This window comes from Natator depressus, chromosome 3 (assembly GCF_965152275.1).
Source record: "Natator depressus isolate rNatDep1 chromosome 3, rNatDep2.hap1, whole genome shotgun sequence".
In the NCBI taxonomy this organism is placed as follows: Eukaryota; Metazoa; Chordata; order Testudines; family Cheloniidae; genus Natator; species Natator depressus.
Window position 1 is genome coordinate 101265369 of NC_134236.1, and position 144179 is coordinate 101409547.

Genomic DNA, 144179 nt, shown 5'->3' on the forward strand with positions numbered 1-144179 from the left:
TTCCTTGGCGTGGTCTGGAAGCAGACCAGCTGCAGTTCGTGCAGCCAGCTCACAGTGAAGAGGTTGGGGGAGGTCGGTTGGGTCCACGGGGCAGGGGCCCGATGAAAAGGTCTGGCGGGCCTGGGGTGAAGGGTGGGCGGGGCACACCCTCATGCAGGACCTGGTCGAGGTAAACCCAAGCAGCAGGCAGCAAAGCGGCCCTCACCTCCTGAAGTACACGCCGGAGAGTATGAGGTCTGGAGAGCCCCATGCGCTGAGCGAGCGTCAGGGGATCCAGCCAGTCTCCCTGGTCGTAGTCCAGGAGCTCTCCAACTCTTGTGACTTCCGCCAGGACCAACATCTGGTGCACCAAGGGGGACTCTGCCACCTGTACGCGAAGCTGGGGGTTGTGTAGCAGGGGCTCCACGAGGAGATCTGCCCCCTCGGTGGCCACCACGGACCTGGTCATTGAAAGCAGTTCCCAGGTCCGGAGGAGGTCCTGGTAGAAGACCAGCAGCCTGGAGAGGTCTCGCGGAAGACTTCTCAGAGGACATAAAGGAGCTGCCGGTCGTATCAGAGCCCTCGGAAGCGGCGCAGAAAGGCGTGCACCAGTATGCTCCACGCCGGACTACCTGCACTGTAAAGGAGCCTCTGCAGGCCCTGGAGGCGGAAGACATGAGTGTGCAGACACTTCAGGCCCTGCCCTCCATCCTCCAGGGGTAGATGGAGAACCCCCACAGGGACCCAGTGCAGTCCTGACCAAAAGAACTCCAGAATCGATGTCTGGAGGTTGGCCAGGAAACCTGGGGCCGGGACCAGGGTGTTGAGCCAATACCAGAGCATGGACAGGACTAGTTGATTAAACACCAGCGCTTTCCCTCGAAGGGAGAGGCACCAGAGTAGTCCTGTCCATTTCCGGAGCCGCTCTATCACCCCGCCCTCTAAATTGTGCCAGTTCTCCGGAGGAGAGGGATGTGTGGCAGAAAGGTAAACGCCGAGATAGAGCAGCTGACCCATGCTCCACCAGATGGCCTGAAGCGCAGGTGGGAGGGAGCTTGCCTGCAACCAGTCTCCTACCACCAAGCCAGAGCTCTTGACCCAGTTGACCCGTGCGGAGGAGGCTGCCAAATAGATGGCCTGGCAAGCCTCCACCCGCGCCAAGTCGCCCGGGTCCTGGACCACGAGGAGCACGACATCAGCGTACGTCGACAGGACCAGGCGCAGCTCTGGCTCCCACAGCACCAACCCCGTCAACCTCCTGCGGAGGAGACAGAGGAAAGGCTCGATCGCAAGAGCGTACAGCTGGCCCGAGAGGGGGCACCCCTGTCGCACTCCTCGCCCGAAGCTGACCGGTTCGGTCAGGGTCCAGTTGAGCCTAACCAAACACTCCGCGGAGGCATACAGCACCCGGAGAAAACTCACAAACTGAGGTCCGAATCCAAACGCCCGCAGAGTGCTCAGAAGGTACCCATGATCTACTCTATCGAATGCCTTCTCCTGATCAAGAGACAGGAGGGCGAACGACAGACCATCCCTACACCCGAATTCCAAAAGGTCCCGGACCAGATATAGGTTGTCAAAGATGCTGCGGCCCGGGACAGTGTCGGTCTGGTCTGGGTGGACCACGTCCGCCAGCAGGGACCCCAGCCGCAGCGAGATTGCTTTTGCCACAACTTTGTAGTCTGTGCTGAGGAGCGAGACGGGACGCCAATTTCGTAAATCGTGGAGGTCCCCCTTCTTTGGTAATAAGGCGAGCACGGCTCGCCTGCACGAAAGAGGGAGGACCCTGCTCTGCAAAGACTCGGCCCAGACAGTGACTAGGTCTGGGCCGAGGACGTCCCAGAACACACAGTAGAGCTCCACGGTCAGCCCGTCCATGCCCGGAGATTTATAGGTGGGCATGCGACAGAGGGCTTCCAAGAACTCGGCCAGAGTGAGAGGCAGCTCTAGCCGGTCTCGGTCACCCACGCTAACGGGAGGGAGCTCCTCCCAGAGCACTCTGCAAGCATTAGGATTGGTTGGATCCGGGGAGAAAAGGCTTGTGTAGAAGGCTCTCGCCCTGCCGCACATCTCCACTGGTTCCGTGAGGGGGGTTCCGTCCTCTCCCAGAAGGCAGGTGATGTGTTTCTTGGCCCCCCTCATTTTCTCTAGGGCATAGAAGAAGCAGGAGCCATGATCCATCTCCCGAAGGAGGCGGATGCGGAATCGAACAAAGGCGCCCCAGGCCCGATGGTCCTCGAGGGCCCGGAGCTCCTCCCGCTTCTCCTGGCACGCTCCGCAGAGAAGTGGGTCCTCGGGGCTGGTGGCCAGACGCCTCTCCAGCTCTAAGACCTCCCATTCCAACTGCTCTATCGCTGCATTTCTCCGTCGGCTGGTGCCCCAGGTGTAGTCGCGGCAGAAAAGCCTGGCACGCACCTTCCCCAGATCCGACTGCTGGGGAGGGAAAGGCATGCCACTGCCCTCGCCAGGCCAGCCAGAATTCCCAGAAGGACGTCACAAAGCCCTCATCCTCCAATAGGCTGTTGTTAAAATGCCAGGAGGCCGGCTCCGGCCTCTCCGCACAGAGGGAGGCTGTCACGGTGGCTAGATGATGGTCAGAAAATGGGGCCAGCCGAATGCTGGAGGAGTGGGCTCGTGAGAGATGGAAGCGTGATAAATAAATGCGGTCCAACCGGGAGTGGCTTGACCAATGGGCTTCCACCCAGACAAAGGTGAACGTGGAAGTGTCATCCAGGTGGTGGTCGAGCCAGATGTCCACTAGGGAGTGGTGTTCGACTATCTCCCGGAGGGTGTCCGCGGTGGCCGGGCTCTGCTTGGTCCCTGAGCGGTCCTGTTCCTCGACAGTGGTATTAAAGTCCCCTCCCAAGACCAGGCACTCGTGAGAATCTAAGGTGCCGAGGAAGGCAGATGCCCGCTGGTAGAATTGCATCCGCTCCGGGCCCGATGTCGGGGCATAGATGTTAACGAGGTTAACCACGAGCCCCTCCATACGGACCCGGAGATGCAGCAGGTGACCCGGCACGGCCTCGGTAACCCTTAGCACCTCGGGCCGTAGGTCAGGGGAGAACAGGGTCGCCACTCCAGCCTGTTGAACTGTGGCATGGCTAAAGTAGACCCTGTCTCCCCACTCCAGCCGTCAACTGTCTTCGGCGGTCGGGTCCATATGGGTCTCCTGCAGGAAAACCACAGAGTACCCTCCCTCCCGAAGGAAGGAGAGCACATGGAACCTGTGGAGAGCCATCCTACAACCCCAGGTGTTCAACGTTGTGAAGGTGAGAGCTGTCATGGGGGTCCTCACTGGCAGGGACGCTCGCATCTCCCAGCGGGCCACGCAGCAGTCCGTGACCCATCCCGTAGGTGAGTAATTGTTCACGGAAGACGCGGACCTGCCAGTAGGCCGCGGCATCCTGCTTCCCCGTCCCTTTACCTTCCCCCATGAGGGCCCTTGTGGCCTGGAGGATTTGAGAAAAGTCCCCCCATGGCTGGAGAGCAAGTTGTACCTTGTTGCGGGAGCCACGGACATCCTCTAAAAACTTCTGCAGCTCTCCTCGCAGCTCATGGGGGGGTGGGGTTATGGTTTCCCAGTTGTTCCCCGGCGGGGCCCTTGGTGCAGCCCTGTGGTCCACTAAAATGGACAAGCAGGGTGTGGACCCCCGACAGGGTGCCTGATGGGCTGGAGCTTCTAGGCCCGCCTCAAGCTCTGGGGCGATAGGGGGCGGTGAAGGGAAAATAGCAGCTCCTAATGGGTCGGGGCAGGAGAACACAAAGGCTGCTCCCTGGGGGTAATCAGTTGGGAAAGGGAAGGAGACAGCCCCGGGGGCGGCAATGACATTGCAGGAGGTAAATTGGATAGGGGTAGGGGCAGGAGTAGGGGCAGAGGCAAGGTTCTGGGTTTCAGGAGGCAAGCAGCTGGATGGTGGCGCCTCCCGATCAGGCTCAGGGGTTAAGGGGGTGGGAAGGGAGCTCTTAGTGACACTGGGTGCGTGCTCTGTGGTGGATTTAGCGGCCACAGCATCAGGAGGTGGATTATCTTCTGTAGGGCCCCTGCCCAGGAAGGAAGTCGATTGCTCCGCACCAATGGGGGGTGCCCCTGGCGACTTGTGCCCCGGCCGCATGGCGCCGGCTGTCACCTGAGCAGGCTCGGTGGTCGTCAGCGGAGTGCCATCAGCGGCTGGGTCGGTGGAGGAGCCCAGAGGCTCCTCGGAGGTGGGAGCGGAAGTAGCAGTTAAGGGGAGGGAGCATGGGGAAAAGAGGGGTGGAGTGAGGTCGCACAGATCGAGATTTGCTGGCAAAAGGTCGTCCTCCCCCTGGGCGACCGGGGTCAGATCTAAGGCCTCGATCTCCTCGAACATGGAGGAGAGGACACTTTCTGCTGCCCCGGGGTTCTCCCCGCCGGCACCCGCCACGACGGATGCCTCGGGGTTCACGGGGACTTCGGGTAGTGTCAGGACAGAAAGGGCTTCCTCGAGGGTCTCGGAGGGGAGGTTCTCCCGTGGAGGGGTGACACTACCCTGCGGTGCTGCCACGTCTTTCCCGGCTGACACCGGTGGATGGGACACACTCGTGGGCAAAGCGGAAGGTTTGGCATCGGTGCCCCCCTTCCTGGTCTTCCGGGGGGCCTCCGCCTCAGGTAGATGAGGCGGAGCTCGAGCCTTCCGCTTGCCTCTCTTCCCCTGGACTAGGGCCCAGCTCTCCATGGTATCATCTGGGGGCTGGTTAGCAGGGGTCGTGTCAGGGGGTAAAGGCGATGGCTCAGGGATTTGAGGGGGGGAACGGTGGGGCAGCATAAGGGAGGGAGGATTCTCCCTGGGGCAGGCTCTCTCCCATGCCTGGTGGTATCTCTGCCACACCCTCCTCCATAGGCCCCGCTAGATTGTCAGCAGCGAGGGCGGGACTCTCCTGCTCGTCTGGGCCTTGTAGGGGAGGTGCACCTTGGGCCTGAGCGGGAGTAGCGGTGGTCCAAAGAGGAGGGGGGGCAGGTTCGGGTACCGGGCAGCCAGGGGTGTCGGCAATGACGGGGCCGATGTCCTGCCGGGTCTCGGGGATCCCAGGCGCCCCTCCTTGCCGGGCTAAGGGGCAGTCCCTGCGGACATGCCCCGATGCCCAGCAGAGGTAGCACCGGGCTTCCCCCGTGGAAAAGTACACCCGGTAATGGGCCCCCAGTGGGGGACTAGGAAGGACCCTTCAAGCACCATTCCGTCACGCGCTGCCGATGGCAGTAAAAGTTGCACTTGCCGGCGGAAGGAAAAAATGTGACGGAGGGTGGGGTCCTTGCAGCCCAATGGGAGAGGGCTGATAACAGAAACAGGTTTCCCCAGGGTGGAAAGGGTGGGTAGCAGGGCAGCACTGGGGAGAAAAGGAGGGACAGAGGTCAGGACCAGGCAGATGCCCAGGTCCTCTCGCAGCTCTAGGGGGACAAACACCCCCCCCACCACCAGGCCCCTCTCCAGCGCTTCCTGGGCAGCAGCCTCCGATGCTAAGAAGAAAACGACCTTCCCGTACATTTTGGAGGCAGCCACAATGGCCGAGGGCTCCACCACCCTCACCAACACCCGCACATAGGTCTCCAGGAGGCATCGGACACCGTGCTTCCTTGTCATGGTGGGAAAGGGGCCCCGGCCGCTATTGATGGTGGTGGAGGTAGTGGGCAGGAGAGATGACGAGGCGGCAGGTGGGGGGGGGGCTGCCGCCACCCGGGCACACGTCCTGGGGGTTGAGGAAGGGACATCTGCAGAACTGCTGGAGGGGGCAGCGGGAGAGGACGCCGTGGTCGGTGGCGGGGCTGCAGCAGTGGGGGTGGCCCCTGCCATGGAGGGCCCGGTGGTTTTAGCGGGGCACTTCCCTTTCTTCTTGCCCTGGCCTTTCCCGCTGGCTGGGGGGGCTTCCCTAGAGTCTGAGGAGGCGATGGGCATGGCGGCGGCGGAGGTCACCCTGGTGCCCTCCATTGCCAATGGTGATTAACAGGAGTTGGGGTCAGGTGGAAAGGGACAAGCTGTGGGGTGGACAATTCGGGGGGGGGCAAATGAACCACCGTACGCTTGACCAGAGAGTCCTGTTTGGTTGGCTGGTGCTTCTGGCCCACGCGGTGGAATCAGGGTGAGCAGCTGAGTCCAGAGGCAGATGTTAGACAGCCAGCAAAGATGGTAGAGTGGGGGGGGGGTGAAGATCGTAGTGTGGGGGTTGGGAGGACACAGATGGATCGGGGGGCAGCTCCTTGCTACACCCCCTGTGTCCCTACAAACACAGTTAAGACACAGTCAAGGCCTCCCCCCACACGAGAGCACAGTTCGAAAGTTACTCAGTCTTAGGCCCCCTCCATGGCGATTTGTAGATTCCCTGGGCGGTGTTCCTCCAGTGGACTGCTTTTTCTCTGTCTGTTCCGGGTTTTCTTTTTTGCATTCCAGAAATGCCAGAGCAAGTGATAAGAGTCCTCTCGACCAGAGACGGGTCCGCAGACAAACAGCAAGAAGCTGGGTCTGGGGGCTGGGTCCTTCCACTCCCCTCCTCTGGGGAAGCGGGCCGGCAGGCCCCCCCTCTCTCGGGGGAGGGGGTTCAGCTGGAGCGGCAGCAGCGTCCTAGGGTGGGCGGGGCGGGGCGGGGCTAACAGCCGGCCGGCAGCCAGCCAGCACTCTAGCAACAGCAGAGAAAGAAAAAAAAACAACAAAAAGAAAAGAAAGGGAGGAGAGTGTCTGGCCCGGTCGTGGGGGAAGCCGAAAGCAGGGGCAAAAAGCAAGGAAGGCCCAGGCCAGAGGGCGGCAGCAGCAGGAGAGCAGGCTAAGTAGGTCCCTTTTCCCTGGGTAAGGTAAAGGGAAGGTTCTAGAACAATGAGGAACCTTCTGGAGACAATTAAGACAGGCTGATTAGAACACCTGCAGCCAGTCAAGAAGCTGCTAGAATCAATTAAGGCAGGCTAATCAGGGCACCTGGGTTTGAAAAAGGAGCTCACTTCAGTTTGTTTCAATGAAGTTACACAAATGAGGGTCATTCTTGTCAGTTGCCAGCTTGTGCAGATCAAGGAGTGACTGGTTCACATTCTTTTCCAGGTGCAAGGCACACTCCAGGTGTGCGTATGAGGAGCTGGGAACAAGAGGCACTAGGAGCTGAGAGTGAGAACGCGGACTGTTGGAGGACTGAGGTGTACAAGCATTATCAGACACCAGGAGGAAGGTCCTACGGTGAGGATAAAGAAGGTGTTGGGAGGAGGCCATGGGGAAGTAGCCCAGGGAGTTGTAGCTGTCACACAGCTGTTCCAGGAGGCACTCTAGATAGCTGCATTCCACAGGGCCCTGGGCTGGAACCCGGAGTAGAGGGTGGGCCCGGGTTCCCCCCAAATCCTCCCAACTCCTGGTCAGACAGAGGAGGAGTCGACCTGAACTGTGAATTCAGAAAAAATGGCCAAGCTGAGGGCTGCCATGAAGCTCCAAGGCGAGCAAATCTGCCAATAAGCGCAAGACCCACCAAGGTAGAGCAGGAACTTTGTCACATACATGCTAAGGAGCATTTTTAGGGATGGTGCAAGTTGCACCCAGATGTTCGATAGCAACAAGAAACAGCAGCACTTTTGGTTTGATTTTGGTGTATTCCCTAAGTAAGCTGAATTTTTTTACTATTGTATAATGTGGAATATACTGATACTGGGGAAAATATCTTTTCAACCACTTCAGAGTAGTCTTAAAAATTCAAGCTCTAAGCTGGATAGAATACAAAAAGCTGCAGTTTCTTACGGCTCTCATGGATACATGTGCACCCTGAACCATCCTTCCAACTCCAAAACAATCAAAATGAGCATTTTATCACTGTCAGTCCCCTAGTTCTGAAGAATGAAGCATGCAAAGGAACTAAAGGGTTGATATCACAGGAATTCAGTCAGGTTTTATAGGTGGAAATCTCACCCAGCTGTCAAGCTGTATTTTCTGATTGTGACACTCTTCATTTTGGAAGGTTTTCCCAATCCTGGAAGCCATTTATCAGATAGATATGTACATTTAAAGAGCTTGTACATGAGGTCTGGCAAAATATCCTTTTCAACCTTGTCAGTATTATTGGTAAAGCACATTAATCCATCCAAATGACCAGAAAGGAGGAGGCATACAAAACCATGAAAAGCAAAACTGGAAGATCATTTAAATATATAGGAGAGTTCCACAAACAGATCAGTAAGCACCTGGGACTACAAATGAATCTTTCCCATCTTTGGGCTCTTGCTCAAGTGTTTTTGTCTGTCGGTTGGTTTGTTTAATGTTCATGTTTCTATCACTACAAATATCTCCTAGCACAGCACGACAGCTTGGTATCTAGTTCAGTGAAAATAAACAGATGTACGCAGAGTTCAAATGTACATGTGCTCACTCATCTAATCGTTGTCCCCTGCCACTGCTTTTTTCATGCCCTCTGCCTCACCCTTTTTGAACCTACATGATTGAACATCCTGAAAGAAAAGTCTCTTTTCACCACTCCCTTGATATTGATACCAAGGCAGCCTCACCTCCACCCAGATTCTTCCCTTGCCTCAGTAACCATGAAAACACAACATCCATCTTCCCCTCTCTTTCTCTGTGTCTTTGGACTCTTAGCCAGGGCAGGAGCATGAGCTATAAATTGAGGTGAAAATCTACAGCTGGGTAAATAAAATGAGAGGAAAGGAAAACAAGAAGGGAAATGTGTTTCCTATCACAGAGTTTGAAAAACAGACTTGGCACGAGAGGGGGGAAAAAACAAAACAGGAAACAAGGTTCTACGTATAAATTAAACTTTTTTACGCTGAACCTTTTTAGATAGCCCAGAAGTAATAAAAACGTGTGTTTCTTGGACTGGCTAAGCAAGCATTCCTACACTATATGGCTTCCTTTTCAACACGTTCAAAGCTGGAGACTGGTTTTGGGGGTTGGTTAGAAATACGTGTGAAGTCTGCACTTTTATTTCTGGCCAATTCAAATGTTTTTAATTCTCCCTCTGCCCGCCCTCCCCCTGCCCCCAAAGAGGGAGTGAAATGTAACCAAACTATTTTCTCCTTCAGCAAGGAAGTTCACTGATTAGCCCTGAGTTAATCTGTAAACATCCATGCTTCCTATGAAAGACACTTAGAAAGAAACTGGCCAATGTCATTCTGTACTGGCATGTGAAGATGTTGGGCTGCAATGAGCAGGAAGATGAGATGCACACAAGAGCTCAAGAACTTGGCCAACGCGAAGAGAGGAGAACAGCAGATATTTGAGGGTGTGAACTGCACTATAACATTTTCCCCCAACATAAACCTATAATCCACAGGTTGTTCATCCATTTTTTTTCTTCCACTGCATTGGCCTCAAATATTATTTTTGTACTCCATGTTCTTCATGGAACTTTTTTTTAAATTTTTTTTTGCAAGGTCTGATTACATTGGTCAAAGTGAAAATAACATTCATGGGAGAAAAGTACGTAGCATGATATGCTGCAGATGTACCAAGGGAAGGACATTTCAAGAGCCACACCAAAGCCACAGGGTACTTCTTGCAAAGCTTTTCACAAATACATAAATAAATAAATAAATAAAAATTAATGACCACTGGGCAAGAGAGTTACGTCTGCTTAAATTTGGCCTGTTCAGCCTAATTAGAGGAACCTCTTCAATTACTGCTTCTAGTAACTTTTTTTTTTTTAACCACCGACTCCAAACAAACTGAGGACAGAAATGATACACATACAGCGTCAGCCAACTATTTTCTCTCCATATTTTTTTTCATTCCAATGTTTCTGGGTAAACCTGGAATTTAAATGCTGTCTTGTTTCAATGTTTGAAGAATACTATGTACTTCATTCAATACGAGATGGTAAATTGCTGAGACATTGGTCTTGTCTGTTGATGTTATGCCACCTTAACTGAACTCGGCTGCATATTTTACATTGGTACCTTTTGCCTAATTTTACAAAAAACAAGTAACAGTTGTTTAAGAAGTAATGTTTTTATCTGAAAAAAAAAGTCATAAATAGGGCCAAATACTCAGATAATTTAAATGAGAGTAGCTCCATTGACTTTAAGTAAGTCAATGCAGCTATGCTGGCTTACACCACAGGAGGTTTTGGCTCATCACTTCTAGACATTTATTTGAAAATGTGCTGCCAAAGGCAGAGATGACTATAGAGATCCTGGGCGCTCTGTGCACGAATACATGTAGTGCCATTACCAGTTCCCTCACCACATCTGATTGGCTCCCTCACCTCTGTATGTCATCACACCCCACTTCCTTCTGTCTGTGTATCACTGCTGATGGCACATGTTAACACATCAACATTTGCCACTAGCTGGCGTACAGTAACAACAATAATATATTATTATTATTATTAATAATAATTTTTATTCATGTAGTAGGACCTCAAGCCCCACATTGTGTGGTAACTGTTGGAAAATGCTGACTCTGGCAACTGCTATAGTTACAGATGGCTATGGAGACCCACCTCACTTTATCTACCTCCATGTTTCCCCGTCTATCACGCATCACGTGCTCTGCAACCATGCCTTTTGAAGAAGAGGCCCAAGAGACTAACTGATAACTAGGGTCCAGATCTTCATAGATAGGGATGTGGGGAGAAAGAAGCCCAGAAAATTGAGTTTCCTAGGCAGATGTCTAATGATGATACTACTGCAGACAAGATATGGGGTGAGGGAGCAGGGAAATGAAAACTTACAGATCATAGGAGCAAATGGCAATAGAAAATAGTTTGATAAGAAGGTTACTAGAAATCAGTTAATATTTACAAAATACATTAAATGTGATGTATTATTGTTATATAACATTAACTCTGCTCTTGTCTGCTGCAGCTAACTTCGCTTTGTCTCTTTGATGTTCCTGCCTGCTCTATGTGCCCCAATTGCCTTTGCCTTCATGTTTGTCATCACAACCAGAGCACATGATGCGAAGTGCACAGGTTCACTGGTCAGCATGCTGGGAAGCACAGGCTATCAAGCCAGAGCTCATAGGAATTCAGTCTCTAATGCTGTTCCTGCTGCTCCACCAGGTTCTTCTCCCCCCTCCTTGATACCAACTACAGCAATTCCCTTGAGGTAAATCTGGATCCAACTCCATCCCTACCCTTACCACAACCCCTTCAAACCTCTCTTCCTCACCTACTGCCTATCCTTTGGATGAAAACAGCTCTCTGGCTCACCCCCTTGGCCTGGACCCAACCACTTCCTTACTTTGTTCTTCACCATTATTCTTTTTAGCTGCCATTTCAACCCTCTCAGAGCCAATATTCTTAACCACCTTAACCCCTCCCACATCCAACCTTTTCCCAATAAACTCCCCTGTTTGCTTGCTATTCTTGATGGGAGAGGACTCATCAATTGGTCTGGTATTTAGAGCCAAACACTGGCCAGATGTATTTTTCAAATCTCGTTTTCCAGGGTTGCCATGGTTCAGAGTCATGCCAGATTACATTTCCCCACAGCCCTCACAATGCAGGGAGGCTCTGAAGGTCAAAAATTTGTAAATAACAGCTGGCCCAGCAGAGAGTGTCAGGCCTTCTGAGAACCATCTATAGATTTAAAAAGAAATGTGAACTATAGTGGTGCTCAGTAATAAGAAGTATTAAATTGAGGTTTGTTGGGGAAGGCTTACATTTGGTTTGGTGTGAAGGCTGAACTTCGGGACAGTTCATATTTTTTTCAAATCCCTTCCTAAAATCCTTTTGTAGGATTCTTCTCCTACATTATGGTTCAGGTGCTGTGTCCCAACTACCTTACCTGGCAAGGTAAATATTATGTGGTACTAAAATATCCACCTTACATTGCAATAGATGTTAAAAATCATTTCTAGATTGGTGTGGTCTGTTTCTCACTCACTAGGCCATGGTTAATATTAATGAGTATTATTTATTAAAATACATTCTTTTAAGTTTAATATTTACTGACTGTGTTCTAATATAAAAATGACATACGATTAAAGCTATATTAATGATTTACAAGTTAGCATTTTTTCATTGAATGCAAACGGGACAAAACGCAGGAAATAAAGTTGAACAGTCAGCTAACCAATATTTTGAAGATGATAAGAAAATTGTGTGCAAATATTACTTTTATAGCATGTCTGCTGTGCAAAGTGTAGTGCAACAAATGTAGGTTGGATACAACAGCATCTCTCTGAATTGACGGTAGTCATCAGGGCCTGTAATTTATGTTGTAAAGTAGGAATAGTAACAACCCATTTACTTGCACACATGTAGAGTTCGACTGCAAGCCATGAGAAAAGAACATAATTATTTAGTGGGTGGATGACAATTATTTTTCCTGGAGCCTTACTTCATTTCCAAGATATAGTGAACTTCCACAAATAAGTATCAATGTCTCCCATTTGAACCAAAAATGTCAGATTCCAATTCTGCTTACGTATTTCTTGAGAAGTGTGGTGGGGGAGATGGAGTTACAAAATCTGAGGGGCAATGGGTATTGAAATTACCAAATTTCAGAGTGTTTGGTGCATAGAAACCAGACTAGGTGACCTGTATGACTTGCCATAATATGCCATTGTAAAACTTGCTTTAGAAACAGGCCTTTTCAGTTTTCTAGTGAAAGTGGAAAGTAAGGGTTTGATACTACAGTTTTAACATAGAAATTAAAAGTATTGCAAAAGAATATCTTTAAAGAATATTTATAAGAAAGTCTCAGTTATTTCTCACTTTTTTGAAGAACGAAAGAAAAAGATGAACATGATACATGGTGAGGGCATTAGGCAATCTGGTGCAATGCTGCAAACAGAATATCCAACTAAATATGAAAAAGAAAGCCAAGGCAAAAGGTCGATTTATAGTAGCTGAAATCCCCATTGCCAGGTAGAGAAATCCTAATCCTGTTACATGATCCTAAGATAGCTCAGACTGCTTCAGTGAATGATTGCCATTACCAATATGGGCGGAAATTTACTATATCAGCTTCCCAGACACTGACCAATATGCTGGCAAAATTGATAAAATATTAACTCAATGAGTCAGGTAGGGCGTTCTTTTTTTTATCTCCAAGACATACAGCAGCAGTTCCAGACATATTGACTTTGGCCAGACTGCAGAAGACTTGGGTAGCTTGTATGGTAACAATCTGACTGCTGACAAATGGTATAATAAGACTTACATGGTAAAATAAGAGAGATAACATTATAGATGGGCCTTTAGGTGAGCTCATAAAGCAGTTAGTATTATATCTTATTTGGATGCAATCTGCGATACAAAGCACTTTGTGACCTTCTCTCTTCTGGAGGAATCTTGGTATTTTTAAGAATGCTGTGTAACGAAACCTCTGCATTTTGCTCTTCTAAAATCCTTCTTGTTTCTACAGAGTACACAGCAGAGGTGGTAATGGAAAAATCAGAAAAAATAGGTGCTTAAGTTGGTGAAAACAAACCCACCCAAATGAAATCTGAGACAAGTCTGGGAAGATGAGATGGACTCTGAATTGTTGTCAAATGGAAGCTTAAAATATGCAAGGAGCTATTTCCAGCTCAGAGAAGCTCAGCACAGTGAACATCAACCTCCCTTTCGCTCCGGTAGATCTGCTGCCTACCAATCATGAGAGGCCCACATCAAGTCTCTTCTAGAATGCCGTACTGCAAGTATAGCCAATGAATGGGGGTACTCATTAATTGAACTAATCTGCTCTAGTATGTGGACAGCACTAGACTAACAACAGCTAAATTGAAAAATTTTCAGGAATTTCTTTCTTAGCCTGCACAGAATACTTTGTTAATTCAGAGCCTGTAGAAGTCACTAAGGTAATAATTCCATAGTGAAATGAGATTTGCATGTTCAATAGTTGTTTGTGACTTAAGCAATTGTAGATTGGATCAAATTTGATGGGCAGGCCCACCCTAAACAGATTAGTTGAGGAAAAGGCTGCATTTAGGATTGACGAGTTGTCATCTTTTTCTGGAATCATCCTAATTTTGATCAGGCGGCCCTGTATGTATAATAGCCAACAAGTTAAAAAGACCAAAAAATTACTTCTGAAACCCTCCTACCCCTCCCCCGAAAATCTCCATGTCATGATGTTTGTTGGTATTCTGTGATATACAGGTCAAACTAGATGATCTGGTGGTTCCTTCTGGCCTTAAACTCTATGGTTCTGGTTGTGTTACAGTGTGCCAAAGCAGTGTTATCCCATCATGACAAAAACACCAGTAAGTCATGATAAATGTATTTGCTCCACTGGAAAACTATTCAACTCTCGCAATTCATGAGCCAGTAATAAAAAATTTTAACCAACTAATAACCAAGAAATTGGTAAATTACTTAATCAGCATATTGCCAACAAACAGATATTGAGGATTTGCTACCTGAACTAACCCCCGTCCCTGCCCAAAAAACAGGTGATGAACCGTGAGACTGTTGCTATGAAGCATTCAGCATCTCTGCCAAAGGACATAGAGGAATGAAAAGAAATATAAAAAGAAGGTAGGAAAGAAAGAAGAAGAAGAAAAGAAACAGTCTACTTACTGTGTCATGAACTATTTCTCCCTATGGGACTGGGGAAGGGGGTAAGGGGTGCTGGAGGGGATGAGGGCTCCAGCTGGGGGTGCTGGCTTCGGGGTTGGGCTGGGGATGAGAGGTTTTGGGTCCAGGAGGGGGTTCCAACCTGGGGCAGAGGGTTGGGGTGCAGGTAAGGGTGCGGGCTCTGGTCAGGCAGCACTTACCTCAGGCAGCTCCTGGTCGGCAGCACAGTGGGGCTAAGGCAGACTCCGTGCCTGCTCTGGCTCCACGCTGCTCCCAGAAGCGGCCAGCATGTCCAGCCCCTAGGCAGAGGGGCAGCCAGTAGGCTCTTTGCGGTGTGCACTGCCCATGCCTGCAGGTGCCGCCCCTGCAGCTTCCATTGGCTGCAGTTCTTGGCCAATGGGAGCTGCGGAGCCGACACTTAGGGCAGGGCCTGTGCACGGAGCCTCCCTGGCCCCTGCACCTAGGGACCCCAGGGATATGTCACCATTTCTGGGAGCTGCGGAGAGCCAACACAGTCAGGGAGCCTACCTTAGCCCCACCGCACTGCCGACCTGACTTTTAATGGCCCGGTCAGCAGTGCTGACCAGAGCTGCCAGGGCCCCTTTTCGACTGAGTGTTCTGGTCGAAAACTGGATGCCTGGCAACCCTACATGAAAGCCCTTGTGAAGGAGACTTTTTCTACTAGTTTTGTGGAATGGAAGAAGGATTTGCAGAGATACAAAGCCATTTCAGATGACAATCTGAAATACATGAAAAAATCCAAATGACATCACTGGAAACACAAGAGTAAATATTTCAGCAGGCAATTAATCTGTTTTAATACTTAAAGGATAAAACAAAAGCATCATTGATATCATCCATTTCCTTTTCCTAATTGAACTACTGGAAAAAGCTAGGGAACACAAACTTGTGACTCTCAGTTGTTTCCCAAAACTGTAAGCTTCCAGGTTTTCCAACAGCTGTTAAGATTAATTGTTACCTTTGGCTGTAAATACCACTGTCAGGATGGGCCCAATCCAACTCCCACTGAGGTCAATGGCTGTCTTTTGAGTGATCTCAACTTGAGCTGCATCGGGGCACATCTGATTAAAACAGATGAATTTAAATCCTTTCTTCCATGGCATGCAAAGCTGCTAGCCCTTCGGGGGGCATATAGGGGACTCTCAGCACACATTTACTTCACTGCCATAAATAGTATTCCCGTTAATAGACCTCTGCTGAAAACAGATACAGCAAAAAAACTGTTTTATAAAAAGAATCACACATTTTTCAGTTACCTTGGTGAGTGGACTCAAAGTGCTATGCTGCTACTTCTGTGGACTTTCTAATAGAAAGGAGCCTATCCCAAAACCACCGATCCAGACATCATAGAGCTGTGGGGAGTCTGAAATCTAGATCCAGATCTGAACTTTGAGGTGTGGGGTTCATCTGCACTGTCTAGCACCTTCATGCTGGGGTAGAATAAATATTTGTTTTATATATATCCTCTAAGGTGCTGCGTACTCTGGGGCAGATTATTAAAGATGTTTGGGCACCTAAAGATGCAGATAGGTAAAGGGCCTAGGTACCGTAGCCCTATCTGTCCTGCTCCAGCAGAGCATGTGAATCATCCCATAGACTTTAGGGGGATGACTCACATGCTTAAAATTAAGCATGTGCTAAAGTGGTTTGCTGGATAAAGATAACATGGCCTTGCACTGAGGACTCTGAAGTGGAGCTCAGCTAGGGAGAAAAGGGATGGGGTCCATCAGGCTAAAGATTTTGCCTGTCAAAGCTGATAAGAAGAAAAGAGGAGAGGAGACCCTATCTCAAATAATAGGACCCTTCCCCAAAACTGATTCCCTCCCCTGCCTTTTCCCAGTTACTGAGGGTGGGAGGTCTGCCAGCCCCTCCACAACTCAAACTAGAGTACTTGTTATGACTAAAATGTAGGCATGGGTCCCGCTTCTCTTCTGTCAGTGCAAAGGCCTTTCTTCAGTGTCCCCAGCAGACAAAGGGTGGATCCAACCCAGCCCAGGGAACTGGGGTGTGCTGAGGCATGCAGGATCAGGTTCAGGCAATTTAGGGCCCTAAGCACACCATGACATGGGAAGCCACCATGGTTCTGCCCCCACTGCCTGGCTTGGGGGCCTCCTCCCCTCCCAGAGAGGCAGCAATGGTGGGATGGGGGCCCCTTCTTACCTCCACTGGTGAGCATTCTCGGTGACTAGACAGTGGACATTCTCATGCATGTTCCCTATTCCCGTGCCAAGTGTCCAAATATGATGTGCTGGACATGAGTGTAACACTTTGTGCACATATATACCCGCATTTGCACTGCTGCTGTTATGTGACATTAGTGTAACCATTTTATGGATGGTATCCCAGGGTTCTGCATGAACTGGGAGACACTCTAGGAAACACTTTGCTGAGTATTGTTAGTACTGTCTCCTGCCATCACACATTTCCTAATGGCAGTTCCTGATCACATCTCCCTACACTGTAATTCCCTGCCAAACTGGGTGGAAGACATGGAGCAATTGGATGATGATGTGGTTCTGTTCCTGTGCCTTATTGTGGGACAAATGTTTATACAGTGGAGTCAAAGAGGTTATTATCCTCTTGTTCTGCAAGACTTAGTGGACCAGAGGCAGATTCATGAATACAGGCATAAGAAACACCAGGAAGGCTGATGACTCCAGGATGCCGAGGAGATCAGGATAGTACTTGTATGGAGAAAAGTATTCCTCAGATACAATATTGTTCTGTATGGTGTGGCTGTGCCAACTGCTATTTTGGGGGACCCCAAATATCCATTCCTAACTCAGCTCATGAAACTGTATCCCAACATCCCATGTCCATGGGAAAAGGAAATTCACTTATAAACTCAGTAGGTGTGGAATGGTTATGGAGTGGTCATTTGGTAGACTGAACTCTCATTGTTGCTGCCTATACACCTGTCTAGTTGCCAAAATGGCAAATGCAGTTTGTATAATTGTCACCTACTGCACACTCCATAATGCTTGTGAGGGTAAAGGGGAGTGCTTCCATACCAAGTTGGCTCAGGACAAGTCAGGTTTACAAACTTTGTACAGGCAGCTGGGTTCCACCCACATGCACGCTAGTCCTGGTTCACCGAGGACAAGGGAAAACAGAGATGACATATGTCCACACGTTCACAGCAGGAAGGCAGAGGATGACACAGTTGTGCTGAGCGACATCTTGACACTCTCTAGAGCTGCTGGAAATGCACATGAGGGGGCATTGGCACAATCTTGTGGGGCTACATTCCTGTGTGAGGATTCTGTTTCCCTGCAGCAAAAAAAAATTAGCCATTCATTCTTGTGACAATTCATACATTAAAGACAATTATAACAGGGCAGCTCCATGGGGTTATCACCTTATGGCTGAGTTTGTGCTGTGAAGAGTGGCGGCAGAGTTGTAATGTGGTCATTACGCAATGCTTTAGTCTTCATAATTCACTGTTTACAACCTCTATTATTGGGAGCACTCAGTCTCTCTTAGTGCCTTTAGCAACATTTACTTTGTATGCACTCATTCTTTTTTTTTTAACCGCTCAGTGTCAGTGCTACCAAATGCACTTAGCGACTGTTAGGGAGCTAAGGGTTTAGTTGTAGTTTCCTCAAGTTGTGTCCCCTCCTTCCTCCTTGCATCTCCCTCCTTCCTTCTTATAATGAACATCAGATTTTTCAAGTTCAGGAATGGAACCCACAATTCACAGCACATGAACTGGATAGTAGCAGATGCTTGTATTGTTACTTGAATTGTGTGTGGATTTTCTGCATGTGAACTACTAAGGTTTAATACCTTAGGGGTCCATTGTATTACAGAGGCAATTGTTTATGTGTTATTGTGTGCAAGAGATTGTAAGTATTTCCATGGGAAGGGTGAATACGGCTCCTCCAAGAACTGAGAACAATGAAGGGTGATTAATCAAAGTCACTCAGGTTGTAACACCTCCACAGAAGCATTGCCCCCTCCCTCAAAGGGGTTTGCTTAAACTAATTCAGACTGGATTCTCCAGGGACCAACAGACAAAGAAAGGATTTTTGAATAAATAGCCTAATGGTAAATTGACTCAGGGCTTTCTTTCTGATCCAGCAAATGCACAAGACCTCTGGTTCACAGAGGGCCCCAATCCTTAGGGAAGGGTTGAAGGACTTTGGCCTACAGTGGTCCCATCAGACTGTATTCTTGTTCTGAGCAAAGGATGTTATGAACTGGAAAGCACAGGAAAACCCCTGGTCGAGGTTTGAAGGACTGGTCTCCTTCCAGAGCCCATGTTGGAGTTGGGGTGATCTCTGGTAAGCCTATTAGCATGTGTGTCAGGTCTTTTATTGTTTTTAAAATGTTTTTTCTCTTGCTTTTACCTTAAGGATTAAATGTGCTTTCATAGACTGAGGTAAATTAACTGTGGTAAATACACTGTTAACTGTCTCTGAAGAGAAAATAAAAGAAGCTTGTTTAGGTAGCTTGTTTTTTGCTGGGGAATATCACAGTGAAGGCAAGGAACTACCACAGTCAGAAGGGAGAGAGATGCATGTCTCCACGCAAGAGAGGCCATTTCTGGGGCATTGGAAGCTTACAGTGGTTGCCCTTGCTGGACCATTGAGGGAGAATACAGGTGCAGTTGCCTTGAACTGTGACAGGGAGCATTAAATTTTTGTTTTCCTTGGACGACGCTGAGAAATCCCACATATAACACAACTTTGCTGTGGAAGACCACAATTTTGATATTTTTCAGTATTTCAGGAATGCAACTGTTTGACAATCCTTAGTTCTCAGATAATTTTTGCAGCTCTTGAGGCGGGAGCACAGGCTACTAATGGTAAGATAAATGTACTGATGTTTTTAAAAATTTAAAATGTTAAGTGAGTCTCAAAGTGCAGGTTGGCAGTTCCTTCCAGAGGCTACGTTATCAGTTAGCAGTTTCTTCTTTAAAACCTGGACAACGTTTTGATAACATAGCAATTTTCAAGGTACCAGAATGGAAAAGAGATTTGGCTTTCCAGTCTTGTGGAGGTGTTCCAGCAATCTATGCCAGAGAGATGTTTCAGCTAATGGTTATCCCTCCATGTATTGCTGAATGGAGCAGTTAGGTCAGCTATGAAAGTGGACCGAGCAGATTTGCAGTGATCTTGAACCTCAACACCCAGCTACTCCAGAAATGTGCTGAAATATGCTTACAGGACTGGGAGACAATTTGACTGGAAATTGACTCTATTCTCAGCTAGCATATGGAGTTTCTGTGCAAAGGGAGATGTTCTCCACCCCACCCACACCCACCATCACCAGAAAATCCTGCCCTTGTGCTTGCCTAACAACAGTGAAAGGGACAAGGAAAGAAAGAAAACACCACAACTTTATTTGGCTCCCTGAACTTTCAGATCAGTGCCACAAGCCCCTCGCATCTCCACTGCAAAAGTGTTTGTCCAGCTGCCAGATCTGCTCCTTCCTCCACCTCCATTTCCCCTGGCATGCACAGAATGGCTCAGTGTGGGGAGAGGCCAGACACCGGGGATAGGGATGTTTAAAATTTTGTAATCTTCCAAGGGAGAAAAGATTGCTGTGACTAACTGTTCCTCAGACAACCAAAGTGTTCCCTTTCTGTACCTAACCCGCTTCACTACCCCGCAATTCTGCTTGGCTCCTGTTTGTAAGGAGATGGTAAGATCAGGGCAGAGGTGATAGAAGTACTGAAACTGTGTAATCTTCCAAGGGACAAAAGAGAGCTTTTACTAACTATAGACAAACCACTAAAAGTTTTCTACAATTGTCCCATTCCCAACCAGTACCTTTCTAACCTACATCTTCCTTCGCTGGTCCACGCGGTCCTGGGACCATTGTAGCCTCACTACTGGCTGAGAAATGCACAGACACTGGGGTACAAAGATTTTTCATTAATAACGTGTTTTTAAGACATAGCTTCAGCTAAATGCATTAAAGTGGTTAATCAGAAATCAATAAAATCATATAGATTTATAGCCATGTCTTGCTTGGGGACCATTTTGAGGTGGAGTGGATCAAGGCCTGGGCTTAAAATCAGCAATGGAGCACGGGAGCAAGAGGCAATAAGGGTGTATGAGGGGGTCCACAGTAACTTGTCAGCCTGCTGTGGGTTGGGGCCCTTGAGTTTGTTAAGGGCAACTGGCTACTCCACGTAGAGGTGCAAAATTATATGCTCCTTGTCTTCTAGGTTTCCCCGGACATCCTCCCTACTTCCTTCTTGCTCTGGTGGGGTTGAGAAGGGAGTCGTGAGCCACTTCAGACTCTGTACTGGGAACTCTTGACAGCAGCCGGACCTCCTTGTCACAGATGGGGCAGGTATGGTGAGCCCTCCTGGAGTGATTGTTTGAGTCTTATGCCTTCCCGTACAGGAGCCTCAGGGGCTTGATGCATTCCAGGCACTGAGTCAGAGTCCACTCAATGCCCACCTGCTCCAGCCTCCATGAAATTTCCCGGTAAAGGTGTATGTTCCTGCTGTTTGGGGAGAAGTCATGGAGAATGGTACACTATGACCACACACTGATCAGCACCTGGGGGTGACTGGTGGGAGTGGTCCATGGACCACGTGGCTGCTCTCGGAACATCCACATTCACCTGTACTGATCAGTTTTCCGCTGCACTCTTGTTCTGATCAGGTCAGCGCAACTTGCCACTACAAGGGGAACAGGATAAGGATCAGGAAGAAAAGGGTTCAGTGCTCTGTGAGAATGGGGGGGAGGACTATTGAAACTCAAGACCTGGTACACACCCTTACCCCTCCCCCACACTGCACACTAGCACAGGTACAGGCCCATGCCACATCCTGAGGTGCATACCTACTCACACCCCTCAGACATGCTGCTAGCTTCCTTGCACTCTACTCACCTTCAGACAGGTGTTTCTGGGGTTTAGGTGTGGCCAGCAGGGGGATTATAGCACAACCACGCACATGGACACATACGGTCGCTCATGTTAATGTACCCCAGGAATGGCAGTGGGGACCCTACCTTCTGCCCACTGACCAGTGGCTCTTAGAATTAACACACCATCAAGATGCCCCTCTCAGAGTTATTGTTTCAGGCTGTCTGCAGACGCAGGCAGATATTGAAACATCGAGTCACATGTTCAAGCTTCTTTCTTCATCACCCCAAAAGCAAAAAATGTACTCTTAGAAAAAAAGAAAGCTAAGATTCTAATGCAATCACATACCCAGGCACTTAGACCCTAGCCACAAGCCTAGACCTTAGGCTTAATCTGGCCCTGGGTCCTTTCCCTTATCCTCAGTCCTGCAACTCCCTTCCCTGGATTATTTGATTTTTCCCTATGGGCTTGTGTAGCAAGCTGATCTTCCTCCTAAATAGTTTGGCTTGCTGCACAGCAAGTATGTATTTTTGGCTGGATAGAGCCCTATATCAAACCTTTTTTTTTCTTTCCAGGAGAAAATAAAAGAAAGGAAAGGAAAGAATCTTAAATGCTATCCCTGTGTCTCTTTCCCTTTACTGGTCACTTGAAGGATAATGTGGCTACAGTGCCTAGTTTTGACTAATTTGTTAATGGGACACTGATGCAGAATGAACAGTTCTACACAGCATCCCCTCACTTCAAACCATTCTTCATTCATGCTGCTTATTCTAAATTGGGCATAAAGTTAAATACAGACAGCATGCAACTAAGTGCCTATTAATATAGGGCCAGATTCTACCTCCCTTGCTCCAGCTGAGAAGTACTTACTCAGACCAGCAGGTCCTATTGAAATGGATGGGACTGCTAGCCATGAGTAAGTACTATTCAGCATGAGTAAAGGCTGTAGAATCTGGCCCAGAATTAGGAACATGCCATGTTCTGTCGCTCCACACTGGTAAGATGATAATAGCAGTTTATGGAAACAATGTTAAGCTCTCTGAAAAATTAATAGCTGATACCATAATTATCATTCTTTCCATGCACTTATTACAGTGGTGATAGGTTGTGCCTTACAAGTGAGAGGGGTGCCAGCATTTCCACTATCACGCCCTTTTCAGGGGGTTCTGGCTCAGCTGCAAATATTCTCTCTGCGATGAAACTTGGCACCAAAAAGCTCAGCCAAAGAGTAAAGTGGTTTTTGTTTGTTTTTTCTTTGAGGAGAGACAGTGGGTTTGAATTATGAGTTAAAAACATAATTGGTGACCTTTGTCAGCTGCTTCTGTGAATGTCACTCAAACATGTATTTGTTTTGAAAAACTATACTGGGCAAGTGATTAGCTAAATCCTCGGAGACTAGACAGGACAAGGGATTGGTAATGATATTTATGTTTGTAAACAGTTTAAGAAGATCTCGTTCTAAACGCAAAGTTCATCATGTCGGTGCGAAGTATGGGTTTGACATTGCGAAGTACCGCGCACCCTCCGTTTCAATTGACGTCAGTGGGAACTACAGGCTCTCAGCCCCAGGCACAAAGGGCTAGATTCACAAAGGAATTTAGGTTTTGTGATGCTGAGCATCACCATACCTAACTTTTAGGCACTTAGAAAATCACTGGAATTCACAAAGCCTGAGTTAGGCAGCTAGGCTCCCTGTACAATGAATGGGGAGAAAGAGATGACCTCTCACTTAATCTATCCAATGGGAGATGCCAAGGCAAGGGATATGTGCTAAGTCCCACTTCTCTCAGGGAATTTGGGATCTCCTGCTACTTTGATTCTGATGTGGAGCTTCCTCAGTCTCTCATGTTGAAGCTATTCTACTGTGAATCAAAAATTTAAAAAGTAATTGGAGCAGGGGGACTGGATCCTTGGTCTCCCATATGCGTGCTCTAACCTGCAGGCTAGAGTCATTCGTGTGCTTGTGCTCTGTCTCTGGCCCAATGACTCTTTCATTATTCACAAACTATCCCATAGCCCAGTGATTAGGGCACTCATCTGAGAGGTAGCAAATCCCTATTCAAATCCCTTCTCCCACCTCAGGTTGAGAGCAGACCTGAACGATAGGTCTCCCACCTCAGTATCGTAACCACTATGCCTATGCCAGTATCCTAACCACAAGTTATGAGGGAGGCCCTCCTTGTCTCCCTCCCTGGCTATTTGTGTAAGCTTGCCTATGGAGGCCTGATCCAATAAGTGAACTCTGAGCCTGCTTGCCAGATCAGGCCCCACAGGCAAGTTAGGTGGAGGAATGCCTATCTTCCCAGGATTTGTGCATCTCTATGGGGCTTAGATATCTGGATGCCTAAAGTGGGGCAGCAGTTTGCATGCTCTGAGGCAGAAACATAAGCACCTAGAGAACTTTTACTGCAAAAATGTAAGTGCCGAGCGAGTTTAGACACCTCTAAAGTTCAGGGGCTGCTGAGCAGGGGGTTTTATGATCCCATTGGGGCCTGGTTCTGGGATTTAGACACCTAAAGTAGGAGTCAAGCACCTAAATTCTTTTATGAATCTAGCACTAAATAGCTATTTCACAGCTACATCCTAAAGTTCTTTCTTAGTTTTTACTCCATTTTTAAAGGCATTTTGCTTGACGAAAGAGCCTCACACTTAGACCTATTATTAATTATTATTAAAGCAATGGGATATGGAACATCTGTCCTCTAAGTTGTTGCCGAGACTCTTTCACCACTCAAAGGTAGATAAAAGTAAAGGCTGCCTAATGGCCTTGGTTAGTGGTTTCAGTCAGTGGTTTCAGTTCAGTTTCTTCTGGACAAGTATCTACATCACACAGTAACAATTCTTGGTCTTTACTGGCTGTCTCACCAGAGAAGAAATGATCAAACAGGCCTGGAGAATGTGCTCATGGGCAGCCACTGCAAATGTTGTTGGGAAATGGATTTCAGACAAATAAGATAAAAATAAAATGATACACAGGAACTCCTACTGCGCCCTACCACTTTCATCTCCTCTTCCATCTCTCTGAGCCCTCATTCTCCCACCACTCTCTCCATCCTTCCCACCACCTCTCCAGCCTCACCCAACTGCTCCCAAGGCCCCACTCCTTGCACCTGAGAAACTTTTCCTTTTGCTTCTGAAAGTCGTGATGGGACTCAGCAACAACAGCAGATTTCTTGCATAAAGGTGGATCACTGTTAGTGGGAGGCAGAAACTGGGGCTGTTCTCTGCCCAGACTGCTGGAGTGTGTCTACACTGCAGTTCAGAGTGTGCCTTCCAGCCCGGGTAGATAGACACAGCAGACAAGCCTTCCTGACCCCATGGGTCTGTACTTGGGTGGCTAGCTGGAGCCGTCGACACTGCTGCAATGTGCATACTGCTATTTTTAGCATGCTATCTTGAGCAGAGCTAGTGTGCGTCTACCTACCAGTGCTGAGAGGCACACTCCCAGCTGCAGGGTAGCTATGTCTTAGGAGACCTTCTGCACCCTTCCACATAGCCTGAGGAAGTGCTACAAGGGTCCTCCCTCCTCCACCCCACTGTTTCTTAAGCACAGCTCAGAGACATCAACCACCACCTATCCTGGAGGGCTCTGTGGGAAAGAGGGCTTAGTCTCTGTACTGACTGGGGGCACTGGGTCTGGCAAGCTGACATCCATTTCTGTGAGGAGGCCTGAGTTGAATGTGACTGAATTGCTTGGTCGAAAAGAACCGGAGAAGAGGAGCAGCAGGCAAGCAGTTTCCTGCATGGCAGGTGCATTGACTCCTGCTTCCTTGTACTGCTTTGTGCTAAGAGTTTCCACGACTGGTACTGGGGGGTGGAGGGGGTGGGAAGTGCACTGCAAAGAATGTGTAAAAGGAGCCTGCCATTGCTCCTTGGGAATTCTTTCAAAGGGCAGCATGAGGGCTGCTGGTGGCTCTTCTCATCTATCTGCTTGAAGCCATCACTGCCAATATTGCTTTCTTCCAGGCACAGCACTCTGGGTGGGCCTAGACCCAGTCTCCAAGTTCATATGACTGAACAATGCACTTAAGCAGAGGCTGGAGCAGTGTGTGTGTGTGTGGGGGTGGGACATGATGCTGTTGTCAGGGCAGCGTGGAGAAGCTTTCACTGCTGATGCCCTAATGACTTTGCTCCTTTTGCAGTGCAACACTTTTCATTAGCACTAAAACTTAGTCAATACTCAAAGAAAAGAAGATGTATATCAGGAGAATTAAGTGAAGAATTTTGGTAGCTTGCATAACAGTCATTGTCAATGGTTTACATTGACTTTTAAAATTGCAAACATAAAGCATGTTTACAGTGTTTCTAGCTATGTCGGTCCCAGGATATGAGAGAACAAGGTGGGTGAGGTAATATCTTTTACTGGACCAACAGAACCTGATCCAAACATAAAACATACATCCAGAGGTTTATAGCAGAGAGTGCAGTTTTGTCCCAAAGAAAGAAACAATGGCAGTCCTATACTGACATGTAAAACACAGTTCATAGTTCATAAGGCCAGAAGAGACCAGGGTGATCACTGAGGCTGACCTTATGTACCACCATCATGTACCAAACTTTCCCAGCCATAAAACAAAACTGAAGGGAAACATTCCATAGGGGTTTCATCAGACAAAAAGAAACAAAGAGGGACTAACGTAATTATGAAACGTGGCATGAGAAAAGACACTAGGCAGACAGTCAAACTACACAGATAAATACACGAAAGGACAGAACCCATCTTGCCAACAACTACAGCACTATTGCATGTCACCTTGTTTCAATTATACTAACAATGGTTACCATGAACCAGATTCTGATCTCACTTATACTAAGTACACAGAAGTGTAACTCTATTGACCTTAATAGAAATATTTCTGGTTTACACTGATGTCAGAGGAGAATCATCCCCACTGTGTGTCCTTTGCATTTGTTCTGTTTCAGAAATCATGTGGGAAGTGCTACTTTTAAATCCAATCAGAACATGAGCCCTGATTCTCTTTGCACTTATACAGAGGTAGATCAGAAGTCACTCCTTTGAAGCCAATGGAGTTACGTTAATGACAAACTGATGAGAGATCAGAATCTGGCTCATTGTTTCTGACAGAAAAACCCTATTTAAAATCCAGGCTCTCTCTAAGGCTGACCACAAGCAGCGAACATGTTGTCAAAGGTGTTTAAAACTGTCAACTCTCAATGTTAACACACTATAAAACACCACTTAATTAAAATGTGTTGACTAGAAGGTCTGAAAAACACATGGGGTGGGATTCACTTAGGGGACTTAGACATGCCTAACTGCCCCTTTAGGTCTCTACAACCAATATTTAGGTGCCACTGGCATTCACAAAACCCCTGATCAGCTGTTGCCTAATGCTGGAGGTGCCTCCAGAACCTAGCCACCTACATTGCCACCATTAAAGACCTTGAAGCACCTAAATTTCATTGGCTGGGCACACACAAAGTCTCATTAGTCCTGGCACTGTCCAGCACCTAACTCACAATGGATCGCCCCTCTAATCTTGCCTTCAGGGACTGATCTGATGGGTGTGCTCAGAGCACCCCTAAACCAGCACAAAAAATGCCAGAGGAGGAGGTGATGGTAACGGGGAGGAGGGAGGAGGGGGAAAAGTTCCCATCCACCTAACCTTTAGCCGGAGGAGGAAGAGGTGGGGACAATGGGGATGCCTTCCCTCCCCTTCTAACCTTTAGTCCAGTGGTTAGAGCACTCCCCAGGATATGAGACCCCACTACAATCCTTGCCCTGCCTGCTGTGAAACTTGGGTCTCCCACAGGAGTGCTCTAACCCGTTGCTAAAGATTCCAAGGGTGGAGCATAGGTACCATCACAACCATTTACTTCCTCCTCCTCCTCACTTTTCATGAAAACACTAACCTGGCACAGGTGCCTAACTTCAGGAGATAATTCATGGCTGTGAATCCATGAATGGCCCAGAATTAGGCACCTAACTCCCTTTGAGGGCTGGAGCTTAGGCCAGACCCCTTTCCCCAGAATTTCCAGTTGGCTAGTTTAGGCAGCTCCCTTTTTTAGGTACCTAACTCCTGCATGCATTGTATGGGGAGCCTGGGTGCCTAACTCAGAGTTATGAATTCTACTCAACAGAAAGGTGCCTAAGATTTAGGCATTGCAACACTCAGTCTAAGTCCCCTTTTATTTTAGTCCAAGCAAGGCCTTAGAATAAAAGCTCCTTGGTCAAGGATTGTGGCTAAATCTACATTTAAAACTTACTACAGCTACAGGAAGGGTTCTCCCATCGGTATAGGTACTCCAGCTCTCCGAGAGGCAGAATAAGTTTTCTGTCCACCTAGCACTGTCTACACTGGGGATTAGGTTGGTTTAACTCCATCTCTCAGAGGTGTGGATTTTTCACACAAAGCTATGCCAATGTCACTTTTCACTGCAAGCCAGCTCTGTAGCTGCCTATATTTTTTCTACAATGCTGAGCATACTCTTGGTGCTCAGTAAATAATGCAATTATACAATACAGTACAATATATGACTTGGAGAAAGGCAAATGAAGATTTGTATTACTCTAATTTTAATAACCAGATTCTGCATCAAGAATGATCTCTCTCTCTGTAGAAAGTATTGAGTTCCCAGAAGGCCCTAAGATTCAGATATCATAACTAACACCAAGCCAATTAGTTTTGCTGGTGTCTTTTTGGAACTTAGCATTCTATCAATTGCTGTGCAAGTATATCAGTGTTAACAGGATTTACTGGGTGAGATGGAAGAGCTATGTAAAGGAACAATGTCAGGAGTCCAGGGCTATTGTTTTTCTTCTTACTGAGCTCTAGAAAAGGATTTTCCATACGTGTTTGGCAAAAACATGACTAAGCTACCAGATGGAATTCCAAACTAATAGTGTTGAGTCCCATTAAAAAACCCTGCCTACTCTTAAGGTCATTCCAGAACATTTGCCCTCTTCTGTTATGTACCCAGACAGGAAATGTTTTTCTCCTTTTAAAATGAGCAATACAAGAATATTGTGAAGAATGCATGTAGTGCAATATGCTATCAGCACCCTCCAGTTGTTTACCATGGACATTTGCAATCTGAACTGGGACATCACATGCTTTTGAATTTTCGTTATGCTGGCAAACGCTTCTATATATGACAAAATAAATACTTCCTGCACAGCTTCAGAGGATTACTTTCCCCTGCCTTATCTTGCACTTTCATACAGCTGATGACAAGAAACACAGTTTGACAGCAGCCTTGCTTCCACACTGCTAATTTTTCACTGATTACCTTCGTTTTTATTCTTCCCATATAATTTGTTTCACGTCGAGAGAGAAAAGAAAGAGCATTCTCTTCTTTTTGCTTTGTGAATGGATGTGGCCTATGTCCAAGGTCACTTGACAATAATAAACACTCAATTGCTATCATTCTTAAGGTCCTAGTCTATAAAAAAAATGCATTTTGTTGCTGCAGGCAGTGGGTAGGGTAAGGATTACGGCATGCCAGAGATGCTGAGGAATGCAAGACGGTTTGAAAAAGATACTTTCCAGTCTCAGTGGGCTCCCACACTGAAATATTGTGTTATGAAGGTAATATCGATTTCTGATGGACAAAGTTATCTGTCCTGAAAGATCAACCTCCTTAGTCACACAAGGCCTATTTAGTATTAATTATTAATTATTATTGCTCTATATAAAGTGATTTCGGTTTTTGGTAAGGCTGTCAGACTGACAGCACTAAAAATGGTACTCCTCCGCTTATATGAAAAAAAGGGTAAGAATGAGCCGTGGCGGTGCAAGATTCCTCATGCTGCCCTGCAAACATGGCTCAACCTTTATCTGAAGAAGGCTCCCTTTGGGGTAGGCCATGGCTGTGTGGTGGTGGTTCCTGCATTCTCCACAGCTATGTTCTTCTCTGTATCAGGTCTCAACAAGCAATTCTATTATTTTTTTTAGCTGCAACCCCAACAGAACTCACTGTTGAACTGAAGCCTGCAGCTTGAGATCTCAGGGTGTTACTGCACTCCAAAGCTCAGAATCACCATTTGGCTACCTCCCGCCTCCTTTCCGAAGCACACATTCAGTCCTTGGTCACGCTATTCAAAATGGTAACACTATGCTGAGGGTGCTGTGTGTTGAGAAAAAGGGGATGGATTTCCTAATGGTTAGGGTATTAGCCTTGGACTTGAGAGACCCACGTTCAACTTCTCACTCTGCCACAGGCTTCCTGTATGTCCTTGTACAAGATACTTAGCTATGATGTGCCTCAGTCCCCAACCTGTGAAATGGGGGCAGTTATACTCTCCCATTGACTTACCTTATGCTTCTCATTCCGGAGGAATACTGGAGTCAATGGGAGAGCGATTTAGACCTGCTAAAACAACCCCCAGTGGACTGATCACCATGTGTCGATCCACGGGTAAGTGGAGACAAGCCCTTGGGTTCTGAAACCCTGTCTCACACTGAATAGCACTTCCCAAACCCCCAACATTTCAACTGGAGAAGTTATTCTTCAATTCCTTCCCCTAAAAATCTGACATGCAGTGTTGCTGGTGCAGAATGACTCCCATATTCTACTGCAGAGATGACTATATTTCAGGGCAGCAAGTGATCCCTATATGTGGAATACAGTATCATCTGCCAAACTCTTTGTGAGCTTGGGACGCTTGGTTGGTGAACTCTAAGTACAGAACTCACAACCAGTTTGGGGTTTGTGCTCTGCTTCTTAACAGTCTGCCCTGAGGCTGGTATTCTCACTCGTGAGCCACTCCAGACAGCGTGACAATGCTCAAATGGCTTTTACTCTCTGCTTATATCCTCAGCGTTTTTTCTTCGTTTTCAGAGTCAGCAAGCCCTCCTCGGGGCTCAGCATGCTGTGAGCCGATACATGGTCATTTTTGCAGTCTCCTCTCCATGTCGAAATAATTAAGTGGCTTTCTTTCCCATGTGGTAGCTTGATGACTTTATCTTATATGTAAATGTAAATTGTCTCTCTTTACTCAATTTACATTGGAGACACATTCAAGCAGGCAGAACCACCTTCCTTTGTCTAGGGTGGGATGACTTAAGCCCTGCCTGCTAAACACATTTTAAGAACATATTGCCAGCACATATTTATAATTTTCATACATCACCCATACTTCCACCACACAATAATATAATGACTAGCATGTTACCAGTTTGCATATGAGACCTTACGTGACCCCTGTTAGATACAGATTATGACAACAGTGAGTTAGGGTACACTCAGCTGATCACGCAAGTGAGGCTCACTGTTAGATAATAGGGATCCACTTACCCCCTTTGGCTTTGGGGTGGTTTTAGGGTCACAGACGTATCATGATGAAGGAACTTATTAATATAAACTTATTACTTTAATGTATGCTGTGTACATTACTTTAGTGTATACTTTAATGTATGCTTCTCAAACCCTTATTTTTAAAACTTTTATGAATCATCAGTGTGTCGGTCTTTTAACAGGAGATATCACTGATGCCTTTTAATAAAGGCAAACACAGGGGGAAACACACTTTGGGCATCTAAAAAAGAGAGGCTGTTAATCTAACATGACATACTTAATTACACCAATCAGGGTTTTCCTCAGTGTGGAGCAAGAAAAATAAGTGTATGTAGTTACTCCTATAGTTCTATGTGGAAATGTTGGTGCCCTTAGCTAAAAAATCAATGACAGCTTGAAATAAATGTCTCCAATATGCATTTAATTTTGATTTAAAAGGACCATTATTCTTAGCTAATTGAATGCCATTTGATTATTAAAAACAGGTTTGCTAGGTTTAAAAATCTGTATCCCTTATATAAGTATTAATATTTAATAAACATGCTTTTAATATTCAGCTGGCATGCTTTAAATATATCTCAACTATCCCATTACAATTAATGAAAATGCATAGTTGTACAGCACTTACTTTAAAGAGTTGCCATTATTTTCAGCAATATCCAAAGAGAATGATTATTGCATCCGCATAAGTCATAAATGCAATGTGGCTCTCGCCAGCCTCTGTTTTCTTCAGCTCTTCAAGAATTAATTTAGAATATGCCACTCAGATTTTAAAATCAAATGATTTCTTCAAAGTACCTAATAGTATCTGTTCCACTTAGAGATGCAGGAAATGATTGAAACAACAGCTCAGATAAAGCTCTTCCTTAACCCTGTTAATAGGTCTGAATTTTGAACTCAACAGCAACTTGGTTTATTGTTATAGCTTACTTTCCCAAGGTGTACAGTACCATATCTGGGGATTTGATCCTGCACCTGTTGAAATCAGCTAGAGTTTTGCCATTGATTTCAGTGGTAGTAGGATCAGACCCTAAGGCTTAGAGTTAAATAGAATGTTCACTGCAAAAATTGAAGCCAAGGAAGATTTGCCTAGTCTCATGTTACACGTCAAACTTGATATGTAATTCAGGTTCACCACAAGGTTCACTGATGCCTGGTCTACGCTTAAAAGTTAGGTCAACATAGCTAGGGCACTCAGGGGTGTGAAAAATCCACATCCCTGGGAGCTGCAGCTATGGCGACCTAACCCTCTGTATAATCATGACTAGGTCAATGAAGGAGCGTTGCTTAGAGAAGTGGTTTCCCACAGTGATGGAAAAACCCCTTCCATCACTGTAGGCAGCATCTACACTATGGCACTACGGCGGCACAGCAGCAGCTCTGTAGATGTGCCACTGTAGCACCCACAGAGTAGACATGGCCTAAGGTTCTGCACCCTGCCAGAGATGGGTCTAGAATTATGAAAAATTATAAATATGTGCTGGCAATAGAGTCTTCAAATGCCCTAGCCGAAGGAATGTGGCCACGGTGGCGGTGTTGTTATCGGTCCTGTTCCTATTTGGAGTGAGGCCTCTGTTTAAGGGTTCTGCATGCTGCTTGACTCTTCCCTGCCAGTGTTTAAAGCCAGAGCTGATTGGGATCAGCCTCACCTCAGCGACTCCTCGAGCTGAAATCGACGATAATGTGGTTGAGGGGGCTGAGCCTGAGGTGTGGTGCTGAGGACAGTTTTCTGACGAAAGACTATGTGGAGGAGGCTGTGGCAGTGAGGTTGCCCTCTGTGTCGGTAACTCACTAAGAGCTGAAATCACGAAGAACTGGGCCAGATGGCGGAGCCTCAGAACATGGCATCGCAACGACAGGCAGAGTGGTAAGAGAATTAGCAGCAGCACCATCAAAGGTGCCTCCGACCCAGCAAAGCCTAGAACTCTGATTACTCAGAGCTGAGCTAGGGGGTGGTGGCACTGTAGGACTGGACCAGACCAAGAACACAGCAGAGGGGACAGCAGCTGGCAGCAGAGGTGGCAGCAACAGCAGTGGGCAGTGGCAGCATACCAGCAGCAGTGGAGGTATCACTCGCCGCCCCCCCCCCCGAGGCTGAAGATGAACTCTTCTGAACACAACTTATTAGAGGTGCCCAGAGAGGCGGTTAGTTTCCCAGGTTTCAGGGTGTGGATTCAAGCCAGTTTTGTTTTGTAATGTTAAGAGGAACCCCGGCCTATTGAACCTGGCCCTTGCTGCTGCTGACACCACCCGGCAGAAGGGTTACCTTCTGTATGGTTTGCAAACACTTCCCCTCCATAATGGAATGAGCTGGAAAAACTTTGTGTAGGAAACTTTGCAGAATTATCCTTTTCCTTGGATCCTTCCCATGGATTTTTCTGCAGGAAGGACTACCTGTCCCCATATGAAGAACAGGAAACAAAAAGGACTAGCAACTGAAGTTACAGTACTTATACACAGATGGCCCTGTGCTTTATTGAAAAAGACCTCAGGCCTAGCCAGCAGTGAGCTCTCTCTCTCTCTCTTGCGCACACACCTCAGAGTGACCAAAGCAGTTCAGTCCTGCTAGCCTTCAGACTGCCTGTCACTTTGCAGGCCATTTTCATAACCAGGATCCCTGAGTAAATCAGCAGTTTGGTTGTATGCAAATGCACTGCAGACCTGAGTGAAGGCCCAGAGGTGAAATGCTAATTTTCTGGCTACTGACCCATTTTACCCAGCTGGCAAAAGTATGTTTCTTATTAGGCTAGTCCTGCTGCAGAGAAGAATTGGGTTCACTGATTTTAATGTGTGTGCATCTGTTTGTAGGAAGTCAGGAAACAGTTCTTCCTCATGTGAATGTTTGCCTTACTACACTCACCTCCCAAGGTTGGCTTTCTTTTATGGTGGATCCTGAGGAGGTGGGAAGGCTATTTCTAAACCACCAAGACATTTCATCTCATAAATACAGAAATCCAGATATGAACAAGGGGTCATTTGATGAAATTAATGACTGGTAAATTTAGACCCAATACAAAGACATAGCAGTTCACAGAGCACATAGTCTGTTCCATAGGGGCTCATCAAGTTAAATATGGTGACTGACTTTCAGAAAATACTGAATAATTTTATGAACATTAATAGCTTCTGAAGTTGTGTGTACTGAGCTAGGGGTAACAAAATCTCATGCTTCAGGGCACACGCTGATTGCCACAGGAATCAGGAAGGCATTTTTCCCGCATGAGAGCATTGTACAATTGTCTAGGTGCATTGTAGGTGTTTCTCACCTTCCTCTGAACACAATTAGTGGCCACTGCTGGAGACAGGATGCTGGATTGCTTCAGACCAATGGTCTGAGCCAGTATAGCAAATCATATGTTTCTGTGTCTCCAAATAGCTGTTTGACAAGTTAAGGATTTAGAATCCTATATAAATGAATACATTAAGACAGGGGCAGTTCCAACATTATCCCCTTCAAAGTGAGACCTTGGGCCAACTTTCACTCTCTGTTAGATAGATGCAATGCCCATTGATTTCAAAGGGAGTTGCACTCTTATATTTGTGCACATTGTTTTTATTGAGTAAAGATGATTAACATCCTGAGTCAATTTTTCATAAAGCAGCGATCCTTGAATGGCGCACACAAATGGTATCTTTTACTGGCTTGGGTGGTATATTAGAAAGTGCAGGCAAAGCAAGGTAGGGTTTATTTCCCTGGGGTTCTGCTCCCCAGCTTCCTCTGTCACACAGTGATCTTCTGCCTCCTCTGGATGGCTCTCATCTTTCTGCTACCTTTCTTCTCTTTCCACTTTTGTTACTTTTTTCTTCTTTTCTCGCCCTTTATTTTCTTCTGCTCAGTTGTCCGGTCGCTGTTGCCAAAAGTTGCATTCTTTGACCTGGGTATTGAAAAAGTTTAATCCATAACAGAGTATGTGGCTGCCACGTTATCATTGGAATTGTTCTCTGACATGCGGATGTTTCTACACATTTCTTGATTTTCACAGAAGTACAGTAATAGGCAAGGGCAAATGGCTACAGATAATGAGCTTTTGCCATTAACTTGGGCTGAGAGTGTTCAGCCTTCTACATCTCCCCTGCAACCCTGCTGCCCTGCATCTAGCAGAGGAAAAAGTGTTTACCAGGACAGGTTCACAAGTGAGAAATGGATAATAACTAAGCATAAAAAAGCTAGTCCACTAAGCTGATGGGGGTGGGGGGAGGGGGAGAGCAAAAGCAACATCCCTTTTCACTTTTTACTGCTTATTTAGAAAACAAACTTCTCTGAACCATGTGAGAGAATTCAGAGAAATGAAAGTAGTAGGTGTGAAATATACTGCACCCCGTTCACATACATGGATTGTAGCCCATGCACACTATGAAGATTGGAGAGCACAGCCAAACACAGGCAAAGTATTTTTCTCTCTTTTGAGATGCCACATGACCAACAGTTGAATAATGCAGCTCAATTAGCAACAAGCACCAAAGCCAGAGGAAAGCCTATTCTTATTTCTATTATCCATTCTTTGCACATACAGAGCCCAAATCCCATGCTAGGTGCAGTCTGTGCATATAGGAGTGCACAGGCCCTGCTCTGAAGGGTTTATAGTTTAAGAAGACAAGCAGCAGGTAAAAGGTGAGGGAGCGGGACATACAGGAACTGATCCTCATTTATATTAAGGCCCCTTTAGATCCCAGTGGCAGTGTAAAGAGGCCTTAAAGTGGATGGGAGTGGAATACACTCCAATATGCGCGGACAGCACTAGCACATTGTGGGTTCTACCATACTGCAAATAATGATGAATAATTTCCACATGACTATGAATGAGTGATGTAATTCACACCCTTTAAGTGTCCTTTACACGCTAGAGGGGGTGTAAAGGGGCTCTGGGATAAATGAGAATCAGGTCCAGAAAGGTTTTTGTTTCAGGTTTGTAAGTATAAATGATCCCCTTGTTCTTCCACCTAACCTCTTGTAGGTATCTTGGTAAATGTGCTCTTAAGGAGGGATTTGAAGGAGGACACAAGAACATAAGAATGGCCATACTGAGTCAGACCAAAGGTCCATCTAGCCCAGTACCCTGTCTACTGACAGTGGCCAATACCAGGTGCCCCAGAAGGAATGAACAGAACAGGTAACCATCAAGTGATCCATTCCCTGTCATTCATTCCCAGCTTCTGGCAAACAGAGGCTAGGGACACCATCCCTGTCCATCCTGGCTAATACCCATTGATGGACCTATCCTCCATGAACTTATCTAGTTCTTTTTTGAACCCTGTTATAGTCTTGGCCTTCACAACATCCTCTGGCAAAGAGTTCCACAGGTTGACTGTGCGTTGTGTGAAGAAATACTTCCTTTTATTTATGTTAAGCCTGCTGCCTATTAATTTCATTTGGTGACCCCCTAGTTCTTGTCTTATGAGAAGGAGTAAATAACATTTCCCTTTTTACTTTCTCCACACCAGTCATGATTTTATAGACCTCTCTCATATCCCCCCTTAGTCATCTCTTTTCCAAGCTGAAAAGTTCCAGTCTTATTAATATCTCCTCATACAGAAGCCGTTCCATACCACAAATAATTTTTGTTGCCCTTTTCTGAACCTTTTCCAAGTCCAGTATATCTTTTTTGAGATGGGGTGACCACATCTACATGCATCAAGATGTGAGTGTACTATGGATTTATATAAAGGCAATAAGATATTTTCTGTTTTATTATCTATCCCTTTTGTAATGATGCCCAATGTTCTGTTCACTTTTTTGACTGCCGCTGCACACTGACTCTATGTTTTGAGAGAACCATCCACAATGACTCCAAGATATCTTTCTTGATTGGCACCAGGTAATTTAGACCCCATCATTTTTTATGTATAGTTGGGATTATGTTTTCCAATGTGCATTACTTTGCATTTATCAACCTTGAATTTCATCTGCCATTTTATTGCCCAGTCACCTAGTTCTGAGATATCCTTTTGTAGCTCTTCGCAGTCTGCCTGGGACTTAACTATATTGAGTAAGTTTTGTAGGAGGAGACGGTAGTAGCCTTCAGACCAGTTAGGGACAGCTTTCTTTGTTTAAAAGGCTGGATAGAAAAAAGCATGGAAATGACTCTGGGAGAAATGGGTAAACAGGGTTGAGGTTGGAAGAGCTGGTGGTGTCAAATGGGCATTAGGTTGCATGATAAAAATAAGTAAGTAGAAGCAAAGTTTTAAAAGGCCTTGAGCAAGCTTGAATCTGATGCAGCCGAAGAAGATCAGCCAGTGGAGAGATTTAGAGAGGTGTGTGCCATGCTCAAAGCACGGGGCAAGGAAGATGATCTTAACATGTATGTCTTTGTCTGGGTCAAAGGGGCACAATGTGAGTATGAGGAAGTCTACTAGGTTGGAGAAATGGAGGCTACACTAGGCAAGAAGGAAGGTGGTGATGGAAGAGGAGAGTCATAGTGAGAGTTGGGGGAGTGGAGGCAGTCCAAGGTCAGTCAGTCAATGAGGTGGCAAATCTGTTAGGCAGAGAAGAAGGAAAAATATTTACAGATTTGTCGCTGGGATCAAAGGTAAAAAAGACAAGGTAGTAAAATGCTTTTGTAGTAAGTATGGCAGTAAGGCAGGGAATTGATTTACAATTCATTTAACTAAGGATAAGCTAGAAGGTGAATCTACCCAGCAGTGAGAGATTAAAGAGTCGGATTTTTTCCATTACATCACCCCTTACAAATCATGAAGCCAATCCCCAATGACTTTAACTTTAAATAAAAAGAAAGACTTTCTTGCCTTGGAGTTCTTGTAACGTGCCCAGAATGTGCTGTTCTCTTTCCAAAAGCTGCTTCATCTTAAAGTGCACTTTTTTTTACAATTGGTCCGATCCAGATCCCTATGAAACAGTGTGGCAAAGGAACAACAATGGATGCCACTAAATGTTGACAAGTGATGGGAGAAAATATTGTTTAGCTTTAAAAAGTCTGTGCTTTCAAGTTAATGAAGGCAAGTGATTTTAGGAGCCTGTCTAGCATGGTTTGGGGTGTCTGTGTTCTGACCCGGTTTTTGGTTTGCAGTGTGATCAAGACTGTATGAGTGCTATGGAAGTTCAGAATACAAACGATTGTCTCCTTGTGTCTATCAGCCAGTTGTGAAAGGGCAGCAGCTTTCTGAGTCAACTGCTTCTTGATAGCAATGATGGAGCTCTCAGACAGCCTGTGACAGCCCAACAGGTTCTATGGCATTTGAGGAGAAGGATAGTTGGGGAGTACACCTGAGAAGTAGCAGTTGTTAGAGAGAAGGAGAATCCTGTTAATGTTCCCCCGCTGGATAGAGAAGGCTTTTCAGGCCTGAAGTCTGATGCATCCTATTAGTGCTCCCATTTTAAAGCCATGGATAAAGCTTTTAGAACATTGATACCACCGTCCATGCCAACCAACCATGCACTGGCATAGTTAAAATTATATTGCAGATGAGTCTTGCAACCTGACTCCATCAAACACATAAGAGAGATTTTTTTTCTTGTCCGTTGAATGAATAAGTATCATTTGTATGTGTGACTCATTTACTGAGGAATTTTCACAAATCTTCCAGGGATAATTACTGAGGGGACAGATTTACAAAAGTGCAGGTCCTAAATCACTCACACATTTTCCAAAGCTCAGTTGTAATCTAGCTCTATATGGGAATGTCATCATTTAGTCACATTTTCTTAACTATGCAGATGTAACATGCATCAAGGGAAATTATATACAAGCTAGAAAGGATCCAAGGATCAGGTGTGGCTTGTTTCCAGCACCTGTGCTTGTTTTTGTTGTCTTCTGAGTACCACTTTCTTCTTTGGTCTCAGAGTCATCAGGGACATTGCTGTGGTCTGTCTTTGTTGTTTCAAAGGATTCTTGGTCTTTAGGTAGCTCACAGTCCTTAAGCACATGAGGAAAACAATATAATAATTAAACCCTAGCAAAACACTGATGATATCAGGATTTTAAAACGAATTGTGCTTTGACTCTCTTCACAGTTGCTAAGCCAATACAACTGCCATTTAATTTAATCTTATTACATGTTACAGTATGTTATTACCTCCTGATGTGTGAGGAATCTTTCCTTAACCTTGTGAAGGCATCTCAAGAATCAGGAGAATGGTGGCAGTAGTCCTTCTGAAATTTGCATTTTAAGGGGAAGAAGGGAGCTATAGGGTGAAAAATAATAGCCAGCATGGATTTATCAAGAACAAATCATGAGAAACCAACCTAATTTCCTTCTTTGAGAGGGTTACTGGCCTAGTGGATGTGGGGGAGATATAGACATTATATATCTTGATTTTAGTATGGCTTTTGACACAGTCCTATGTTCCATTCTCAATAAGCAAACTAGAGAAATGTGATTGAGATAAAACTACTATAAGGTGGATGTACAACTGATGAAAAACTATACTCAGAGAGAAATTATCAATGATTTGCTGTCAAACTGGGGGGCACTATCTAGTGGGGTTTGTCCTAGGTCTGGTACAATCCTATATTTTCATTAATGACATGGAGAACGAAGTGGGAGAGTGCGCATGTACATTTGTGGATGTCTCAAAGTTAGGAGGGGTTGCAAACACTTTGGAGGAGAGGATTAGAATTCAAAATGACCTTGATAAATTGGAGAATTGGTCTGAAAACAAGATGAAATTCAATAGACAAGTGCAAAGTACTACACTTAAGAAGGAAAAATCAAATGCATAAATACAAAATGGGAAATAATTGGTTAGACAGTAGTACTGCTGAAAAGGAACTGAGAGATATAGTGGATCATAAATTGAATATGAGCCAATAATGTGATACAGTTGAGAAAAAGACCAATATCATTCTAGAGTATATTAACAGGAATGTTGTATGTAAGACATAAAAGTTAATTGTCCCACTCTACTCTGCCCTGGTGAGGGCTCAGGTGGAGTACTGTGTTCAGTTTTGGGTGCCACATTTTAAGAAAGATGTGGACAAATTGGAGAAAGCCCAGAGGAGAGCAATAAAAATAATAAAAGGCACAGGCACTGACTTTCTGATTTCTCTGGGGGTGCTCGACCCCTGCTCCACCCCAGGCCCTGCCCCCACTCCACCCCTTTCCCCAAGGCCCCACCCTGCCACTTACCTCTCCTGTTCCACCTGCTCCCTGAGCGTGTCATGCCCTCCCTCCGCCTCTTCCTGCCCGTGCTCCTCCCCCTGTTCTCAGGTTCCTCCTCCCCAGCACCTCCTGCCCACCTCTGAACAGCTGATCAGCAGTGGGCAGGATGGCACAGGATGGGGGGGGAGGGGGAGGAGCTGATCAGCAGGGCCCACTGGTGGGTGCTGAGCACCCACTATTTTTTTTTCTGAGGGTGCTCCAGCCCCGGAGCACCCTCAGAGTCAGCACCTCTGATAAACAGTTTCGAAAACCTGAACTATGAGAAAGATTAAAAAAAACTTGAGAAAAGAGGCCTGAGGAGGGACCTGAGAACAGTCTTCAAATATGTTAAGGGCTGTTCTAAAGAGGTGGTGATCTATTGGTCTCCATGTCCACCGAAGGTAGGACAAGAAATAATGGGCTTCCTCTGCAGCAAGGGAGATTTAGGTTAGCTATTAGGAAAAATCTTTTTAACTAACTATAAGAATAGTTATGTACTAAACTAGGTTACCAAGGGAGGTTGTGGTATCCCCGTCATTGGAGGTTTTTAAGAACAATTTAGACACACACCTGTCAGGGATGGTCCAGGTATACTAGTTCCTGCCCATTTCAGGCTGATGGACTAGATACCTTTCTGAGGTCCCTTCCAGACCTAAATTTTTATGATTCTATACTACAGAGTATACATTTTCTCTGGGATCTCACATGGTTTTCAGCAAGCCACTGCTCAGGTTCCTCCACAAGTTACCACCACACTGTTTCCCTTGGTCTCTTCACTGCTCCTGCATCTCTGAACTCACAGTATGAGAGATATAGATTGGTAGAGGTCTGTGGTACTTAGAAAAAAACAGAACTGGGGTGATGGGATATAGAAAATCATGCGAGAGGCTAGTTTGACCATGTGAAACAAGCACACAGTGCTAAGCCGGGGTAGCCAATAGGCGGACCGCAGGCCAAATCCAAACCGCCAGACACTTTTGAATGGACCATGAAATCATTTTATTTACTTATTATTATCCTTATTGTTATTTTTTTGTATTATTTTGTCTGGAGTCTGGGCCTTGACTGTATATGTTGACCAAGAAATTTGGACCTTGACAAAAAATAATTGATTACTCGTGTCCAGTTTCTGAAGCTACTGCAAGTTGACCCCTTTGGTTGGTTACCAGTAGGACTGAACAAATAATTTGGAAAGAGTCATTTATCAGATTAATTTAGCTTCTGTTTCTGCTTGCATTTGCTTGTTGAATTTGCTTGTTATTTTCAAACACTTTAGATTGTTTGCAGCTAGGAGGGTGAAGCCGGCAAAAAACAAACAAACTGAGCAGTGGGCAGCACAGGGGGAAGGCCATGTCTTACTCTAGCATAATCCATTCCCAAACTTCCCCTGGAGTCCACACAGCCTCCAGGGTGGGCCAGTGCCTTACAGACACAATCTGGCACTAAGAGATTATCCTGATAAGGGATTTTTAAGAAGCTTAATAAAAACATTATAAAAACTAAGGTAACAAACAGGAAACAGTAGGGAATTTAGATGGGTTTATGTATTATTAAGCCTAAAGTCCAGTTACATGCCCAAGAGAAAGACAGTGGTCAGCAAAGGCAGGAGCAGCTGGATAAACTGGTGAAATGAAATATCGCCTATGACTCAATTGTTATATGTGTTGCACAACTATTTAGGCCTTTACAAAGGTTTATGCTATCTTTGTCTTGCACTCTTTTAGATCTCCACATGGTTATTTGTGTAACAAAGTCACTAGGGCTGTGCACAGAGGTGGGTATAAATACTCATGGCTGGATTGTTTGTTTGTGTTAATGGATACCAGTTAAATGTTTCTTCTGTGAATTTTCCTCTTCATTAGCTCTCCTCGCCTAGCCTGAAAACCTGAGGCCAAGGATTCTTAGGTTTGTCCTCTCAAAACACTAGTAATGAATAAGTAGACAGTCATAGAGGCAACATCGTCATTACCATTCTCCTAACACCTACCCTACACTTACATCAGCAGCTCTTCCCTGTGTCTTCACACTCTGATGTAATATTGTGACTGTTCTGGGAACAAACCTCTCAGCACACTCACATCTAGATTTTATTAGCATTAGGTATAAATACAAATTGGGCCCAATATTCACTTTCTGAACATTCAAGGGAGGCTCATCATTTCATTTCCATTTAGACGCATATATGAAACACACCCTTCAGAGACACGTATATTCCTGCCAAGTAGTCTGTAAGGATTTTTGTTCTGAGTCATATCACACTTGTTAAATGTGTCCCAGAGCACAATGAACAAGCCTGTAATAATTTTTAAAAAAATATTCTCTGGTGTCTAGAGCTCTGTGGATGGAATACACTTTCTTGGGGGTCTATCAGACCCAATCACATGACTAGGCAAACCTGGAAATATTTTAGTATTCACAAAGACGAGGTCTGGGTTCAGACCCACGGAGTCTGAGGTACTAGTGTCTGAGCAAGGCAACCATATTGTTGATATCTCCCTGTATTTGGAAACACTGTCATTTGTTGGTAACAAATACTACCGCTGGGAAAGCTTATTCATCTTATTTGGAGCAATCTGGAGGAGTACCCAAGAGATGTGGTAAAATTCCTTAGCATTTGCAGGGTTTGGTGAGAGTGGCCAGAAAGCTAAGCAAACGTAAAGGACGGGCCACACACAAAAAGAAAAACTGGCTACAGTTCACAATAGGAAAGAAAGGCACAAGTCAAAAAGAAGTCAACTGTTCATTCTCAGGGGAAAAGGGGAAGGATGAAAATAGTTTTAAAAAAACCCTAGCTTCTTGGGAAAGCAAGAAAGTAAATCATGCAAGAAAGGGAAGGAGAAACAGCTGAAGTCTCCTGGGGACAAGGTGGCTGAGTGTCTGGTAATAGGATACAAGTGATACAAGCCCTTAAACTCCTAGGTTGCTAGGCTGGCTCCAGCCAAGATCAGTAGAGATTGGAAGTTGTTACCCTCAGATGGTCAGAACATAAAAAGCAGGCTAGACTGTGGCATTTCCATAACTGCCATGAATGGGGGCCAGAGTAGGAGTGCACTGGCTCAGGAGGACCACCAGAGAGACTGTGCCTCTGGGAAGTACAATGCTTCCTGTGGCCCTTCCTCCTTTAAAGCATTCTGCACTCCGAGGCGAGCAGCGGGGAGCAGCACTACCCAGAGCGGAGGGAGAACAGGGTCTACTTCTGTGAGCCCCTCTTATATAGCCACAAAAAGAGTGAGGAGGTTCTCGTGCACCCCTCAAGCCTTGCGGGTCAGGCAAGGGCTGCTGACAAACTGGCCCAGAATATTTCAGAAGGGTTTGCTCTACTGTAATCTAAGGGCCAGGCTCTGACATCTTTATTCACATTGAACAGCACCGAACTCTACAAATAGTCCCATTGAAATCAATGGGTCCACTGTCAAAATAAGGTACTCCCAGCTTGTTGCAAGGGTCTGAGAATCTGGCTCTAAATATTAAACAATAATATTTTTGACACTGGAATTCAAACTGCATCTGTTTTGCTGTGTGTGTCCTTCTCCATGGAAAATGGCTATGTTTAATCTTGATTCCCTTCCAGAACGTTATCTAGGCATGAACTGTACTGCAATTAATCCAATCTATTTGAGCCCACAAGAATAACTGGATGCAATTTATCTGAGAGGAATGATGTGTATGACCCTGATGCAAACCTGGAGAGACGATCTCAGCATGTCAGCGTAATTTCCCTGCTAAAGAAGAGAAGCCTAGAATAAGCAGCACAGACTATATGAAGTACGGCATATTACTGAACAACTAGTTCTGTTACTTGCATTATATTCACTCTAATACTATCTATCATTCAGGTAAAAACATTGTTGTGCTATTTACACATTGGGTAAACAGGGCAGAACACACCTTTGTTAGTACTGTTCAGGCTGACCAGTATAAACTGTAATTTGAATAGATCCAGTGTTAGCCTGATTCATTCATTTTGTGTTTCACCTTGCTGTCGCCTTTAGCTATGTAAAAGAGGTCTCAGCACATATTCCTAGATTTCCAAATGAATGCTCATTCATTTATTTTCATTTTGCTGTCTTTTTAAAACAAAAATGAGGCTGTAAAAATGAAACTCTGTTAATCTTCAGGGTCATGTTGGAGGACACAGGCCAGAAAAAAACTAGATGGCCCAGCCCCGCAACCACAGAACACTCCTGGACAGCAATGAAGTTCAGATCCAGATTGGGATCTGAGTCTAATCATCATGGTCAGACACATCATTCTTCACAAAAAAATTGCATCCAGTTATTCTTGTGGGCTCAGATGGATTGGTTTAATTACAGTATTGTTTATGCCTAGTGCTGATAGGGCTTAACTGATGAAGGAAACGAGAAGTCAGACCAAAGATTTGTGAATGAAGTGTATGCTGCAGAATACAGTAATCTGAAGTTTTAGATACCTGTTGCAGAATAACATGTTTTGAGGTCAAATTATGAGGTATAAGGGAGGTTTGAACTAGCACTCATATTTTTCAGCAGAGTGAACTCATTCTGATGTGGAAGGGGAAGCCAGGATGCCAGAGTTCATTGGGGAGACTAAGGCCATATCTACACTACGGGCTTTATGGCAGCACAGCAAAGGAGCTGTAGCTATGCGATGGTAATGCTTCCATTGATGGAAGGTGTTTTCAGGGTGCTTTAGGAACTCGATCTCCTCGAGCAATGATAGCTAGGTTGGTGGAAGCATTCTTCCATCACACTAGCTGGGTCTGAACTGGGGGTTAGGCAGCCTAGCTACAGAATTCAAGGGGATTAAGGTTGCCAACTCTCCAGGATTGTCCTGGAGTCTCCAGGAATTAAAGATTAATATTCAATTAAATATTATGTCATGTGATGAAACCTCCAGGAGTACATCCAACCAGAATTAGCAACCCTAATGGGGGCGGATTTTTCATACCTCTGAGTGCCATAGCTATGTCATCCTAACTTTTCAGTGAAGACCTGATTCTCATTTACGCTTAAACCCCATTAGCTTATACCACTCTGGCAATGTAAAGGGCCCTGTGTTCATAAATTACAGTTGCACTACTTTCAGGCCCCTTTGTAGTGCCTGAATAGTGTAAGCTAAAGGGGTTTCGTGTAAATGAGAATCCTTAGTGTTACCCACCAGGCCCCTGGACCACTTATTTTACTCCCAGTAATTTCTAAAAATTCTCTCATAAAATGATAAATATTCTGGGCTTCAAAAGAAATAAAAAGAGGTGAAATCAGTAAAATAGCATAAAAGAGATAGTGAACACATCTGAAAGGAATCCAAGACTTAGAATCTTTGCTTGCTTAATCACTACCAAAAATACTACAAATGCATACCCCAGGAGCAAAGAAAATATAACAATAACATGAGATATAATCTTTCTCCCAATATCATTTTAAAATACCTTTGAGATGATACCTAAGAAGTCCAGGAGTATGGATATGGTACTACAGAGGTGGCAGAATAACCTGTGACCACGTGGCCAGGGACAGATATGTGTGCACACAGGTAAGAGAAATGATCTGGCAGATTATGACTGGTTACTATTACAAAGTACAAACTGACTGGTAACTATGTGCACTGGTTGTGTGTTCTCTGCAGGGTCTGGGCATACAGGGTTTGATCCTGGACTCAGGGAAGGCAATGGCAGTTGGGGTGGGACTCTGCACCTCGCAGGAATAGGTCTCTACTAGGTAGAGATATGCCTCAGTACTGCTTTGCACTTAATGGCAAGATTCAAAAGATTCACAACTTTATGTCAGATAGCCAAAGCTAGGTCTGCAAAACTGGGCTGGAATTCCTGCAAGTAAAGGTTTTGTTACATTTCCACTGTGCACCCAACCAATAGCTACAGCAGACTCTCCTTAGCTGTGGACTTTTTCTGTCTTAACATCTGCACTTGACTAATACTCAAGAAGTGTTGAGGTTACACTGAAATAAACCAGCATTAAGGAGTACTCTGCAGGTGCTATTCCTAGACAAGATTGCTTTACCCAACTTTTCCCTTCGGTAGCTACTTTCTTTTCCCAGAGCAAAGTAAGCAGACAACCAAAGAACACCTCTTTTTCTTTGGGCTGGTTCCACCGCCTTTTTTGGCCTGCACTCTCCCCAGGTGCAGGGGAGGATGAGAACTTGCTGACATTGGTTTTGAGAAGTTTAAAATGTGAAGAAAGGGAAATTAGACCCTGACTGTGGTTTACACTGAAATAGAGATCAAAGCCCATAGCTTTCAAGTATAAAGGGCGTGTATACATTTTGGGAACAGTGCTACAACTTTGATGTAAGATAGTCTGCTCATATAAATGTACTGTATCCTACCCCTGAATTCCTGTCTGCAGTTACATTTATTTGAATAGAAATGTCTCTGTTTGTTTAAAAAAAAATTTTTTTTGATACTTGCACGTTGTAGGACAATTATTAGCAAAATATGACAATAGCTCTGCTTAGGAAAGGTCAGATAACTCCTGCACCCACATACAGTTATTGTAATGTTCTTTACCATGAGTTACACTGGTACTTGTGAGTGGCCTCCATTTTTATACTTATTAACTTTGGGGAGGCCTTATGCTAAAGGAATTAGGCCTGATCTTATGTAATGCTGAGCACCTTCTCTGAGGTGCTGCATTCCCTCATGTCACAATGAAATCAATTCATAAATTCCAAGGCCAGAAGGGAGCATTGTGATCATCTAGTCTGACCTCCTGTATAACACAGCCCATGGAACTGCCCTAAAATAATTCCTAGAGAAGATCTTTTAGAAACACATCCAATCTTGATTTTAAAATTGTCAGTGATGGAAGATCCACCATGACCCTTGGTAAATTGTACCAATGGCTAATCTCTCAGACTGTTACAAATGTACATCTTATTTCCAGTCTGAAGCTGTCTAGCTTCAGCTTCCAGCCATTGCATTGTGTTATACGTTTCTCTGCAAGATTGAAGAGCCTATTGTTAAATATTTGTTCCTCATGAAGATTCTTATAGATTGTGATCAAGTCACCCTGTGAACGTCTCTGTGTTAAAATAAATAGATTAAGCTCCTAGAATTTATCACTATAAGGCATGTTTTGTAATCCTTTAATTTTTCTTGTGTCTCTCCTCTGAACCCTCTCCAATTAATCAATCTCCTTATTGAATTGTGAACGACAGAACTGGACACCATATTCCAGCAGTGGTCACACCTGTGCCAAATATAGAGGCAAAATAACGTCTCTGCTTCTACTTGAGATTCCCTTAATACATTCAAGGATCCCATTAGCCCTTTTGGCCACAGAGTAACACCTGGAGTTCACATTCAACTGGAGTTCACATTCACCACAACCTCCAAATCTTTTTCAGAGTCACTGCTTCCCAGGATAGAGTCCCCCACTATATGGCCTACATTCTGTGTTCTTTGAGGTATACATTTATATTTAGCCATTTAAAAACCCATATTGTACAATGAGAGTTGAGGGCCGTCGGCAACACCTTACCCAGTCAGGCATTTACATTAATCTCCATTGCTAGGGCAAAGATATCTTTAGCCCAGGGGCGCCGGAATGGGGGGGCCTAGGGTCCATGACACTCCACTTTTGAAAGTGGATGGACCTGTCCCATTCCCTTTTTGCCACTGGCCCAGCCCCCTGCCCCACCTCTTCCCCCTAGGCCCTGCCGCCTGGCCAGGCTGCAAGCTGGAGCTCGGTCTGGGTAAGAGTGGCCTGGGAAGCCCAGGCTGCTGTGAGCTGTGGACCCTCCACCTGCCTGGGGTGGGGGAGCCTGAGAGCAGCCCCCAGCCTGTGTCCCTGCCCTGCAGATCCCCTGCCCAGGGCAGGTGGAGGGTCTGTGGCTCCCCACAGTGGCCCGGGAGGCTCTTACAATGGTCTGGCTACAGCTCTTCAGCCCCCAAGGCCCCGCCCCCAGGCCAGATTGGAAACCACAGCCAGGTTGGGGTAAGAGCCAAGCAGGAAGCTGTGGGGAGCCACAGACCCTCTACCTGCTCTGGGCAGGGAGCCCAGGGTGTGCAGACACAGGCCAGGGCTGCTCTTGCCCACCCCGCCCACCAACCCCAGGCAAGTGGAGGGTCCATGGCTCCCCACAGCTGCCTGGGCTCCCAGGTTGCTCTTACCCAGGACAGGATCCAGCTTCCAGCCTGGCCAGGGGGCAGGCTGGGGGGAAGAGGAGGTACAGAGGTAGGGTCAAGGAGGGGGTGAGGCCTTGTGGCCCCCCACTTTTAGGAAGAATCCGTCACCCTTCCTTCTGCCTCCTCCCATTGTAGGTAGGAGGGAGTCCTCAACTCCTCAAAGAGGTCTATAGGGGAAGAAAGATTCTTTTAGTGTTCTTCTAACCTGTTTTGAATGGGGAATTACTTCAGTTCTCTTTTACTTGGCATCCCTTTCCACTAAAACCATGTTAGTCTGAAAGCAGAGTCCCTCTTTGTAGTCAATGTGGAGTTCTGGCAGGATTTCCAAAGCACTATTGCATTCCAAAGGGAAAAGGGACCTTTTCCTGTATTATTTGAGCTGTCCCGGAGATTAAAGATGGTTTTAGCAAGAGTCGTAGGAAACTTCAAAAACTATAAAACACCCTAGAAGACAGTTTCCCAAGTGGGAGTTAAGCAAAACCACAAGGATTGGCAAATAGCATTTTTGTCCTGAATATTCCATTCATTGTTGGGAACTACATGATTCAAATGAGCTTTCTTCTGGCATCTTTTGAGCAAATATCTCCCAAACTCCCGTAAAGGCAGGGATTGATTGGGTATTCTCAAACTGCAAGACTGAAATACTTTGAGATTTATTTTGCCAAAACAAGCTGAAAAAATTCATTTTAAAAATAGCTCTGTCTTCTGGGTCTGTACACATCTTACGTATGACATAGTTGAAGTTTGAAATAATGTAGGTAAATATATTTTCTCCTGCAGAATCAGACCTCAAAGCTCTTAGAGTATAGCACTTAGGTATTAACTTTTGACTTATCCATATCCTCTATAGCATGGGTGGCCAAGCTGAGCCTGAGAAGGAGCCAGAATTTACCAATGTACATTGCCAAAGAGCCAGAGTAATACGTCAGCAGCCCCACATCAGCTCCCGCTCTCCAGCCCCCAGCACCTCCCGCCCGCCGGCAGCCCCACCAGTCAGCGCCTCCTGCCTGCCACAATCAGCTGTTTCGCATGAGCAGGAGGCTCTGTGGGGGAGTGGGAGGAGCCAGGGCACGGCAGGCTTGGGTGAAGGGGTGGAGTGGAGGCAGAGAAGGGGGTTGAGCAGTGAGCACCCCCAGCACACTGGAAAGTTAGCATCTGTAGCTCCAGCCCTGGAGTCAGCACCTATACAAAGAGCCACATATTAACCTCTGAAGAACCGCATGCGGCTCTGGAGCCACAGGCTGGCCACCCCTGCTCGATAGTCTAAAAGCTCTGACCAAAGTTTTTCCTATAAACCCAAGGTTTTATTTTTTAATTTGGTTTTGCCAAAGACATGGGTTCTGGAGTGATTCAGCTTCTAGAAATAGAACTACTATACCCTCTACCTGACTAGGAGCATTTCAAACATGCTGGAGGAACGTGTAGTGTGACAGGAGAAATTTGAGGGTGGAACTGGATGATACATTTGCAGGGGGAAAAAATGAAAGAAAAAGTGAAAGCCAGAGGAAGTATTCAAAATGATTCACATCCCGGACTCTTAGAGGTGAGAGACTACTGGGCATCCCCCCACTCCTTTGACTGCGTTTGGACTGGCAAGAGAGATCTGATGCCTGGCTATATCACTAGTACGCGCAGAAATATTAAGTGTCTCCTAACCCACCAGTAGAATGAGTTTTTTATTATTTAATCAATGTATTTATTTTTAGGTTGTTCTATGGTTCTCAATGTCATAATATCAAACCATGAATTTATCCTAGTGATACCCCTGTGAGGTATTACTATACCTGCATTACAGGTGGTGAACTGTCGTGTGGAGAAATTAATTGATTTGTCAAAGTCACACAAGTTTGTGTAAAGCTGTGGAAAAAATCTACAGTGCATTCTGCTGCCTTGTTTTAATACCCGTACCTTTCCCAATGTTCCCTATGTTTTCTGGAACGCTGATTCACAGATTTTCCTAGATTCTACTCTCCGATGTAAAAATTAAACAAGCAAATTATTTCTGTAGGTAAGTTATTGAGATAATTTGTTGGCTAATGATTTCTGCACCTTGTATGCTGGATGGATTTGCTCCACTGGCTTTGAAGGTGCCCTTTGGGTTGGTCCTTATATGAACTTGGTTCATTGTGAGAGCATGCAGCATGACTACACAGTTTTGGTCAGCTAGGAGAGTTCCTTTAAAGGCTGATGAAAGGGAAGAGGCCTCATTTCAGCAGTGACATCATCTTCTTGTAACATTTTTATATATAAAGCATCATAACATTCACGAGGTCAAGCAACTCACTTGCAAGTTCATTTGCTCTGAATCTAACAGAGAAGTTTGTTTGTTTTTTTAAATTCCAATACAATTGAGGCAGCTTTCCTGTGTGTTTCATTCTTTGGCTGGTTTACATTCTTTCCCAGCGAGTGAGATTGCGATAAGCACTAGTGCCTATTTATAACTGTCAGTGAGATGCAGTTCTTGGTTAAAAAAATCCCAAATGCTCGGCCTGGATTGTTGTGTGTCTTGCTCCTCACTGCTGGTGTCCTTGCTCTTTTTCTGAGCACAATGCTTGATACTTGGCCTGTGAGAGCAAACTAAAGCAATGTACTCAGAGCAGCACAAAATGAGTTTGGTAAAACAAAATGTGTGATTTCTGTCAACTAATGTTGTGGTTTGTGAATTATTTTTGTTTCATTGTGAGTGACCACAGATTTCATTAGGATTACTCTTTATTTTACAGTAGGATGGTGAAGGCCCAGCCAAGATGGGGCCTTTTGTGTTAGGCACTGTACAAACACAGAAGGTACATCTAAACTGCAGCCAAGGTGTGAATGACAGCATGTGTAGACGTACCCACTCTAGCTGTACTCTAGCTAGCTTGCTAAAAAGAGAAGTGAGGATGCCACACTGTGGGCTTCAGAGCCAGCTGCACAAGCAACTACATACACAGGAGGGTCAGGTGTGTTTGCACAGCCCATGCTGACACCCACACCAGGGCATCCTCACTAGTATTTTTAGCGAGGTTGCTAGAGAACAGCTAGTGCAGGTAAACCTACATGGACAGCCATTCATGCCCCCATCTGCAATGCTGACATAGCCTAGTGAAAGACACTCTCTCCTCTGAAGACCTTATAATCTAAATAAAACAGACCGAGAAGAGGGGAAGCAATATTCCCAAGGTCACAGGGCAGGCGAGTGGCAGAGCCATGAAGAGAACCCAGACCTTATGGTGCCTAGGCTACTGCCTGCCCAATCCACTGAACCACACTATCTTCCTAACTCAGCACCTTCAAAAAATTGTCAAAGGGCACATGGACACTTGGTTTCAGAGTAGCAGCCATGTTAGTCTGTATCTGCAAAAAGAAAAGGAGTACTTGTGGCACCTTAGAGACTAACCAATTTATTTGAGCATAAGCTTTCATATGCTCAAATAAATTTGTTAGTCTCTAAGGTGCCACAAGTACTCCTTTTCTTTTTATGGACACTTGGGCAGAACCAATTCCAGTAGATATAAAGGCAATAAAATGATAGGGCGGTATGTAACATACATAACCAAGACTGGAATCTTCATTGGCCGATCAGGTCACACAGTAGCTTTCATACAAGCCATTTCATAAGGTTGTTCAACTAAGACAGTCTTTAAAATCCTATAAAGAGTGCACTTCCTGCCAAGCTGGCCATCTAGGCTTTTGGGATGTGCCAGGATATCCGATAGCATAGGATGACTGGATGGTATAGGGAATTGCTCCTTTTTGAGAGAAGGATAAAACTGACTATCAAGCACAACAAGACTCAAATACCACTCCCAGATGCAGGCAGCAGGTCTATGTCCTACATTCAAAATGCCATTTCCAAAAGTGCCAGTTCTTAATGTGACTTTTTATTTGTTCTTCACAAGGCATTTTATTAAGACACTGCTAGATATCTAACCATGCTTGGTTTATTGGTCATCTTATGCATAATGGCTGTTCTTCCTGTGGAAATTATGATGATATTTTGATTGGGAGATGACAGACTAACCAATGTGTACTCAATTTTCAGATGTTACTTACAGACATAATCCTCTCCTCTCTCCCCCACTTGCCAGTAGATTTGATCCAATTCAACTCCTGAGACAGGAGTTGTAGGCCTTTATTCCCACTGGGAACACACAATGAAGTCATGGTGACAAGTGTGTCATTGGCCAAATCCAGGACATTCAAGACCGGTGGAGATACAGCAAAAAATAATTGCTGGGTGATATTTTTAGTAAGTGTAAATAGAAGCAAGACACCATTCTATATGCTTAGCTTATCATTCTTATATTTTATGGCATGTCTAATATGCTGATGTAAAAGTTTTCTAGGACAGTGGTTCTAAACAATGGGTACATGTAACCCTTGGGGTATGCAGAGGTCTTCCATGGGATATATCAACTCATCTAGATATTTGCCTAGTTTTACAACAGGCTACATAAAAAGCACTAGCAAAATCAGTACAAACTAAGATTTCATACAGACAACTAATTGTTTATACTGCGCTATATACTATACACTGAAATGTAAGTACAATATTTATATTCCAATTCATTTATTTTACAATTATATGGTAAAAATGAGAAAGTAAGCAATTTTTCAGTAATAGTGTGGTGTGACACTTTTGTATTTCTATGTCAGATTGTGTAAGCAAGTAGTTTTTAAGTGAGGTGAAACTTGGGGTATGTGAGACAAATCAGACTCCTGAAAGGGGTCCGGTAGTCTGGAAAGGCTCCACTGAGATTTATGCAGACTCCTGGGGATCTGCAGAACCCAGAACCAACTGAATGGAGGTTTCTATACTACACCAGGCTTTACTCAGCCCCATACAATGCTGTGTTGTCAGAAGTATTCATGTTGGCAGCTGCACCAAGAAATCTCCACTGGGGGGATGAGGGTACTACACTGTGTAGAGGAAAACCAGGCAAGCTGATACTGCAGTGTCATAAATATAAAGGGAAGGCTAACCACCTTTAAATCCCTCCTGGCCAGAGGAAAAACCCTTTCACCTGTAAAGGGTTAAGAAGCTAAGTTAACCTCGCTGGCACCTGACCAAAATGACCAATGAGGAGACAAGATACTTTCAAAGCTGGAGGCGGGGGGGGGGAGACGGAACAAAGGGTCTCTCTCTGTCTGTGTGTTGCTTTTGCTGGGACCAGAGCAGGAATGCAGGTCAGAACTCCTGTAAAAAGTCAGTAAGCAATCTAGTTAGATATGCGTTAGATTCTGTTTTGTTTAAATGGCTGATAAAATAAGTTGTGCTGAATAGAATGTATATTCCTGTTTTTGTGTCTTTTTGTAACTTAAGGTTTTGCCTAGAGGGATTCTCTATGTTTTGAATCTGATTACCCTGTAAGGTATTTACCATCCTGATTTTACAGAGGTGATTCTTTTACTTTTGCTTTAATTAAAATTCTTCTTTTAAGAACCTGATTGCTTTTTTCATTGTTCTTAAGATCCAAGGGTTTGGGTCTGTGTTCACCTATGCAAATTGGTGAGGATTTTTATCAAGCCTTCCCCAGGAAAGGGGGTGTAGTGCTTGGGGGGATATTTTTGGGGGGAGACGTTTCCAAGTGGGCACTTCCCCTGTTCTTTGTGTAACACTTTGGTGGTGGCAGCTTTTAACCTGAGCTGGTAAGAATAAGCTTAGGGGGTCTTTCATGCAGGTCCTCACATCTGTACCCTAGAGTTCAGAGTGGGGAAGGAACCTTGGCAGTATTAATTTATCTGCTTTTGTCCCATGGGGTTGTGAAGTGAGGGGATAATGCTAATGAGGGAAGTTGTTTCTCCAGCCCCACTCACAACCACCCTGGTCTGCCCTGTTCCCAGACACAGATCAATCCTCAAGTATCTGTGATGGGGTTCCTGCAGGGAAGGGAAAAGGGAAGATGCCATGTGCAGCATACAAATCCAGATCTACCAGCTTTTCGTCTCCTCTCCTATGGAAGTGGAGGAGACAATATATCCCTTAACGTTTAAAATAAGAATTACTAGGCAGAAGAGGTGACCCACTCAACTAGCCCACAGAAATGGAGGGTAGAGTGGTCAGCTGAACAGAAACCTGAGCTTGCTCTCTATTAAATAAATGTAATTGACTTTTTGTAACTATCCAGAGGGTAAAGGCAAGGGCATTATAGGCACATCTCCCCACAGCAGCTTGGGCATTGTGGAGAGGAGGGGTTGATAGGGATCTCATCATGGCTCACACATCGTCAGAGGCCTGGCCCCAGCAGAGTGGCAGCTTTAAATTATGCCACTGGTGTAAGCTCTCACATTAGTCAACCATCAGGCATAGCAGAGCCTTGAACCACCATGCTCTTCGACCTTCCCTCTCTTTCTTGCGCACATCCTTTCCTTTCCTCTGCCTCCACTCCCCAACATACCGCCCCCCAGTCTCCTGATCTGCCTCGTCCTCCACCTTTTGGCAGGGCTAGGTAGAAGAGTTGGTATGGGAGATGGCAGAGCTATCTGTGCCATCTTTAAACTGGCCAGAGATTACCCTGACACTGTGGGAATCCTCAAGCAGGGAGTCTTTGGCTGGCATACTTTCATTTACACAGAACAAAATGAACATCATGGACTGGAGAATCTGGCTGTACAGCTCTGCAGCCACACTAAAATGTTTTTTAAAAGACACAAACCACACAACTCTCCCGTGACTTTCAATTTTCTTTCCCCTACATCTAGTCCATGAATCTGGATATTTTGAACCATGGCTTCAGTAAGACCTTAACTCTTTGGGTATTGGGGGCTACCAGTTCATACAATAACTTCATGGGATTTTTCAAAAGTACTCAGTGGTGCCTAAATCTGCTCCAGAAGAATCCCACTCCAGTTTTCATTCATCACTGAGTCTAGAGTGAATCTCCCTTTTCCTTTGCTGCATTAACAGAGTAGGCTCTACATGATAATTACTAATCTCATCAGACCATTTGAAAAACACATGTTGAAATGTCAATGTTAATGTGCCTGCTTGTAAACTGTGAAATTGGCCAGCCACGTCAGTCTGGCACTCCGCCTTACAAAGGAACATCTGTAAGGATGACGTAATTCTTTGTAGAGTACAGCCACCTTAGTGTGAGGGTCACAAATGCTTTAGCTCAGGCTGTACATTATTAAACTTTCCAAATACATTTGACAGAAAATGAGGCTCCAGTTAAAAACAGCAGAAGACAGGAAATTCATAGTGAGAGCAGAAATCTTGTCCTTAACTCACCCTGCTGTGCCTGCGTATTTTAGCACCACAGCCCTAAATATTTGCTGGCACAATGCTTCAGCAACCATCAGTGTTAACTATGTTCTGAGCCCTAGGGGCCTAGCCCAGGTCTTCTCTGAGCAGGGTTATGTGACATAGGCCTGGATGCACAAAAGGAAGTAGGCATGTAATGTTGAACATCACATTGCCTAACTTTTAGGTGCCTAGAAAATCACTGGCACTCACAAAGTCTGCCTTGGGCACCAAGGTTCCTATACAATGGCTGCAGAGAGCTAGGCACCTTAGATTGTAATTCACAAAAGCCAGTATGCTAGTCAGGGAGCCGTGTAAGATAGCCAATGGCATATGCCAGTGACAGCGGTGTGTGCTAAGCCTTACCCCTCTCACGGGAATAGGCCTCTTAGTCCAGGCTGCAGAGGAGCACTTACCTCTGCTAGCAATTCATAGTCAGCAACTGGGTCTTTCAGTTAGGCACCTGTGTCATTTTAGCAAGAAGCTTGGGGGGAGAAGTGAGGGAGGTGGTGGGAGGGGAAGACCTCCCTTAAAACATTTAGCCCAGTGGCTAGGCTACTCGCCTGAGATGTGGGAATCCTATGGGTCAAGTTTCCCCTTCACCTACTGGGCGAAGGGATTTGAACAGTGATCTACCACCTTTCAAGTGCATGATCTAACCACTGGGCAATGTGATAGTCTAATGTAGGGATCCCTCAGTCTCCGCTGTTGCACTGTGGATTAAATAATTAGCAAGTCATTGCAGCAGGGGAACTGGATTCTGAGTCTCCATTCTCCTGGGTGAGTGCTCTAACCAGCAGGATGTAGGCACGCGGTTAAATGCTTTTCTGAACAGGGGTATTTTTCCGAATTGGGGCCATAAGAACTTCTTGAATTTATATTCCTGATTTGACCAGCCTCTGATTTTCAGGAACACTGATTGCACTCATAGGTAGAGCTGGCTGGAAAATTTTGATGAACTCTTTTTTTCGTCAGAATTTGCCAATTCATGGAAATCAAAATGTTGCACGGGACCATGTACATTTCTATGAACTACCGCCAGAGACCTGCCAGTTTCCTGCTAGCTCACCTACATGGCTCCTTGGTAGCCTGCTGAGTTAGGCTTCCAGCCCCTGAGCTGCCTGCGTGGTGGAAATACCACTTAGTGGAAAAGTGTTGAATTTTTCATTTTAGTTTTAAATCAGAATAAACCCAAATTTTGACATCTCAAAATCCTCCATGAAATGCAATTACCATTCTCCACCCGGCTCTATTTATAATTTTTAAATTACTGGGTTTATGTAATGTTGCATTTCCAGAAATGGAACCAATCATTTTGGAAAGCTAGCATAGGTTTTATCTTAACTGTGACTGTTGGAGCCATTCTAATGAATAGAGATAATATGGCCTTCATCTTCCGTTACAGTTTTATGGACAAGCCATTCTGCACATTCATTATTTTAGCTAGATATGATTTGATAGACTCCGCAGAAAACAAAGACTTTGTACCGCAGCAGAAACACATTTCTCACCTGCCACGTTTCTGCTGAATATAAAGAACAAAAAATAAAATAAAATAATAATAAAAAAGAACAACTCCAGAAGCCTGCCAGTAATCATGCTTTACAATGAAAATACCAAAAAGGGATTTGGTCCAATCAGACAGGAGCTAGAATTCAGTTTGTTCTTTGTAACTGTTCTGGGAAGAATACACTAGTGGTAATCTATCAGGTTTTGTACCCAATCCAATTTTCATAAGTAGACTTTGGTCATTTCATTTTAACAAAGAGTCCCCACAGAAATGTTCTCCTTCAGCCTGTGATAAACCGCATGACCCAGGAATACATGTTATTGCCTAGGGGAGGTTTGAGGATTGGAAAAATAATCCATTTGTTTTCCCATTCAAACAAAAAAATCCCACTTATAACCATGACCAAAGAGGGAGGCAACATCACAGGCCAGAGAGACTTACATTAAAGATACTTAATATGGAAGTGCTTGTACTTTGTTCCTGACTATATTGGTAGTACAACAAAGAGTTTAACTTGCTTCATTGGAAATGGTTTGGTGAGGAAGAAGAAACCTTTTAGAGTGATTCAACAGTATTCTCACTCTAGGATTTTTTTAAATACCTGAAACAAGAGGCAATCTCTTCCTCAGAAGCATTTTTATGTGCTCCACGGATGAGCCTTCTCTGGCAGAGATAGCTTAATATCATTCAAAGAGAGGGTGACTTCTTCTGAAATAGGACATTATTACCTTTGAAATATATAGAAATCCGGCTTTTGGTGCAAGATTCTTCTTTTAAGGACTGATTTAGGCTTGGTCTACATTTAAAAATTAGTTGACATAGTGCCATTGGTCAGGGGTGTGAACAACTCACACCTAGTTATGTGTTATGTGTGGCCTAGTTATGACTAGGCCAGTCTAACCTCCAACGTAGACACAAGTATGTCAATGGAAGAACATTCCGTCAAAGTAGCTAACTATGTTAGGGGCGGTGGTGTTCCTGTGCTCACAGAAGAACCCCTTCCATCACTGTTGGCTGCATCTACTCTATGGGGTTATGTACAGCTACACAGACATAGCTATGCTGGTATAGTCTGCATAGTGCAGACACAGGCTAATTTGCAATGTAGAATAAAATTCTTCCCAAAGGAACTTCAATCTTTCTCCTTTCACTCATTGATTGTTTAGTATTAATTTATTATTGTTTTCTGTAGTTCCATATATATACATGATACTTCAGTGCTATCTAAAAGACAAGCCCCAGTCCTGCAGAGCTTACAAATCTGTTTTGTGTCAATGGGTGACTAGTTATGTTTAAGCAGCAATGACAAAGAAGAAGAAAATTCCCTAACAGTTGTTGTGGTGGGAGTTGTGGGTGTTCAGCCCCTGTGAAAATCAGGCCATTAATGAGGAGCTGGTGGAATGGAAAGCTAAAGGCAAAGCCAAAGACCCTTAGCCCTGCTAGTCAAGCTGGAGCACTAGTGATGGCTATATCATTAAAGTTACATGAACATTTCCATGATAACCCCTTCTTTTCAGTCATCTACACCTTTTCAAAACCTTCCCCTATCAGGTTGAAATTTTCTAAGCCCAGCTGCAGCCAGAAAGTGAATTGATTTGTAAAACTTACATAAAAATGGCTCACCCATTGTTAAATGAGATTTTTTTTTAAAAAAAAGAAACCTACTTCCCCATTATATATAAATAGACAAATCAATCAATCAAAACAACGAACCAACCAACATAACGCAACTTTAAAAAAAAACGTTTGTGCCAAAATGAATTGGGTAGGATGTGATAAGTTGGCATGGCAACAGCCCTAAGTGAGGATGGGTGCCTTTTGGACATTCAGTTAAAACTAGGTTTGATTTGGCTGAGTTATGAAAACTGTCCAATACATGTGTGATACTTCAGACATATTTTTTCAGATTCCTTTCTGAAGGAAGAATGTGTTGCATGTTCGTTCCTGGCTAACTTAGCTGTAGAGAGAGCACATGCATCTCCTAACATGTTCAATGAAAGCCTATTCTTGATTTCCAGCCAGTTTTGCAAACTGCAGGTGGTCAGATAAGTATTCAAAATTTGGGTGTTTTTCCAGTCTAAAACCCCGATTGTTAAACAATCTCTGCAGATTCTTAGCATACGTGTCACAAATGTTCAAGAAAATGTTTGCAGTAGTAGTTATTGCTTGGGACCAAGTATTAATCAACACCTAGGTATTTACTCTTGAGATTTGTCACAGGTAGTTAATACCATGTTCAGAGTTTGTTGCTACGTGTCAAACTGAAGCACAAGAACGTTCCATACAAAGGCTTTTTCTTCTCAGGAAGATCATTTTCTCTCCTTTCTCTCTCTCGTTCTCTCTATAAGGGAAATTGTAATAAGAGAAGGAAAAATATCAGGACTCAAGTTTGAGAAATGTGCACTGTCCATAACTAAACAAAGAATTCTGCACACATTTCATTTTTAAAATGAGAAACCTCTATTTAGTCTATGGCTTTGTGTCTGGTTTTGGGCCAATTTCTCATTGAGAAGTTGATGTGAGCATATTTTTCTAACTTGATTATTTTCTTGGACTTTTCTATTATGCGGCTTACTCTCTTGGCCATCAGAACTTTAACAACTTACAGCTGAATATAGAGGGGATCTCTGCCCCTAAGCATGATGTTCTTCAGCATCTAGCCACTAAAATGATCATGAACATTTTAATGCATCCAAAAATCCATTCCACCACAGACTCTCAATTACAGATCAGGAGTTATCAGATTGCAGCTGCTATTCATCATAGATAGTTTGGAACTTGCACCTATGTGAAACTTGGACTTAAGTTTCAAGTACTTGGACAACCTCAGGATGGCAACAACATTGCCTGGCATCTCCTACTTGTAAATGGCATAAATCTGATGAATGTTTACCACACCCCTTCTGAATAGTGGTAACACCCTCCACTCCCTATCCTGCAGTGGTGTGCGGAACTACAATTCCCTTCACACGAAGGCTGGCCATGCCACTGATTCTCCTGATGGTGAAACACTACCAATCTATCCTGCCACCCCAAGCAGTCTCCTGTTTTCCACTCCGCATGCTGAGGTACTGAGTCATAGCCAGAACTTGTCTTAGTCTCTGTAGATGCTCCATTTTTCATCTTTCAGCGCACACTAGGAAACTTTCCACACTCTCAGCACTGCTCCCTTTAACAGTGGTAGCAGGACTAGAAAGCACAGCGGCCAAAGTAAATGCATGCAAAAGATGGAAATTGTGTGTAAATCAGGACTGCTTCTGAGAAGAAACAGGCACACTCCTCATACTCAGGGAGTCATGTCATGTGCCTGATGATGTGAACTTGGTTTACAAGGTTTCTGTGAAACTTTGTTAAGCATGGCTAGAAAGTCGATTCCATGTGACTTACATAGGGCATATGTCTTCTGCTGGGATATCTGGGACAACCACTATCAAAAAGTCAGACAATCTGGTTTGCCTCAGGGGACAAAACAAGACACTAATATGTTAATGGAACATCTTTGTCTTAAGAGGTCGGAAAGGTGCCATGAATGTACTGAAAGTCTGGACTTCACGTACTCAAGTCATAAGGCCCGAGGCCTTCTTTATCACCCTCGGGCAGAGGAAACCACTGAACGCCCTACACATGTCTAGCAACTGCTAAAGCAGCCCACCTTGTGGTCAACAGCCTTCCAGTAATCACCAATAGAGATCTTGATCGGAAGGTACTGTCAGCTCTCAGAAAGATTTGGGTCAGCCACCTCAACCAACTCCAGCTTCTATCAGCCATTCACTAGGGAGGAACCAGAATTACCAATTTCTTTCCTATAACCTTACGAGGCTCCTGGGATAAAGCTTAACTGCAGTTCTCTCAACAACACATAGAGAAGATGTGCTAAAATCAAGTAAAGAGTCACTTCTCACAGGCTTGCCAGCAACTCATGGGGACCTTATGGACACTTATGGACACCTACTAATACCCTAATTATTGCACCTGCTGAATACTATGCCCCAGCCTGGGTCTCCAGTCACCATTGCAGCAAGCTGGACTCAGCGATCACCTCTGCCTTTCATATAATCACTGGTATGACTCAGACAACTCCAGTCTTCAACTTTCTGATGCTGGCTGGGCATTGCTCACCGGGTGATTAGATTTGAGGGCAGGGCCCTGGCCACAGAACTGTGCACAGCCAACTATCAAGACAGCTTACTTCACAATTTCATCTCATAGCCACATCAGACTGGCTTAAGTCAAGATGCCCATTTTCTAAAATAGTTGCACCTCTCAGACAGTAAATCAGACACAACCTTTCTAAGGAACAATGGGACCATATTTTATATCGATGGTGCATTTCTTGGCAGATAGACAACTCCAGTCTGCAACCCCATGTCTCTCCAGATCAACTCTTGCTGGCCCCTCAGAACAACCATATTAACCAAAAGATTCTGCTTTGTTAAAACAGGATATATTGTGGTCATGGATGGTTTAACTCACATCTTTACAGTGGGGGCTTCTTGGGCTTCCCACCCTGCCCCTGTGGCGCTCACGGACAAGCAGTGTGCCAACTGGTCCAGTGATTCCAAGAGGCCAACGGTGTTTTTCTCCTTCACAAACAAACTTAAGGAATTATAAGGATTCTTACTGACAAATTTCTATGGGATTGATACAAAATTCACCTCAAGCTTGATCAATTCATCCCCTCCTCACATTTACCTTTAAAACTGAAAGTACACTAATCCTGCAAAACTTAAGGTTTTTGTGATGACCAGTACAGACCCTCTGAGACTCAAAAGTGTGCCCTTAGGGCCTGGTTCCCCATGTCCCAGTTTCTCTAACAAAGGGAGTCAACTTCTGCTAGGAAAACAGTATGGAGTTCAAGCAGGAGGCGTTAGAACAGTTGCACCCACATTTTGAATCCATATATAAGGAGGACATTCTCCTAGGCACGGGACTGCTGCTGTGTGGAGAAAACTCCTCTCCACTCCCTGAATGATTATTCCAAACATATGTACTTTTTTGTTCATTTATGTTGCCTTGTAAACCTTGCTTGAACAGTAGTTCAGAGAACTGTGTGCCTTTATGAAGAGACTATGCTTTGTGCTTTAAAATAAATTAGTCTTTTTCCAAAGAAGAGAAGTCTGTTTCCATACCAGAAATGGATCTCCTGTTGTTTGTGGCAAGAACTGTGGAGCTGGGCTCGCTATATTTGTCCATCAGGTTTATACTTCATATCTGGATTAACAGAGTTCAAGGAACTTTGGGATTCTAAACCTCTGGAGAAAAACTCTTTCTTAGCTTGCATGATATATAGCATTAGAAGTTAGTGAATGTATTTATCTCCTCTATCACTCTTCTGCTATTTCCTTTATTTTAGGGTCTCTTTAAGTATCTGATGGCCCTGCCTGCAATATTACCTGGAGTTTCCTCTGCATACTCCCACTAAGGTAGTGTTTTCCAATGTGTGGGGTGCACCTGATGGAAGGAAACAGACAAGCCACACAATTTCTCTTCAGAGTCTCAGTTTATATTTTTAAAAATAAACTGAGTCTTTAGCTGTTATGGTGACAAAAAAAACCTTCTATATGTAAAGTGATTAATCAATGTGGAGGTGGTCGCCTGTGTTTGCAGAGAGCCTGGAACAATAACTCCCCATTTATTGCTATGGGTTATAACACTGATGACAAGGATGATACTTTCAATGAGAATGTGTTAACTGTTTTACTGCTTAAAAAAGTATATAAGGAAGAAGAGGAAATATCATAGTATGAGGATTTACACAATCTATTCTGATTGACCACTCATTTTGGATAGGCCTTTCACAACATGTGGCAGAACTGAAGAGAGGCTCAGTTGATTTCATTTTCTTGAAGAGGGGAGGCTCTGAATGCTGCTAGAAGGCAGGCATTATACCCTTGCAGAGAAAAGTGTGGGGCTGGCCCCTAAACCCTATAGATCCCCCAAGAAAACTAAGCACCTCAGAAGATCACACTACTTAGAGACAGACTGCTAGCCTTCCTCATGTTAAGTACTACCTTACTACTTAAGAAGACCCATTGAAACCAGATCTCTTGCAGAGAAAGGTACTAGTTGACTTGAGTAAGTATGGCAAAATCTGGCCCTTCATCTAGACCCTTGTGAAGAAATCTATGTGTGTGAGGCTATTATCAGCTAGGTACAGTTTTTATAGGAGCATTTTATTTATTTCAAATTATGCTCGAATCTATTTACGCATTTGTGTTTTATATATTGGTTCGCCTGCAGGGGAAGAAATCCTGTAAAAATGTCATAATGTTAGCATTGGCCAGCCTATCATGGGACACCTTAAAAACATATAGCTAAACATAGCACAGTTTTCTGAACAAAGATCAATGTTCCCTGGGAGACTTTCTCCCCTCTTTTCTCATGTGAAAGTAAAGTCTCCCCTAATGACATTAAAGTCAGTCCTTCATGAGGTTCTGAGCTTGTGTTCCCAGGATTTCCATTCTTTGCAAATCCATGTGACCACAAGGAGGATTTAGGCGAGTTAAGACCTATGTGCAGTACATATGTAAGCAAGCAGGAGGAAACAGAACTCTTTATTAGCACATCTTGTTTAATGAGATTTCATGGAGCAGTAATCCCGGTTAAACCTATCACTGCTCGCTGTTAATGCCCCTTCTGTTGCAAAGTGCCATGAGTATTCTTAGAGACTGTTTTTTAACTGCAGTAATGACTAATTGAGGACATTATTGTTTATCAGTTAAGAACTTATTTTCAGCCAATCACAACAAAAGATTAGAGGTGCTGCATAAGCTTGTCCCTCCTGTGAGCAAATGGCTCCCACTGAACTTCTTATCATCTGCTGGAGGCTCACTGTGTTACGGTTCATAATGGACCATGGTTCTACTCCTGAACTTACCACAAAAATGAAAGTGGAAAATCATAGCTGTTAGGTAAATGAAAACTTTAGGCAACTTCTGGAGCCAAGGAAGCAACTAAAAGGACAGTTCATACTGAGAGTCAGAGTCACTCTTACTACCCCATTGGCTCTCAGTGAAATTCACCCCTGGGCAGAGGTTTATGCACCGCCTAAATCCCACTTAGGGTCAGATTTTCAACAGATTACAGACGCCTAAAGAGGCAAATTTTCAAAAGTGCCTAACTTCCATGGGAGTTTTTGAAAATCCTAGTCACTTTCAAAAATCCCACTAGGCACCTATCTACATATTTAGGTGCCTAAATACTTTTGAAAAATATTTGGCCCTTAATCCCGCAAAACAGAGTATAATTGGGAGTTCAGTGATGTATAGACTTTGTGCTTCCCTTCTACCCATAGGTGAATTTCACCTAGTGTGATTTTGGGGAAAAAGTCTAAAACCAGATTAGTGATGTGGGAGGGATGAGGAGGAAGAAGAGGCAAAGCACAGAGCTAAGAGACTTTGATATTATTTAGAAATCTTGCTTCACATATCCGAAAGACTAGAACCTGAATAGCAACTCAGCAGCAAAAATATCAACAAAAGGCTTTTGGTTACAGCTCAACAGTCCCTTCTTCTAAAAGGAAAATGGGGAAAAGATAACTCTTGCAGGAGTGAATATTATTATAATAAATCTAAATTTGATGATAGGCAAAGCCACTCGGAAATTTCAGCTGGTAAATTTCTCTTTCGGTGTCTGATTCTGCCCTCACTGGCATCAGTGTAAATCAGGAGTAAGCCCAAAGAGGTAAGTGGAGTTACATTGGTGTAAAACAGGTGTTGGTAAATTGTATAATCAATTGTCTGACCACACTTTGGTTCATTATGAACCAGAGACCAAATAACCAATGACTAAACTCAGTAATAGTATAGTACAGATAAAAAGCTTCAATACAATACCAGTTTCTGGGAGATCATGTCGTGAAGCATTGCTGAGTTCACCTTACAAAGAAGGTTTGCTTCCACAGGTACCCCCAAGGCTATCCTTTTTGTACCCAACCTATTTGCAAGTAAAAGGGTACCGTGCGCATCATCTGAAACGAAATTTAACCAGTCAGCTTTCTACCTTGTTCGTCTGGTACCGTGGTGTACCCGTATTTCTTTATTGTGAACACATGCATTCCAGGTACATTGGGGCATGAAGGCACCTCCTGGGTCTGCACCAGGGCAGAACAAATATATTTTGTCCTTATCTTTGGGAAATTCCTATACTGGTCTGTGAGAGTCACTCCCTACCTGTTACAATGGTTAAACCATGCATATGTCCTGATCCTGACAGTTTCCCTATCTACTTTATGACAAAGCTTACCTCAGCTAATGTAAAGTGTTATGGAATATTTAACATCAGTGAACTGGATTACAGACAGACAAAAGTCAAATTAAACCATGTAACTGCTAGAAATATATATAATGCTATATTTTTATTGTGTGCTTAATGAATGTTAATATATCAGCCCAGCATATACCTGTCAACTCTGGTGTGGGCACAGAATAAGTTGAGCACAGAATAAAGGCTTGTCTATGCTATGAATATTACAGTGGCACAGCTACAGCACTGTAGCTATGCCCACTGTAGTGTGGACACTTCCTACAGTGACACAGCGGGTTTTTTCCTTTGCTGTATGTAATCCACCTCCCCTAGCAGTGGTAGCTAGGTTGATGGAAGCATTCTTCCATCAACCTAGCCACACTGTAAGATGTCTGGACATTAAAATACGTTGTTGACAACTACTCTCTTTCTCTTCCCTTTTAACTAATTGGGGGTCAATCATTCATATGCATATTCCAAATCTTAGCTTCCTCGAGCTAAAGACAATGGTACTTAATAGACCCATCCCAACAGGTGAGCCATCTTGTCTGGGGAGCATTAATTAAACTAAAGGTAAAATACACAATTCCCAAGAAAGGAAAGCACCGATGCTGGATAAGGATACTTCCAACTATTGTTAGTTTCTCAAACCAAAGACTTCCATAATTTACTCAAGGATGAGATTTCCATCCCTCTTAGGCCAGGTCTACACTACCACTTCAGCATAATTTATGTCACTTAGGGATGTGAATAAGCCATCCCCCGAGAAACATAAGTTACATCAACCTAAGCGCCGGTGTGGACAGAGCTTTTTCCGCTGATGTAGCTACTGCCTCTCAAAGAAATGGATTTATTCTGCCAATGGTAGAGCTCTCTCCTGTCAGCATAGAACATCTTCACCAGATGTGCTACAGCGGCTCAGCTGCGTCGATGTAGCGCTTCTACTGTAGACTAGCCCTTAGTCTAGCTAAGGAGAACTTCTGCTAGGCAAAAAACAAGAATAATTGCCCCCTTTCCTGTGCAAAGTGCCCTATGGTCTCCTATATGTTAATTAAGAATCAGGGGAGAGAAAAAAATGTAGATTTAAACCAGTTAGGAATAACTTGCTGATAAGCCAAGAAGCTTAAAATTCCAGAGGTCAAATTTCCTGACACCTCAAGAAGCCTAAATATATATATTATATATAAAATCTTCCATCCCAACTTGAAATTGTACATTTGTCTACTTTGTAAATCAGATATACATTTCTCTGTGAATAATCTGTCTCATTCCTCTAATGTAATATCTCACACCCTACGATAAGCCTTAAAAGATGTGAAATGAAAAGTATTAGATGTAATGAAAGAATGTATGGATTATGTCCACCTGATTTAGAAGACTATAAGAGATTTTGTTGTTTTCTTTGTATGTGACTGTTGCACCCAAGAATAAGAACTGAATGGCACTAGAAGGAAGAAGGAATGTTGAATGATATAATCACCAAACCAAAATATAATTTTGGAATATTAAAAGAAATTGCTTAAAAGTAGGGAACCATAATTAATAGTCAGGGCAAATTATGAAATACAATGCACAAAATGATTTAAACCCTGCAACTAAAGGAAGCATTGGAGAAATGTGTTACACTGTCACACTCTACTGGATATTCATAGATAGCCAGAAACTGAAAAAACTGAAAGCTCAGAGCAATTTGGTAAATGGCCAGTGCCCTCTCTACCATGCCTTGAAATCAGGGTATATAAAACGGAGGTCACCATGTGGGACTGCAGAATCGACCGAACACACAAAGAAGCTGTAGAGTCTCCAGGCAACTGATCCCTGGACCGTATTTCTACATCTGTTCTTTAACATAAATAACTGAATAATTATCTTGATTAAGTCTACACTCTCTAGTCAGACATCAGGTAACCATATTTGAGATTTTAACTGATGCTATATGCATGTTCTCCTGTATAAGTTCAAACAAATTGGCTTGAGAGAGATTTGAACCATAAATTAAGCAATTGCTTTTGATATTCTAAACTTGTCCCTTTGGGGCCAGTCTATTCCAATAGCAGGGAACACACTCTTAAAAGTATCTTACTGACAAATATATTCTTGCTTCTTAGAAGAAAAAAATATGAGAAAAGTGATACAAGTGTTAGGTACTAAAGAACTGATGGTGATAAGTAAATGTCATACGAATTTTTGATGATTTACATCATTCCTTCATGTAATTGCTGAATCTCAAACCTAGTATATGACAATTGCTTGAAAGATTGTATTGGTGCGCACAGTATATAACTAGAATATTGGTTTTGTGTCTACTCTTGATTGGTAAACTGTTGATTGTATATTGGTGTGGTTCTGGGTGAATTCATAAATTGTTGCTTAGTTAAGCATCATCAAATGTCCTGATTTTAAAAATACTGTTCAAGATAAAAGTTGACCTGAAAAGAACCTAGTGTTAAATTAGTAAGCTAACGCTCCCTGGACTCAATACAAAGGGGTTATACTATTAGATTCCATTCTAATATTGGCTATAACACTTATCCAACTGGCAAATCCAGTTTGTTATATTTCAGCTTTAAAATCTAACTGGCACGTTGGCAAATTTATAAAATTGAATCCCTTTCATACTGGGGGGTCTGGTTGGCACAGCTAAAGCACTCAGAGGTATGAATTTTTCATACTCCTGAGTTACGTAGCTATGTTGATCTAAATTTTGAGTGTAGACCAGGCCTAAAACATACTGTACTTAGATGTGCTTCTCACTAGGTGAACTAAGTAAGGTTAGAGATCACCCTTTTCTTCTTGTAAACCATGGCAGCTGAGATGATTAAGCTAACAACTCCTCAGTGTAAACAGCAGAGGACTGTTTAAATCAGGGGTCTTCACTGCTGAAAACTGATTCTTCATTTGATTCAACACAGCCTGAGTCTGTTAACCCTCAGGGCATGGTGAAGAATCTATATGTTTTTATTCTAGGCTTTTTCTGAGGTGGTTAGTTGAATTGGTGTGAGTTGGTTGAGGCAGGAAGGGTGGGGTTTAATGATGGCTTAGGTTCAAAACAAAAATTTGTTGTATATTTATTTTAAAACAAATTAGATTATATATGTACCTGGAGCTATGAACAGGCATGTTTTTAATACTGTGAAATTAAATAAAGACGCTAAATTTGTTTCTCTGGATATCTTCAATTAAAAACAAAGAAAAAGCTAAACAAACATGCTTCCACAAAAAATAAACGGGGAAAAGAAAATATATTTTAAAATATCCACTGAAGTTTCCTTTGGGAAAAAGAAAAAGAAAGAGGCAGGAGCCACAGAAATGGGACAGGTATCCCCTACTTCCATTCTCCCCTTCTCACACCATCCCATAAAGACATTTAACATGACATGGATAAAGCATTAGGTCAGTGTTTCCCAAATTTGGGACGCTGCTTGTGCAGGGAAAGCCCCTGGCGGGCCAGGCCAGTTTGTTTACCTGCCACATCCGCAGGTTCGGCCGATAGCGGCTCCCACTGGCTGCGATTCGCTGCTGCAGGCCAATGGGGGCCGTGGGAAGTGGTGCGGGCTGAGGGACGTACCAGCCACCGCTTCCTGCAGCTCCCATCGGCCTGCAGTGGCGAACCGCATCCAGTGGGAGCCGCGATCAGCCGAACCTGTGGATGCGGCAGGTAAACAAACTGGCCCGACCTGCCAGTGGCTTTCCCTGAACAAGCGGCGTCCCAAGTTTGGGAAACACTGACCTAGGAAATATATTAGAGGGAACAGTACATGATGGGGGCCCTGATTCAGGAAAGCACTTACATGTGGTTTGCTGAAATATTATTGTTATTTATTATTTGTATATTGGTATCACCTAGAATCCCCAATCATGGATCAGAGACCTTTGTGCTAGGTGCTGTACAAACACTGAACAAAAGGATGGTGCTTGTCCCAAAATTAGGACTTAGATGATCGAATAGGCCTTTTCTGTCCATAATCCCTAAGGTTCTAGGGTTTACTTTTTATTATTAGATTATCTGATTTCCATGGTTTGTTTCCATGAAATGTGGATGGTAAATCACGTGAAATAGTGCAATAGCAATTTCTGGGAGTTTTCTCGGGTCAAAAACACTGGATATGGTTCAGAGATAACATATAAGGATAAGTCTAAATGGATATGTGTAAACTGGGACTATTTCCAATCATTATTATGATCTGGTGTAGCTCAACTGATGCTATCAAAGGTTGAAACTGTAGTTTAGACAGGACACAGGAATTTTACCCACCCAAGGTTGGACAATATGGAGGCAGAGGTGACGTGCGGGGTGGGGGGCACGCAGGGTCATGTGCATCCCCACCCCCCCCCATAGATTTCTCAGGCTTCCTTTCACTGAGACGCCCAGCAACGAGGAGGCAGCGGCTCCCCCTGCCGGCAGCACTCACCATGTGTCTGGGCAGTGTGAAGAGAGAGGAAGCAGCAGGGCGGCTGGCTGTGGGCTGAGCTTCCACCACCTGCTACATGGGACTGCTTCTCCTTCTCTGCTGCTGGAATCCCAACCCTTCCCACTGCCTCTCTGTAGACCACCCACTGAGGGGAGTCAGGGGGGCATCTTTGAGCTCGGGAAGAGGAGCTGTGACGTGGTGCTCAGTGCCAGGCAGCTCAAGTGGAGCCCCAGCCAGCCCAAATACTCTGTGGGTGAGTGAGGGGAACAGGCCGCTGCTTCAGTGAGCCCGCAGGAGCAGCCTTCAATGTACCAATGTATCAAGGAGAAGGTGATTTAGGGGTGTCATATTCCCCGCTCCAACAAAAAAGTGACTGATAAGTCTCCAACTTCTTGTTAACTGAGACAATCCAGCCCCAAGCATCACCCCACCCTGGTGCCACCCACCCTGAGGGCACATGGGGGGGAGGGGTCTGTGCAACCCAACAGTGTCGCCCCTTTTGTTGGTCTTGTTTTGAACACTTGCTAAATTGATTGAGGATAGTTCAGGCAGGGAGGTGAAGAATCTATATGCAAGCTCTGTCAGGAGCTGGGCAGCCATGGCACAGACAGCAGAAGGAGGAGGAGGAGGTAGTTGCTAGTGTATATCGTACATACATATCAAGTTTCAGGGGGTGGGGGCAGAGGCAACATGTGGGGTGGTCACATGCCCCCACAGAACCTTTCAGTTGTGTCCTCCCCACTAGCCACAGTTACGTGTCACCTCTGCATGGAGCTAAAAACTCTGTGTCCTGCTTATGCTGAAACTACCACTGTCTATCTGTTAGTACGACTGAACCCAGGGCTCAGACAAAGCCTAGAAACAGACATAAACTCTACAGTGTGTTGAGTGATGAGCTGCACTGGTACAGAAGTGCACATATTCTCCTCGTGTAGATAGTGCCAATGAGAATGAGCTCATTTTACTTACACACACAGTGCATAAATTGCACCAACAGAGATTCAGCTCTGAATCTGGTTCGTAGTGCAAATTTATGAAGAAAACTGGAAGAGAAACAAGGAGAATATATGACATACCGTGCTGCAATCCCACAGGTGCATGATTTTGCAAGGTTCTATGGAAATCATGAAATCTGGCTGCCATCCTGGATTAGTTTTTCGAAATAAAGACTGAAAACATGTGACATATTTGGATCTTTTAAAGTTCTGGTACCTGATTCTCTGAAGCAGCCCTGCTGCTTCCTCTCTCTTCACATTGCACAGACACATGGTGAGTGCTGCGGGCAGGGGGAGCCGCTGCCTCCTCATTGCTGGGCGTCCCAGTGAAAGGAAGCCTGAGAAATCTGGGGGGGGGGGGGGGAGGCACATGGCCCTGCGTGCCCCCACCCTGCACGTCAGCAGTTGTCCTTAGTCACACAAATAGCCCTACTGAAGTCAAGGGGAGGAAATGTCTGCAGGGTTGAGTCTTTAGTCACCAATTCAGCAAATCATTTAAGCATATGTGTAACTTTAAACACATGACTAGTCCCACCAAAGTGCCCAAGCTGCTGGGTTAAGATTTTATTTTGTATCAGAAGAGGATGCTGTGGTCAAACATCATGGACTCCAGCAACAAATGGAGAGAGAATTTTAAAAGATGTATTGTAAATATAAGTATTTATCTAACTAAAAAGAGTTTAATGAGAACTAATTAGTTAATGTTTGTGTCGTGCTTAGATACTGAAAAACACTGACAGAAAGTGGCCGTAATAACCCTTTTCATTATTACTATTGCTACAACAAAATAGAAGTTCATTTCCTTACTGATAATAAATATTAAAGTGAAATGGTAAGGTGTTTTTAATCTTATTTTAGTGAAGATTGCACAATTTAACTTCATTTGTACTAACTAAAACAAAATCTTTCTTTCTTTTTACCCTTACTAAAAGGTCCTATTGAATTTACTAGGGGTGAAACCAATATCATTTTACAGGAACTGTTCTAAAATCTATAGTATTTAATAGAGAATAATATTCTTTCTATAGGTTTATAGAATCATCCTACTTCAATCTAAAAGAGGGATGTAATATTTTATTAAAATCTATTGGATGGTTCAAAAATTCTATAGAATTCTATGACAGGTTTCAGAGTAACAGCCGTGTTAGTCTGTATTCGCAAAAAGAAAAGGAGTGCTTGTGGCACCTTGGAGACTAACCAATTTATTTGAGCATAAGCTTTTGTGAGCTACAGCTCACTTCTCACGAAAACTTATGCTCAAATAAATTGGTTAGTCTCCAAGGTGCCACAAGTCCTCCTTTTCTTTTTATAGAATTCTATATAAATTCTATGCACGTTCTATAGGACTTTTCCATACATAGCTACACAGGGATCTACAAGGGAAAAACACTACAGAAGAACTAATTTTATTCATTGTAATATTTTACTTTTCAGATTGATTTATTTTTATAGATTTGTCCTTCATACTTCTGCCTCCCTCTCCTCTGTGGCTATGCTAATGGCTTTAAGGCCCAAGCACATGTGTAACTTTAAGAATGTGAGTCGTCCCACTGACTTCCCTGGGACTATTCACGTGCTTAAAGTTATGCATGTGATGAAGTTCCTTGCTGAACTGGGGACAAAGACATTACACCAAAACACTACACGAAAGCCACTGACGTTAATTTGATGCTGAGTGCCTCTTGTGAGATCCTGTACCCTCCCCATCCCTCAAGTCAATGAGGCTGAAAGGAACCCAGCACCTGACAGGATTGGGCCCCATGGAAGTAAAACACTGAACTATTCTAGAAGTAAAACCAAGTCTTTTTATTATTAATTATTATTATTATTGCTGGCACTCAGAATGCAAAATGCCAAAGCAAACATACTAAAAATACAGGTCACACAGCATTGACTCCAAGAGAGTTTAATTTAAAGTGCCTGGAGACTGATGCCAACTGTTTACTGCATGCTTGTGAAAAAGAGATTTAATTAGCATGGCAGCCTGGCAGTACAGGAACTATGTTGAGGAGCAAGAAATGAATGTTATTATAAGTTTCTTTCCAACACAACCCATCTGAACTGTATTAATGACCCAGTGATAAAATTGCTACCCCTTCCCAAGTATAAAGCTACCATTTATGGTGCATTTGGATTTTAAAGTAGTCTCCTCTTATTTGGTTTAAATAAACATGTCTCCTTAGCAACAAACTTCAGCTAATTAAAATCTGTCAGTCAGTTTAGCATCTCAATGAAAGATTGGACTATGAGGCAGCAGAAAACAAAAGGCAAAAAAATCCGAGGAATGTCAAGGGCCCTCCAGGAATATCAGATAAGAGAAGTCACTGAAAAATGAGCTCATTAAATGAAGGAATCAGAAAATATCCATGTGATGTCCACTCAAAAGCTTCATTTAAGCCTGAACTTTTCATTCTCTGCAGGTTTATCAGGGTATCAAGAGCTGTATGTTCTTTTTTTTCCAGGTGACTCTTTTCTATGGAGAAAAGAGAGAGCCTAAAACCAAAACAAAGGCTCAGCCATCCCTACTGATTTAGTTGAGAAAGTCTCTTAATATTATTCACTGTTTGGATAATTGTGTGGGAAAGTTCAGGTTGCAGAAAGGAAAAATATGATGGCCAGGTAATCTCGTCAATGCAAAAGTGATTAAGGGTGAGTTTTTCAAAAGCACTCAGCATTGGCCTAACTCTGCTGCCATTGATTTTAATGTAACCAGATATTGGTGAATGTTGAATATTTCTAAAAATCCCATTTTAAAGGTGCTCTTCTACAGGGAGTACACTTAGGGCCTGATCCAAAGCCCGCTGAAATCAATGAGAATCATGGATTTCAATAAGTAGCTCTTTGAAAACCATCTTCATAGATGGATATATCTGTTCCGCCTATAGCTAGTCAAGGGCTGTCATGTTTAAAGGTATCTGAGGCAGCCAGCAAATGATCACATCTCAGCTGTATTTCTGCATTTCAGATTGATTTCCAAAGGCTGTGTGTGTGTCTACACTACAAATGCTAGAGCAGTACAGCTGCAGCTACTGTAAAGCTGTAGTGTTGACACTTACTACAGTGACAAAAGGTTTTTTCCCATCACTGTAGTAAATCCACCCCCTTGAGAGGCAGTACCTAGGTTGACTGACGAATTCTTCTGTTGACCTAGTGGTGTCTATACCAGGGCTATATCTCTCAGGGGTGTGAGTTTTTCACATCCTTGAGCAACCTAAGTTTTAGGTGTAGCCCAGGCCTTTATTTAATCAATAAAAAGTAGAAGCAGTGGAATTCTGGAGATTACGCACCTTATTTCTTAAATTGCCTGAGAAGTGCTGTAATCCCTGAGAAATGCGCCACCTGGAGTCCCGTTACTATTATGAAATGGAAAAGAAAGAAAGAAAGTTGCATTTATTGGGGATTTTTGTGTATGACATTAGCCACCAGTCAGGAAGCTTCATTTGCTATCAGAGTTCTAAAGTCATTTCATTCTATCAATTATTTTTATTTTGATCCCAAATCATGGAAACAAAATCCTCAGCTGGTGTAAATTTGCATAGCTCCCTTGCTGGGCCCGTTTATACCAGATGAAGCACTGGCCCACAGAGTTTAATTCATAAAAATAATGCACATGCTGCATCACTGAATTTTTAAAACAAAAAATCAGGACCAGATTATGTTAATGCTTATTATGTACATACATTTATACTGGTATGCACGCTGGATGGTTTTGTAATCATGTGAAACAAATTTCTTTTCTTAGTTATATTAGTACAAACAATGGAGCTATGACAATTTACACCAGCTGAGCATATGATGAGCTATATGAAATCTAGTAAATTTTAGAGGAGTTACCCCAAATTGAAACTGCTATATTTAGGATCTGATTCTTGTTCATAAATTCAGATGTTTAGTTGGAATCAGCATACAAAAGCTAAGGGTATTTATTTGAAGTTTATCTCAAATTTTGGAACCTCCTGGGTTTCCAGAACTGGGCTGGAAATCTCAATACAATCATTGAACCATAGAATCATAGAAGATTAGGGTTGGAAGAGACCTCAGGAGGTCATCTATTTCAACCCCCTGCTCCAAGCAGGACCACCACCAACTAAACCATCCCAGCCAGGGTTTTGTCAAGCCGGGCCTTAAAAACCTCTAAGGATGGAGATTCCACCACCTCCCTAAATAACCCATTCTAGTGCTTCACCACCCTCCTAGTGAAATAGTGTTTCCTAATATTCAACCTAGACCTCCCCCACTGCAACTTGAGACCATTGCTCCTTGTTCTGTCATCTGCCACCACTGAGCCTCTTTGGAACCCCCCTTCAGGTAGTTGAAGGCTGCTATCAAATCCCCCCTCACTCTTCTCTTCTGCAGACTAAACAAGCCCAGTTTCCTCAGCCTCTCCTTGTAAGTCATGTGCCCCAGCCCCCTGACCATTTTTGTTGCCCTCTGTTGGACTCTCTCCAATTTGTCCACATCCCTTCTGTAGCGAGGGGACCAAAACTGGGCGCAATACTCTGGTGTGGCCTCACCAGTGCCGAATAGAGGGGAATAATCACTTTTCTGGATCTGCTGACAATGCTCCTATTAATGCAGCCCAATATGCCGTTAGCCTTCTTCGCAACAAGGGCACACTGCTGACTCATATCCAGCTTCTCGTCCACTGTAATCCCCAGGTCCTTTTCTGCAGAACTGCTGCTTAGCCAGTCGGTCCCCAGCCTGTAGTGGTGCATGGGATTTTTCCGTCCTAATTGCAGGACTCTGCACTTGTCCTTGTTGAACCTCATCAGAACAGGCTTTCCCATCTAATTTCCAAAACTAACTTACTCTAGTCAAGCCCAAACTCAGAAGTACAGAGATAGGCAAATAGGAAAAATGATTAAAATAAATTAACCATTTTTTTCAAACATCCAATGAATTTGGTTCAAGTTCAAGTGTTGTCTAAAGTGTTAAGGCAAGTGAGTGCTTATCTTAATTTAGTTCTTATGTTGTGATTGTTACCATGGGATCTGAACTGGTTCATAACATCTCAGCTGAGTTCTGTCTCCTCACACTCTACTTTGTGACCTCACTCCACTTCCTGATATCTCTGTTAACACTTTCTGAAATTGTTTCTGTGTCTTTGGGGTTCCTACATGCAGATTATTACAGAGGTTCACTAACCAAGTAGACTACTACTCTTGACATTGATAATATAAGGCCCAGTATTAAAGCCTTTACCCATGTGGACAATCCCATTGGAGACCCTGGGACATCCACGAGTAAGATCTGGCAATCTGGGCCTTTATAGAGTACCTGATAGTAAATGGACCCTCTGTGCCAAACATTTTTGCAAATATATTTGTAGTATATTTATATTCTTAAAGTATCATGTATAAATGTGTGAAGTTCCAAAGAGAGGTATACGCAAAAAGAAAAGGAGTACTTGTGGCACCTTAGAGACGAACCAATTTATTTGAGCATAAGCTTTCGTGAGCTACAGCTCACTTCATCGGATGCATCCGATGAAGTGAGCTGTAGCTCACGAAAGCTTATGCTCAAATAAATTGGTTCGTCTCTAAGGTGCCACAAGTACTCCTTTTCTTTTTGCGAATACAGACTAACATGGCTGTTACTCTGAAAAGAGAAGTATAGTAACAGAATACTAGGCACATATTGCTGAAAGCTTCCTAGAAATTCAAAAAGATATTATTTTGCCATATAGCCAAGAAGGAGAAGGAGCAAGAGTAGCTGTTGCTGGTGCTCAAGTCCAGGGGTGAAATCTTGGTCTTCCTGATGTGAATGTCAAAACTTCCATTGACTTCAATGGAGGCAGGATTTCACCCCAAGACTGCTGGCAAAGGTCATTCTGGAAGTAAAAGTGGACGATGTTCTGTTCCCTTTTTTTCTCATTGCACCTCCTACTCTTACACACACATTTCTGTCATGTCACCATGGAAAGCTGTAATGGCCCATGGCGTTGCAAAGCACTTTTTTTTCTTTTGATGGGAATAAGAAATTGATAGACAGCAGAGATGCATCAGAACAGATCCTCAGCTAGTGTAAATTTGTGCACCTCCCTTCAAGGCAATGGGGTTATGCCAGTTTATGCCAGCTGAGGCTCTAGCCCGTCTTCGTTTGCTTATCACTACCCGCTTCCCTATCACTCCCTCTTCCATGCATTCTGGCTGCACCAGTTCTCCATTTCTACAGCTGCTAGCACTTTCTTCTCAAGTATATAAACTTTACTGCGTATAGGAACGTGGTGTGCTGTACACACAGGGGAATGGCATGAAGTTCACAGTACCAAAAATATTTTAAACCTTGGTAAGAGACTGGAAACAGTGTTCTGGCCAATACCTTTAAACAGCAGAGGACATGGCGTACTTCTGATCAGAGGTTTTTAAAAATGCAGTAAACAAACTACAGAAGTTGTGGAAATAATTCGGTCTATGGCTTACCTCAGCTCACTTAGCTCCAGGGCTGCTGGAACAATTTGCATAGTCAGGATGCTGAGAGCCATTGAACAAAATTGTAAACCCTGTACATGATGGAAACCACTTCAAGCCAGGGTGTGCTGCCTCACTCTCAGCACCACTAGTTCCAGGACCCCTGCTTAGCTCTGGTTTGTGTGTAAGACAATAGCACTAACCCGATACTTATAATAGAAGATATTGATTACATACAGGCACATTTAACGCTTGACCTCAGTGACGCTGCTTCAGGTGCAGGAGCATTAAGTGTAACTCTTATTCTATATTTGCTGTTTAAATACACTATCACACACTGGTGGAAGCAGGAAATTAGTCTGATGAGTTAAGGGCAGTGAGTTTACTCTTACCTAGTAATATATAATTGCCCAGTGCCCCCTGAACCAATGAGAGTCTTTTGACTGATTTTAATGGGCATTGCATCAGGCTCTTGGTGTGCAATGGACTCCTTCCTCCCCCCTACAAAGGAAAGTTTGTTTTCCTAGCTATTTTATACAAAACAGAACTAATATTATGATAGAAAACAGTAATGTATTTTTAACCTCATTGTTATTGTCTGATATAAGGTCTTGAAATTACTACCTCTCATCATTCGAGTCCTTCTTGTTGTGAGCTCCATAAGAAGAGCAGCGATAATAACCATTAACCAAACCTGAACTGAACTTCTAAGAAGAGCACATTCCATACGTAAACTGCTGCATGAGCATATCAGTGTAACCTGTGTCCCCTCCTTCTGTCTGTTACCTCTACTTCTGACATCACATCTGAAATTAGATTGTACATTTTTCTATACAGGACCCTTTGTCTTTTTTTAAAAAAAACAATTAGACTGTTAAAATGGTGTTGCAACTGACACAGCTGTATTTTGCAATGTCACCTCTCCTACTCAAAATGCAGTTTCCACCACTAAGAGCACTCATGGAATTTGACTACTTAGTATAAAGCTTTTAAACACTATCAAAGAATTCCCAGGCAAAACAGAATTAACACTATAAACATGAAATCTATTAATTTAAAGCAACATTATTAGAATATTGAATGTATTTTAAAAAGAAAGAAACGAAACACAAAGATTTGAAAGTCAAGAATTTCTGAGTTAAGGTTAAAAAAGTCTACTAAAATGAATGCCCTTCTGATAATGCTATTCCTTTACCAGAAATCACAAATATGTAACATAACTCATTGCAGAGCTAGAGGCCAGCTGCAAAGTTCAGCTCCACATCTGAGCTTTCCCAAAGTTCCGGGGTGTTTGCTCAACTCTAACAAAAAGTCCCAGTCCCTTCCCAGTTCGATGGACTCCATTGCATTTCCTTCTGCTTGGTGAGAGGCCGTACGCAGACTGACATTTGTTTGTGGATAGGAACGTCCATTTGCATATGTTAACACAAGAGAAGATAGCTGTGTGTAGTTTAGGCAAAGCATGCCTGTTAACTTACATACCTGCTGATCCTTTATTGAAGATTTATGATTTGTTCTTAATATGTCTAGTTTGCCATGTTACTAAAACAGTAGGTAGACAAGGTGGGTGAGGTAATATCCTTTATTGGACCAACTTCTGTTGGTTGTCTCTCTCATATCCTGGGACCAACACTGCTACAACACTGCGTTAAACAGTAGCTAGCATTTTTAACAGCCCATTGACTGTGAAATGGGGTTAAGTGTTTCAGCTTTCTACACATTAATTTTAACAGCTTCATAACAACCGTCCCTCCAATGCAGTGCAAGTACTTTTTAAAAAAAATATATAATCCTGTTATTTAGCCAAGCGTGGACATAAATGCTTCTGACATTCTGGTTTGACAATAAAATAAAGAAGATTAGTAGGGTTGCTGATAGATCCAGTGAAACTTTAAAACATCGTTAAAGAAAACTCTACCTATGTACAGGGGCAAAGAATAGATCTAGTGAGACATCATGACCACTCACTGACAGCTGGCATTGACCCGTCCCTTTCCAGCCGGCTCAGAACCACAGAGATCTGTAACAGTAGAAGTAGGAAAGATGAAATCCCAAATATCAGTGGCATATAGTGCAAGTGACTCAGATTCCAGCACATGTAATTCTTCCTGACATACTCCTCGGCAGTGGAAGATCCTAGCCTCCTCTGTCATGGAGGATATTAAGTTACTCACTGAACTATTCTGAGTCTTCAGTCACTTTGTCAACCTGGAATGCCTCCATTTGACCCCAAAACCTCCACTTAATACAAGGAACTATCTTCACTGAAATTGTCCACACCCAAGATGGCACCTTATAACACCCAGAAGACTTGACACATACAGGCTCAAAACTACAAAATTTTCCCTCCCAGAAGCTGGTCCGTTTACCCAACAGGAAGTCCTAGGAACACTGTAAGAAACCACCTGTGACTCTCACCCATGCCCCTTCTGATTGGTGAAAATAGAGACAATCAATAATACCAAAAAACCATAAGAGCAGAATAGTAACACCTCCTTTGAAGAGGGACATTGACTGTCTTTCCTAAAGCAGACTATAATCTGGTTTAACATAACAGCCTGTACTAAAAATGATCAAAACCAACCTTGCAGACTAATGCCCTGTGTCTAACTTTCTATTTCTTAGGGATGGCCATAGAAGGAGGTAACTCTGAAGAATGTTATACCATGTCTATATGGGGGGGGCGTTACATTTGAACTGAGTTAATGCTCACTAGTTGCCACGCAATATGTAGGCCATGCTAGTAGCATGCATATGGGACAGCTGTGCCATCTTTCAATTTGCATCCTTGTCTACACTCAGTGGGGGCTTGGTGCACACTCAGCACATAGCAGTGTCAGAAAGTATCCCATGGTCCTTTGCTTCATTGCCGAGCTGTGTGTATTCTGGGATTTTTCTTGCTGTGCATTGTAGTAAGCATAGCAGAAGCCAGAGGAATTCTGGGACTTGGTATCAAATTAAAAAACTCATGATTCCACTCTCTCCATACTATGCTTCCTTTCCTTTTGGATGGCCTAGCGCCATTTTTGAACTGCTGTCAGCCAGCATCGACCAAGCAATACTCTGTGCCACCATACTGGCAACCACAAATATGCAGAGGCTGCTTGGTCTTTATCTGATCTCCCAGAGCCAGGTGGTTTCTGCTTTGGACTTCATTCAGTGCACCACCGAGCAGATGATGTGACTGCAACAGTGGGTCTTCCAACAGCAGCAGTAGCAACAGATGAAGAAACCAATGTCAATTGGTGGGAAAGGATCATTCAACAGACTTGGAATGACCAGCAGTGGCAAGACAATTTCAGGATGGCAAAGGCAACCTTTTTTTCAGATCTGTGCTGAACCATCGCTGGAGCTGCAGAAGCAGCGTATTACCATGTGTTGCCCCATTCCTTTTGACAAGTGGGTCACCACTACCATCTGTAAATTGGCCACCCCCAGATGTTACCGTGTCTCGCAGGAGAAGCCAGGCAATCTCTCCACCAGAGGGTTCTCAACCTTTTTCTTTCTGAGCTCCCCCGCACCAACATACTCTAAAAACTCCACAGCCCACCTGTGCCACAGCAGCTGGTGGTCTGCATATAAAAGCCAAGGCTGGTGTTAGGGGGTAGCAAGCAGGGCAATTGCCTGGGGCCCCACACCACAGGGACCCCCGCAAAGCTATATTGCTCAGGCTTCGGCTTCAGCACCGGATGGCGGGACTTAGACTTTCTGCCCTGGGCCCTAGTCAGTCGGGCCCCCTGAAACCTGCTTGCAGCCCCCCAGGGAGACCCCAGACCTTTGGTTGAGAACCACTGCTGTACACCATTCATGTTTTACTGGTCTGTAGCCAACCAATTCAGTGGAGGGAGCTTAACTGTTGAGGCCATTGTCATGTAATGTGTGATGCTACTGAAAAGGTACTCTTGGACTGGGAAAGCTTGATAATGCTCAGATTATTGATGGCTATTCACATATGGAGTTTCCAAACAGTATTGGGACAATTGATGGGACCCATGTGCCTATTGTTTGTTCCCCCTCACTAGAGCTCAGTGTTTAGAAACAAAAGGGGTATTTGACCACCATGTTGGGTTTACAAACATAAATGCAGGGTGTTCTGGAAAGGTCCATGATGCTAGGCTCTTTTGGAACTCAGCTCTATTTAATTTCATGAATAAAAGAAACTTTGCCCTGAGGGCCACTATGGACATTAATGTTGTAGAGGCTTATCCTGGCTTATCCTGAGAGACTCGGTTTATCCTCTGCCACCCTGGTTAATAAGAGCAATCACAGGCCACTTTGACAGAAGGAAGGAACTATTGCTTCAGAAGTTGCAGAATGACAGTGGAGTATGAATTTGACATTTGAAAGGAAAATGGCACTGTTTAAGGGCTGTGTTGGATGCGGCTGAAAAAAAATTGCCTAAGATTATAGCTGCATGTTGTATGCTGCACAAGATCTGTGAAAGTAAGGAAGGAAGTCTTAAAGGTGGATGGGACGCCAAGGTGCAGAGACTTGCTCAGTGGTTTGAGCAGCCAGCAGGGCACCCCCTAGAAAATGGAAACAGCCAGGATGCTACTGACAGGGATGCCTATTGCTTTTCCTTTGAGTCTCAGGCCTGAAAGTGTGCAGCTGTACATCCAGCTATTATCCCAGGGAGAGAAGGGAAAATGGACTGTGAGCATTGCAGTTGCTTTTACAGGTGACTTTTCTGTGTACCATGCAGTGCAGATTCTTTATTAATGATATTTTAACTGTCTTTTAATTGTTATTGTTATTAAACAACAATATATAATGACCAGACATAAACCCTTGATTAAAACAGCAGTGAAACACAGCTTTAAAGTGACACAGTGCAGTGGAGGACAGCACAGAACGATGGGGGATGGGTCCAATTCACAGGCGAATATACATCTTGCCTGTGCCTCTTTTTGTTATTAGGTCTTCTGGTGTTGCTGGTCAGTGCTCAGAGTTAGTCAGGGGTGCTAGTCAGGCTTGAAAGAGCTGGGCTCCCAGCTGCAATTGTTCTCGTTACCCTGAGCGTTGGCTGGGAAGGGGAATGGGCTCTGGAAGCATGGGTGTGGGCATACAGCAGGGAACATATGCTAGTTTTCCCAGTACCCTGTACTGTCCAGGGGCTACAGAGCATGGCTGGGTCCTGGTTGAGGGCACTGGGTTGTCTGTGCACTCACTAGAAGCAGGTGCTGCAGCAGAGCATTCTGAGTTTGTTGCCTTCGGGAGTTTCTTCTGCATTACCCTGACTTTTTCTGCAGTGTCTTTTTTCCATGGTAGTGCTGTCTCTGGCCACTAGAATGTTGTCTCCTGCTCCTGCAATGCTCTCTCTGGGTAACTCCCTGTCTTTTTTCCTTCTCTGACCTCAAATACAACCTCCAGCTCTCAGGGCTTTTTCTGTTGTTGTTTTGTTCCCCACCCCCACCCCCACCCCCAGCCCCAGTTTTAGGAGAACTCTACAATGAGATCTGTGAACATTTCATCTCAAGTTGTCTTTCTTTCTTGCTCCCCAGGTTAGTCAGGCGTGACACTGGATCCCCATACTCTTCCTAGTGAGATTATTATGTTATGATTATGGCATAATTCTGATACATTTTATGCAAGATGGGTCATGTAAGATGTCATTGGAAAAGTTATGATTTGCTGAATACAATTATCCTATTTGTATGCATGTTTTTTATCTGAAGTTATGAATATTGACTATGTATCTGTATTTCAAATGTAGTTACATCGGTGACTAGGCAAGATGCTTTCAGTCTAGATAGTGGGTGGGGAAGGGCCTATTTAGGGTAATGGGCCATTATGAAAAACAATAGGCCTTAGGAGAAGCTTATCCTCCAGTTGTGAGCCTTCCTGAGAACACTCCAGACAGCCTGTAAGTAATGGCTGCTATGACTCTACAAGGACATGTGACCAGACCACATGATTCTGGAATCCATCTTGGGATGTCTGTATTTTTCCACAAACTGGTCTGGGAACCAAGTTTTGAAACAAAGGATTCCTGCCATATGCTAAAGCTATATAAGGCAGGGAGTCACATCATCAGTTGTTACTCACTCCCCACACTCCCGGAAACACCAGAGGAGCAAAGACTGAACTCAGGGAAGTGCTGAACCCAGCTAAAGAGATTTCTAGCCTGTGTATGAAGACCTGAGAAACTCAAGCTGTAAAGCTAATGCAGCATGTGCCTTAAGAATCTACAAGTATGCCTATACCATCAGTTAGGGTGAGAATCTGTTAATTCATATCCAGTATATCTAGCATATCAAGCTTAGTTTGCAGTTTTGTTTATTTGCTGGGGGTAATTTGCCTTGATCTGTTTGCCATCCTTGCTATAATCACTTAAAATCTATCTTTTGTAGTTAATACATTTACTTTATGTTGTAATCTAAACCAGTGAGTTTGGGGTGAAGTGCGTGGGAATCTTGGCTCAGCGGGGCTGTTGCATTTCCTCTCTATATTGAGTGGGAGGCAAACTGGACAATAAATTCATATTGGTTGGGGTTTGGACCAGGAAGGACACTGGCTCTGGTGTCCTAGGCTGGGAAGCTGGTGGTTACCTAGGCTTTAGCCTTTCTACTGTTGGTTCACAGTGACTGGGGGAAATAGGAGGAAAAAACCAAGCAGTTATTGTTCAGGTGCCACAGGGGCTATGATAGTATTTTTGACAAGTATTTCTGTTTTCCCCTCTTTGAGATTCTTCTCAGTCTTGGGGGGAAGGGGTGCAGAAGACCTCAGAGACGGGAAGTAGTGTGTGTGCACAAGGAGGGCTAGAATACAATTTCTGGATATGCAGAATATGTTGTTTGGGTTTGCAGCATGCCTTGGAGGTTGGGGGAGGGGGGGTGGTGGTGGTGGTTGGGAACTATGTTCCCAGTTTTGCTTTGCAGTTTTACTGTGCCTTGGAGGTGCTTATCGGGGGTTGGAGGAGTTAGCAGGGGCCATCTGATGGCAAGATGGATAATAATCTTCCCTACGTCCTCTTGAGGCTGTCCTGACTCTCAATGACATTACACTGAGGCTGGTGACTAAGAGGTGGAGAATGACTTTATTCGAAAAAGGTAAAGGCAAGATATGCTCTGCAGTTATTCACCAAGATAATTTCCCCAGAAGTTCTGTAGGAGTGGAAGGGAATTGTGAGCTATACTGGAAGGTCTGGACAAAAACTGAGCAATGTTTTCAGTTTTAGCTTGCAGGGGAGATAAAGCTCAGACATGCTGGAAGTACAGAGAAAAATAGATCAGGTTCTTTACTGACTGAAGCCATAACTGTTCCCAGTCTTTTTCTATGTAAGCCTGTCAAAAAGCCATTACAAGCTGTATGTCTATGCTATTCCTAAGGCAACCTTCTTTTCCTCTATGAATGTCATTATAGTACACTTACCTCAGCAAGGAGCTGTACTTTTAGTATCTTTATGGGCATCCATTGCCCATGTCTACCTCATGTAAACAGCGAATCCTCACCAAACTTCTTTTCCTGTAACTACTATAAATGGTTGAATTTCTTACAGCTGAATGTTTTCGTTATTTGAATGCACTGCCAGGGGGAAGGATTGAAGCTGTGCCATGCTGCCAGCCACCATTTTGAGAAGGCAAACTTTTTTCTTTTGGGGGGCGGGGTGGGCATTCACTGGACAGGACAGATGCAGGGAAACAAGATGAAAATAGGTAGATTAGTAAGTGCCTTCCATGGTGTGGGCTTGTAAACCGTGGTCGGGGCTTTGACATCAGACAGAAACTGATTACCCAGCGGGACCTGCCTGTATGTGGAGGAGGAGGGAAATGAATGAAGGGGGACAGAGTGGAGGGAGGGAGTCAGCGGTTTGAGGCTTGGCAAGGCTTCTAGTTCACATATGTGCCAGAATGGTTGCTGCCATGGGGCACCTGGGACAGAAGCTAGCACAGAGACACAGTATAATCATAAACTGTGAAGACAGATACTTACATGCTGAAGTTCCCTCAATAGTATCTGCCACTTGAATCCCTGACTGGGTTTGTAGCTGGGAATCGGGCTTGTTTCCACCCTTAGGGACCTGAGTCCCAGAGAGATCCTGGCTCTTCACTGATCTCCCTATGTTTATCCTCCAGTGACTCTTGCTACTTGTACTTGGGGGAAGCTGGCAGGGTGGCAAACAGGGTCCACCCTTTCCTTGGGTTCAGTAGTAGTGTAACAACATGGACAGGTTATATTTCCATGGCCAGACTGTTTCCTGGCATCCCTGGTTTTAATGTACAGTCTCCTGAACTGTTTGCTTTTTATCCAGCACTGGTTGGCACCCTGGTTATGATCCCTCATGGATATGTGATTAGCAATGTCCAAAAACACACCTTTATTGTGATGGCTGGCCCCAAGAGCTTGCTGCACTGATACTTCTCCCCACTGGTGATGAGCTCTATGGTCTCAGCATGGCTCCAAGCAGCTGCTCAAGGCATGTTGTAAAGGCAGCTGGAGCAATACGGCTACAATGCTGATATATTGGAATCCAGGAGCAAAAGGTCTGACACTGGAACCATTCCAGCTTTTAAATGCAGGAAAGGCTATCCAGTCCACTTGACCCAAGGGCAGTGGAGGGCGCACAAGTAAACAGGCAGGTCAGAAACAGATGCCCACAAAGCAACAGGGATTATTGTTAGAGACCTGCCAACATAGTGCATGGCAACACTGCAATGCACACAAACAACAGATAGCACTAACTCAATTTGCATCAAACTTTGTACATTTGAAAAGAGAAACCCAGAGTTCACGATGAATGTGGAGTTAATGAGCTCTAAGGAACTGCATTGTGTATACACAGGCATTTTCAGACTGAACTAACTCGTATTAGTCTGACAAGCCCTTAGACTGAAGATCTATAAGCTCCTGATCCAATCCCATATTTCAGCAAGCGTCTCCTCTTTGCATCAGTTCCTATTCAGTGACAGCGGAGTAGGACTTTTACCAGTGATCTCCCTAGACAACTGAAGAATTGTATTTAGTGAGACTGAGAAGAGTGGTATAAATACTTTGGGAAGGCTCCCCACTTCCTGCACCTCTTGTACAGTAGAACCTCCCAAATTCCTCTGTGTATTGGGTGGTACTCCCAGTCCATGACCTGCTCAGTGGACCACATTTCATCCTTACAGCATTCCATCATTTGATGTTTTGTTTTGTTTTATCTTTCAGGCAAATTAATTATTTGGGTCTTGAAACAGAAAATATGAGCTGCGAAATGAAGCATGTAATGTAGAGAACAGCTTTGCTGCTTTCCTGTTTAACAATAGCTCAGAAACTGGACAATCACAAATCTTTGAGAGGCTGTCAAGTGAAAATTACTTCATGTACTCTTTAGTCTGTAATGGAAATTAAGTGGTCTTAGCATACCATACTTACTATGTACACATAATATCCAATATCTCTAAGTGCCGCATACTAATAGCTCTTTTACCTACTAGCCTGAATGTATCCCTGATGTAACTACATTGACTTCAATGAAGTTTCAGCACAGATGAATAGAGCCTCTTCTGTTTACAAATCATTCGTCTCATTCACAAGGGACTGAAATATTACTGAGGTAATGACTTAGATCTCAGAACTGAAGGATGTTTGTATAACTGTTTTGCATTTTACAGGGATGTGCTGCAACAGGATATCTTTTCTGTAATCAAATTATTTAACCAAAATGCCTTTTGGTTTACATTAGGAAACAAATATGTAAGCTCTGGGCCTTTGATCATGGTGAATACTAGGGCTATGAATGGAAGATAATACAGGGGTGGCACAGTTGTCCCAATTTGGGATTAAGTATGAATATAGATGAGTATGTGTTGCCCATGACTCCTCCTTAAAGGCTGAAAAAATATGAACTACTGTGGGTCAGAAGATTTTTAAAAGTGAGGGTTTTTTTTGTGTGTGTGTGAAAGGATCTGTACCTCATTCCGAGTATACTCATCTGGAAGTTTCTGACCCTTTCTTTTTCATCACAGACCCCAAAGAAAAAATATGCTGATCCTGCGATATGACATTAAGTTGTAGGAAATGTAGTATCAGAAAGAAATCAACAAGTTAGAAGGAATTCATGGAAGAGTCACAAAAATTATTAAAGTTCTGAGGGACTGATTTCTGAGGAAAGATTAAAAAGAACTAAACCCCACATCCTGCAATGAGAGAGGTGCAGATGGACCATAGTGCCTGCACAGTCCTATTAAAGTCAAAAGACCTCTGTATGGGCATAGGGGTCGGCTTGTATAGCTCTCATTTTGGGATCAGGGCCTGAATATCTGTAGACTTGCTAAGTAATAGCCAAGTTTGGTGTGTGTGTGTGTGTGCATGCATGTATTACAACCATCATATTTTCAAGGGTGTAAATCATGGAGGTAGAAGAATAATTTAAAGTGACAAAAGATACAGAAGACTAGGATGATGGGGTGAAAATAATAACAACAAGAAGCTGAATATTCTAATATAATGAAAAATGTCCTAATGGCTAGCATTGTTAGGTTGTGGAGTAATCTCCCAGGGGAAACAGTGGAAGCCCCATTGTTTGATTAATTTGAACAGAACTGAACAAAGCACTGGAAAATATACCTCAGAGAACAAATGTGCGTTAAGACAGAGATGGGAAAATAAGCTAGTATTAGGTCATTTAGTCCAGCCATGGCTTCTATGATTCTGTGATACAATACAGATGCTATTGAGAACAGAGAGAGAGAAAAAATACTGTATGTCTAGTTCATTGCATAAAAGACACTCAGTAAGAAACTTGCTTACAAATATTTCAGAACTCCATGAATCTTGTAAGAAAAAAATAACCTCCCTCCCACTGTTAGATACTGTACAGGCGTCTCACTCTGTGTCCCACAACTAAAGTGGAGGGTTTTTTTAAAGGAAAGATAGACACTGTAGGATTTTCCACAACATATAAGTAGGGCCCTATCAAATTCACAGACCATTTTGGTAAATTTCAGTCATAGATTTTAAAAAATCTTAAATTTCACAGTTTCAGATATTTAAATTTGAAATTTCACAGTGTAGTGACTGTGGGAGTCCTGAACCATAAGTGGTGGGGTGGGGGGGTTCAAGGCTTTTGTGGGGTGGGGGGGTCATTGGTATTGCCACCCTTACATCTGCGCTGATGCTGGCAGCAAGGCTGGCTTCAGAGCTGGGTGGCTGGAGCGTGGCAGCTGCTGGCTGGGAGCCCAGCTCTGAAGGCAGGACTGCCGCCAGCAGCAGCGCAGGAGTAAGGGTGGTAATACCATACCATGCTAACCTCACCTTTCAGTTGACCCTATCAATGTTACTGAGTCTTAAGAGACTTAAGAAGCTCAATCTATTTTGTTTATCCAAGAGAAGATTAAGAGGTTACTTGATCATGGTCTATACCTGGGGACGAGATTTCTCACAGTAGAGGGATCTTTAATCTAGTAAAAAAAGGCAAAACAAGATCCAGTGGTTTAAAGCTGAAGCTAGATAAATTCAGAGTAGAAATAAATGCACCTTTTTAACCATTGGAACAATTTTGGGATGTGGTGGAGTCTCTGTCACTTTAAGCCTTTAAATCAAGACCTGGTGTCTTTCTAAAAATATGTGCTGTAACTCAAACAGAAGTTGTGAACTTGATGCAGAATTCCGCAGGTGAAATTTTGTGGCCTATTTATGGTGATTATGCTGCCAGAATACCTGTTCTATGGAAGAATAGGTCTTTAACATCTATCGTTGTCAGTCTATCACATTTCACGAGCTATAAGTTAACACAAAATGAAAAGCTCAACATCACTTACTGATTAGACTGCAAAATACTATTTGTCTTAATGAATATAGTTTTTCACTAAGGCCCCAGTCCACAAATGTCAGTTTTAGACTTCACTGCAATCCACAAAACTCCTGCTGAACAACAAAGGTGCCTAAACTCACAGAGTGCACAAAATTTCAGCGTAAAATGCTCAGATCCTCAAAGGTATTTCAGTAGTCCATTGAAATCAATGGACTTTAGGAGCCTAAATACCTTTGTGGATCTGGGCCAAAGTTCCCTAGATGCCTGTTTCTAGAAGAGGGGGGAAATGAACCAGGGTCTTCCACATCCCAGGCAAGTGCTCTAATCACTTAACTAAAAGTTATGAGGTGAGCATTTCCTCCTCACGTCATTTTGTGTGGAGCAAGGCAGGCACCTAACTCATTCTCACAAGAAACTACATAGATGCCTAAGCTTCCTGACTCCAGGAGACAGGTTCCTGTTCATGGATCGTCAGCAGAGCTTGGTGCCTCCCAGCATTAAGGACTTAGGTTTCTATTTCCAAGTGAGGCGTGAGGCTTAGGACACACCACTCTCATCAGCATCTCCCATTGGCTAGCTTAGACAGCTTCCCACCTAGTGTGCCGGCTTTTGTGAATGCCTGTTCTCTCCCCATTCATTGTATAGGGAGCCTAGATGCCTAACTCAGACTCTGTGGATCGCAGTAGCATTACTGTGATTTTCTAGGTGTCTGAAAACTAGGCACAGTGCTGTTTTAATGCCCTCTGTGTATTCAGGCCTAAAGTCCTGGGATTTTATGGGAATTTTGCCATTGGTTTCAGTTGGAATAGGCTCAAGTTCTGAATGAATAAGAAGTATATCTTTTGTTGCTTGAAATCATGCATCGCATTCCGTGATAATTCACTTGTGCACTCACAGCACTTTTCACCCAAAGATCTCAAAGAACTTTGTGCCTGTTTAAATATTGTTAAATATTGGCAGTGGCAGGGCCAGGAATAAAATCCCATATTTTTATTCTGAGTCTACGGTCCTGATGAGAAGACTAAACTGCCCACATGGGCACTATTTTGCTAGCTCTCTGGAATCAAGACAAGGGTTATTGCAAAAGGGAAAATGTTAGGTTCTAGAGAGTTCAGCAGCTGATTTACTATGGCAACTTCTATTCAATGGGTGGCCTCCATTTTTCACATTTGATAGGGTTTTACTGGACTATATGCAGTTTGCCTTAAAAAAAAAAGGCAAATATATTTATTTTAATATTGAATTAGTTTGTTTTTTTGGCGGAACTCTCCTGCCTGAGACCATTGGATATATATGTAGATAAGCCAAAGTGCTGTATACTTTCTCCATATAACTGCAGCCAAGATTTCTATTGCATCTACGTATATTTATGAGATGTCTCACTTAGTCAGTGTTAATATTTACTATATGAAAATCAACAGGAAATGCATGCTAACCTCAGCAATTGCCTCTACAAAGATGTCATTTAAATGACTTGTACACAGCCTCCTTCCCTGGGGCACCAAGAATCAACTTTCCTCACTGCTTGAAACTTTAGAGGACACTACTGTCAGACTGTAGTAGTGGAGGGAGGCTTTACAATTTGAAAGGATTTGCCTTTTGCCAAATTCATATTAGGAGCATAATCTCCCCCTTTAACCCTATCCCACTGGAACCCTTAAACTTAAATTGCAGAATATTTGTAGATTTTTACTTAGTTCATTCTCAAATAGAAAAGTCTTAGCTTTCCAGCAATCTAAAGGCTTGTCTACATGGTGGGGTAGTATGCTATATGGGGGGGGGGTGAAATTATCTGATTAAACTATGACCAGGTAGATCATAGTTGCTACCACTGTTATATAATTGCAACAAATCTTGTACAAAATGTGGCATATAAGATGTCTATGGAAAGGCTATGATTCGCTGAATATGATTATGCTATTTGCATGCATGTATCATTTTTGTATCTGAAGTTATGAATATTGGCTCTATACCTATATTTCTAATGTGTTTGCTTCTGGGAAACTCCAACAAGATGTTTAGCCAGCACATTGTGAAGGAACTATTCAAGTTAAGTGGCTCATCGAAAGGACATTTAACTCACAGTGGAAGACGCCCATCTACACTGAATGCACTGTGAACATTCAGTCCAGTATAGGTAATGGCTTCTTCTGTGCCTAAGCCGAATCGTGGAGGGACATGTGACTTGCCAATGTGACTCCAACTTCCACCTTTTACCTGTAATTTTCCACTAGCTGTGCTGAGGGCTTTGTCTGAAACAATGGATTTCCCTCCACATGGCAGAAGCTATAAAAGGCTGAGGAAACATCTCCATTTTGCCTCTTTCCTGCTCAAACATCTGGACTATGGATTTACACCAATGGGAGCATTCTAACCAAGGGATTGAGGACCTTCTAATGATTTGGAAGCAACCAGAGACTTGACTTAAGGCAGCAGTTTATTCCATCACAGCTACAAGCCTGAACCAAGAACTTTGCAATTATTGTGTGTATTTGACTCCTTTACCCAATTTTAACTATCACCTTTCTTTTGTTTATAAGTAAACCTTTAGATTTAAACACTAAAGGATTGGCAACAGCGTGATTATGGGGTAAGATCTGAGTTATATATTGACCTGGGTGTTTGGCTGGTCCTTTGAGATCAGAATAACCTTTTATTTGATGAAATTGGTTTTAAAGAACCATTCAAGTCTAGTGTTTTTGGTGGTGATGCAAGGACTGGAATACCTAAGGGAAACTGATCTCTTGACTTCTTGTCAGCCAGTGTGGTGACACAGAGGTTTACTTTTGTTGCTGGTTTGGTATATCTTATGGGGGAATAACCACCAGTTTTGGTGTGTGTCTGCTCTATTTATCAGCAGTTTGTCCTGAATTTGGTATTCTCAGTTGTGACCCACGGAGGCACGGTTACAGGATGTGATTTCTAAAGTGTACTGAAATCTGAAGCATTAGTCAGTCTGAGTAGCAGTTCACAATGGACTTTGATCATTACTTACAGTGAATATAATATTGTTTGTAGTTCAATATATGCAATGTTATGTGTCTTTTGAAAGTTCCTCTGATCTGCCTACACAGAGAACACCGGGCATTGCTATCTAGCTCATAAGAATAAATAAACCATTCAAGTCTTTTGTTTGCATGTGAGTCATAAAGGGGCTGCTCATTGGAGTATTAAGAAAGATAAACATGGCAAAACTCTAAAGCCTCTTTCTAGAAGCCTAACTGGAGGGAACAGCTAAGCTATTGTTCAGAGTCTGCAAAGTATTAGAAGACTGCAGTGGGAAATGGATATATGGAGAGAACCAAAAAACCAAAAATGCAAGAGATCAAAAATTCAGAATGGTTGTAATTACCCACATAGGTATAGGAATTCCTGGAGGCTGATGGAAGTTGTGTGAGGGGGTGGAATAGTGAGCAGTAGTTATATGACTGTCTCTTGAAAGAAAGCAAAGAACAACATACAATTATTTTCCCATTGGCCTAAAGGGAAGACACATTGGCTAGAGATCATTACCAACATTTTGCTGATTTCAGTTATCAAAAAGCTAGCAGATATGATGTCACCACTAGATTTCAGCTACAGGGCCGGGGAAAAGTTACACATGGAAATCAAAGTTCTTAGATTTGAGCTTTTTGCCTGGTCTTGTGAAAAGGAAAGAAGGACATCCCTCTCTTCCCTCCTTTGTATTTTTGCTGGTTCAGCAGTTCCATTAGTTTTACCATTTACTCACAGCAAGTTTCACAGAAATAACTGCAAAATTCATGTCTGTGAAATTTAATTCAGCATTGCCCACCAGTGTCCTCCCTGCAGGGTAACACTGCAGCTGACTCAGCATTCCCTCTAAAAGAGACATGATCTCTCTTCTGCTCTACTCAAGAGTCTTGATGGCAGTCCAGGGACAATAAAATACATACATCAAATACTGCATAATGCCTCTGATCATCATATATGTTGTGGGTGATAGCTGTTCTATATAATTTTTCTGTTGCATTTAAGTATAATTTGAGTTACAGAAATAGGGGGAAAGGATATGCTAACAAAATAATTACCAACATTAATGGGAACAGCATGACTCCAAATCTTCCACTATTTTTTAATTGTATCACAAAGAGTTGGAGAATCTAGCTGCCAAACTCCAACAACCCTCTACTGGGCATGTGTAAACTAAGCTTTTCAGAGGCTTGTGAACCTGGTCTCCAATCCAAACCCTAGCTTGGGGTCGCTGACTGGCCTCAAACCTAAACCTAGCTCACTAGCCCCATCCTAACCCTAGCCTGGGACTCCCTGCTGGCCAAAACCCTAACCCAAGCCAAGGGCCCCCTACTGGCTGCAGCCAGAACCCTAACCCTAGCCTGGGACCCCCTGCTGGCTGCAACCCTAATCCTAGCCCGTGAACCCCTGCCACTAGAAATCTTAGCCATAGTCTAGGGCCACCTGCTGGCTCAGCCACAACCCTAAACCTAGACTAGGACCCGCTGCCAACTGCAACCCTAACCCTAGGGACCCTGCCTGCTGAAACCCTAACCCTAGCATGGGGGCCCTGGCCAGGGCCAACCCTTAGCCTAGTCTGGGGCACTCTGTCAGCTCCAATCCTTACCCTAGCCAAGGGCCCCTGCCAGCCGGAACCCTAACCCAGGGGCCAATGTCATCTGTAACCTTAACTCTAGCCTGGAGCCCACTGATGGAACCTACCCTAACCCTTTCCTGATGGAAGCTACCTTAACCCTAGCCCCAGATCCTAGCCAGATGAAACCCTAACAGTAGATTGTGACCCCCTGCCAGATGAAACACTAACCCCGGGGGTCTCAAACTAGGGGTCAGGACCCCTCAGGGGGGTCACAAGGTTATTACATGGGGGGTCGCAAGCTGTCAGCCTCCACCCCAAACCCTTCTTTGCATTCAGCATTTATAATGGTGTTAAATATATAAAAAAGTGTTTTTAATTTATAAGGCGGGTCACACTGAGAGGCTTGCTATGTTAAAGGGGTCACCAGTACAAAAGTTTAAGAACCACTGTAGTAACCGTTCCCCAGGGCGCTCTTCCACCTGAAACCCTAACCCTAGCCCAAAGCCCCCTGCTGGTCACACGTTAAACCTAGCGTGGGGCATCCCACCAGCCCCAATTTTAAGCCTAGTCTGGGGGCCCATGCCAACAGCAACCCTAAGCCTGACCAGGAGCCCCTACTGACCACAGCTGCAAACCTAACTCTAGCCTGGGGCCCCATGCTGGCTGAAACCCTAACTCTAGTTGGTGCCTCCTTCTGGCTGCAGCCACAACCTTAACCCTAGCCTGGGACCCTGCCCCGTCAGCCGAAACTCTAGTCCTAACTAAGCCCCACCTTCTGGTTGAAACCCTAACTCTAGCCCTGGGCTCCTGCCTGCTGAAACCCTAAGTCTAGACCTGGAGGCCTTCCTGACCGCAACCCTATCAGAAGTTCGGGGTCACCTGCCGGTGGCACACCTAACCCTAGCCCTGGACCCACTTCTGGCTGAAACCCTAACTCTACCCTGGGGCCCACTACAGGCCAACATCTTAACGCTAGCATAGGTCCCCTGCCAGAACAAACCCTTACCCTAGTCAGGGGCCCCCTGCTGGAACCAACCCAAACCCTAGCCCAGGGGAACCAGCTGGCAGCAATCACAACCCTAACCATAGGCTTGGACCCCTGCTGGCCACAACCCTAATACTAGTCTGGGACTCCCACCACCTTCAATATTTATTGGAGGATGTGGCCCCCTACTGGCCACAAAACTAATGTTATTGCAGGGCCCCATGATGGCTGCAACCCTAACCTTAGCCCAGCCTCCTCCCAGCAGTAGCCACAACTGTAACCATAGACAGGGGCCCCCTGCAGGCTGCAACTCTAACCCTAACCAAGGGCTTCTTACTGGCCACAACCCTAATCTGAGCCCTGGACTCCCTGCCAGCAGAAGCTGTAACCCTAATGTGATACTCTGTACCTTGGGGGAACACCCTGCACTCCCTTCTTTAGGCTTATAATATGATTGTGTGATATCCGATGCAAAGTTTGCAATGTTGGGTGTCTTTGGAAGGCTCATGGTGCACTGAGCATTGTTGTTATAGGTTGTAATTTCATGTATATAGTTATGAGGCTGAAAATGTGCCCTCATGGGTTAAAACAAGCCCAGGCAAAACTCTCCAGGAGCAGAGGGGCAGTTCACACCTCATCAGGGTATGTATGGGACAAACCCAGCCCAGCCTCACAGGAACAGAGGACACTGGCCTAGGCAGCAACAAAGGATCTGTTGGACTCTCGAGTGCGTCACCCCCCTTCCCTTGTTCAGTTTGGGACTATGATGAGGTAATGCTCACCTGATTTTGAGGGGAGGGAGGGGGGCAAAGCCAAGAGGGAGGAAAGAACATGATAAAAGGGAGAGATGTTTGCCATGATCTCTCTCTCTCTTCTACCTCCATCTACAGACACCACCAAGTGACTGAAGCACTGATCAAAGGGGAGAGCCTCGCTGAAGAGCAACCAGCCAGCTTGTGGTGAGAAGCATCTAAGTTTGTAAGGGCACTGAAAGTGTTAAGATCATCTTAGAATGCGTTTTGATTTTATTTCATTTGATCAAATCTGACTTGTGCTTTGACTTATAATCACTTAAAATCTATCTTTGTAGTTAATAAATTTGTTTGTTTATTGTACCTGAAGCAGTGCATTTGGTTTGAAGCATGTCAGAGACTCCCCTTGGGATAACAAGCCTGGTATATATCAATTTCTTTGTTAAATTGACGAACTCATATATGCTTGCAGAGTCCAGAGGGCATAACTGGACACTGCAAGACAGAGGTTCCCAGGGTTGTGCCTGGGACTGGAGATATTGGCTAGCGTCATTCAGTTGCACAATCCAAGCAATGACTGGCCAAAAGTGCTCACTCACATAGCTGGGAGCAGCTTACATGCCAGAGGCTGTGTGTGAACAGCCCAGGAGTGGGGGGTTCTCACAGCAGAGCAGGGTAAGTCTGAGTCCCAGAGTCAAGGATTGGAGTGACCTAGCAGATCACTGGTCCAGATAACACCAGGGGAACATCACACCTAACCATAGCCTGGGACCCTCTGCCAACTGCAACCCTAACTGTATCCCAGGGGCCCCTGTAGGCCACAACAGTAAACCTATCCCCTGACCACCTCCTGCCCAAAAACCTAAACCTAGCCTGGTGCCCTGTGCCAGCCGCAACCTTAACCCAAGCCTGGGGGCCCCTGACAGCCACAGCTGTAGCCCTAACCCTAGCCCGGAGTCCACTATGGATTACAACCCTAACACTAATCCTAACCCGGAGACAGTGAAAGTCTGAAACACTTACACTAACCCAGGGCTGCATACCAGCCGCAACCTTTACCCTTGCCTAGGGCTCCCTGCCAGCCAAAACCCTAACCCTAGCCTGTGGTCCCGTAGTGACCTCAACTCTAACTCCAGCCCTGGGTCCTCTACTAGTTCTAACCATAACCCTAAACAAGGGTGGCCTATCAATTCCAACCCTAATGCTAGCGTGAGGCTCCCTTTCACCACCACCTTAACTCTAACACGGTGTGACCCACTGACCACAAGCACTGGGCTGCCTAATTATCTGAATTCTAACTGCAGCTGTGGGCCTCTTGCCTCAGTGTTATCCTTAGCTCAGGCAGTTCAGTATCCATAACCATACCCCATACTGGTCCTGCCCTTATTGTTTTTATTCCTTCTGTCACAAACTGTAACCCTAGCCCAGTGCCACCTTCTTCGAGGACACACCTTCTGTACCCCTGCCTCTCCAGACCATTCTGAGACTTTACTTGTGAACACCTGTGTGTACTTTATTTACAGTGGCTCAATCCCTCCACCAATACCTACCCATAGATCCATGCCCTTGCACTTGTTTTCCTGCTTTCTATTCTTTTCTCCCAGGGGAGGGGATGCTGAGGTGTCTCTACTCTGAAAGCTCCCGTTGACACTCAATTTCTCTCTCCTCCTCCTCCTGCACTTCCTTCCTGTGCTCCTTTAAACCAGATGATTAATTTCCTAACCCCAGTCTGACCTGATAATCAGGTACACCCCTGACCAATTAGACATTCCCTGGGGATTGTAATTAGTGGTAAAAGTGATCAGAGTGCTGGCTTAAGCTCTCTGTCACAGACATACTATTTCCAACCCTAATTCTGTTCCACTAATTGAGCCTTACTTTGACCATAGCTTTGGGCTACCTATCAGCCATAACCCTGACCTAATTCTGGTACTGACTGTTTATTTAATAAATACTATGTTTTGCTTCCTGAACTCAAGGCAATACTCACAACAGTAAAAAATGTGCTGGATTTTTCATTTAATGCCTTGTTTATGGGGGAACACTGACAAAGCTTAGTAAATCAAATCCTACTACATTACACTATATACTCTTTGGTGCGTTACCTTTGCTATGGTTATATATTAATGAATGAACCCTGTTCCTATCTGGACATTCATTAAAATATCCCTGCGTGTGCAGGGGTATGTCCATTAGTAACTCATTGAAGGACTGAGGTCCAGACTCTTAAATGGACATATATAGAGTTACAGTCTCTAAAGTATATACATTTTGGGGGCCTTTTGAAATGTACTAACATTGAAAGCTTTGGTAAATCCTGGGATTGCACAATTTTGGAGGATTATTTTTGTCTAATAGATTGGTGAAGTTATTTAGTTCTATTCTGTTTATTTGTGTCTAGGCGGCACATGGCTAACTATCAAGTTAACTCCTCAAGCAAGGCAAAACCCAGTCATCTTGCCTTTATATTGTGTTTTTTGTGATAACTGGTGCTTGTCTGAAAGGCCCAACTCCTAGAGTCCTGTTATTACATGAGATCAGCTTTCATTTTTAAAGTAAACTTATATAGCAGAGAAAACCTTGAAAACAAACCCTAAACCACAAACATCAGAAGGCAAATAAAAAGAACACAAAACGTATTATTTTTCATGATTTTTTTTGGACCTTAAGTACTCATTTTGGATGTTTGGGATTGGCCATATTGCAGAAGTTTCACAAGTAACTGCACAGATCACTTAAAATTAGAGAGGGATTAGGCAATGGTTATTTTTTCCTCTCTTCAGTTTGTTTGCTTTTTGCACTGGACAGGGCTCTGTGGATAGACAGTTTCATTTCCTCGTCTCATTCATAGGCATGATCACATGACTAGCTCCTGCTCTAGCAGCTGTTATGCACTCTCTCCTTATCCCTTAAAATCTCTTCAGGGACCTGGGGATAAAACAAATTTGATAAATCCACTAAGTAGGTGACTACAAATCCCATCAGGCTCCCTCCACACTGCACATCTCCTTCCTCGTGGCTAGGTAAAGGGAAAGGTCATGAACCAGGAAATGGCTGGGCTTTGCTTGGAAGCCAGGTGCTGCAGAGAAGTTGAAGCAGCAACCTCTTGGCAGCATGGAAAACTGAATGTAAAGAAGAATCCCCAGGAACTGTATGCAGAGCTGCATGTGGAACAGGCTGTGAACATCAGATGTTACAGACCAGCCAGGTGCAGGTCTATGTGGGACTTAAAGGAGAGTGGCTGGGCAAGGAGCCAGTCCACAGGGGCCTCAGTGAGAAACACCAACTGAGCCTGGCCTGGAAACCGGAAAGAACCTATTAGCTTGGAATAGAGACAGAACTGAAGAGGGCACCCCAGGCACTAGGCCTGAAGAGCCCTGACTCTTGACTGGGATGCCCCAAGGACCCAAACTATGGCTCACTTTGAGCTGTAACTGTTGAAGCCTCTGTGGTTAGGATACCTGCAAACTTTCTCTTTCCTGCCAGCCCTAATACAATACCTTTTCAGTTAGCCATGTTTCTGAGTAGTTATTGGGACCCACCAGGGCTAGTACCTACTGGCACCTACAATGCTTGCCTCCATGTCACAGTACACCTGGCGTGCTACTGGCACCCTAGGAGTTTGGGGTACTGAGCAGCCCCTATAACTATACAACGAAGCAAAGGTGTCAGAGCAAAATAGGGGAGGATAGTAATATAAGGGAAGTCTCCTTTTCCTTGCATGGCTATAGAGAGGGGAACAAAGGAACAGTTTGGAGAGCATCTTCCCGCACCCTTTTTTTTCTTTCCGTAGAGCTAAGAGAGATGGAAGGTGAGCCAGGGGGGTGCACCACAGCTAGCACCCTGCTAATGGAAACAGCCCCAGGGCCAGGAAGCACTAATGGCCAGGCAGGGGAGTGAGTGCTGCAGCTTCCCACATCTCATCCCCTCTCCATTGGTTCTGGATGTTCCTTATCTCCCCAGTGGGCCAGCCAAAACAGAGGGAGCCTTTAGCTCCCCCATCTCCTCATGGCCCATGTGCTAGGGATTCTTCACTTCCCACATCTCCCTCCAAAGAGCCAGACACACTAGTGACAATGGGAGGCAGCAGGGAGAGCTGACAAGCTGTTTATTCTCCAAATCCCTCAGTGAGGCAAAAGTAGCCCTGAGCTGCAGCAAAAGTGGGTGCAGGTCCCACCCCTACCCCCTTCTCTGACCTATTATGAGCCTGGCAAAACAAGGAGAAACACCAGGAGGTGCTGTGGTGCACGTGCTTACCTGCCAGGAACTCTCTCTTGAACATTCTTCAACAAAATAACTTCAAAGCCAGACTTCAACGAGAAACTGCAGAACTGGAATTAATTTGCAAACTTGACACCATCAAATTAGGTCTGAATGAAGACTGAGAGTGGCTGGGTCACGACAAAAAGTAACTTTCCCTCTGTTGATATTCACACCTTCTTGTCAACTGTTGAGAATGGGCCACATCCACTCTGGTTGAATTGGCCTTGTTAGCACTACAAAAAGTAATTTTCCCTCATTTGATATTCACCCCTACTTGTCAACTGTTGGGAATAGGCCACACTCACCTTGAATGAATTGGCCTCGTTAGCATTGCCCCACCACTTGGAAAGGCAACTCCCATCTTTTCATGTGCTGTAATATATATACCTGCCTACTGTATTTTTCACTCCATGCATCTGATGAAGTGGGTTTTAGCCTACGAAAGCTCATGCCGAAATAAATTTGTTAGTCTCTAAGGTGCCACAAGGACTCCCCATTGTTTTTGCTGATACAGACTAACACAGCTACCCCTCTGAATCCAGTAATCAGGTGACTCCAGGAGCTGAACTTTGAGAAAAATACCAAATATTGTGAGATAATATCTCAGGAATTGGCAACACAATACTGTAAATGTAACCCACACACCTCCTGGGTGTGGTGTTCTGTCCCATCTAGTGGCACCAAGACCAGTTAGAGAGAGTTAAATGAGTCTGCTCTACAGCCTTCGTTAAGAGCCAGTTGGCTTTTAGCTCACGCAGTAGAGGCTCATGCATTAAGCTCCAGAAGATCCTGCCTGCCAACAACCGGGGTCTGTCAGCATTACATAAGCTCTTTGGGACAGGTACTGTCATTTCATTATATGTATATGTGTATACCGTGCCTAGGACAATGGGGCATCAATCTCTGATTGGGGCCTCCATGGCTATGTCTACATCAAAATAAAACACCTGTGGCTGGCCCATGTCAGCTGCCTCTTGGGCTGCAGGGCTATAATATTGCAGAGTAGATATCTACAGTTTTATAGCCCTGTTGCAGCTTTATAGCCCTGCAATCCTGAACTGCCTGAGCCCACAGCTGCAGGTGTTTTATTGCAGTGTAGGCATTCCCCACCTATGCGCTATCTTTCTACAAAGAAGAACAACTCTTTCGCCACTCTCTCCACAGTCACTCCACCCAGCCCTGGGAAATGGCAGCAGCAGCAGGAGGAAGGAAGAGCACACCAGTTGCCTGCTCTTGCAGCAAGGTAGGCACAGCATGGGACTCAGTAATCCAGTTCAGGCCAACTGATGCCTGCTGTCAAAACCAGACCGTTTGTTTAGGTAGCAAAGAGCAAGAGGGGAGAGAAAAGCAATCTTACAAAAGGGAAAAATGTTATTAGAAAAAGTAGAAATAAATGGGGCTGGCAGTCATCAGGAGAAAGAACACTTTACAAAACTGCTTTGATGTCACTGTGGTAAAACCGACTAAAAGTTTCGTGCTGAGTGTCCCTTTAACTGACACACTCTGGTACCTACAGTGGCTTACTCTTTGTGAAAAGTGCTCTTGACAAGCTTCTCCTCTCTGTACCAGTGACGATGACTTCTGCAGTGTTTTCATTGGTCTGTTTGTCATCAACAGTGTCTGCCTTCCTTTCCTGTGGAAATAAGAGATATGGGCAGGAGAAGAGACATATTTGGTAATGTTTCTCTTCAGAACTTCCTCCTCACAAGGTTGCCTCAGCTGCAGAAAGTTAAAGGAAAAAAAAATTCTTGGAAATAGTTCCAGACAGACCTTAATGCCTGCAAATTTGTCTAAGTAAGCCAAGTCCAGAAAAGCAGAACATGAAGAAGGTTCATTATTTGACTGTTAGGGACACTCAAATAACCAGACACTCCAGCATTTATGATGTTCACATTTCAGACGGCTTGTCTTTCACATCATTCCCCCCTGGTTCTCGCATTCCCCTCAGTCTCCAATGCCTCTGCCACTTTTAAAAAGGACATACAAAAGAAGAAAAATATTCTTTAAAGTACTTATAGGGAAACAGTCTGTTCACCCAGTACTTTGCTCATATCAAGGACACTCATAGATCCTTTGATTACTCCAATCAGGTGGCTTGTGTGATTGATATAGATCTCTTCCCCAAACAGCGTAAAACACTTGAGTTAATCACAACACCATTGATTGGCTAGGATTTAATCAAATTCAGGATAGTGAGCAAAGGTCCCTGATTCATGGGTCCATCTGAGCTGCGCTCATGGCAGGGCCTGGGAGGCTGTATCCCTGGTTTGGGGGCTGATGGTGGCTAGTTCAGCACCCAGCGTAATTTAGAGCAACATGAGGGCTGCTCAATCCTACACCTACCTACAGTGGCCACAAAGAGGGCACAATTGTGGCAGCTGGGGAATTGTTGGAGCACAGTATTGCCCTGGTCACATCCCCTCCCTCTGCATTGCCCCATATATATTAGGTAATGTGAGGGAGAGTGATATCTGGTCCATCTGGCTCTGTGCCACTTGGGGATTTCCTTAGGTGAGAGAAATCTTCAGCTCATCACTTTGGTGAGGTTTAAATCTGCTTGGTTTCCCTAAAATGGTGCAAAGTGGAGTTGGTTGAAAAATTAAACTTACTTTCAGGGGGAAACAATATTTTAAAAATGTAAACAACTTTGAAATTTCAATGTGGGGGGATATTTTTATCAAAAGCATTGATTAAATGTTATCAAAATGGTTACAGAATATTTTTGTTTACTTAGTTTTCAGTGAATGAAATATTTCAATAACTATTACCATGGTGACAGGTTTCAGAGTGGTAGTCAAGTTAGTCTGTATCAGCAAAAAAGAACAAGGAGTACTTGTGGCATCTTAGAGACTAACAATTAGATATACCAATGTGATATATGCCATCATGTGCCAGCAATGCCCCTCTGCCATGTACATTGGCCAAACCGGACAGTCTCTATGTAAAAGAATAAATGGACACAAATCAGACGTCAAGAATTATAACACTCAAAAACCAGTGGGAGAACACTTCAATCTCCCTGGTCACTCGATTACAGACCTAAAAGGGGCAATACTACAACAAAAAAACTTCAAAAACAGACTCCAGCAAGAAACTGCTGAATTGGAATTAATTTGCAAACTAGACACCATTAAATTAGGCTTGAATAAAGACTGGGAGTGGATGGGTCATTACACTAAGTAAAACTATTTCCCCATGCTTATTTTTCCCCCTCCTGTTACTCACACCTTCTTGTCAACTGTTGGAAATGGGCCATCCTAATTATCACTACAAAAGGTTTTTGTTTTTTTTTCTCCTGCTGATAATAGCTCACCTTAACTGATCACTTTCGTTATAGTGGGTATGGCAACACCCATTTTTTCATGTTCTCTGTGTATATGTATCTTCCTACTGTATTTTCCACTGCATGCATCTGATGAAGCGGGTTTTAGCCCACTACAGCTTATGCTCAAATAAATTTGTTAGTCTCTAAGGTGCCACAAGTACTCCTTGTTCTTATTACCATGGTGTTTGTGTTTCCAAAAAAAGGGAACTCATATGAAGTTGTAGAACTATTAACTGTGATATGTAGCCTACCATTTAAATCAGCTTCCATGCCAGATAATTAGAGGATATCTAACATGACACCAATTTTTTAAAAAGGTTCCAGAGGCGAACCTGGCAATTACAAGCTGCTAAGCCTAACTTCAGTACCAGGCAAATTGGTTAAAACTATAGTAAAGAACAGAATTATCAGACACATGGATGAACACAATTTGTTGGGGAAGAGTCAACATGGTTTTTGTAAAGGGAAATCATGCCTCACCAATCTATTAGAATTATTTGAGGGGTCAACAAACATGTTGACAAGGGTAATCCAGTGGATATAGTGTACCCAGACCTTTGACAAGATCCTTCCCCACAGGCTCTTAAGCAATGGGATAAGAGGGAAGGTCCTCTCATGGATCAGTAACTGGTTAAAATATACGAAACAAACGGTAGGAATAAATGGCCAATTTTCACAATGGAGAGAGGTATATAGCAGGGTCCCCCAGGGGTCTGTATTGGGGTGAGTACTGTTCAACATAATCATAAATGATCTAGAAAAAGGGGTAAACAGTGAGGTGGCAAAATTTTCAGATGATACAAAATTACGCAAGATAGTTAATTCTGAAGCAGACTGCGAAGAATTACAAAGAGTTCTCAAAACTGGGTGACTGGGCAACAAAATGGCAATTGACATTCAATGTAGATAAATGCAAAGTAATGCACATTGGAAAAACAGAATCCCAACTATACACACAAAATGGGGTCTAAATTAGTTGATGGCACTCAACAAAAATCTTGGAGTCCTTGTGGATAGTTCTCTGAAAAATATCTGGTCAATGTGCAGCGGCAGTCAAAAAAACCTAACAGAATGTTAGGAACCATTAGGAAAGGGATAGATATTAAAACAGAAAATATAATCATAGCATCATAGAAGATTAGGGTTCTCAGGAGGTCATCTAGTCCAACCCCCTGCTCAAAGCAGGACCAACACCAACTAAATCATCCCAGCCAGGGCTTTGTCAAGCCGGGCCTTAAAAACCTCTAAGGATGGAGATTCCACCTCTTCCCTAGGTGACCCATTCCAGTGCTTCACCACCCCCTTCATGAAATAGCGTTTCCTAATATCCAACCTAGACCTCCCCCACTGCAACTTGAGACCATTGTTCCTTGTTCTGTTATCTGCCATCACTGAGAACAGCTGAGCTCTATTCTCTTTGGAACCCCACTTCAGGTATTTGAAGGTTGCAATCAAATCCCCCCTCACTCTTCTCTTCTGCAGACTAAACAAGCCCAGTTCCCTCAGCCTCTCCTCGTAAGTCATGTGCCCCAGCCCCCTGATCATTTTTGTTGCCCTCTGCTGGACTCTCTCCAATTTGTCCACAACCTTTCTTTGTGGGGGGCTCAAAACTGGACACAATACTTCAGCTGTGGCCTCATCAGTGCCGAATAGAGGGGAATAATAATTTCCCTTGATCTGCTGGCAATGCTCCTACTAATGCAGCCCATTATGCCGTTAGCCTTCTTGGCAACAAGGGCACACTGCTGACTTATATACAGCTTCTCATCAACTGTAATCCCCAGGTCCTTTTCTGCAGAACTGCTGCTTAGCCAGTCAGTCCCCAGCCTGTAGCGGGGCATGGGATTCTTCCATCCTAAGTGCAGGACTCTGCATTTGTCCTTGTTGAACCATATCAGATTTCTTTTGGCCCAATCCTCCATTTGTCTAGGTTACTCTGGACTCTATCCCTACCCTCCAGTGTATCTACCTCTCTCCCCAGTTTAGTGTCATCTGCGAACTTTCTGAGAGTGTAATACATCCCATCTTTCAGGTCATTAATAAAGATGTTGAACAAAATCGGCCCCAGGGCCAACACCTGGGGCACTCTGCTTGATACCAGCTGCTAACTAGACATTGAGCCATTGATCACCCATTGAGCCCGACAATCTAGCCAGCTTTCTATCCACCTTATAGTCCATTCATCCAATCCATACTTTTTTAACTTGCTGGCAAGAATACTGTGGGAGACCGTATCAAAAGCTTTGCTAAAGTCAAAATATATCATGTCCACTGCTTTCCCCATATCCACAGAGCCAGTTATCTCATCATAGAAGGGAATCAGGTTAGTCAGGCATGACTTGCCCTTGGTGAATCCATGTTCACTGTTCCTGATCACCTTCCTCTCCTCCATGTGCTTCAAAACTGTTTCCTTGAGGACTTGCTCCAGGATTTTTCCAGGAACTGAGGTGAGGCTGACCAGTCTGTAGTTCCCTGGGTTCTCCTTCTTTCCTTTTTTAAAGATACGCACTATATTTGCCTTTTTCCAATCGTCCAGGACCTCCGCTGATCGCCATGAGTTTTCAAAGATAATGGCCAATGGCTCTGCAATCACATCAGCCAATTCCCTCAGCACCCTTGGAAACGTTAGACCTGGACTCATGGATTTGTGCATGTCCAGCTTTTCTAAATAGTCCTTAACCTGTTCTTTCACCACTGAGAGCTGCTCACCTCCTCCCCATACTGTGTTGCCCAGGACAGGAGTGTGGGAGCTGACCTTGTCTGTGAAGACCGAGGCAAAAAAAGCATTGTGTACTTCAGCTTTTTCCACATCATCTGTCACTGGGTTGCCCCCCTCCCTTCATTAAGGGTCCCATACTTTCCCTGACCTTTTTCTTGTTGCTAACATACCTTTAGAAACCCTTCTTGTTACCCTTCACATCCCCTGCTAGCTGCAACTCCAGTTGTGTTTTGGCCTTCCTGATTACACCACTGCATGCTCAAGCAATATGTTTATACTCCTCCCTAGTCATCTGTCCAAGTTTCCACTTCTTGTAAACTTCCTTTTTATGTTTAAGCTCACCAAAGATTTCACTGTTAAGCCAAGGTGGTAGCCGGCTATAGTATGCCCACAGCTTGACTACTGCATACACTTCTGGTTACCTCATCTCAAAAAAGATATATTAGAATTGGAAAAGGTACAGAGCAGTGCAAAAAAGGTTACTAGGGGTATGAAACAGCTTCTGTATGGGGAGAGGTTTAAAAAAAGAGGACTTTTTCAGCTTGGAAAAGAGATAGCTAAGAGGGGATATGATAGAAGTCTATAAAACAGTGACTGATGTGGAGAAAGTGAATAAGGGAATGCTATTTACTCCTTCTCATAACAGAATAACCAGGGGTCACCCAATGAAATTAAGAGGCAGCAGGTTTAAAACAAACTAAAGGAAGTATTTCTCCACACAACAAACAGTCAAAGTGTGGAACTCGTAGCTAGGGGATGTTGTGAAGGCCAAAACTATAATGGGGCTCAAAGAAGAGTTAGATAAGTTCATGGAGGATAGCTCCATCAATGGCCATCAATTAAGATAGTCAGGGATGCAACCCCGTGCTCTGGGTGTCCGTAGCCGCTGTTTGACAGAAGCTGGGAGTGGACGACAGGGGATGGACCGTTTGATGATTACCTGTTCTGTTCATTCCCTTTGAAGCACCTGGCATTGGCCACTGTCAGAAGACAGGATCCTATCTTAGATTGACCATTGATGTGACCCACTATGGCCATTCTTATATTCAAAAAAACCCTTTCGACAGAAAAAGAGTTTAATTTTAAAAACTGTGACTAGGTCTTGTGGAAAATAGACTCAGTGTGGGTTGATTTCCTACAGGATCTGTCCCATTAAACTCTGTAATACACTGGATTGCCCATAGTTGCTTTCATTGACCTCCGCTAACAAGGAGGAGAGGTCACAATGTCAAAATGGTTTGTCTTCACATTTTTATTTTTACAGGTTACTAGATTCTTGAAACTTCCAGTGTGGTGCAGTTTGTCAAAGCCTTGGTTTTTGTCATGATCTATCTGAGTATTTGTTTTTTCCCCTCCAGAACCACTGCCATGTTCTGTACACATTTTAAAAAAAATTCCAAAGTTAGCAAAACTTAATTAGAAGTCATGCACTCTTTGGGGTTATTTTCTTCCCCATCATTGCCGATTACCATTATCTTCTTACCCCACCTACCACAATTAGAGCACATTCTCTTTTGATTTCTGACTGGATGACTTATGGAACTAATCAGCATGAAATTCATATTCTAAAAGAGAACATGCGATTTGAAATTTGCTTTCAGACTTTAGAGTTCAATTATAACATTCACTTCCCTTGAGTCTCAGCGTAGGAAAGCTTGATTGATTGACTGTTCATCAAAACTAAATAAAGCCGTGAATACAATCAAACTGAAAAGTGTTTTTGAAAGTGAATGCATAATTGCAAGAATTTTTTCCAGTTTGCTTAAATCTTCTTTTGAAGTTCACCTATACCTAGTAGATACCCCGATAATTAAGGTTATGATTTGGTCACGGAGGTCGCGGAATCACGGAATCTGTGATTTCCACAGACCTCCATGACTTCAGCCTGCAGTGGCTGGGAGCTGCAGGGTACGCCCACCTCCTGTGGTGGTTGGGAGCTGTGGGGTACCCCTGCTACTGGAGTGGTGGGGTTCCCACGCAGCTCCCCATCCCCCATGGCTGCGGGGGTCCCCCACAGCTCCTCTGCCACCGCAGCCGGTGGGGGAATCCCCTGCAGCTCCCCAGCCGCTGCAGAGGGGTGGGGGGGTGGAATCCCCCAACAGCTACACAGCCGCCGCAGGCAGCGGGGGATCCCCAGCAGCCCCCCAGCCTCCGTGGGGGAGGGGCGGAATCTCCTGGAGCGCCCCTGCCTAAGGGGAATACCCCAGAGCTCCCCAGTCCTGGGGCAGCGGGGGATTCGCCGCAGCTCCCCAGCTGTCACGGGGCAGGGGCTGCAGTTCCCAGCCACAGCAGGGCAGAGTGCTTGACCCTCCTCTCTCCCGGCTTCCATGAATGTTTGTTAATTGCCCATGACCTGTCCTTGACTTTTACTAAAAATGTCCAGGACAAAATCGTAGGCTTACCAATAATTGTCCAAAGTTGAGGTTATAACAAGATTAGAAAAACAAACAGCCTCCTTTGCATTTTACTACATTACGTGTCCAAACTACTTTCAGTATGCTGAAAGTAAAAATGTACAGCAGTAAATAATCTTAGATGTCTGTATACTAATGCAAGAAGTATGGGGAATAAACAGAAAGGACTAGAAATACTAGTGGATATCACATTTATGACAATTGGCATCACACGGACTTGGTGGGATAATTCACATTACTGGAATATTGGAATAGAAAGGTAAGCTTTTTCAGGATGGACAGGCAGGGAAAAAACTGAAGAGGGTATTACCCTGTATATCAAAGATGTATACACTTGCACTAAGGGTGAGAAAGAAGTGGGAGGCAGACCTATTGAAAATCTCTGAGTGAAGATAAAAGGGGTGATGCCATGGTAGGGGTCTACTATAGACTACCTAATAAAGAAGAAGACATGGATGAGCCTTTAAAAAAAAGCTAACAAAATTATTCAAAGTACAGGACTTGGTGGTGAGGGAGGACTTCGACTACCCAGACATCTGTGAGGAAAATAATGCAGCAGGGCACAGATTGCCAACATGTTCTTGGAAAGCATTGGAGACAACTGTTTATTACAGAAAGTGGAGAAAGCAGGTAGGGGAGAGGCTGTTCTAGATTTGATCTGACAAGTAGGGAGGAACAGTTTGAGAATTTGAAGGTGGAAGGCAGCTTGGGTGAAAGTGATCATGAAATGATAGAGTTCATGATTCTAAGAAACACTAGAAGGGAAAACAACAGAATAAACACAATGGACTTCAAGAAGGCAGACCTTAGCAAACTAAGAGAATTGGTAGCTAAGATTCTGTGGGTAGCAAGTCTAAGGGAAAAAACAGTTCAGGAGAGTTGGCAGTTTTTTTTTTTTTTTAAGAGACATTATTAAGAGCACAAGAGCAAACTACCCCAGTGCACAAGAGAGATAGGAAGTCTGGTAAGAGACCACCCTGACTTAACGAGGAGATCTTCACCAACCAGAAACTCACAAAAGAGAGTCATACAAAAAGTGGAAACTAGGTCAAATTATAAAGGATGAATATATATTTAAAAAAAAAAAACATCGCGAGCATGTAAAGACAATATTGGAAAGGCCAAGGCACTAAACAAGATTAAACTAGCTAAGCACATAAAGTTTATCAAGAAGACATTTTACAAATACACTAGAAGCAAGAGGAAGACCAAGGATAGAGTAGACCTACTACTCAATGAGGAGGGAAAGAAATTAACAAAAAATGTGGCAATGGCTGATGTATTCAATTACTTTTTTGTTTCCATTTTCACCAAAACTTCAGAATAAATGGGCTAGGATCTGAGGCTTCACTGGGGAAAGAACAAGTTATGAATTACTTAGACAAGTTAGAAGTCTTCAAGTTGGCAGGGCCTGATGAAATAAATCCTAGAAATATTTAAGGAACTGGCTGAAGAGATCTTTGAACTATTAGTGATTTTCTTTGAGAATCCATGGAAGATAGGAAAGATCCCAGAGAACTGGAAAAGGGCAAATATAGTGTCTAACTATGAAAAGGGGAATAAGGAAAACACAGGGACTTATAGACCAGTCAGCTTAAGTTCAGTACCCAGAAAGACAATGGAGCAAACAATCAATTTGTAAGCACCTAGAAAATAATAAGGTAATAAGTAACAGTCAACATGGATTTTGTCAAGGACAAATCATGTCAAACCAACCAATTTCCCTCTTTGATAAGGTAATAAGCCTTATGGATGGGGGGAAAGCAGCAGATGTGATATATCTTGACTTTAGTAAGCCTTTTGCTACTATATTGCATCTAAGCAAATTAGGGAAATATAGCCTAGATGAACCTACTTAAAGGTCAGTGCACAGCTGGTTGAAAAACCATATTCACAGTTATCAATGGTTCACAATCAAGCTGGAAGGGCATATCAAGTGGGGATCCACAGGGATTTGTCCTGTGTCTGATTTTATTCAATGTTTTCATAAATGATTTGGATAATGGCATAGAGAGTACACTTATAAAGTTTGTGGACAATACCAAACTGGCAAGGGTTGGAGGACAGGATTAGAATTCAACATGATCTTGACAAACTGGAGAAATGATCGGAAATAAATAGGATGAAATTCAATTAGGAAAAATGCAAAGTACTATTCTTAGGAAGGAACAGTCAGTTGCACAAACACAAAATGGGAAATGACTGCCTAAGAAGGAGTACTGCAGAAAAGGATTTGGGGGTTATAGTGCATCGCAAACTAAATATGAGTCAACAACGTAATATTGTTCCAAAAAAAGCATATCCCAGAATATTGTTTATTAGCAGGAGTGCTATAAGCAAAAAACGAGAAGTTAATTCTTCCTCTCTATTCAGCACTGAGAAGGCCTCAACTGAAGTACTGTATCCAGTTCTGGGCACCACATTTTGGGAAAGATGTGGACAAATTGGAGAAAGTCCAGAAGAGAGCAGCAAAAATGATTAAAGGTCTAGAAAACATGACCTTTGAGACCTTTGTTTAGTCTGGAGAAGAGAAGACTGAGGGGGGCCATGATAACAATCTTCAACAACATAAAAGCTTGTTATAAAGAGTAGGGTGATTTAAAAAAAAAACCACCACTGAGGACAGGATAAGAAGTAATCGGCTTAAATTTCAGCAAGGGAGATTTAGGTTAGACATTTGGAAAAAATTCCTAACTGTAAAGGTAATTAAGCAATGGAACGGATTACCTAGGGAGGCTGTGGAATCTCTGTCGTTGGAGGTTTTAAAGAACAGTTTAGACAAACGCCTGTCAGGATTGGTATGGGTAATACTTCAGTCCTGCTTCAGTTCAGGGGACTTGACTAAATGGCTTATTGAGGTTCCTTCCAGTCCTACATTTCTATGCTTCTGTGATTCTAACCAGCAAACTGTTTGGCTTTGTATCTGATGACTCTGTTTCTGCTTAAATAAGAGTTGTTTTTAATAGATTCATATATTTTAAGGTCAGAAGTGACCAATAGATCATCTAGTCTGAACTTTGCATAACACAGGCCATAGACTTGGATTCTTTGGCTGGTGAGTAGCAAAGCTTTACATAATGACAGATTACCTCTGTCTGTAAATGTGAAGTTAGACAAAACTCAGCTCTTCTCCCTCCTCTTCCAGTAGGCTGATGAAGAAACTGCAGTCTAGAAACTATTTTATAAGGATGAACAGAACAGACAGAAATATGAGAAGACCTCCGGGGCTGCCAAAAATCTCATTTTTTGAAAAAACAGCCCTTGGGTTTTGAGAAAGTACTGTAGGAAAAAATGTTGTTTGAATGAGAATTTCTATCCCACCAAAAATAATTATCCCCTGACATCAAAAATATTTAGTGGAACTTCCTGCAGTCCTTATTGCTAGGAATAGTCCATGTGGCACCCCTCTTCCATCTCGTTGTGCAAATTCTTTTCTTTGACCCAAGTTCAAGAGCTTGCAAGGCAGATGTAACTCCTAGGCTACTCTAGAATATTTACTGCTTTGTCATTAGGCCTAAATCCAGATCTGTTACCCTCCCTAATTCACCCCTTCCACAAACATAAAATGCCTGGACATACTGAGTCCTCTCTTAAGTGACTTGATCATGCAAGGTGCTGAGCATCTCTTGCAAGGCCCAAGTATCTTCAGTCCCATGTATTTCATCTTATCGGAGATTCCTAGTACCTCACAGAGCAGAGTCTTATGTGATAACTTCAAGAAGAGTATTTTGTTTTCAATAGTGAGCATCAATTGATGAGGCTCAAAAATCCTTTACTTTAATGATATCCTCAGAGATCCTGGGCCATATCCTCATCTGGTATAAATCAGCATAGCTACACTGACTTCAATAGATCTAGGACAGTTTACAGTAGCTGAAGGTCTCTCTCAGTGGAAGAAAATAATAGCTACAATCCTCAGAAGCAGCTCTTTGTTTCAGATCCCTCTGCTATCAGAACCTCCTCATCCTTAATTCTTTTGGGAAATGGACTTTGCTTATTTCCCCGTTAAGGTACTTACTGCTATAGTTTTATTCTCATCTTTACACCCATCTAATACATGAGACAGAAGCTTGAGTGGCTGGAGGGAATATATTTTTTCCCTTCGAACAGTAGTTTCTTGAGGTACCATGGGATCTGGCCCGTTTATCATATGTGTTGCTTTCTATTAAGCTAATGGAAAGTAACTGGTGTTGGTTCTTCCCAGAACCGGTGCTGCTCTCTTCCTTGATGAAGAGATAAAAAGAGGGGGAACAAATAAATACAATCATGCACATATGTTTATGTAATTAAACATTATTTTATTTCCAGAATATAATTTACTTGAAAAAGAAAGACAGTTGATGCTCAATATTTCCTTCCTCTGTTTTGTTACCTCACTTATCCTCACTTTATACTGATGTTCTCTGTTTGTTGGCCAAATTCTTCCACACTTTTGCATATTGAGTATTACCTTACTTGATGATTAGTTCCTCTGAAATCAGTAGGACTGCTCAACATGAACAAGTCAAGCAGAATCTGGCTATGTATTAGCAATGTATAATAGACTGTAAGCTTCATGGGACAGGGACCTTATATAATTTTATATAGGTACTGTAGCTATTAAATTGTACACATCTATGTAGGTATTTAACAATTAATAAAGAATCATTGTGACCTGGGTGACTGTGACCCTGGTGCATAGGTAAAGTGGTGTTTGTGCATAGGTAAAGCAGTGTTAGTTAGAAGCTAAAATTTGTGAGACTTTCAGTTGGTTTCAAGAGGTGGGGGTGTACATAGGATAGAAAAAAGTTATTGGAAGAGAAGTTCCCTCCCGTGACTGAACAGAGCCAATTATCTGAATAGTGTGAGGATACTTAAGTTTGGAAATCAAGGTAACTGAGGGAATTTCCAGTGGGCTTAATATTCATGGGTGGACATTATCTGATTAGGATAGTAGCAAGTTTCCAAAAACTAAGGTATGGAGAATCAAAACTGTACTGTATAAAGGGATGTTGCTGTATGGGGAACTTAGACAAAAGATGAGGTGCAATACATAAAAAAAAAAAACAAGCAAAAAAACCCCACTCATATCTTGCAACGGAAGTTTTCCTTAGCAGCTTGACTGCTTCCTGATACTCAAGAGACATTCAAATACACTGCACCTATTGTGTTGTTGAATATACTGTACCGTCTTCATCCTAACTAGTGATTAGGATGATGAGAATGTCAAAAAGTCCAGCTGTTTGGATGACCACATAAAAAGTGTGGATGCTTAGTGAACTTATTCAAGACTGTTCTATAACTTAGGCTTGTCAGTTCTCACCAACAGGCACACAAAAATTACAAAATTGCTCATAACTCTTCACTGTATCAAAGCCACAAATACCCCCCCAAAATAACTACTTGTGTTTTGCTACTTAGGCTTCTGGGCTAAGCTAAAAAGTAAGACTATGAAAGGCACACAAAAATGGAAAAGTTAGGTGAACTCTGTTTAACCTGAAAAATAAGTTGAGTTTTAGTTCTGGGTGAAGGTCAGGTCAGTTTTTCTTGTAATTGAACCAAACAGGTTTGCTCATCTGTTGCCCTAACATTTTGTTGATTACAATATCACGTCAGCAGAGCAGCAGGTGCTGTGGAGGACTGGCAGTGAAAGCGTCAGTGAGCAAGAAGTTGCAAGAAAAATCTAGGTCCCTAATCATCAAGGGTTCAAAATAGTATTTGAAAACAAAAAATACTGCATATGACTGGGATACTGGTTTTTTTAGAAGCATGTAGGCTATGGCTTCACAGGGTACATTTATAGAGGGATATGGGTCAAATTGAAGCACACAATCTCTAATAATGCACAGCGTACACAATATTTACTCAAATGGTCATCAATCTGAGAGCAGTGTGAGAGAAGAGATTCAAAGGAATCACTGAGAAGAAAAGGTTTCAGAGTAACAGCCGTGTTAGTCTGTATTCGCAAAAAGAAAAGGAGTACTTGTGGCACCTTAGAGACTAACCAATTTATTTGAGCATAAGCTTTCATGAGCTATAGCTGAAGTGAGCGGTAGCTCACGAAAGCTTATGCTCAAATAAATTGGTTAGTCTCTAAGGTGCCACAAGTACTCCTTTTCTTTTTGAGAAGGAAAGATTATATTCCAAAAGGTAAGCATGCTGGAATCTGAATTTACCTGTAGTACATTTGTACCTGTTGGAGCTAAGGTTTCCCAAGAGCTCATGTATACCAAATAGCCTGATCTTTCCAAGTCATTGTGCAATAGATTAAACAGCTGAATGAATGATGGCTGCGCAATGCCCAAAGAATGCTTTGAAGGTGACAAATGTTCTTGTCCTTAACCCACACAGGTCAATGCAATGGCAGCCAAGACTGTATGACACTGTTACTAGCACTATTATTAAATTTATATGAGATGTCTGTTAGAAAAGAATCAACATCATCTCAAATTATGAGACCCATGATAAAACAGCAGACAGCTTCAAAGCAAAACAAATACAAGAGATTTTCTAGTCTGGTATTTGTTTACCTGCATGAGGCAGGTCTGAAAGCCTTATGTATTTATTACACAATTTGGCAGCATTTTTGGACAAAACTTGGAATGCACTGAACTTTCTAACTTTTATCAGACAAAGACAACCTTTGTCCCTTCCCCACTTTCCCCCTCCTCTGGCTCCTCACTCCCTAGAGAAGTACAGAACTGTTCCAGTTCTTTTTTCATTCATTTTTCTTCCTTCAGTTTCCTTTATCCCTTTGCACCTGTTTTCAAAATGCTAAGTTAAGTTATTCCTCACCCCTGGGAGAGACAGATGGACTCAGAGAGCCCTACTCCTGGAATCTTCCTTAGTGTACTGGAACAGAAATAGCTCCCTCCAAACAAACTGTGTAGTTAAACACAGATGGCTTCTTCACAAGGGGACATGATGTCTTCAGAATATGGGCAGTACCGCACACACATTGGATGAGTAAATCTCAGACTGTGAATCCTCCTGCAGGGTGTAATTACATTGAAGACAGCCCTTCTGTGAAAACAAACTTTGTTCAGCCATCAGCCTGGGGGACATGCTGTAACTCTCTGAATCATCTCAATTACAAAAGCTTCCATTAGGTGCACCCGATAAAAGCCACATAGCTTGCTAACAGGGGCTGGAAATTCCCTGCTAATTGTCAATTTGGCCACTCTCTAATGTGAAGGTCAAAATTTTTTTGCCTCTGGATGTACTCATTTTAAAAGAAATCATTCAGGTCTAATTCTCCACCTATAAAATGGATAGAGCAAAATGTTCTGGTTTATACAGTATATTTATATTCTATTTCCCAATGTGAAATAACTCTCCTGTCACAAAATCTTTATGTCTTTTGTGTTTAACTGGAGAAAACAAATGGAGCTAAACACTCCTCTGGTGGAAGGGTAGCAGATACAGCTGTAATTCCTGGCTTCCTCATGTTCAGAACTGAGAGCTGACATTCATGTCTTGCAAAAATAAAAAAATCTAGTTGTATTATGAAAATTTGGAAATTTTCTGATTTTTCAGTTAAAAATGAAAATTGAAAAAAAAAAAGTTCCAGCTCCCCATCCTCTCCCTCCCCCCCTTTTTTAAAAGTAGAAAAAAGAATAAAGGGGAGAAAGGGGGGAAATAAATTAAAACCCCAAAACAACAAATTCATTTCCAAGACTAGACCTTTTTTGCTGAAAAAAAGGTTTCAATGAACAATATTAATCAGCTCTGCTCAATCATTCCACACCTACTCCATATAAATAGGTTGCTAGATTGAGTGAGTCATTGGGTTTGTACAATCTGGGAGAACAAGAAGTTAATTTTAATCAACTAAATCCCACAGGTTCTGGAGCTCAGATAGTCTGAGCACTGAAAAAGATCAAGCAGTCTTTTCATTGATATCTACTAGTAAAAGGAAGGAATTGGCTCTTTAGCTCGTTGCTGATATGATTTAAGACAGGGATCAGCAACCTTTCAGAAGTGATTTGCTGAGTCTTCATTTATTCACTCTAATTTAAGATTTTGCGTGCCAGTAATACATTTTAACTTTTTTAGAAGATCTCTCTCTATAAGTCTATAATATATAACTAAACTATTGTCGTATGTAAAGTAAATAAGATATTTTAAATGTTTAAGAAGCTTCATTTAAAATTAAATTAAAAAGCAGAGTCCCTCGGACCGGTGGCCAGGACCCGAGCAGTGTGAGTGCCACTGAAAATCAGCTCGCGTGCCGCCCTTGGTGTGCGTGCCATAGGTTGCTTACCCCTGATTTAAGAAGTGACAACTGACTGATCAAGAGTACCAGGAATATATGGTACTTTCAAGTAACTGAATAGCTATGTAGCCTAAATGACCACATTGTACTATGTAGTGTAGCCGTGTAATCCACTGACCCCCTCTTTTTGTCCTTTGACTGCAGAGGCGTTGATGGGCCACTCTACCTTGAATGGTCCTTATGTACTAACTGCTTATGCTAAACCTGTTCCACCTTGCATTTAGCTGTGATTCTCGGAATACCTTTCTCATACCCGAAGAAGAGCTCTGTGTGACTCAAAAGCTTGTTCCTCTCACCAACAGAAGTTGGTCCAATAAAATATTACCTCACCTGCACTGTACTATGTTACCTAGATACCCTGTTAATAGAGCTGTAACCCTTCTGCCAGGTGGAGTCACCAGCACCAAGGGCCAGGTTCAATATCAGGGGATCCTGTGAACAATACAGAACAGAATCCACTTAAGCCCCCACCCAGTAACCTGGGAACTTACCACCACCCCAGGTGGCTCTAAGAGGCAATGTTTCCCCTCTCACACACACTGTGTATAGCAAAGAAAACTTTTATTAGAAGAGGGAAAAGAATCCAGCATTAATTTGGGAAAACACCATAAGCATGATTCGAAAGAATATGACCATGAGCAAAGCACCCACCCCTGAGTAGACTGCGCAGTGTCCTTTGCCTCAGGTTCTTACCTTGTGGTGTGAAAGGCCAAAAACCAAACCACTCCCCTCTTCCTTTCCTGCACCCCTCTCACAGTTGTCGTCGTTGGTCACAAAGACCCAAGGTTCAGAGGTGCGTTCACATGAGTTCACCTCTCACCCCAAGGGCAGGGGAAGGCATCAAGCAATGCTTCACCCATCACCGCCTCTGCAACTCATGTGAAGATGATACCAGCTATAGAAATGCCAAGGAAATTCAGGCTTAGATCGTTTGGCCATGTTGCCAGTGTTCACTTTGCCACCACTGGCCGCTGCTATTCACTCCGCTGGTGTCACAGTCTGGTGCCGCTAGCTGCTGCCACATTCTGAGGTTCTATTACTCAACCCAGTTCTCAGTCATTTCAGCAGGTTGTGGGGAACCTCACAATAGGTTGGGCAGTCTCTCCCTGCAACACTATCCCACACCAGCTCTAAGGCCCAGCAGCTAGATCTGGTTATCAGTGATTTCAGCTCGTGACCACATAAAAAAAATAAAGAAGCTCAACTAAGTCTAACCAGCTCTGTCTTTAAATGGAAAAGAATTAAATGGTGTCTAGAGCTCCTGAAGCAGCATCCACACCACCAGATACAAACACTTGCTCCTTCTGTCCTTCAGATTTGGGAATCCCAACCCCCTGCTTAGAAAGTGAGGTTCAGTTTAGGGTGACCCCCCCTCAATCAGGGAAAGCTAGGTACAGTTTTGCTTCCCTTTATTCATGCAATAGAGATAACAACATTTCATTACCCCTGCATTCCAACAGAGCAATTTGCAGCCCAACACCAACCAAAATGGGTCATTCTGGTGGAGTAGTTCCCTCTACTGCACACCTAGGAGGAGTAAATTTGTTTATGCAAATACAGTCTGTTCCTGAAGTCTTTTCCCCCAGCTCATCATTAGATGTCAGGGGAGAGCTTATTCAGACTCTGCTTACATGACTAATGATTCATGTAGTAGAGACTATAACAGCAATATTATACTTTACTTCTTATGTATTCTAGGCACTTCCCAAGAAATACACTTCTGTGATGGTGCTTGAACTCTTGAGTAAAACCACAGTAACTCGAGTCCATCACTTTCATCCTTAAGTTTCATTGGTTTGAATAAAATGCTGTCTTGACCCTGGCACAGCATTAAGGACCAGGCCATGGACAGCCTTGTCTAATGGTCAGAATGGAAGCTGGCCTAATGGTTGGAACAGGAGTGACCAAGCCTAATGGCCAGCACCTGAATCAGTAGCCAAGTCACCAACTCTAGGGAACAAGACGGAGTGAAGAGGATACCTAGAGTCGAATCCAACAATGAGCTGCATGTGGACCCCAAGCAGAATCCCACTGAAGTCAAGATGTCCACCTACAGAAATCATTGCAAGACTGGGGCCCAAAACTGTAATAACTGCATGTTGATTAATTATTATTTTTTTAATATTTATGTTACAGATTAAATGACAAATTGACAAAATGAAAATTCCTTCCACTTGTAAGATACTGTTTAGGGTATACTGAAGTGCACCACTGCCCTGTAATGGTAGGAATATCCCTGCTTTCATGTATGTCATAGAGCTGACAGGAAAACAGGAAAGAATAAAGTAGAAAAGAAAGTGTGGCTACTTCTATTATTTTTTCCCAACCAGCTAGGGATACAGTTGGAAAACAAAAAATATTTTTCAGAAATATTTTCTTCTTTTTCTGCTTCAATTTTTCCATCAAAAATGTCTTCCATGGAAATTTTCCCAGCACTTCTAGTTGTAAAGCCTTGTAGTATCAGAGCTGCAAGGATAACATGCTCCAGCTCAGTTGGTGGGAGGCAGTGGGAGGCAGTGAAGCTTATGCTCAAATAAATTGGTTAGTCTCTAAGGTGCCACAAGTACTCCTTTTCCTTTTTGCTGTATTCTGTCATTTCCAAATATAGTTAAAATCAGGAAATACAGAACCAAATAAAAATCAAGGGGAGGGCAAATTAGAACTTTACTGAAGGTAAGTTCTTATTTTATCTAAATATGATTTTGTAGCAGATGGACCTAAGTTCTATCCCCATATCTAGCTGTGAAGTCCTAGGCTGGGACAGCATGTGGTGTAGTAAGGAATGTGAAATCCTAGTGGGTAGGTTATTGGTTATGAATTCCAGATGCTTGAGGAAGTTTGTATAACTGGGGAGAGTATGTAGTGTAATGGCTGGTGTGTACGAGACTTTGCTTCACTCTGGACTTGTGCCCGCAATGTTATGTGACAACTGGAGAAGCAAATCAGCTGACGCTGGACATGGTGCGAGGAACACCAGAAGCTGGCATTCCTGGTGCCACAGGTGAAGAACACAGACCACACAGTTCTCACTCCAAAAGCTAGAGTCATGCTAGAGAGGACCCTGAAGGATGCCATCTGCTGCCAGTATGTGGAAAACCTGAAGCAGAAGCCAGACCAGGGCAAGGAATTCGAGGTGACGTGCAAGTGGGATGCCAGCAACCACTTCCTCACTGGGGGCAGCTTCACCCAATTTGCCGACTGAATGTTCACCCACAGCGCCTGGCTCAACTGTGTTCCACTGAATGGAGCTGTCTGTCATGGGAATCGGGACAAGCGATGTAGGAAGTGTGGCTATGCCAATGAGACACTATCCCACATCCTGTGTAGCTGCAAGTCCCATTCCAGAACCTGGCAGCTGTGACACAACACCATCCAAAAGTGCCTGGTCAGAGCCATCCCGCCACCTGTAGGGAAGGTTGCCGTGAACTCCATCATCCCCGGAACCGACAGACAACTGTGACCAGACATCATCATCACCAACGAGGACCGGAAGATGATCATCATCATGTGGACATCACAGTGCCCAAGAACAGGACCCCTACCTTCCAGGATGCCTGAGCTCAAAAGGTGGAGAAATATGCCCCTATGGCTAACAACTTGAAAGCTAGGGGTTACCAGGTTCAGACACACGCGCTGATAATAGAGCCCTAGGCGAATGCGACCCCAGTAACGAGCGAGTGTTGAGAGAATGCAGAATCGGTCAATGCTACGCTTGGCTGAGGTGGCAACTCATGGTGTTGGATGCCATCAGGTAGTAGAGGGAAATCTACATAGAACACATCACTAGACATTGGCAATACCAGGAGGGATGAGCTGGAGTGCTGATGAGAAGTGCAGTAAGGAAAGTAACTGAAATACTTCCCTGATAGATTGTATTTTCTATATGGACACCCTACCCGAATTCTCAATTACTGAGGGACAATCTCCACACATTGATATATTTTGTCTTCCACAACTAACTCTCTGTACAACTCTTCATGAGTGATGTACCTGAGTATTCGGATTCTAATATCTAAACTGAATTGTTAAATTTATTCACCTAAATTTCGGTTATTCCTGATTATGTACTCTATGTATCATATGATACATAGAGTTTTAAAAACAAACTCTGTATTTGTGGATAATCTAATCACTATGCCCAGATGTACAGACACTCTTTTCACAACCTATGTATTACATTTTTTTTTAACATTAGCTTTAATAAATTTTTTTAATCTGTTGCCCTCTACTGGTCAGAATGTCAACCTTCTCAAGTTGGATATCAAGCTCTAATACTCCTACCAGCAAGAGGACATGCTCTTTTAACTCAAGTAGTAGAATGAACATGTTAAGATGGATGCTTGGAGTTATGAGGGTAGACCGTGTTCAGAACGAACAAATTAGGGAAAGTGTGAATGTGATACCAATTATAGAAATGCCGAGGAAATTCAGGCTTAGATTGTTTGACCATGTTAAAAGAAGATCAGAAGACTGTATAGGAAACACGGTGTTAAGCTTAGAAGTGGAGGGTAAGAGAAGGGTTGGAAGAGCGAGAAATAGGTGGACTCCTTGCATACTGACCCCGACTCCTGTTCAGCAACTACTGTCTTTGACATGCAGACCCCAGCTCAGCTGTGCCTGCTAGGCCAGACCACCTACACCTTGGTCCTTTACACTGAAGAACTGCTTCAAGACACACTAGAATGGAGAAGAACTCAAAGAGCCACCCCATATAGATGAGACTGAGGCTAAGAGAAGAAGTAGTAGCAGTCTGATGTGAGAGCAGAAGAACTTCAATTTTATTCCCATTGACCTCAATGGTGTACAGAATTCTATAATGACAATCATGAAATCCCAAGTGATCACAAATCCATTGCATATTCTAACAAAATATTATGCTGATCATTTTCAGGCTCCATTTAATCAGACACCACTCAAGACTGATCCTGCCTTCAGCTCCCCTTGTGTATGTAATTGTAGCTTTATCCTCTCACCAAGTTTTTTCTCTTGCTTTGTGTCTAGCTAAGGTTAGCAAGGTGAGCTCCCCAGCTCTTAGGAAGCTATTGAAAACTTATCAGCTTTTGAGCCAGCAGAAATAATCCTGTGTTTCACACACTACCTTTCTAACTACCCCTTTGCCATGTAACTTTAGATCTAGAGACAGGAAACTTACAACCAAGTGGTGGTGCAATTATTTAATTTCAATATTTTTAAACTGGGTGCAATAGCATGTCTAACTTCAGCAACAGCATATGCCAGCAGCACCCCAATTCTGTGTTTAGCACCTCACAAAGAAGACAAGGAGCAACAAAGAGCAACCCTGAGATCATGTCCTCAGTGTCTGATGTCTATTTGAAATGCAAACATAGACACAATAATGAACCCAGTTCAATGTTTGTTTCATAGTTTACAAGTAGTCTAAAACCAAATGGTTTATTTTCCAGTAACTGTTGTTGTCACATTCTGGGGTGCAATCCAGACTAGTGAGGGGTTGTGTCACCACCTGCCCGGTAACCCTGGGTGCCTTAAATGCTCTGCTGCTGTGGCTCACAGGTTGGACACCAACAACAAGTATGTGTGTCTCTGTGTTAAGCCACTCTGATTCGGAACTCTGATTCCAGAAGCCTGCTTGTTACCCTCCAGCCACACACACATATACACCAGCTTTAGTTACCATTAGCCAAGTGACATCAACACATTCCCAGTCCATAATTTTCCCAAAACTGTGTGCACTGCAATATCCAACCCTTACCTGGACCACTCAGGGGAATAATAAGATTCATTTGCTCCTTTATAGAGTCAATACCCAGCAGCTTGTCACATTAACTGGAGTTAACAGTTGCTTCAATTCAAATGAACCACTGGTTTAGATGAAATGTAAAACAAGTTTATTAATAAAAGGAGACAGGATTTAAGTCAGTTCTAGTAAAAAAGATAGAGTTAGAAATGGTTACAAGAAAATAAAAGTGAAAAACACTTTCTAGTCACTAAGACTTAACAAAACTACAGTCTTGATTCAAGGTCAGATTCTTACCACACTTCCTTCTACCAAGATGGCTCACTACCCCCTTAGTCAGGATCTCCCACAAAGTCCATAATGCCCACTTCCTTTGGCTTCATAGCTGAATGATAACTTGGGATTCTTTGCCCCTCTCTTTCAAATCCAGTGAACCTTTAAAAAGGATTCTTAAAATCCAGTGAACCTTCTTAAAATGGATGACTCTGATGACACCTGATTGGAGGCGTTGGTTTGTCTTTTGCCTGGGAGAACTCTGTTTACTCACACTAAATATATTTTAGTTCCACATTTCCTCCATATTAGCATAGTACTGTATATACCCCAAGCAAGAATATTAAAGAGCAGTGGGTTATGAGTTTTCCGATGATACCATACATTACACATACCAGATGCAGATTAGGACATTAATGAATTGGAATACACGGACCTGGTCAGGCCAGCTGAAACTCACTACCAGATACCAGTGAATCCCTTGCCCTCTGGCACTGGGATGCTGTTAGGGTCACAGTTGTGAATTATTCAATACAAAAAATGAGCTCATTGATTACTTATCATTAAGAGTAGTGTTTGGAGTAGGTGAATGGGAGTCAAACTTTTTGGGATCTATTCTCAGCTCTGCCAAAAACTTGCTGCCATGGTTGTATCGAAATGACCTAATCTGGCTGTGCTTCAGTTTTAATAATCAAATGGGCTTAAAATATCTACCTTGCAGGTGTAATGAGAGAAGTAACTGAAGTTTGTAAAGTGTGTTGAGATCCTCAGATAAAAGGCATTCTAAAAGCACTAAGTATCATTATATATGGGATTTATTTGTGTGGTTTCTTTTCCATGTTTAATAAAACAAGCTGCAGACTTTGCAGATGGATGCAGAGAATGAGAAGGTCCATAGAAACTGTCTTCAGTTAAGCCCATAAATGCGTACTTCCTATAAATATTTAATACCTTATTCATTTTTAATCTTTGGGGGGAAAAATCCATTCCAAATCACAATACAAGTGGCTTGTTTTTTGGAAGTGAGAAATGTACTTGAAAGCTCACCAATTTTAAGACCCCACATGCTTGCCCATTAACACAAGCTTGCCAGATTCAAATATGTGTGAATAATTTAAATGGGGGGGGAGGGTAAACTTTGTTTTAGTATATTTTATTACTGTAAAAAAACATTACAACACATGGGTAACTTAACATGCACACTAAGCTAAGAGAGGGTTGCTTGAAGTCCCCAAAAGAGACAGTTTTTGTATGTGGATTCAAATGCAGTGATATGTCTTTTCAAGTGTCGATTTTATCCCGCAACACATCCAACAGAAGATATACACATACTGAGTTAGAGGTCAGCCTGAGGGACAGTATGTGATTCTTTAATAAACCTCTTGAACTCATGGATAAATATTTCTTTCACAATGAGATAATCCATTTAAGCCATCACTAGCTGGGAAAGAGACTCTGACTATCGTAATGAAACATGAGCAAAAGAATTCTACAACCTAATATTATTTGTTTAGTTTAATATTACAGATGGTTGTCAGATTCAAAACCACACAATTAATTTAATGAGGGGGCTTTAAGTAATGATGAGCGTATTAATAAACTTGACTGCATTTATTATACATGGAAATAAGCTGGGCTTTAAGGAGCCAAGACTGTTGCTTATACTCCCATTACATATTGCCTTTCTGAAGCACATTATAATTTGTCTGTGTTTGAACTTCTGACCCTCACCCACCATGGAAAAGAGAGCATCAGGCCATGAAAAAACCAAAGGTAAAGAGGAGTGGAGGGCATCCATAGAGGGAAGATCGCAAGGCAAACTGCCCAGGAGCTGCAATATAATTCTAGTTAAGAGTGAGAATTTAGGATTTAACAAAGGGAAACAGAGGAGATTAAAAAAAATTATAGCTGCTCACTTCTCATATACTCAGTGAACTTCTGTGAGAAAAGAGCCAAGGAAGCTAGACAGGATAAAGCTCTCTGGAGAAAAAACATCCATTCACCCATCCATTGACTAGCAGATAACCTGCATGCTGCTTTTGTTTTATACTTAATGAATAGCATGGAGGTTGTTTAGCTACTTTAAGACTGCTCCTTTTCAGAAGTTTCTTTTGTCTCACAGAACCTGTGTAAAGCCCAAAAAACCAGCAGGTTGGTAAGGAATGGATTGAGGCTATCTGGGCCAATGACTGACATTTGAAAGCTGGAAGGAAGCTGGCACTAAAAGCTGAAATGATTTTAGATGCTTGTCTCTGTATTATTTTAGGGTCACTCTTTGTTAGACATACAACTGAGTCAAACACATGTCCAAGGCTTTAGCTCAGTTACAGAACAGTTAAAACTCAGTCAGATCCCACTCACACTGCAAGTGCTAACTATGTTGTAACCAGCTCAGAATACAACACTGTTGTAAGTAGTTCCCCACTCAGTTGCATTTGTACTGTAAAGTGCACCTGTAGTATGGGGTTAGCAAAAATCACTATCCTGGAACACATTCTGTTCTTCCTGAGAGGCAGCTAAAACATAGCATGTGTATTCCAGAATTCATATTCATCTGGTTATCACACCAGCATTCTACTCAATACATTTCATCATTATTCATGGAAATTATCCTCAGGAAAGAGAGCACATATATATTTTATGTATATTAGTGGTTGTTTTGCTTGGGGAATGTGTTGAATTTACAGCCCTAAGGAAGAAGAGGTACAACCTGGGCATCAGCAGAGTATGCTTCCCACCAGTGCCCTCTAACATACCTGAGTCCTGACTTGAGGGGACTCTCTCTGGCCCAGATTCAGGAAAGAATTTAACTGTGTGCTTAAGTCCCAAACTATTCAGAAAAGTAAAACATGTGCTGAAGTGTTTTACTAAAATAGGGATACTTTCTTGAACTGACGACTCTAGGAGTGAGAAGTTCATATATCCATGTTTGTCCCATTCTTGGTCTCTTTGCTGAACCTGCCAACCAGATGAGGTGGTTTCTGTGATGCGGACACTGAACCCAACTGAGACTAACAACTCATTTCATACAAGCCACCAAACAACTGTCAGATAGTAACATATGCTGGGATGTTGGAATTATGCTGTCACATTTACCTTTCTAACTGAAATTTTGCATTTGGACAAGGTCATCCACCCCCCACACATATCCTCTTACAATATGGCCATCAAAGGCTTTGCTGCAGTGAGAGTGTCTGTATAAGGAAATAGAAGTTCCAGGGGAAGTGGGTTTTTTAAAATGTTGTTTTCCTAAATAATTCTCAGACTGAGGAAAATGAACCTCAGTCCTTTAACGAGTACAGGCTTCCTGAGGTTTTCCCCTTCCCGTGCCTCTAAAATGCCTTTACCTGCCTGTAATCAAAAGGGAACTGTTTCTGAGGTGTAACCATCATTTTAGGATTTTATTCATTGACTGATGTTTACAGTCTTCACAAGGTCAAAGGAACTTTTTTTTGAAACAGAAGTTAAGAAATCATCATACCAGGAAAATGACTTTTTACAATGAATCAAATTATTATGATTGACTATACTTGTTCGTTCATTAAAAAAGGAAGCAGAATGATCAGTTTCTGCCAAGTAAAACAAGTTCAGCAATTTCATTTACTGTTTTAATTGGCCCGACCTGCCTGCCAGATTATCCTCTAATCTGTACAAGAATGTTGTTTGGAAAAGATGAAGTATGCCCAACTTCGAGGCTACATTCACCACTTGAGCACATTCTGGGCCGAATAACTTTCCCTCAGCATGCTGGAATCACACTGGCCTGAAACTGGCAGTTCCTGGATCGGTTTAGGCCACAGGTCATCTAAAAAAAAAACCAAAATTGGCCACCATCTTACTAAAATGTGTGAAAATACAGGTGGTGTCTTAATCCAAGGTAAAGAAGAGTGACAGCACTCTACCCCCCTACAAAGCCTGTTTTGAATTTGTTTATACATTATCACAAAGCTGTCACATTTTAGTTTAATTAACATTATATTAAGGATTAGAGCCACATCATCTCCCCACCCCACAGCCTGGAAAGCTGTGCTTCAGCTCTCTTACTGGCTACTTGGGCCTTGTAGGCGGGTCACCAATGAGCTCAAAAAGATGCGGGGATAGGAAGGGGCTTGCCACAGCCAAAGTGGGGAAAGCAGGCAGGAGAGTGCATAGGTGTGCAACAGTGGTTCAGAAGTGCCTGACCTAGCTGCTCAGATCATAATGGCGGGGAGAGAGTTGCAAAAAAGCTAGCCTAGATTTGAATTAATCATTCCTGATGCCATCATTTCTGACACATCTCACTCTTTCGTTTTATATATGTGCAGGCACACACACGCTCACACAAATATTTGGAAATGTGCAAACATAAAATTAAATGCTTGGTTGACAATACTGATCCATACATGCTGTCATAAATATAAAGGGAAGGGTAACCATCTTTCTGTCCACAGTGCTATAAAATCCCTCCTGGCCAGAGGCAAAACCCTTTCACCTGCAAAGGGTTAAGAAGCTAAGTTAACCTCGCTGGCACCTGACCAAAATGACCAATGAGGAGACAAGATACTTTCAAAGCTGGAGGGGGGAGAAACAAAGGGTCTGTCTGTCGGTGTGATGCTTTTGCTGGGAACAGATCAGGAACGCAGCTCAGAACTCCTGTAAAAAGTTAGTAAGGAATCTAGCTAGAAATGCGTTAGATTTCCTTTTGTTAAATGGCTGGTAAAATAGGCTGTGCTGAATGGAATGTATATTCCTGTTTTTGTGTCTTTTTGTAACTTAAGGTTTTGCCTAGAGGGATTCTCTATGTTTTGAATCGGATTACCCTGTAAGGTATTTACCATCCTGATTTTTACAGAGGTGATTCTTTTACTTTTTCTTTAATTAAAAGTCTTCTTTTAAGAACCTGATTGATTTTTCATTGTTCTTAAGATCCAAGGGTTTGGGTCTGTGTTCACCTGTACAAATTGGTGAAGATTTTTATCAAGCCTTCCCCAGGAAAGGGGGTATAGGGCTTGGGGGGGATATTTTGGGAGGAAGATGTCTCCAAGTGGGCTCTTTCCCTGTTCTTTGTTCAACACGCTTGGTGGTTGCAGCACAGGGTTCAAGGACAAGGCAAAGTTTATACCTTGAGGAAGTTTTTAACCTAAGCTGGTAAGAATAAGCGTAGGGGGTCTTTCATGCAGGTCCCCAAATCTGTACCCTAGAGTTCAGAGTGGGGAAGGAACCTTGACACATGCCATCATAGAAACAATGTCACTTTACCTTTCCATTAGAAGTATTTAGTGGAGGGGAAAAGTAATCCAGGAAAAATTACAATGAGCGATAAATCTGATCTACACATCTAACTATCAATCATATTTTATCTGCTGTCCATACCAGTACCAAGAGGGTGGCTATCTCTAATCCCCAATCCTGTAACTCACTGCACATGTGAACAGTAAACTGAAGTCAATGGGTGTGTCTACACTGCAATGAAAGGCCTGTGGCACAGCTGCAGCTGGCCCAGGTCAGCTGACTTGGGCTCCTGGGGCTCAGGCTGTGGGCTCTAAAATTTCAGTGTAGACCTTTGGGCTTGGGCTGGAGCCCAGGCTTTTATGACCCTCCACTTCACAGCATCACAGAGCCCGGGCTCCAGCCGAAGCCTGAATGTCTACACTGCAATTTTAGAGCCCTGAAGCTGGAGCCTTGTGAGCCCAAGTCAGCTGACCTGGGCAGCTGCAGACCTGTTATTGCAGTGTAGACATACCAAATAGGGCTCTGGTCCCAGAGGTGTACCTATTCACTATCAGTTTCAAGATCAGAGTTTTATAGTATACCTCATTGCTTAAGAATGATTAGATCTAATTGTAATCCGTACATAGGATTCCATAGACAGGAATATTAAGCAAAGATGCTGCATGATATATCCCATAGATAGGGCCCTACCAAATTCACGGCCATGAAAAATGCATCACAGACTGTGAAATCTGGTCTCCTTCCATGAAATTTGGTCTTTATGTACTTCTACCCTATACTATACAGATTTCATAGGGGAGACCAGCATTTCTCAAACTGGGGTCCCGACCCAAAAGAGTGCTGTGGCGGGGGGGGGGGGGTGTCACAAGGTTATTGTAGGGTGGTTGCAGTATTGCCACCCTTACTTCTGCACTGCCTTTAGAGCTGGATGGCCAGAGAGCGGTGGCTACTAACCAAGCACCCCGCCCCGCCGGCAGCGCCCCGCCAGCTGCAGTGCAGAAATAAGGCTGGCAATACCATACCATATCACCCTTACTTTCATGTTGGGTCAGGGCCCCTGCAGTTACAACACCATGAAATTTCAGATTTAATTAGCTGAAGTCCTGAAATTTAAGATTTTTAAAATCCTATGACTGTGAAATTGACCAAAATGGACCATGAATTTGGTATGGCCCTACCTAGAGAGTACAAAGTGAAATGACCTTAAAGTTTAGCATTTTGTTTTTCTCTGTCTTTCTAAATGTACTTAAATTCCAGACTGAGCAACCCCACAATGAACAATCTTCAAGGACCTAATACAATGACTACACAAAGCAGGTTACTGTGCAAGGTTCAATGCAGTTCATGTCAAACATAGGTAATGGAACAACCGGCGTACGATGATAACACTAAAGCAGCAACAAGGAAAGCATGCCAATAAACTGAACAGGCAAAAGGCCAGACAGATTCATGCTCATCTTCTACCCTAATGATATTTATATTTATTTGCAAGCATAAAGCATGGAAGGATTTTTTTGGCTAATCCAGTAATAAACCATGAAAAGGGATTCTTGTTTTTCATACTTTACTTAATTTGAACAGGCCTCTTAAAATTAATCTGAAATCTCTCTGTGGAAGGCTACATTTAGAACTGTTTTCCAAATGACAATTTAAACTTTAAGCCAGAGTCACTGTTTCATTTAAGTCTTTCATCTTTTCTTTGATATTAATGTGCTGAAAACAAATCAGTAGGATTTTTTAAGAGGAAAAAAATAATCATGCCATACAGCCTTATTTTTTCAGGAATTTCCCAGTAAACTTTCATACCAATTTTTTTCCTACTTCTTCTGCCCACTAGGCACATATCAGATTATAAGGATGGCTTCTGATGTGGAGATCTGGAGTAGCAGAAAAATAGATAAAAGTTTTATCTTCTAACCATTTTTTACATTTAAGTGTTGCTTGAGCTCTAATGCTGGATGGAGATTTTTAGTCTGTCAGCTCAATGTTCTTTCTTGTTGACAGGCCATAGGTTTGAAGATTCCTGTTTCTGATGGTTCCAGGAAGATCCCATGAATTGATTTATGCTATCCTTTACTCCTGGATTTCGAGAGCTGGCAGAGAACCAAATGTATATATAAAATAATAAAATTTTAACACATGATTGTTTCATTTATTTGGTACTTGTTTTCAGCCGTTGTGCTGAGATTGTTTTATCTGCCTTTCCATCTTAAGGGTTCTACAGTGACACCCATCACTGCAGTATCTGGATGCCTTTCATGAAAAATCAATTGCAACATCACCTGTACCCTTTTCAGAGTACAATTGCCTGGGGAAGAGTTTTTAATTTTGATTTTTTTAAAATTGTATTAATTATTTTATTTTTCAGGTTAATTGGCTTCAGGATTTTTTTTTCTTTTGATTGGTTGGTTGTGTGTTTTTCGGTGGAAGGGAGTGTCAGTGTTGTAAGTGCCATTCTTATGGTGGAAAGGTCTTTTTGTAAAGGAAGGATCTGCAGTATTTCTTAAAGATGGTCAGACTCTGGAGTCACCTAATGTCCTCTGAAAGTCTGACCCATAGCCAGATTGCCTCAACAGATAATGTTTTCTAGAGACATAATCACAGCATCACCTGTCCAGTAGTTGGGGATGCAGTGATTAGAGCAGGAGATCAGGATTTTTATTAGTATTTCTATTGTGGTAGCACCTGGAAACCCCAGTTAGGAAATTAGGGCCACACAGTGCCAGGCAATGCATAAATGAGTACAACAAAGACAGTTCCTGATTTAAGGAGTTCATAGTCAAGAGATCTGGATTTTATTCCCAGCTCAAACAGTGACTTGCTGTCTCAGCATAGGAAAGTCATCTAGTCATTCTGCACCTACTTCCCCTTTGCTGACGTAAAGTCCTTTGAGATCCTTGGAAAGGAGGTGTTGTACAAGCAAAAAGTATTGGTAGCAGCGGTAGCCATTTGTGAAGCTAAGCTTGGAGACACATTGTTTAGGGAGGGTAATCCCCCCCAGCTACAAAAACTGAGCTGTATACTTACTATCAGAAAACTGGAATGGAAAAAATACTACTGGGAATAAAAATGCAGTCAGCTCCCTTACCCCATCCTCCTTTATTGTCACTCCTGCCACTAAAAGCATTTTTGATCACACAACACTTTCTCAGTTGGACATCCCTGGGGATCATGTGGGCAGACATTCTACAATCAGAGTCTATCAATCAGAGACTCAAATTGTTGCAATTTCACCTTTTGACCTGTTCACTTCAACAATAAAAAAAACCACAATTTCTTTCATGATCTATTGCAGAACTTTTTTTTTAAGTGAGTTCAAAGGTTTTTTTTCTTCCCCCAACAAAGAAGCATTATGAAGTCAACAGAACTGTTTCCAAATCAAGGACAGACTTCTTTGGCACAAGATCTAGTCAAAAATAGGGCACTGGCCTTTAATCCTAACTATTGTAGGTGTTTTATATACATTGTATAATTCTAAAATATACTATAATACAAGCCTCAAAAGTGTGCTGAGACTTTTACAGACAACAAAAAGACAAGATCTTACAGTCTTAATTTACATATATGTAATACATGAGTGTTTCAAACAATTGAAGGAAATGGGGTGAGGAAGAACAGGATTACGAGACCCTATGGTTACTCAATTTGGATATACACATATCTTGATGATTCCATTATTATTATTGTTATTGTAAACCTACTTGCAGGTGAAGTGTGATTTTAGGAGGAATTTTATTTTACAAAGTTTGAAGGTTTAGACGCTGATTAAGCAAAGCATTAATATTAAGCACATGCATAAAAGAGACAGGGCTCAAGATATAGGCAGGGACAGAGCTGTGCAGTGCCTTGAATGCCAGAACAAAAATGTTTAAAAATGTGCATCTATATAGAAAGGCTGGATAATTTATATGTTGTGGAAGAAGAAGAAGTGGCAACATTTGGTCGAAGCCATGAAGGGAGGGAAAAAGGAGGAATAAAAGACAATGATAAAGTTGTGTATCTGGATGAAAAAGAGATGGTGTTGTTGGCAGTAGTGGAAAATGGACGTGAAAAAGATTTAGGAGGTAAGATAAGGAGCTTGGTTTCATGATGTTTTGGCATACACTTTTAGAACTAGGGCTTACAAGGTTCAAACACATGTGCTCATCATTGTAGCCCTGGACACATGGGACCCCAGTAATGGGCAAGTGTTGAGAGAATGCGAACTGGTCAGCGCTACACTCGGCTGGTGTGACAACTCATGGTATTGGACACCATCATGGTATCGGACACCATGGTCGAGGGACATCTATTTAGAACACATCATCGGATATCGGCAATACCAGGAGAGATGAGCTGGAGTGCTCTTGAGAAGCGAAATCTTGAAAGTAACTGGAATACTTCTCTGATGGATTGTATCTATTGACAGACAACCTGTCCTAAATGCTTAATTACTGAGGGACAATCTACACTCATTGTTATATTTGCTTTCTAAAACAAACTCTCTGTATAACTTTTCATGAGTGATGTATCCGAACATTTGGGTGCTAATATCTAAAATTGTATCACTAAATGTATTAATCTAAATTTGGGTTATTGCTGATTATGTACTATATGTATTGTCAAAAAGAAAAGGAGGACTTGTGGCACCTTAGAGACTAACACATTTATTTGAGCATAAGCTTTCGTGAGCTACAGCTCACTTCATTGGATGCATTCATGGAAAATACAGTGGGGAAGATTTATATATACAGAGAACATGGAACAATGGGTGTTACCATACACACTGTAACGAGAGTGATCAGGTAAGGTGAGCTATTACCAGCAGGAGAGCAGCGGGGGTGGGGGGGGACCTTTTGTAGTGATAATCAAGGTGGGCCATTTCCAGCAGTTGACAAGAACGTCTGAGGAACAGCGGGGAGAAGGGGGAGAATAAACATGGGGAAATAGTTTTACTTTGTGTAATGACCCATCCACTCCCAGTCTTTATTCAAGCCTAAGTTAATTGTATCCAGTTTGCAAATTAATTCCAATTCAGCAGTCTCTCATTGGAGTCTGTTTTTGAAGTTTTTTTGTTGAAGAATTGCCACTTTTAGGTCTGGAATCGAGTGACCAAAGAGATTGAAGTGTTCTCCGACTGGTTTTTGAATGTTATAATTCTTGACGTCTGATTTGTGTCCATTGATTCTTTTACGTAGAGACTGTCCAGTTTGGCCAATGTACATGGCAGAGGGGCATTGCTGGCACATGATGGCATATATCACATTGGTAGATGTGCAGGTGAATGAGCCTCTGACAGTGTGGCTGATGTGATTAGGCCCTATGATGGTGTCCCCTGAATAGATATGTGGACACAGTTGCAACAAGCTTTGTTGCAAGGATAACAGAACACCACTAGCCATCACCTTCAGCCCCCAACTAAAACCTCTCCAATGCATCATCAAGGATCTACAACCTATCCTGAAGGACGACCCATCACTCTCACAGATCTTGGGAGACAGGCCAGTCCTTGCTTACAGACAGCCCCCCAACCTGAAGCAAATACTCACCAGCAACCACACACCACACAACAGAACCACTAATCCAGGAACCTATCCTTGCAACAAAGCCCCTTGCCAACTGCGTCCACGTATCTATTCAGGGGACACCATCATAGGGCCTAATCACATCAGCCACACTATCAGAGGCTCGTTCACTGAATGCATCTGATGAAGTGAGCTGTAGCTCACGAAAGCTTATGCTCAAATAAATTTGTTAGTCTCTAAGGTACCACAAGTCCTCCTTTTCTTATTTCCCAATGTTTATTCCCCCGCCCCCGCTGTTCCTCAGATGTTCTTGTCAACTGCTGGAAATGGCCCACCTTGATTATCACTACCAAAGGTTCCCCCCATCGCCCGCTCTCCTGCTGGTAATAGCTCACCTTACCTTATCACTCTCGTTACAGTGTGTATGGTAACACCCATTGTTTCATGTTCTCTGTGTATATAAATCTCCCCACTGTATTTTCCACTGAATGCACCCAATGAAGTGAGCTGTAGCTCATGAAAGCTTACGCTCAAATAAATTTGTTAGTTTCTAAGGTGCCACAAGTCCTCCTTTTCTTTTTGCAAATACAGACTAACATGGCGGCTACTCTGAAACCTGTCTATATGTATTGTATGACTTTTAAACCAAACTTTGTACTTTTGAATAATTTAAGCATTATACCCAGACACTCTTTCCTCAATCTATGTATTATATAATTTTAACATTAGCTTTAATAAAATGTTTAAATCTGTATGATGAGAAGACCAGTGTCAAGAAAAACCTTTTATCAGGAAATAGATAGAGAAATGAGATAAACTTTCTACTGTTCTTTGTAGCTGCAGCCTGCAATTGCCCCATCCTTGATTTTTTTGTTTTTGTCCCATCAAGAAGCGTGTCATGGATGGGAAACCAAAGACTGCACCTAGAATGTATGGGAAGTGGGGCATCTCTGCACTTCTTGGAGGACTTTTACTCTATAGCACAAAGTTGAGCTTGAGCTGACCTTGAGCCATTCAGAATGAAGTGTCAGAGAGAGTAAAATGTGAGACTGAACAGAAAGAGATAAGTCTAGAGTGGAGAAATAAAACTGAGATACAATTGTCAGCATAGAGATGATAGATGAGTCCATGCAAATGAGTCCCCTAAGAATAGGTGCGGAAGAAGAAGAGGAGGGTAACAAAAGTCTTTGGGGACTCTGCATGAGGGTTCAATCTGAGACCTTACTGTGAGTTATACTCATCCATTCATGGTACAGAAAGTCCATCTGACTTATGCAACCAATCACAACTAAGCAAAGAACTTGAATTTTGAATATTCAGAATCAAATAGCAGGAAAAAGTATAAACAACATTCACAACGAAGATAGAACAATTTCAAATAATGAATTCAAGAACATTCAGATCTCTCTGTTGACATTCCTAAAACAGAAAAAGAGGATAATTTAATCTAATTCATTATTTGTTATGAATTATTCACTCAGTTCTAATAAATATTCACTTCAAAGAAGCTGAGAAGCTTAATTTAACATGCTGAACAGGGTTTGAGATCTTCAGATAAAAGGTGCTCAAGAAGGGAAAAATTTAATTATATTAATTGTGAATATACAGTTTGAAGGCAAGATCCATTGTATCCACCTCATGAAATTAATGCCCTTATTCAGGAAATTATTTCTCTTCAGGACAGCATTTAAGCATGAGCTTAAGTTCCATTGACTTAATTCAGTCCCATGTGCCTTAAGCACTTTCTTAAAGTTAAGCACACACTTAAGTGCTGTCCTGAATAGGGACCAATTTAAGTGTATGCTTAAGTACTTTCCTTGAATCAATGCCTACACCCCTACCGCAGAAGCAAAACTGATTATAAACAAACACCAGGTTATGTCACCCATACTCACAGTGCATAGTACCTTACTCAGCAAGTAGCCCAAATGGGCCTCATTGGTTTACTTGTGTGAGTAACCACTCACTAATGTTCTTAGAAGGCTGGGAAGTCACAGACTAGGCCAAAATGCTAGGAGATCAATATCTCTTGAAGCAGAATGCTATCAGACAGTTACATTTTTAAAGTGGCATCTGGGAAAGGCATGTAAGGATTGGCTGGTTTATTAACACTATTTTTGTGCATATGACACATGTGTTGTTTGGGAAAATGTACCCATTATTTTTTGAAGATCTTTTGAAGATGAGTTGAAGATCTTAACACTATTTATAAAGCTGTACATTTTAGCATGCAAAGCAGTCAGGAACATTCCATAGACTTCTGCTGGGATATGGATTGCTGGACTGCCAGCTTTCTGTGGGTATTATATTTTTTTTACGGCAATGAAGAGAATTCCTTTGAAAAGAACAGGCAAATATGTGTGTGTAGTTTACATACTTCTGTGGTTCACATATTTTGTGGCTAAAAAAAGCCCATATCCCACCTTCAGATTCAGACTTGGAAGCAGGCTGAGTCACAGAGGACAGTTCTTGTGTGTGGCTCATCTTTTCTTGTGTCTGAAAATAATATACAAAAAAAGAAATCTTAGACCTTCAAATCTGACTTGACATGAACATTCTTTTCTCTATTTCATTTAAAAAGATGATTGATCCATCTGGCGCTATATAAGAAAATACATGAAAGCTTGGATAGTGCAACAAAAATCTGAAGACTTCCTAAAATCTGATATTTGGACTGACCAAACTGAAAAAATATACCTTAGCTGGCATTAAAGACTGCAACATCACAGGAACAGACTTCCCTGGATTGTTGCCTTGCTTGTTCGTACTTTGCCACTGTGACTTTCCCAACAAAAAGCAACCAAAACATTTTAATTGCGGAGCTTAACTAGAGTTAAGTGTTTGAACTGGGAGGAGGGATGGAATAAGAGGCTAGTCAAGACCCTAATTCTCTTTGTTACCATTTGGAAAAAGTAGGTGGGGATGGGAAGTGTAAAGAAAGTTAGTATCACTTTCTGGGAGTCTTCCCTTCACTCCTCTGCCAATTTGAGCTTCACAGCCATATAGGAGTCCTCACCATTCACAGTTGACCTCAGATACCCAAACTGAGGACATTTGATTCCAAGCACTCACCTTTAGGGACTCTGAATTTACCATACTTAATTAGACTATTGATCTATAAAACCTGATAGCAACTAATACATGATGCTTCAGATGAATGCAAAGTACATGGTAATTCATGCAGACGATTGTGCCGTGCTATAAATACAAGAATAATTCCTCCCTGAGCCGCATGGCAATTCATTACCTTACACCCTCTGCTCCTATGCAGATAATTTAATGTGCTTTTATATGTCACTTTCCTGAAATATCCATTCTTATAGGTGGTTTCATGTATCATTTTCCCTATGAAGATTCAGACAGGGTGTAGATTTTGTTTTAGTTTACATATCTGAATCTCACTTGTCCAAGTCTGTATTAAGAAGAATTAATCCACCAATCTATCACATTTTATGGCAGTTCACCATAGGATATGACTTTTCTGTGTAGTAACCAAAGTAAAAAACTGCTGTCCATTGCATATATCTTACTCACCATTCCCTTCCCATCCTCTGGCTGGGGAATAGAGAATAGGGGATATTCTCCACTAGAGATGACCTTGAAAGGTTGATCCACAGGATCAGGATTAGTAAAGGAGAACTAAATACTAAACATGTGGCGCATCCGTGAAGCTCCAAAATTCACTCCTGAAATGCAATTAAATTAATTATGTGATGGATGTATATTTTAAAAGTACAGGTGTGCCCTTATTGGGTGTCACTTCCGCTCTTTGGGGAGGGGGAGCTGAGTTAGCAAAGAGTGGCAGCACTGGGAGGTTATGATTCTTGGATGGCTTTACTATTGCCTCTGTTCAGTGTTTTATGTTTATGTATGAAAACCTCAAAAAAACCTAAACAATATTATATGGAGATGAGCCAGGTGGTATGAACTGTAGAATATTCATAGCCTTTTATTCCAATACAGGTGAGGTGTATTTGTGTGTTCCTGGTGCACATAAGGGTGGGGGTGGAATCTGGCATCAGTAGGGGGTGATTAATGCAAAATCCCAGGACTGGCTATACAGAGAGGCTTCAAAGACTGGGTAAGCACCTGGGAAATAGAGGAGGGATGGGCTTTACCTCTTTTCAAGGGGATAGGAGAAAAAGGATTTGGGGATATCAAGGCTGAGTTTAAACAGACACAGGGGGCCTTCTTTCTGATCCAGCAAATGGACACGACTTTTTGTCCAAGAAAGGACTCCAGGCTACTGAGGGATTGCAAAAGCAGGAACCTACAAGAGTCTCCCTAGGACTGATGGGGGCCTACTGGTAAAGTGGTTGAATCCATTTATTGTTTTTTAATATGTTTGCTCTGTATGCTTTTTAAACTGCTACTCTCCTGAGGAAGAGCTATGTGGTAACTGCTGGTGTACACTGTTCAGAGCCCTTGAAGAGAAAGCAGAGTGCAGGTGCTGGCCTTTCCACAGACTGGCTTGCTGGGGATATCACAGAAAAATACAGCCTGAAATGTCACTCTGAAGAGAGAAGAGGTGTGGATCCTTGCCTAGACAGGGGTGAAGGCTAGAGGCCTGAGACCTGGACAGCCGTTCCTAGAACAGACCATGGAGGGGATTAAAGGCGCAGTTACCATAAAACCTTGATGGTATCTAGCCCAGTTTCCTGTCTCTGCCCGTAGTCACTGATGCTTCAGAGGAAGGCTAGAAATAAATATTTTAAAAGCCCCCACATACAATCTTCCCAGCTAGTTGTGCAATGCTGAACATGGGGAAAATAAAACAAAACAAATTCCTTCCCAACCCTGGCAGGTGATCAATTTATGCCATCAAGCATGAGATTTGATTATCCTTATAGTTTTAACTTGCGTAACTATAAATGTTATGAACAGTCATTAAATTATTCAATCCTTTTTTCAAATCCAGCCAAAATATTTGTCTCAATGACCTCGTATGGTGATAAATGCCACAGGCTGCCTCACTCTATAATGCCTAAGGAAATACTTCCTTTACTTGTTCTAAATGTACTACACTTTGATTTAATTGAATGTCACTTTGTTCTGACAAATTGAGGAAAGGCTTTTTCATAATGCCTGACATTCCGCTAGTGAAATGTGACTCAAGTTTCTTCATTAGGGTTGCCAACTTTCTACTCACACAAAACCAAACACCTTTGCCCCGCCCTCTTCCCCGCACCTTCTCTGGGGCCCCGCCCCCACACTCCATCCCCCCTCCCTCTATCGCTCACTCTCCCCACCCTCACTCACTCACTTATTTTCACCGGGCTGGCTCAGGGGGTTGGGGTACGGTAGGGGGTGAGGACTCCAGCTGGGGGTGCAGACTCTGGAGCAGGGCCAGAAATGAGGAGTTTAGGGTGCAGGATGGGGCTCTGGTCTGAGGCAGGGGGTTGGAGTAGGGGGGAGGGTGAGCGCTCTGGTGTGGGGCTGGGGATGAGGGATTTGGGGTGCAGGAGGGGGCTGGGGCTGAGAGGTTTGGGGTGCAGGAGGAGGCTCTGGGCTGGGGAAAGGGTTTGGGGTGTAGGAGGGTGCTCCAGTCTGGAACCAAGGGGTTCGGAGGGCAGGAGGGGTATCAGGGCTGGGGTAAGGGGTTGGGGTGCAGGATGGGATGAGGGGTGCAGGCTCTGGGCAGTGCTTACCTCAAGCAGCTCCCAGAAGCAGCACATGTCCCCCCTCCAGCTGCTATGCAGAGGTGCAGCCAGGCAGCTCTGCGCGCTGCTCTCTCCCCAGGCACCGCCCCCGCAGCTCCCATTGGCTGCGGTTCCCAGCCAATGGGAGCTGCAGAGCTGGTGCTTCGGACTGGGGCAGCATGCGGAGCCCCCTGGCTGCCCCTACGTGTAAGAGCTAGAGCGGGGACCTGCTGCTGCTTCCATAAGTCTGCCTTAGCCCCGCTGCACCGCCGACTGGACTTTTAACGACCCGGTCAGCAGTGCTGACTGGCGCCGCCAGGGTCCCTTTTCCAATGGGCATTCCGGTTGAAAACCGGACACCTGGCAACCCTATTCTTCATTGGGCTTTAAGAAGTGTCCGCCCCATGACCTATTCTCACCTCAGTTTCTTGTGAGCAGGCTCCCTGAATAGGGAAGGCAAAGGGAGACTGGATTTTGGCATGGCTTTGGACTGGAGGGAGAACCATAATTGATCTTAGTACTTAGTAGTCTAAAGAAAGGAGTTGTCATTCCTGAAAAAAACAGAGATAAAGAGGATAGGTAGAAGAGAAAGAAAGGCAAGGATTTACTTGTGGCCTAAATGCAGCACCACCTGTTGCTGATGTGGAAGAGGAAAATCTTTGTCTTTTCTGAAGGGGTTCGAAAGGCTTCTCTGCTGGTCAGCAGATCCAGAGGTGGACTGCTGAAACCACTCCTTGTAGAACCTCAGATGACTTTCTGTGAGGAGCAGATTGAACCAACTCCCTGAAATCTGGCTCTGGACAGTTGATTCCATAAAACGTCATCTGCCTCAGAACTACAGAGATCAGTTCTTTCGAATGGCAAATCAATTATGTTGGCTTGAACTTCTTGGAAAAGATACAAACTCCAGAACCAAGAGTGTCTCTTGAGAGACACAGTTGCAGCCATACTCTTAGCTATACTCTTAGCTATAATAGATATATAATAAGAGTCTCTAAGCAAATGTTTAGAGACCTCTTGGTAAAGATCTGGAGGACTCTGACTATCTTGAGTATTTATATGGCCCCCATCAATGTAATATTTGAATGCATCACAATCTTTAATGTACGTATCCTGATAACACCACTGTGAGCTAGGGAAGGGCTATTAGCCTCACCTTCACAGATGGGGAACTGAGGCACAGGGAGACTAAACAAGTTTCCCAAAGGTCACACAGGAAATCAATGATAGAACAGCTATTTGAACTTGGGTCTCCTACCTCTGAGGCTACTCCCCTAATCACAGCCTTCCCTTTAAGGAACTGTTGCTTTTGTCTTCTGGAATGAGCTGTGGCCAAGAGACAAGATTAGACCATAAGGAAGACTTTTATGGTGCCATGATAGCCTGGCAAAGAGAGTCAGTCAGAAAGGGTGCTGCAGAGCAATGAGCTTTCTTACCAAACTTTTCCATCTTTTTAGATTCCAGATCCACAGCGGTAGAGTTATCACTCAGACATGTAAGCATGTGATAGGATGTTCAATAACACAAACCCCGTCCCTTGGGACTTAGTAGAAAGAATACAGTTACCTAGCAACCGCCCCAACAGTTAGCAGCATGGTCTGGAGGAGCGAGCACCGTGTGGGGAGTCAGGGGCTCCTGAGTTCTACTTGGAGATCTATTGATGAAAAGTGCTGTAGAAGAGCTAGGTATTATTATCAACCTACCTCACAGGGATTAGCTAGTTAATGTCTGTATCGTGCTAATGTTATTATTATAATATTATCAGTGGAAAGGCATTACCAGACCTCTTTGACTGGTTTTAATAGACCCCCTCTATTCATAAGGAGGACTTTTCTTTCTCTTGGAAATCCCAAATATCAAATAATTTATTTGATTTCTTGGTTAAAAAGAGCTAAAAGAATCCCTAGAACTACAGTCATCTCTTAAACCTTGCTTTCCTAGCCAGGTCTGCCATCTTGGGCAATGCATGAGGCCACCCCAAAACAGCAAAGAGTTTGACAAACAGTCAAAAAACTACAAAAATCAAACAGACTCATGAGTCTACTATAACTAATGTTCAAACCTAAATGTAAACGATCCACAATGGTTTACCCAAAACTAACATGATGGAGATAGGCAAAGATTGCTTTCATAATACCCTGGCAGGTGGACAGCTGAAGAAGCTGAAGGACCAGTAGGACAGAGGGGTATTTATAACCCCCACCTATGGAATGTAGAGCTCAAGGGAATTGAAACACGGCCCCTACTGGCAGCTGCTGTTTCAGAAAGCTTTATGGCTATATGGCCAGACCTAGAATGAGGTTCTGTGAAAGCAATGTCACTCTGTTTTCAGTGTTATTTTATGACATCCCTTTTGTTCCATTTTCAACTCTCCTTTTCTTCTCCAAGATCTGTTTCCCAAGGAATTTCTTTTTTTATCATAAAACAAAGACCAATCACTAATGGCAGCAATGTAAAACTAAAGAACTTCAAGCAACATTTTTCATAAAATGAAGTTTTTTTTCCTATGTAAATTCAGCATGCTAGAGGCCATGCACACTCCTCTTCAAGAACAGCTCAGATTGTACTAAGGTTATGCGAACAGTGTCTGTGTTTAAATGATCAAATGTCATGCAGTGAAGGATCACCATCTGGTCTACTGAGCAGATCTCAGGCTGTGCCATTTATATACACCTGTGGAATTCACTGCCAGAGGAGGTCATTGGTTCAAATATACTGTGGTTGCATTTGTAAAAGAGTTGTGTAACTTTATGATCAATAATATCTGTGGGATGCAAGCTATGACAAAGAGGGGAAAAGCTCATTTTTCAGAGCAAAAGGTGCTTGCTATAGGGTTGAGAGGCTCCCAGTTCAGACAGTCAAAACCTTTACTTTATCAGCATAAAAACATGCAAGAAAAAATTAAAGCTTCCTAAAGGACTAGCAACCCCTCCAAAATGCTGCTTCTCTATTTCATAGCTTGAAACATCATCAGATTGACTAATATGCACTATGTAAATCAATTTGGTGACAGACACAGAACAATAAACAGAGAGAAATTAGCAAATATGAGATCGGCACAGTTTATAGCCTGCAATGCTGGAAAGTTATAGCAGTAAAGCCTCTTGTTTTCTTTCAGTTAGTCCCCCAAATAATTGCCCAATGAAAACTGTGCTCCATTCAGGAATGCTTGCCTGGCAAGCCCAGACAATAAAATGCCATGTTTCTAGCACAAGCAGTAGCAGAATTTAGCATATCAGCAGCAGGTCAAGGGGATGACATGCCGTTACTGAAAAAATTCTCTCCTATAGCTACTCTTCACTCTCCCAGTGGGATCCTTCCACCAAGGGTAACGGCTGAAAGTTGTTTGCATATTAACTGCTTCCCTTTTAATTCAAGCAGGTTGACAGGAATCATTCCTACCCTAAAGACCAGAAAGTCAAGTGAGCTGATCTCTCATGGAGTGTGATTCATGACTTTGCTATAGAAAAATTACTCTCTACACAGTGGGAGAGGAGAACTTGCAAAGGTGCACGCATCTTAAATACAACAAGATTGAGCCTACATACAATGCAGACATGGGAGCAAAAATGCAGTGTACCATTTTTATTTGGTAGTGGGTGCAGAGCTTAATAATGCTGGCACAAAACTGGGCAGAGAATGGGAGCACATGGTACACTCAACTACATTATGTGAACTATTTCCAAAGGGCAGTGTGTGTGTACAGTTTACCAACAGGTGTACAACATTACACATAATGTTCAGAATGTAACAAGACTTGCTCAAATACATTTGAAAACGTAGGCTTGAAAAAACACCGTTTGTTTCACTGTGATCTCTGGCAAACTGATGCTGAGCCAAATATTGGCTTATCTTGGGGAAAAGTGCTGAAGAGAGGAGAAGAAGCACTGTGGCAACTCAGAATTTTTTCCAAGCCCTTCTACCTGCCCATAGCAGGTACAAGCAGAATGGCTCAGGAATCCCAGAGCAGCACATTAAACTGTGGTGCTTTCCTTTGCTTCAGAAATTAGCAGCTGGGCTCCAAACCCTAGCTGCTGGATACCAGTAGGTGAGTGGGGAAAGAGTCCCAGTACACTGACCAGGTGGCTCCCAGTACTCAGGGAGTGCCAACAGCAGTACTGTGCTTGTGTCCAGTGAGGGTGATGGAAAGGAGACAATAGGTTCTACCTCCTCAGTGGAGGTGGACAGGATTATCCAGGCAGTGTGGTTTAGTGGACAGGCTCCTGCACCAAGATGCAGAAATGCAGCATTCTAATTGAGGCTCTTCCGTCTGACCTTGGGCAAGTCACTTGCCCCCTCTTTGTGCACAGTGATTGGCATGATGGGGCCTTTAAGTGCAACTGTAGTATAAAAACTCACTGCTTGAGATTCTCAACAAAAACACACCTAATCCTGAGTATTATTATCAGTTTGAAACTCAAACCATGCTCTTCATAAACTTTGCTGTTGGTTTGCTGTTTTTTTTTTATAAACCTGAGCCCAGTTCCCCAGAAATCTGGCTCATTTTACAATTTTTTTTCAAAAATCATGTAAATATGTGAATTTTGCATGGTTCTGAGATGTAATCAGGTGAAACTTGGCAATATCATTTGAGCTTTGCTTTGAGATTTCAAATCAATTCAAATGTGAAGCTCAAAGTGCGAATTATGGGCTGGAAACTCACATGGGCTCAACAATGAAAAAAAAATAGAGTTCCCACGAATCTCAGTGTAAATGGCTGATTTTCATTCAGTTCTAGTTGTGCCTGAAACATCTAGCAATGCTTTGTCTTCCTGAAAAAGAAACATGGCAGAGATACATTTAAATCCCATTGTTTAAAATAGTTTCATAATGGACCGATAAACTGTTCCAAGAAATGCAGGGCATTGGGGTTTAATTCATGCCAAATTGGCTCTGAAAAAGGCTATACCAAGACCATGGTGAGTAAACAAGATGGCTTTGAAAATTCAGATTGGCAGCACAGACTTCACTGAGTTGTGTTGCTCTTGATGGGCAAAATTTTACACAATGGTCAATTGTATTTCAGGTGTATTCATTTGTTTTCACGGAACAAAATTCCCCAGAAAACAAAAGCTTTCAGTATATAGTGCACTAAGCATAAAAAAGACATACCAGACTTTTCCTGGGTCTTTGATGATTGTAAGAGGTCTCTATTCTATAGTTATTGATTTTGCTTTCTTTGTCTAATTCCTTTAAAATACACTTAGTATGTTGTAACACTTCAAGTTCTGGTGTGTGATTTGTGCTAGGAGGTTAGGAAAACAGAGAAGGCAGAGAGACCACAAAACAATCTCTTTGGTGACACTTTCTAAAATGCCTGTCAGTTTATCTATTCTCTGGCTGCTGGTTTTTTTGCCTTCTCTCTGTTTTCAAGGGAAGGGGTTTTACAAAGTGAAATATCTTCGTGCAGCTCAAAATAACCACTTATTTTGGTAAAATTTATAACACCAGATTCTACTTTTAGCCAGGAAATGCAAACAGAGCTTGGAGACAGCTTGTTCCCTGACCCCAAATTCATTCCATGTTGCTATAGCATCACTCCTGAGAAAATGGGACTGGCTTTTTCCCTTTCCTTAGACCTACTCAATGGGCTTTTGTCAGCTGTTGAATTATAGCATTAAAATTTAAATACTAGGGATTTAATGGCGGATTATTATGATACCCCAGCACATTCTTTGTGTTGCTGTTGGCAACAAAACTAAGGAATGAGTGAAAGAAATAAAAACGAGGAGCTGTTCTTTTAAAATCATGCTGGTGTTACCAGATATTTCAGGAGGAGGAGAATGGTTTCCCACCTTTGACTACCACTATTATTGTTACACCAAAGGAGAACGTATAGCAAACTCTTTTCAGTCAGTAAGCATCAATAACAGCTGACCTCTCCTCCAAAGCTGTTATCATTCCCTTGAAGACTGGTTTCCTTCTACCTTGTGCACAAAATAAATTCATCACCAGCTGGGAGATGTACAAGCACTAAGCAGCAATGCATCACTTACCTTCTACTTGCTGACTGAATAAAGAAACTGCTTTAGAAATATTTGGGTTGTCAAAAAAAAGGAAAAGTACATTTTTTTAAGCAGCATCTGAGTGTTTTGACCATGTATTCCTCATGTCTGCATGTAAAGTCTTCAGAAAAGTAACTTCTTTTGATGAAACTCAGTGCATAAACCGCTGAGCAGAAGTGAGAATTATTGTCTTGCTTATGACTATGTACCAAAGTCCATAGATTTCATGAATATATGCAAAAAGTAGTTCTTAAAATGTAT

General features: G+C 43.3%; 1 long non-coding RNA gene across 1 annotated transcript; it reads left to right on the top strand.

Annotated features, from left to right (window-relative positions):
- The first annotated feature begins 20717 nt into the window (after positions 1–20717).
- LOC141983995 (uncharacterized) lies at positions 20718–100062 on the top strand. The gene is made up of 3 exons (XR_012638609.1): positions 20718–20760; positions 94734–94802; positions 100023–100062. It is a non-coding gene; the product is annotated as an uncharacterized LOC141983995 (long non-coding RNA).
- Positions 100063–144179: the final 44117 nt, after the last annotated feature.